The following is a 122,275-nucleotide window of genomic DNA, read 5'->3' on the forward strand; positions in this document are numbered from 1 at the left end:
AATTTTGGCTTTCATGATATTTTAATGAAAGTATCTTTCTTTTAATTGTGTTCAAAATGAGTGTGCAGCACTTTTGCTTCCTCAAAAACAGTATAGCCTACAAAGAATTATTATTTATGTATTTATTGATTGTGTTCAGCTTAATTAACATCTTATAGTTAGATTATATTTTTATCGTATTTATCCAAGAATTAACTTTTTCTTAGGAGTCAATCAAGCATCTAATAAGAGTTTATTTTGTCTCCATGTAAACACCCACCAAGCAAGTTCTGTGTAGAATCTGCTGTTGTGGAGATCAGAGAAATATTTTACTGCTATTGTTCATGGTCATCATCATTATCATTGCATTAATAACATAATCTACAGCATTGATATTGTATTCAGATGTTTAAACATATTGGCACCCAATTAGCCTTTATTACAGGTGCAGTTATAACCACTTTAAACTGTTGAGTTAAATCTATAATCTTAAATGCTTTGGAATGCTTTTCATAATCTTAAATGTTTATATGTAGATTACATTGCATTATAAAAAAAGGCCTAACTCTGAGTACACTCTGTGCCAAAGTAGACAGGGATCGCAGGCTTTTGCAGAGCGTGCTTGTGAAAGTGAAACTAAAGCAGAGTCTAAGTGTAAGTTACTTTGAGGAGCTGTTGGGAGGATGCTACTCATTTATAGGTGAGAGGTTAATCATATTTTGCTTGTGACTGCAAAACTGTGCCTGCAAAAGAACAGTTTGTTGCAGAATGTGTGCCTGATGTTCCAGACGATAAGGCAGCATCCGGCAGCGACAGGAAGACACCTGGCATGGAGATGAGGCGATGTTGCTTTTTCAAACTGTGTTAAAAGTCATTGTGGTTTTGAAACTTATGCATGTGATGACCCATGAGGGGGCGTCATAAATTTCCCTGATGATATAAAAACAACTGATTGTGTATTGTTAGAGAGAGATCGATGCTGTCTGCGTACAGTGTTCATCTCCCACACGTGTGTTCATTAAAATCATCGTTTGACTTAACCCGGCCAGACCAGTGTTGTTATTTTGGATTTCCTCCTATATCCCTCCTCAGTATTTGAACCCTTAACACTGTTTTACATCCTTTACATTACCCACACCCTGTATCATAGTTGTATATAAAACAGACACATGTACGATAAAGCTGAAATTAAAACATCCAAGATCTTTTCCTACAGTTTGCTTTCCCAGTCAAATTGAACCATCTGAATTTTCAGTTTCACAGTCCCTCAGAGTCTTAGAATAATAATAATAAGAGTAAATCCTAACTATGTGAACTGATATGTATATTAAAATGTAAAATCTTTAAAAGCCAATGCCCTTTTTTCTTCTTTGATTACCTTTAATATTACCTTAAAAAAACAGAATAAAACAGCTTTCCACTGGAACCTATTTGTGAAAGCTGGTATGTAACTTGTAGCACTACGTAGTCTCTATATATGAAATCTTTGCAAAAATAAATTATTATAAATGCAGCAGGTCAAATCAGAACAGACTTTCCTGTCACTGCATCTACTCAAGTAATTTATTGTATTTATTTTATTTCATTTTATTCTTGTATACCGTGGCACATTTTTATGTTTATTTTATTTTGTTAATTTATGCGCTTGGATGACAATGAAACCTTGAACCTACTGTTCAACATTTGTTTTAAGTCAGTGTTTTTGACCACAAGTTGATGAAGCCTTCTAAATTTATTTCAACCTAGCATATTTGCCATTAACATGACTGTGGCTGAAAAGTAAAATGCCTACAGATTTTGACTTTCTTAAAAAGCTTTCGCATCACAAGTTCATACACCATAAACCTCACTACATCAGTAAACACATACATAATAAATTAAAAATTTAATTCAAATTTTAAAAAGAACACACACATCGGTCTCCTGTCTTTAGTATCTTTATTCTTATTATTTTGTGAAAGCTCATCAAAAAACATTAATTTGAACTGTGGCTGATCTACGTGGGTTGGAGAATTTAACATCTTAGACAAAAAACTGCCTCAGCACTTGTTTATGACCTCTAAAATAGCCTATTAAATCAGGACTTCCCGAAAAAGAGCTAGGATGTGCCAAGATTTCTCCTGAAGCTCTTTGCATGCTGATGTCACAAACCTAAATCCAGACAGGAGACTTTGCATATAGTCAGGCTTCAATCTCTTCAGAGGAAATTACATGTATTTACTTTCATTCCAGTCGTCTAGTTCTACTTGCCTAAATATGATCATGAGATTTTAAGACAATATTATTTAATGATCAACAAAATACATATAAAGTGAAATGCAAAGAGAATTCTAATCAAACAGACCAATTCACGTATGTACCGCGGCACAGAGGTTCGGAAACACTGGGCTATAATACATACAAATCTAAAAAATATTTTAATGAGGGGCTACATAAATAATATTTTTGTCACCTCAGACACATCACAGCAAAAACTTTTTTGTGTGATTTTCAGACATTAAGCTTGTTATTGGATTGCATTTAAACATTGATTAATTGAGGTATTTTATTTCCCTTTATCTTGTTTTACTTCTCTCTTTTCTTTTTTTTTCTTTTCTTTTTTGTCTTTTTAATCGTGGTACTTTATTTGTGTAGACTTAGACTTCTTTTTTTTTAACTCTTTTGTCTTCTCATTGATTTTTTTTTTTATTTCATTGAACTATATTCTGCTTTTCAGTTATTTAATTTTTTTTTATTATTTTATCATTTTAAATTAAAATATCAGAGAAAGTTTAAAGGGTAAATTGATTTTTGCTGGAATGGCAAACAGCTGTGAATCAAAGAGTCCCAAAATACACATTTGTAAGATATTATTTTATCTTCGAAGTATATACTAACTATTGTGCTACTTTACATTAAATAAATGTAACATTACATTCAAAATACTAAATTGATTAAAATGCTAAACAAGGTTTTTGTTTTTCTACTTTATATACCCTAAATAAAGGACAAATCTAATAAATGGTTGCTGCATTCCAAAGAATCCCCTGTGCTGAAGTAATATGCCTGTTATCTTATTCATGTTGCTTGAGTGTGTGCAACTTATTTTACGATTTCTTACAATTTGATGAGAACAAGTCTTTTTTTCTTCTTTTATTTGTGTTCTAATTGTACTTCTTCATAAGCACAAAAAAGTAGAAATGTTCAAAAAAGAAAGACAAGAGAAAACAAGAGATAAGATAAATCTCCTTACTTATCCAGTCCAAGAACAACTAGTTGTAGATTCTGGTGAGGTGGATCTGTGAGCTGGTGTGTCATTCACTCATGGCATACAGTTTGCCGTCATCCATGTACGGGAGGGGACTGACAGTCACTTCACTGCTGAATCAGTATCCATATCTGTTGTTAGTGATGAGCTGGCTTGGGCATAGAGACCCAGCAGAACAGTGGCAAGGACAGTGAATCACCAGCTTAATTAACCTTGCATACACAGCTGTGGTTCTGTGAGCTTTGCAAAGTGTCTTTTTCACTTGTTACTTATTTATTTATTTGCCTGTCCCATTCGGCACTGTAGCAATCAGAATTGTTGTCTGAAAGCCAAGAAAAGATTTTTCCAAATTCTTAATTATTTGTTTGATTTTTTTTTTTTTTTTACTTTTAAGTTTTTACAAACGGAACAGACATGGCTGGAGGATAGGACAGGGAAAGATGTAGACAAGAGAAGTTCAAGAAAAGGTCCCAGACATCTAAAGGCCCTCCAGAGCGCGAGAGCCCAAGGAGGACCACTGGAGGGGCGGCCGCGCCACCCTCCTGGAACGGCCTGAGGAGATCCTCAGACTGGGCGTCACCCATCAGCCGCGGCGCTAAAGCTACAGGGAGCTGCGGCAATGTACCCGCAGGCTCTGCCAGCTGCGCCAGAGCGGACTGAGCCCCGGGACCAGAGGCTGAAGGGGCCCCCCACCCTTCAGGAGGGGCCTGACCAAGCCATGAGCGCCAGGCCCCGCCAAGCAGCCACTGCAAGTGAGCCAGCCACCAGCAGGGAGTGTGGTGGCTGGCTCAACGTGGAGACAAACAGAAATGAACACTGTCTTCTTGTCTTTTTCACTTGTTAAATATCAGTGTGGGATTTATTTTCAAGATAGACATCCAACATTTCAGTATAGAGTCATTTGGATTACTGAGCGTATTGCTGCTGTCACTGGGAATAAGAAGCTCAGTCGTCTGAGCAGGAAATATTGGAAAAATCACATTTTATTTTTTACCCTAATTTGTTTTAAGCTACTCACATACCCAATATAAAAGTCTTTATAAAGAAAAGGAAAAGTCTAAAAGAAACAGTTGTCGTCTTGTTAAGGTTCAAATATTTGCACACAACAATCACCCCCTTTATGCACTTTAACATACTTAGATTCAGCATAAGATATTAACCCCCTTACAACAACATATCATCACTAAACTATAAATTTCCTATCCAAATCTGCACTCCTGAACAGTCTGCTATACTTCCTCTCCTGAAAACCTCAGTCACACACACACACACACACACAGGAAGCTTCTTCGTCACCACTTACTCCAGCTAATTTGCATACTGAGTCATATCTCAAGAAGTTGCCGTAACAAGAGAAACACATGTTTAAACATTACCAACTTATTAAATTATTTTATTTCTTTCTACAGTGATCACTGGTTTTGATCACTCAGTACCAGGGCACTCCTAAGTCACTCTTTTAAAACTACTTCAATCACTTTTCTTTTTTCATAACTCACTCCCTTGTCATAAAGCTTCTTTTGGGCTATTCCTCAACTTCAAACTCAAGTGTATTTTATTAAACTTTCACAGCATTCGGTCACTCATACAAATAGCAAGCTGATCTTCATTGCGTATGTTTGTGTTCTTAGCCAGGTTTAATCAATGTCTATGCATTAATCTTCATGAGCTTGTCCTTGTAAGGTTAATGCATTTTCTGCTTATGTATGTGAATTTGCATATGTTGCTTTTTGCAGTGTTTCAGACTCCTCCACAATTCTCCACTTAAACAGTCAGTTTTCTCTTTCCCAAAAGTTGCTAACCCAAATTTTAAGTTCCCACCTTAAATAACAGCATTCCTGGTCCTCAAACATAGGTCAGAGTTTGATTGTGAGGTTCAGGGACAGGGACACATGGCGCTGTGAACAATTCAACCAGAAACTTGCCTTAACATGTCCAGTCATGTTAACCTATAAGTTTCTTCCGACCACTGCATGTGGAGAATTGATCCAGGTCTGTTTCGCCCCTGAAGAAACACAACTGAGACATTTTCATTATTATCATGAGGCATCTGAATGCAATATCAATGCTGTAGATTATATTATTAATGCAATGGTAATGATGATGATTATTAACAATAGCAGCAAAATAATTTCCCTGATCTCCACACTCTTCAGTGAATAATGCTCATAACTATATCTTGTGACATGAGCTGTGTGTAGTGATGGTAAATTCGATTCTTTTTACTGAATCGAGTTTTAATGAGTCACTCACCAAAGTGAATCGGGGTTTTTGAGTCATTTGATTCACTGAGTCAGTTGACCAGAGAGTGCAAAAAATTTACATTTTCACTCAAACTTAATTTGTTTCTCTTTTCATGTAAATCCCACTGCTAAGATGAATGATTCTAAAAAAAAACAACCAACTATTTTATAGAGCAAAAAAAGAGCAAAAACATTTCTAAAATTAAGCAATTTCCTATCAAAATTGCTTAATAAACATTTATTTTGTTATTTTTATTTTATTAGTATTTTCCTTAAATGTGTTAAATATATATTTTCTCATCGAAATGTCCACTGAGCTGCCAGGGGGCGGTAATGCACCTTAATATTGGTTGCCAACCAAGAAGAAGAAGAAGAAGAAGCTGTTTTTTGTTTTTTGTTTTTTTTTCCAAAAATTGTAACTTTATTAAGAAACAGTATACAGAACATGTATACAATCAGAACAAAATTAACATATGCCAGGGGGTGTAATACAAAGAATTACAAACATTCAAATAATTTGTAATTACTACAAATAGTAATAGTTTTCATAGCCTTTTTGTTAAGTGATCCACTAATCAATTTTTTGTAACATAAAACATCATTATAGTAATGTTTAAAATTAGGTTTTTTGTTACTGTATTTGCATTTGTGAAAATAAAATTTAGCTAAGATAACTAACAAGTTTATTATAAAGTAAACGTCTTCTTTTTTTTGCCTTCGAAAGAAACAAAATACAACATTTTCCCATTTCACAGTAAAGTCTTTGTAGAGATGTCCAGCAATGAATCTACTGAAGTCTTTCCAAAATGTTCTAGCGTATGAACAGATCCAGAAGAGGTGTTGCACAGTCTCAGGACGGGAGGGAGGGGGTGAGTGAGTGAGTGATTCTTTCGCTCGCTCTACGATTCAGCACAGGAGGGAGGGGGTGAGCGAGTGAGTGATTCGTTCGTTCGCTCTATGATTCAGCACAGGAGGGAGGGGGTTAGTGAGTGAGTGAGTGAGTGAGTGAGTGAGTGAGTGAGTGAGTGAGTGATTCGTTCGCTCTATGATTCAGCACAGGAGGGAGGGGGTGAGTAGCTCAAATGTGCTGTTAGCATGTTAGCAGAGCGATGCTACTGTGAACCGAGGAGCTATTTTCTTGATGTGAGCTTCTACTCAGGGTTTTTTCTTCCAGTTCAGAGCAGAAATGCTTTTGTTAAGAAACTGGCTGTTGTCCCCCCCCCCCCCCCCCCCACACACACACACACACACACACAATTTTAATTATAAGCTAGATATATTTCTACTAAGCGAATTAGTTTGCTAACAAAAACAGGGATGAGTCAGTGAGTCAGTTGGGCTTGTGATTCATGATTCACGAGTCAGTAAAGTGATTCTCGAGTATTGAACGATTCGTTCACGAATCGAACATCACTAGCTGTGTGCAGCAGTCAGGAATGGAGGACCCAAATGCAGACTCCAGGACGCAGAAGGTGAACTCAAACAGCCTTTTTGCTGGACCCAGTGAAAACTAACCTAACTGAGGAACACAAAGGCAGACATAAAACACAGCCTGATGAGGGTACAACATAACACTGACGAAGAGAAACACACTTTTTTAAATACACTGAAAAGCCGGCGATTGAGACACAGGAGAAGAGCACAGCTGGGAGCACAGCTGGGAGCAAAGCAAAACTAGAAACACTAACATGAGACATGGACTTTCAAAGTAAAACAGGAGTGACACAGAGACGCAGACTTGACTGAACTGAACTTGAATGAACATGACACATGGAACACAGGGAAGGTACAGATACTGAAACTAGAAACTACTACAACGAAATAACCCGAAAAGAACTAAAACCACGAATAACAATAATCAAGAAATATAAATAAAACACAAAACACACCCAGGACCATGACAGGTTAATGCCTAAAGCATATAAACTTAGCACAAAAAGTAAGGAAATTTATTTCGTTTGCTTATTTCTTTGTTGTTCATGTTGGCCATAAATCTTATACTGTTGGAAAACTTATTTTCCCTCTGTATGGTGCCATATTTGGAAGTACAATGCATGCAGGTATGTGTCCAGAGGGTATTTGTGGATTGGTACTACCATTATATCTGGCAATATTAAGGGTCAGGTTAAAGCCTTGACTTTGACTTTTCCTTTAAATGGAGAAGAATAATTTGCATTACTTAGTCCAGATTTCCACAGGCTTTGCATACTGAGGAAGAATTATTTGCGCATACAGGTAAATGTGTCAACCCACCTCTTTCTGATAAACCCTTGTCAGTATCACATTTAGGTCCAAAGACTGAATCAGTTCTAGCATAGTAACAACTGCAGTGCAAACTGCAGAAATTTAGGACACATTTGCTCGTAAATGTAATTTTGGGACAGATCATGAAGCAGTTAACATTAGGTAAGATTCTTTCATTATCTTCTTTCATGTCATGTTTACATTACTTTTTGAGAGATAGATAGTTGACTGGCAACCCTTTCCAGGGTGTACCCCTAGGAAAGCTTGGATATTATTTAAGGCAGTACGTAAAGGTTCTGCTTTAAAGGATCTTGATTATTTAAAATATGAGGAAATAAATGTTCTTACATTATTCTTGTTGGGGGAAAACTCTGTAAAAGACCCAGGAGAAATAAAGACACAATGAGACAAAGTTACTTTCTTTATCAAACGTGTACACGGGTGAGCTGCTAAGAACAACTCACACCATGCACAGTGGCTTGGTAATTTTTATAGGCACAGAGCACAGAGACAGTGAGAACAGGATAACAAATAATAAACAGATAAAATAAAACAACTCCATATATGGTGCTAGTCTCGTCAGCAGAGAGCTAGGGAAGATAAAACAATCTAAAACAATATGTCCCAGAAACAAGATGTGTTTGCTGGGAAAGTCTAAAAAGATAATTCTAAACTAATCTAACCATAGGGAGAGGGCAGACAAAAGGCATCTTTGTACATTTAAAAGAAGGTAAAGAAACATAGAATCATTTTTCCTGTAACATTCCCTCCTGTTTCAACTTATTTTAAATGTATACAACAATTGTCTGTGAAGGTTATTTATTAAGTATCTTAAGCAATTTTTTAATTTTCAAAATGTCAGCATAGCAGAAATGGAAGTCATCTGGTCTAAAGAATAAAACAAAAGAAAATAATAAAAAGAAAAACATAGTAAATGAAAATCATAGTAATTGAAATAACAAGTGGAATAAACAAGAAAAAATAATAAAACTACAAAAAATAAAAGATAAAAACCTTATATTTTAAAACGAAAACTACAAAAAATAAAAGGATGAAAACTAAAATGAAAACTTTGTATTTAAAAATGATGAAAACTTCATATGTAAAATGAAAACTTCAAAAAAAAATACAAGGATGAAAACCTTATACTTAAAATGATGCAAACCTTAAATTGAAAACTTTATATGTAAAATAATGAAAACTTCATATTTAAAATGAAAACTTCAAAAAATAAAGGATGAGAACTTCAAAAAATAAAAGGGTGAAAACCTTATATTGTACCTGCATAAACTACTAATGTGTTAATCAGTGCATGATCACTTGAAAAAGGCAGAAGTCATTTTTAATCACCACGTCATTCATTAGCAGTTATTACAAGTTCTCCTCTAACAGAATTGCAACGGGATGCTGTTCTTCTTTAGGCACGGCAACATAAGCAGTCATTGTAGTTGTTATCATCTTTGAAATCATTACTCTTAGACATGGCGGTGTAGCTGCTCCAGATGTGTGGTCAGTGACATATTTTTGCAGAATGGACAAATTCTGCAAAGTTTCATAAATGTCTCCTCCAGTTTCGTATCCATCAGGGATAAAAGTGCAACATGTTTCCCCGATCAGCTTGCAAACTCCTCCTTGTGATGCTGTTAGCAGGTCTAGTGTCAGTCTTTTCTGCAGCACCATCGTTCTGATGGCCTGCTGTTCTCCTGCTAAGGCGGTTCCCAGGGTCTTAGTCAAGTTGATGTGTCGTAGCAGAGCATATCGGTTGATTTCCACATGATCCCGCACCTCGGCAACTCCAATGCCGGGGATCAAGCTCTGTAAGAATTTCACTCCTCCTCAGATGCGAAACTCTGGTTCCTTTACTGCTTGGTGCCGTCCGTGCACATCCTGTCTGGTAATGAGTCTTTGTTTGTAGTATCATTCGGTAGCTGTAGTTGGAGCGACAGTTGAGGCTCATCAGTGTCGCGTTACTGGCACAGGTTTCGTTGAGTGAACAGTCCATACACTTCCTCTCGTTCCTTGGTGGGCAGAAAGTGTATATGTATTTGCATAGCAGTCAGTTTTATTATTCAAGTAAGCTGTAGTGTTCATAAACTGCCACCAGAAATTAGTGGCATAGCCATGGGGAAACTTGGTGTACTTTCCTTTGTCATACAGTGTCTGCCTTTTCTCCATATAACGTGACTTATTGTCCCTCACGGAAGCAAAGATGAGGAGCCCGGCCATGGTCAGGGCCGCTGCAGTTGTTAAGAGCCACCACCTCATGACGACGGGACACACCCTCCTGTCGCGAGTAGACCCCCCGGCCAGGAAAGCTGACCCCTCCACCGGGCGAGATCACAACAAGTGGGCAAGCCTGCCGTCAGCTGTGTTTAGATGGCTTCACTTACTGGCTCTGATGGATGCAAGATGGTCGTTCCGCAATTTTGCAAGCTCCAGTTTTTCCTTTGGAGCACTTTGATCAGAACCCAGTCACCGGGCTGTGATCTGCAAGACACTTGATAGACATCATTACATTCTTCGTCATTTACAATCATCTCTTTATTTTCCTACAACTTAGACATACATTTTGCTACTGAAATTGTATCTGCCTTTTTCACTGGGTAGATTTCTGGCCACTTTGAGAATACATCTATAACCACTAGGGTGTATTTTTACCCTTGGCATTCATTTAGCTCAATAAAGTCCATATGGATTGTGTGGTCTCAGGTTTCCCTGAGCATTACATTTTTGACACGTCATGCATGTTCTGACAAATTGTTTTGCTGAGGTTTCAAAATTTACAGTGTAGAATTTACAGTGTAGAAAGAAATGAGAGTTGACAATACTGGTCAGTCCCCCTGTTGACAAATGCGTACAGCCATGAGTCACTAATGCCGCCATTTTGTGGAGGAATTTTGGCAACACTGGCTTGCCATAACACATCATTAAGTCGTTTGTCAGAACTGCACCGTGTTTTAGCCATTTTGCCTGCTCTGCTGTGCTTGCTGCTTTTGTTCATTTTTCAACACATCCAGTGGAATCTGATGTGTGTTCACTGCCATCAATGTGATGTTTGTCTTTTGTGCCGCCTATTTTGCTGCTCTGTCAGCAAAATTGTTGCCTGTAGTAATGAAAGAGTCAGTAGGCGTTGTAAGAGGTTGGCATGCTGGTTTGCCAGTTGGTGTAATCATTCCTCTGGTTTTCCAGATTTTTTGCAAAATGATGCACAGCAGAGAAAACATACTGGCTGTCTATATAAATGGTTATTTGTTTATCTTTGTGTATTTGACATGCGCAACAATCTCGTGGGAAGTGACCTTCCTCTCCACGGTTCTAGCAGGCGTTGTCTCTATGTTATCTGCTGTTTCTGCGTGGCTGTCTGCAGCCTTGGTGTTTGTGACTTTGCTCGCCTCTCTGTTCCTGATAGCCACCTGCGAATTAGTGTTTTAGTCTGTTGTCAACAGTCAGCCTTATTTTTAAGTTACAGAATGCTTCTCCCTTTTTTTGTTTTTTGTTTTTTTTTGTTTGGGAGAATAGATGCAACTCTACATTTTCACTTAAGGCAGTTTTAGATAATTTCTAGTTCTTCAAACAATGCATGGATCTCACACATTTCAAACTTTCAAGTTAGGGTTGTTTCCCATTTATACAAATATATATATTTAACTTTGCATTGCTCACAGCTCATAGCTCACAGCTCTAAACCTAGGCATTTTTCAATCATATGCCTAATCACTATGTGTCACTGTGATTCTCAAGTATGGTCACAAGTTCGTTTAAATTCGTTTCCAAAACCAACAAAATAATCAAACAAAAACAAAAAACATAAACGTGTCAGGACACAAAAGAAAAAAGAAAAATGCTGCCACCCGAACAAGGCAGAAGTCTGCACATGTTGGCTTGTAATAGCATGCAGCTTGTAACATACTAGACTAATGTGCCTGTGTTAATTCAGCTCCATATTATTGTGTGAAGTTTCACTGGGTTGGGAGTGGTTTTGTGTGTGTCACATTTTTGGTGAGCCAATGGCTGGAATGAGGTTGGACTAATTAGAGGCAGGTGTACTTGATTGCACTGATACACTGGTCTACTTATAGCCCACACTACAACCACTGCTGTTTTGTTTTGTCTCTCTGTGCAGGTATGTAATGTGATGAAATCAGATATGATTGGGATGGATTGGTTTTGCGCTATGAATTTTATATTAAGTGTGTCGTTTTGTCTCTCTGTGCAGTCCAGGGCCTATTATATGCCACAGCCTAAAGGCAGCTGGGTTGCAGAGGCTTGAGTGACCACTGACTATATGCTTGCAGGGTGGTGGGTCTCCAAGGACAACTTCTAACCCTGTTAAAGGCAACATGTGGGGTGCAACTTGGCTGTGTGGCATAGCTGGCTCTGGCCTTGGGACTGTGTGTTTTTATACAATTCATAAGTGGGACACTGGACTGTTCTATCTTTTATCTCTTGATATATTTTTTGTCAATAAATTATCTTTTAGAATTTTATTGACTGACATCTTTTTGCCCACGACTGAGACGGTTGGTCAGACCTAGAGTCTTTCTTTGGGTGTGTTACAGCAGCTTCTGCTCTAAAAGAAACAAAAGAAAAAGAAAAGAAAATGTGTAACATGCTCATCAGCTTAGCAGTGTCTACATATTTAATTCAGCTTCTCAATCCTGTAGTTGTAGCTGTTGTCTACAGGGTTTTGCTTATTGGTTGTTATTATAGGTGTGCTCTATATCTCAGCAATGTGTCATTCTAGGATGATAGGTTTCAAGCTGGTCAAGTGCCTCTATGCACTTCATTAGTTTAGTTATTCTCTGTATTGTCTTCATCTCACATGTCATTACACTGAGTTTCAGCAAACCTTAAGCTTGATGCAGACTACTGCTTAACAATTATCCACCTCACATCATAACCGATTAAGGTGCCTCTTCATATTAATATTATGTCATTGTTAATATTATCCTCTTTGTCTTATATAACAGCAATAGCATAATATTTTATTAGTGTGTACCACTATACTACTCCTGAGCCAATTTGTTAGTTAGGATCATCTTATTCAGCAAACAGATAATTTAGAATTCATCCAATCTGCGGTCACATTTGTTCTCTCTGTTGCATGGCGGACCAGGCAGTTCTATTATAATATATTATATTTTATTTTGTATCCATCAAGGGCTTCAGATGACCTGCAGAATCATCCTTTTCCCAGGGTGGAGACAGTTACCTTTTCACACACTGTCCTTGGCTGAACAATGACACAGCCTTAATATACCTTATTTATTTTATTAAAATATTTTCGTGTGAATTATTTGCTTTATATTCATTTTATACATGCTGGGCATGGTCATCATGCCAACTGTGTTTCATTGTTAATATCACTTTACAGGTTGTTATCCTTGCTATTATTAATTTCAAATACTCTAAAGATCATTTCTACTGTAATTTTCCCTTTGTTTATCTTTATTTCGTACTTTTTATATTTATATCTACTCAGTGGGGTCTGTTTTCAACCCTTTTAAACTACCTCAAACTACTTTGATCTCTAGTTTTCACCTAATAAGGGATTATTATGTTCTTCCTGAATGGGTGATGGTTTACTAAAAGGATTGTGGGAACTGCACAGTGTCTCGTCTTCTGGTTTTACTAAACTGGCAGTTGGATTCTGTTCTCCCGACTGTTTATATTTTGTTTTCTTAAATCTCTCAGTTTACAGACACTGTTTTTGTCCGGCGTCTGGACTTTTCTTTTCTCACCACTGCTCGTCAGCAGGAGTGAGTTTTAATTTCACTTGCTTGATTACCCATCTTATTTATGTATTTACTTATTTTTGTTTAAGTAATATATACACAATACAGCTGCTATCACCTTCGCTGGTATTAGAGACGAGAGTGGTTGCTCACACGCCCTTCTACTTTCGGACTATTTCCAAAAGCGGTGTGAACTTTACGAGACGGAACTCGACCGTTCTCTCAACTCACCAGCACGTCAGTGAACAGCAGTAAAAGAAAAACACAGTAGGAGCAGCTCAGCAGCTCTTATCGGACCGTGAAAATTCAGCTTGCTCCGTTAGTTACAACAATACACACGCATACATTCACATTCACACTTATTCGCGCGATCGGAACCCTTATAATAAAGGGGAGCTGCCAGTCTTTCTGTAGACGAGCTACTTATTCCCTTGACCCAGCTGGGGGAGCTACCCAGAGCTCCAAACCTAACCCACAAGAGTGGGGAGCTTCCAGTCGACGAGCTCCAAGCTACCAGCCGACGAGCTACTTTAAACCCACAGAAGTGGGGAGCTTCCAGTCGCGACGAGCTACTTTCGCTATTTTAAATTCCCTGAATTTAAAATACGTTTTTACGCAAGATTGTGTCAGTGTGTCTGTATCTACCTGGTCAGTGTCGCCGGGTCTGGTCCACCTCGATCGGGCCCCACCACCGTGGGTCGCTTTCTAAGAACGTTGGCCAAGACTCGAATTTAACGCCCTTGGTCTTTGACCACACACCTAGTGTGTGGGCTGTCGACAGACGAACAACGTGGACTGGTCACGGAGATGGGACACGATGGAGGCGCTCCGGCTCCGAAGGACCAAGAAATGTTGGGGGAAAACTCTGTAAAAGACCCAGGAGAAATAAAGACACAATGAGACAAAGTTACTTTCTTTATCAAACGTGTACACGGGTGAGCTGCTAAGAACAACTCACACCATGCACAGTGGCTTGGTAATTTTTATAGGCACAGAGCACAGAGACAGTGAGAACAGGATAACAAATAATAAACAGATAAAATAAAACAACTCCATATATGGTGCTAGTCTCGTCAGCAGAGAGCTAGGGAAGATAAAACAATCTAAAACAATATGTCCCAGAAACAAGATGTGTTTGCTGGGAAAGTCTAAAAAGATAATTCTAAACTAATCTAACCATAGGGAGAGGGCAGACAAAAGGCATCTTTGTACATTTAAAAGAAGGTAAAGAAACATAGAATCATTTTTCCTGTAACAATTCTTATGAATGTCTTTACAGTCTTGGAAACACACCTAATTCTACTTGCAGGTCAGTGAACTCCCAGTATTTCTGAAAGCCCTGTTTCTCCTCGGGTAGTATCTCCCACAGCAAATCCCTGTCACCTTCTCAAATGATAAAATTTACTATTAGTTGTTGTCTTAATTTCAGAATTAAGTAGCAATGTGTTATGCTGGCGTAAAATTATGACCTTTCTTCCACAGGGATGTGTTTTCTACCTTTGTATCCCTACCAGATCCAAAACGTCTTATTCTATAGTCCAAAAACATGGTATGAGGCACAAAGCTACTGCAGAGAGAAATGCATTGACCTGCTCACCTTTGACAACATGAAACAGATAGAAACAATTGTTAATTTTCTTGAGAACAAATACAATGATGCTGTGTGGTTTGGGCTTTGGAAAGGCAAGACTCAGAGATGGCACTGGTCTATGCCAAGTAACGATTTCTACAATTATTTGCCTTGGGGCTCCAACACAAATTACAACTGTGGTACATATGAAAATAGGAGTTTGTCTTCAGACCCTTGTCATTACGCCAAAAAATTTTTATGCTTTGACGGTAAGAGAGTACCACAGCTACAATATACCAATATACAAATTAAGTATATTAAGTTTGTTTGCTTTTCTTTAATTTTCCTTTCTTTTTATCAGGAAAGAAAAAAGGTGCTGAGCAGTATATTCTCAGTTCAGCAACAATGGGTTGGAGTGAGGCTCAAAACTACTGCAGAACCAACCACACAGACCTGACCAGTGTGAGGAATGATGCAGAGCATCAGATAATTCAGAGTCTAGCTAATGGTATGGATGTTTGGATTGGACTCTTCAAAGACCCCTGGGAGTGGTCTGACCAGAGTAACTCCTCACTGAGATACTGGCCAGTAGAGCAGAAAATTTGGACTGAAGAAACTGAGCACTGTGGTGCTTTGATGAAGAATGAATCTGGTAAATGGGGGCAACTGCCATGTTCTAACAAATACCCATTCTTATGTGTCTGTAAGGTCAAAGGTAGGTACTTAATTTACAGCATCTCTTGTTGTTTTTACTGTGTAAATATCTGAACTAAACACACAGAAATGATGAATGAACAATTTTCTGCTTATATGTTCCTTTCCACTTATAATAGAAACCACAGTCAAAGTGATTAAATTGAGAATCAGCCTGCAAGACTCTGGGCTGGATCTAAATAACCCTACCATACAAGAGAACATCTTGAAGCAAGTAAGTCTTGCAGATCTTTGCTCTAAGTGTTTTGCCTCCTACATTCTGCTCAGAGAATAAGAAAATACAGTATTAATGACCTACTTAAACCAGGCCAAAACATGTTGTCCAGTCCTACCTGCAAGGTAGTAGCTGGGTTCAATGCAGGCTCCTCCAGTCTGTATGCCAAATATCCTTGGGCAAGAGACTAACCCTATGTTGTTCTCCAATGCATCCATCTGAGTATGAATGTTAGATACTAAGCACTTAACAAAACGTGATTGGGTGAATGAATTAGTTGAATAAAGCGCTTTGAGTGCTCAGATAGAGTAGAAAAGTGCTATGTAAGAACCAGTCCATTTACCATAGCACTCCTTTAATGATAATTTACTTGCTGTTGTTGTTGTTGTTTGGTAACGTGGCAAGTTAAATAGTTGATCACAGAAAATTTGGACATGTGATGTATCTACAAGATCTGAAGATCACATTATGTGCTTTTTGTTGTTCTGTTAGAACATTTTGTGTAAGATGTCAGATCTAAATGATCCTATAAACAGGTCTTGTTTTTTTTCTGTTTTCTAGCTGATGGCTTCAACTGGAGCTAACATAAATCTGAAGTGGAGAAAGCAATCCAGTGGAAAGGTTTTCATCAAAGAGATTCCCTAAAGTGGCTGAGCGCTTAACACCAGTTTTCTTATTTATTGATTGGTTTGATTTGATGATTTTGCCAAACATATAACAGTATGCTAAATCCAACAGCACAGAGGCAGTGTAGAAGCATAACCTACGAGTATAAAACAAATAATCCAAACTGACACTTTTTCCAGGTTTAATAAATATAGGCAACTATCTTACAAGCACCAAAATTAGATCTGTTTGACACTGTCTGAACAGCAAAACATTTCTGGATTTTTATATATATATACATATATATATTTATTTATTTATTAGGGGTGCAACGATTCACAAAATTCACGGTTCGATATTTTTTCGATACAAAAAAATGTTCATGCCTTTTTAATTTGTCATTTATTAAAATTATAAATATATATTTTAACTCAAAAGTACAAGATTTCAATTTTATGTTGCTGAAACAACAAAGTAATAAAAAAATTTATCTATCTGATCGACAAATCACTCATCTTTGGAAAAGAGAGTTTATTACAGAGAAATGGCTCTTTCCAAAATAAAAGCTATACTATACGCTTCTTCTGGGCTATATTCTCAGCAGCATATTAAACATATCAGGTCCCCATAAGGACAATCATGTGCTAACTCAGTGAATCTGCGTTCGACTACGCCTAGGCTGCACTGTCGAGCGCAGATCCACTGAGCGCTCAACACAGACAGCATCGTCAGAAGAAAAGTTGATAAAATAAATTAAAATTCTTGTATTGTTCGATACATATGCGTACCAAACCGAAAGCACTGTATCGAACGGTTCAATATCGATACGAGTATTGTTGCACCCCTAATATATATATATATATTCCTTACTTGGACTGACATTACAGAATGAAATGTCATTCATTTCATCTTCTCCTAATTTACATAATCCACACAGGTATCCATGTCTGCCAACTTCACAGAGTAGTGCAAGGATTCCTGTTTGGAACTCTGCAAGTAAACAACTCATGTTGCTGATAAGAATTCCTGATAAGTTTGCAATAACATACCGTTCAGGACTGTAGTTTTGCTTAATTTGAATATATATTTGTAATTTTGGCTTTCATGATATTTTAATGAAAGTATCTTTCTTTTAATTCAATTCAATTCAATTCAATTTTATTTATATAGCGCCAAATCACAACAAAAGTCGCCTCAAGGCGCTTCATAGATACAGAGAAAAACCCAACAATCATATGACCCCCTATGAGCAAGCACTTTGGCGACAGTGGGAAGGAAAAACTCCCTTTTAACAGGAAGAAACCTCCGGCAGAACCAGGCTCAGGGAGGGGCGGCCATCTGCTGCGACCGGTTGGGGTGAGAGAAGGAAGACAGGATAAAGACATGCTGTGGAAGAGAGACAGAGGTTAATAACAGATATGATTCAATGCAGAGAGGTCTATTAATACATAGTGAGTGAGAAAGGTGACTGGAAAGGAAAAACTCAATGCATCATGGGAATCCCCCGGCAGCCTACATCTATTGCAGCATAACAAAGGGAGGATTCAGGGTCACCTGGTCCAGCCCTAACTATATGCTTTAGAAAAAAGGAAAGTTTTAAGCCTAATCTTAAAAGTAGAGATAGTGTCTGTCTCCCGAATCCAAACTGGAAGCTGGTTCCACAGAAGAGGGGCCTGAAAACTGAAGGCTCTCCCTCCCATTCTACTTTTAAATACTCTAGGAACAACAAGTAGGCCTGCAGAGCGAGAGCGGAGCGCTCTAATAGGGTGATATGGTACTACAAGGTCATTAAGATAAGATGGGGCCTGATTATTTAAGACCTTGTATGTGAGGAGCAGGATTTTGAATTCAATTCTGGATTTAACAGGAAGCCAATGAAGGGAAGCCAAAACAGGAGAAATATGCTCTCTCTTTCTAGTCCCTGTCAGGACTCTTGCTGCAATTGCTCATTTTAATTGTGTTCAAAATGAGTGTGCAGCACTTTTGCTTCCTCAAAAACAGTATAGCCTACAAAGAATTATTATTTATGTATTTATTGATTGTGTTCAGCTTAATTAACATCTTATAGTTAGATTATATTTTTATCGTATTTATCCAAGAATTAACTTTTTCTTAGGAGTCAATCAAGCATCTAATAAGAGTTTATTTTGTCTCCATGTAAACACCCACCAAGCAAGTTCTGTGTAGAATCTGCTGTTGTGGAGATCAGAGAAATATTTTACTGCTATTGTTCATGGTCATCATCATTATCATTGCATTAATAACATAATCTACAGCATTGATATTGTATTCAGATGTTTAAACATATTGGCACCCAATTAGCCTTTATTACAGGTGCAGTTATAACCACTTTAAACTGTTGAGTTAAATCTATAATCTTAAATGCTTTGGAATGCTTTTCATAATCTTAAATGTTTATATGTAGATTACATTGCATTATAAAAAAAGGCCTAACTCTGAGTACACTCTGTGCCAAAGTAGACAGGGATCGCAGGCTTTTGCAGAGCGTGCTTGTGAAAGTGAAACTAAAGCAGAGTCTAAGTGTAAGTTACTTTGAGGAGCTGTTGGGAGGATGCTACTCATTTATAGGTGAGAGGTTAATCATATTTTGCTTGTGACTGCAAAACTGTGCCTGCAAAAGAACAGTTTGTTGCAGAATGTGTGCCTGATGTTCCAGACGATAAGGCAGCATCCGGCAGCGACAGGAAGACACCTGGCATGGAGATGAGGCGATGTTGCTTTTTCAAACTGTGTTAAAAGTCATTGTGGTTTTGAAACTTATGCATGTGATGACCCATGAGGGGGCGTCATAAATTTCCCTGATGATATAAAAACAACTGATTGTGTATTGTTAGAGAGAGATCGATGCTGTCTGCGTACAGTGTTCATCTCCCACACGTGTGTTCATTAAAATCATCGTTTGACTTAACCCGGCCAGACCAGTGTTGTTATTTTGGATTTCCTCCTATATCCCTCCTCAGTATTTGAACCCTTAACACTGTTTTACATCCTTTACATTACCCACACCCTGTATCATAGTTGTATATAAAACAGACACATGTACGATAAAGCTGAAATTAAAACATCCAAGATCTTTTCCTACAGTTTGCTTTCCCAGTCAAATTGAACCATCTGAATTTTCAGTTTCACAGTCCCTCAGAGTCTTAGAATAATAATAATAAGAGTAAATCCTAACTATGTGAACTGATATGTATATTAAAATGTAAAATCTTTAAAAGCCAATGCCCTTTTTTCTTCTTTGATTACCTTTAATATTACCTTAAAAAAACAGAATAAAACAGCTTTCCACTGGAACCTATTTGTGAAAGCTGGTATGTAACTTGTAGCACTACGTAGTCTCTATATATGAAATCTTTGCAAAAATAAATTATTATAAATGCAGCAGGTCAAATCAGAACAGACTTTCCTGTCACTGCATCTACTCAAGTAATTTATTGTATTTATTTTATTTCATTTTATTCTTGTATACCGTGGCACATTTTTATGTTTATTTTATTTTGTTAATTTATGCGCTTGGATGACAATGAAACCTTGAACCTACTGTTCAACATTTGTTTTAAGTCAGTGTTTTTGACCACAAGTTGATGAAGCCTTCTAAATTTATTTCAACCTAGCATATTTGCCATTAACATGACTGTGGCTGAAAAGTAAAATGCCTACAGATTTTGACTTTCTTAAAAAGCTTTCGCATCACAAGTTCATACACCATAAACCTCACTACATCAGTAAACACATACATAATAAATTAAAAATTTAATTCAAATTTTAAAAAGAACACACACATCGGTCTCCTGTCTTTAGTATCTTTATTCTTATTATTTTGTGAAAGCTCATCAAAAAAACATTAATTTGAACTGTGGCTGATCTACGTGGGTTGGAGAATTTAACATCTTAGACAAAAAACTGCCTCAGCACTTGTTTATGACCTCTAAAATAGCCTATTAAATCAGGACTTCCCGAAAAAGAGCTAGGATGTGCCAAGATTTCTCCTGAAGCTCTTTGCATGCTGATGTCACAAACCTAAATCCAGACAGGAGACTTTGCATATAGTCAGGCTTCAATCTCTTCAGAGGAAATTACATGTATTTACTTTCATTCCAGTCGTCTAGTTCTACTTGCCTAAATATGATCATGAGATTTTAAGACAATATTATTTAATGATCAACAAAATACATATAAAGTGAAATGCAAAGAGAATTCTAATCAAACAGACCAATTCACGTATGTACCGCGGCACAGAGGTTCGGAAACACTGGGCTATAATACATACAAATCTAAAAAATATTTTAATGAGGGGCTACATAAATAATATTTTTGTCACCTCAGACACATCACAGCAAAAACTTTTTTGTGTGATTTTCAGACATTAAGCTTGTTATTGGATTGCATTTAAACATTGATTAATTGAGGTATTTTATTTCCCTTTATCTTGTTTTACTTCTCTCTTTTCTTTTTTTTTCTTTTCTTTTTTGTCTTTTTAATCGTGGTACTTTATTTGTGTAGACTTAGACTTCTTTTTTTTAACTCTTTTGTCTTCTCATTGATTTTTTTTTAATTTCATTGAACTATATTCTGCTTTTCAGTTATTTAATTTTTTTTTATTATTTTATCATTTTAAATTAAAATATCAGAGAAAGTTTAAAGGGTAAATTGATTTTTGCTGGAATGGCAAACAGCTGTGAATCAAAGAGTCCCAAAATACACATTTGTAAGATATTATTTTATCTTCGAAGTATATACTAACTATTGTGCTACTTTACATTAAATAAATGTAACATTACATTCAAAATACTAAATTGATTAAAATGCTAAACAAGGTTTTTGTTTTTCTACTTTATATACCCTAAATAAAGGACAAATCTAATAAATGGTTGCTGCATTCCAAAGAATCCCCTGTGCTGAAGTAATATGCCTGTTATCTTATTCATGTTGCTTGAGTGTGTGCAACTTATTTTACGATTTCTTACAATTTGATGAGAACAAGTCTTTTTTTCTTCTTTTTGTGTTCTAATTGTACTTCTTCATAAGCACAAAAAAGTAGAAATGTTCAAAAAAGAAAGACAAGAGAAAACAAGAGATAAGACAAAAAACAGCTCACATTGTGTTTATGTAACCAATACGTCTACTCACCAAAGAATGACTGAAGCAATATGGATAACAGCAGAGGACAATTTATTTAGGGTCTGATGCCGATTTACCATCGGTGTCCAGCACTTTAAAGGATTGATGGACTGGAGCACATATCCCTCAAAACATTCTATGTACAGCATATAATCTTTTTCAAAACCCTGACTATAGATCCCCTGACCTCCCTGAACTCTTGGTAAATGGGCATAACATTACAGCTAACAGTCTAAAAAAACTCCCAAATTAGGGAATTATTTACCAATGTTTTTTTCCCTTATAGATCCAATCCAAATTCCATCTCACATCTGTTCCTTGGTGATCAAAAGAAAGAGATCAGAAACAATTACCTAAAACTTCCCATTCCTCAAAGCTAAGGAGGTCCACTACAAAATCCTTTCTGGTATTTACCCTTCCAAAGAATTTCTCAGACGTCGCTTTGCTATTGATAGTAATTCTTGCTCTTTTTGTGATGGGGATATTGAATCAACAGAACATTTATTTTATAATTGTATATTCTGTAAAGCCCTGTGGAACGATGTGCACTACTGGCTCTTCCCAAAGATTCCAAATTTACTTGAATTTTCTAAAAATGATATTATCTTTGGTTCTCTAAGAAAAGAAAAGAAGCTTGAAAGTGTTCTAAATGTAATAATTATTATGGGCAAATTCTTCATTCACAAATGTCGTTTTCTGAAAACAAAGCTGTCCTTTTGTACTTTTCACAAAGAACTCTGCCTCTTCCTCTCATCTGTTAAATTTATGGACAAAAAACAAGCTCTGGTTCTGAATCATATGATTATTGAATTAGATCTGCTAGAAAACCCCTAAGGTATAACGTCTTTTTTTTTTTTTTTTTTTGCTTGTTTGTTTGCTTTGATTCTGTTTGGGGTTTGTTTTTATTTATTTATTTGTTGTTGTTTGTACTTCCTGTTCATTATCTATCTTCTATATGTTGGAATTCAGCCTGTTCTGATAATATTTCATGTTGGGAAAATAGAATCTTTGTAGAGATTGCCATAATTGTTGTACATTTCTGTGCAATTAAAAAAAAAAAAAAAAAACTTTCTAGACTTCTGTGGAACTCATCAGTTTTTTAAAGGGGTGTTATCTCTTGCACTTCACTGTTGTGACATATGATGAGAAAATGTGACATTATATCTAATCCTCATATTTCTTAGATTTTTTTGTTGCATTGTTCTAAAAAGTCAAAAAGTCCAGACGGTGGATTAAACGTTGACGTATTTTTGACTGTGACACATATCCTCCCTACTAGGGGTTGGCAGTGGTACGTTCCAGATGACAGCTCGTTCTGAGCTAGCCTTCATGCCTGAGCATCAGCATACTGTCGGAGCCACGGACAGTGTAGAGTTATTTGAAAACTCGGTGGTTTATTTGTGCCATTATCGTCTCGTTTGAAGCTAATATTGGCCAGAATGTCTGCTTTAAAGAAAGGAGACTTGTCACCAAGTGAAAAGGAGTTGTTTGAGGTTATTACTGCAGGTAAGCTGGCTAACGCTAATCCCTGAAAACACCATACAGCAGTTAGCTCTTGTTAGCTCTTTGGAGAAAATGTGACTGAATTAAATAACTGAACCGCAGTTAAAGCCGTGATGCATGTTTGCAGCTTCTTTATTAATAGCAGTTGACTTTAAAATTAGCTGTGTCAAAGCTTGTGAATAGCTGATGTTAGCTCAAAGCTAATCATTCAGGCTAAAATGTAGTCCCACCTCACTAATGCAAACTTGCAGGATAACATGAGTTTTAAACGTGATCTAAGTGGACCGAACTACATGGTAGATTAGAATGATTATGCAGTGTATAAGTTGGACTATGGCAGACTAATTTAGAAAAAAAAAATCTTAATTTAATATAGTTTAGTAGCTGTAAATCGTAGTGTTGTGTGTACTGAAATAATACTGAGGGGTTTTTTGTCTTTAGGAAACGTTCAAGAGGCCTCAAGGTTGCTGGGCTGTAAGGATGTTCGAGTCAACTGTTTGGATGAGGTAAAAGAGTATGTCTGATCGCAATATCGAGAAAACAAAACATGCACATGTAACAAAGCACGTTATCTGTCTCGTCTCTTTTACGTATTTAATCGAATGTTGACTTGCAATGATAATTTTTAGTTACGTTTAATTTATATTAACAGCGTATGCACTAATAATTCTTTTTTTGAGTACAGATACTAAATCTGGTGTCATAAATTGACAACTTACTGGACATTTTTCAAAAGCTCCTCTCTACCTCGTTTACAAGGGTCAGGGGGGCGGGGGCATCGATTTATATTATTTCTTGTGTCTTATCCTTGTGACAAAAATCGCATTCATCTCTAATTACGATATAATCATCAGGCCAAAAGGTTCAAATGGTAAAATAACTACATCTGAGACACCATCTGTGGTTTCATCTAAAAAGTAAGTCTTTTCATTTCAGGACTGCAGTGTATTTGTGGAGCACACATGATGAGCTATTTAAGACAAGGTCAAACACATGTGTTGCTGAATAAAAGGACAAATTATAAGTCACCACTCTGAAGGACTTTAGAGGACGTTTGTCCTGTCCACCTGTCAGAAGCAGATGGTTGTAGTTTGATGGTTTTTAACTTTACTGTACCTGTAGCAGATGGTGAAGGTAAGTACAGACAGATAATAAAAACAAGCATTTTAACTGTTTAGAAGCAATTGTAGTAACCTTTTTTTTTAATCTATTAGTTTTGAATTTTTTTCTGTAAATATTTCCTTATTTCTAATCTTTGCTTAAATGCAATAAATATCAGCAGCTTTTCTTAACTTTTTTGTCTTATCCACAGTATGGGATGACTCCTCTCATGCACGCCGCTTACAAGGGAAAAGCAGACATGTGCAAGTTGTTGCTTCAACACGGTGCAGATGTGAATTGTAATGAGCATGAGCATGGATACACAGCGCTGATGTTTGCTGGCCTGTCAGGTAAAACCTGTGTGTGCATGTTGGTTTTAATCGCTCCAGCAGCATCACTGAAGAATCAGTTGTTTCTTTATTAAGTGTTGTGACTTTCCTTCTTTTGTGCCTGCAGGAAAGACTGATATCACATGGATGATGCTGGACGCAGGGGCAGAAACAGACGTAGTTAACTCTGTCGGAAGGACTGCTGCACAGATGGCAGCTTTTGTTGGTACGTTTGGAGTAACGGTTAGCTTTTAGGTCTAGTGGTCTACACACAAAGACAAAAAGACAGAGACAAAACCTTTTTAGTCAGATTTTTTTTTCTTCTTTTTGCATGGGAAAAAAAACTAGAGATTGGCATTAGCTTCAGTTTTTTTATGTATTTCTTTTTCTTAACATCCCTTACCTACCTACTTGACCTACATTAGATACAAATTATTGGAACTGACTGATCTTGGGTATGATCACTTTTTTTGATTACATCACTTCATTTTTTGCTAGCTGGTACATTCCACCATCCGTGCCCTCCATACACACTGAAGAAATCTTAGAATTGCCTTTAGTATTTCCGTTTGACTGGTCATTTGTTGTACATGTGCTAAAACAAATGAACAAACTAATTTGTTCTCTCTTTAGGGCAACATGATTGTGTCACAGTGATCAACAACTTCTTCTCCCGTGCCAGATTGGATTACTACACTAAGCCTCAGGGTTTGGAGAAGGAACCCAAGCTACCACCCAAACTTGCTGGACCTTTGCATAAGGTCATCATGAGCACCAACCTGAACCCTGTCAAGGTAAAGCTTCCCTGGTTTCTAAAAGGTCATGATATAAAAATATATAATTGATGCAGCTATTGTTATTACCCACTGATACAGATTAAAGTGCTGTTGCAGTCTTTATTTATTCATTTGCAAATATTACTCTGATTTCTTCTGGTTATGGGCATTGTGCAGCAAACTTTCAAATACATTTTGTCACTGAGCAATGGGGTATAGTTAAAAACAGCCAGATACTGGTTTAGCTCTGATTGACTGGTCAACAGCAGGGATGTCCTGTGGTGCACTTGGAGCTATGAACGGAACTGAAAACAGATTTTTACATCACAGATTATGAGCAAAGACATGCAAACTGCATTTCTTTTACTAAGAAGAACCTCGGTGTTTGATTTGTTTTCCAGATGGTGATGCTGGTGAAGGAGAATCCTTTACTGGCGGAGGTGGAGGCGCTGGACAAATGTCGCCGGGTGATGGAGCTTATCTGTGAGAAGTGCATCAAGCAGCAGGACATGAACGAGGTGTTGGCCATGAAGATGCACTACATCAGCTGTGTGCTGGGAAAATGTGCCTCCTTCCTCAAAGACCGTGAGGACAAGCTAGACGGTCTCCTTAAGAGGTGTGTGACCTACAATAATCTAGTGTTTACTTTCTGTGCTTTTTGTGTGTGTTAAATAAATGTAATGATAGCACAGGTTAGAATGTGTTCTTAATTAATTTTTTTAATGCTTCTAAGCAGCTTTTCATGGTAGGGCATTTGTTTTTGTCAGTGTTGTGACCAATATGGAGCGTAACAACACTGATGGTGACAGAATTGTTGGTTATTCTACCCACTCTAAGGCTACGTTCACACTGCAGGTCTTAAAGCTCAATTCCGATTTTTTGATCAAATCCGATTTTTTTGTCTGCTTGTTCACACTACAAATAAAATGCGACAGCAAACGCGCTCTAGTGTGAACGCTCAAAGCGGCCCGCATGCGCAAAAGAAGACGTCACACACAACGCGCTCTGTTTAGACCCAGAGCAAACTGTATTGTTTGACTGCTGGCCCTTAATATAAAGACTTCGGACTTCATGTTTCCCAATTTTTGCTTTAAGTTATTTTGTTATTTACATAATAATGTAGATAACCTAATAATTATCCTTATTGCTGTTTTAGAGGAGCGGTGCTTCAAAGGATAGTTGCAGATTTCTGTCAGAATCTGCAGGTTATGCAGTACAAATAAAATGTTCACGTTTCTCCAACGTTGTCTTCCCAGCAGTCTCACCGGATGGCCAGGAAGCATTCGCAATTTCTTCTCGGGCGCTTCTCCGGCGCTGATAATTGGCGTCTGTCTTGTGTCAGTGACATAAAAGACGGATTTAATGCGACATGACCGTTCACACAGCAGTCGCTTTCTGAAACATCGGATATGTATCAGATTCAGTACCACATACGAAAGTGACCCAGATTGGATTTGAAAATATCGGATTTGTGCCGTTCACACTGTCACACCATGATCGGATATGGGTCGCATAGGGTCAAAAAAATCGGATTTGATGCGCTTTCGCCTGCAGTGTGAACGTAGCCTAACACTCAAGCCTGATCCTGAGTGGAGCTATGTCTGTTAAAACCAAAAATTCCAAAATGCAGTGAATTTTATTATTTTAAGTTATTTTTGAGATGACATCCACTGTACAGTTATAAATGCCTCTAATCCTTGTTTTCCAGCTTGCTGAAGGGTCGGGACTCTGATGGTTTCCCCGTGTATCAAGAGAAGTTTATCAGAGAATGCATTCGCAAATTCCCATATTGTGATGCTACTCTGCTGCAGCAGCTGGTGCGGAGTATCGCTCCTGTAGAGATTGTGAGTTTGCAAATCCAACTCACTGGAAAGCTAAATGGATCAAAAGGCTAAATTAAGCAATGTGTATCTTTTCATGAAAAAAAAAAAAGTCAGAACTTTGTTTTGAATAGGTTTCATTCAAGCTTAATGTATTTTGTAATTAGCTGTGTGTGGTGGTTGATTTGTGTCTTTCTTTCTAACATCATTGCAGGGTAACGACCCCACAGCTCTGTCAGTGCTGACTCAGGCCATCACCGGTCAGGTCGGCTTCATGGACGCAGAGTTCTGCACGACCTGTGGAGAGAAAGGAGCCGAGAAGAGATGCTCCATCTGTAAAATGGTGAGCGTCAGAGCTACAACAGATTGTCGGTTTTACCTCAACAATGAAGCCTGTTGTTGTTTCTTTGTTTTAATTTGATGTGAAATTTTTAATTATGACCTTTTCTGAGAGTCCTTTCTTTAACTGACTGCTTGGATTGTTTACCTTTTTTGACATAAACGGTGTACAAATAAAGTTGTTGTTTTTTTTTTCTCACCAGGTGATCTACTGTGGCCAAGCTTGCCAAAAGATGCACTGGTTCACCCACAAGAAAGTTTGCAAGAAGCTCCAAGAGCAGAGAGAGAAACAAGAAGCAGAAGCAGCCAAACTGAGGATGCAACAGAACAAAGGTATTTTCTTCATTAGAAAGCTAAAATAAGTCACACAAAATAGTAACGCAAACATTTGTCCCACAGAAGCTACTAAATGTAGCTTCTGTGTTAAATGTTACAAAATGTGTGTAATGACAGCGTTCTATTAAAGTAGAATCAGTTCCATTTTAAGGTCATTTTAGCATCAATATCTGACTTTTTACTTAAAATCGTCTGCTTCAGGATCAGTGTGAATAGAGCCATCATGTTTCAATATTTTTCTTTAAATTTCACTTTTGAGAAAACCCTTAAAAGCTCTAATTTTCTGCTTATGGATTTACAACAAAAAATATTTTCAAATTTTAAAAAAAATTATGCTTTTCTTTTTACATTCTTAAAAAAAGAAAATTTAAAAAAGGGAGGCATACAAAATAACATCACTAATTAAGAGCTCATTTGAATTTTCTCCCATATTTAAATAAACTCACAGTAAAAGCATGCTGTGAAAGACTATATTAAAATATGATCAGTTTAATATAGAATTTTAACTGACGGTCATCAAGAGTTGATCAGGGATAAAACACAAAGCTGCATGTGATTAAAATAGGTTTGAATGACTTGTCTTGTTTGTCTTTCAGAGGAGAGTAAAGCTGTGCAGGATGCCACAGACTCCATGCAGGAGCTTTCAGTAGACACTAGCAGTGAGGTCACCCCTTCAAACACTGCAGCAGAAACGGTAACATCAGACCCTGCAAGCACCCCAGCTGCTGGCAACTGATGAACATCTGACAGTTGAAGACAATGACCATCTTCTCTAGGGTCTATCCACACACCACAGATAGAGAGCAAACTGGCCATAAGAATAAACGCCAGATAAAGACTCGAAGAAGGACTCATATTTATTAACAATCTAAGACTCTCACCATAACGGCAAGACACATCCGAGGAATGCCACAGTCTTTGTGTCCTTTTTCTAAGTTAACTTTTCATATGGAATTGTTATAATATCTGAATGTGAACACTGCATAGGCTAAAGTGTTTTTGGTAGACGTCACTGGGAGGGATTTGTAATGGCTCACATCCATTATGGAAAGCAATTCTGCCTTAAACTGTAGCAAACTGTGGGAATGAAGTAACCAATCAGAGTTGTTTCTTTGCAGTTATTTGATGTATTTCTGGGACGTCTTTTGTACTGAAAACATTATGGGAGCTGTGAGTGAAAGGCATGGCTGAAAAATGTTGACCAAAAATGTATATTTTTAAATATAAATGCCATCAGTTTATTTTTCGTGAATGATGAGATGTGACTTTAATTCTCAGGATTTTCCAAATTCCGACTAAATGGAAACATTTACTCCAGCATCCACTGTTGAACAAGGACATCATGTCAGGATGGCAAGTGTCAGTTTGTCTTGAAAGATCTCACTGTTTTAGTTTTGATGTTCTTTCATTTGTTGTGCACCATGAATTATTAGAGAAGCTGAAGTCAAAATATCAAGTTCAATAAGGCTGTGATTGTTCTGAGAGCTGGTGACTTCAAATACATTAAACAGAGACCAACTTCACTGAAATATGCTGTAGATTCTCATTTTTTAAGTGTATTTATTTATGTTTGTTCACTCACTCCTGAAATTATCAGGGTGTGTTTAGTGCAATCGATAGCATGTAAATCCTGTGAAACACACTTGCCCCTGATCACAAATCATCACAAACTGCACATTACTTTTGTGTTTCCAGCTGTGCTCGATGTGCCCTATTGATTTGTTTCGAGTCTTCCTGAGGCCTTGACAAACATATTCAGCATAGCTTTCCTTTATTGTTCAAAATGCCAATTAACACTTTAAACCTTTACCTATAAACATTAAAAGTTACCAAGATGCATTCTGGGACTTGACACCTTTTCATAGTTTAGTAAAGACGTGGAAAATCATTTTGGCATAAGCATAAATGTCAGCGATGGACGAGGAGGCAGAGCGGTTCTGCTAATCAGAAGGTGTTTCGATTTATCCAGTATGCATGCCAAAGTGTCCTTGAGCAAGATACTAAAACTCAAATTCCCCCTAATGCATGGATCTAGGTATGAGTCCATGATGGGGTAAAGACATTCAAGGAATAGAATAATGAGCTGTATTGATGTGCAAATTTGTGAACGGGTGAATTTGAGAAGTTCTTTGAGTGCTGGTATTATTTATCAAGTGTATTACTTTGAGTTTTTTTGGTCAGAATAAAGTGGAAATATGTATTTATGATATATTCTGAGTGATAACTGGACTATAAATCAGTTTTTATTCTGTAATTGTTAGCTTTAACTTTGCTAATTAGGACCAAGCATGAAAACATCAAGTATATATGTGACTCACATTGTTTGTGCTGCTGTAACTTTACTGTATGGTTTCCATTGGTGGTATTTAACATCCAGAAGTGACGCATGTGAAAGAGCATGGAAATATCTTTTACAAGGAATCTGTAGTTCCGAGTATGTTGTCCAGGAAAGAACTGGTTAAAATGCGACGCTTCCTACTGATTTGAAATCAAGTCTGAGTATATCCTGTTCAGCAGACATAAACCACATTCTCCTGTCCATTAACCCATTAAACTCTCTTGTTTAGTGCACACTTAAGATGACTGTACAAACTGTTACTGCCAGTTTGCATCTATCATTTCATTTTGCATTTTATTCTGTTTGACATTTTTTTTAATTTCTTTTCATCTCTGGGGTCATCTGTGGCTCACTTTGTGTCAAATAACATTTTGACACAAAGTGATTTACTTTTACTTCCTGTGATTGTTATTGGTCTTGGGGGAAATCTTCAGTTGTAGCTCTTTTTTTTGTCTCAATCCTTCACTGTTTTGGTTTACTGGTACTTTAGGCTATTCAAATTTACGTTTGCAGTGCACCTTTTGCTCTATTTTGAACATATCACAGAAATAATGAGAATGGAGGAGAAACTTTGCACTGTGTAATGACTGAACTTGCATAGGAAGTTAGGAAGCTATCACTGGCATCTTCCAAAAGCCACAGACTGGAGGATGCGGTGACAATCCTGACTGTAAATCTGGAACGACGTCTTCCTCTCTGCTGGCTCCACTTCTAATAACACAACAGAGACAGTTCCTGTGTTTGTAATGACAAACCGCGTGTCTGATATGTCAGAACATTTCAACATCTTTACCTTTTCCATCTAAGATCTGGAGTGAGGGCAGGCGATGGATTACATGTTGGCGATAGCCAAGTTCATGAGAGATGGGATTGAGGAAAAAAGCTGCATTTTAAAATACACAGTATAGTCAAACATCCACATTTGCAAATGGATCTTTAAAGCATGAACAGAATTTCTCAGGCCAGGTTGTTGATCGGTGATGGGTGTGGTTGATGGTTCAGGACTCACTGGCATTTTGGAGCTGCTGCATCCTCCTGAGCTCGTGCATTGTGTCCTCCAACCCTCTGATCAAGTTGTTGTGAAGAAACAGGATTTGCAGGCAGGTCAGATGACTTAGAGCACCTGTGTGGGAGAGAAAGTTTTAAAAAGTCATGACTACATATGTCTTCTTTTCTAGAACTTTTTCTTCAGGTCCCTACAGCATATCTATATGCACAAATGTGCATGTCGAGGTGAAAAATTACTTTTAATAATTAAAAATAATTTAAGCATTAATTCCAGCACATTAGAGTAAAATGTTTTTTTCACCACTTTATATTCATCTGATTTGTGTAGTAACTTTAAAAAAAAAAATCAAATAACTAATCTAAAAATACATAAGTAAGTATATATGAAAGAAAATAAATTGTTAAATGTTAAATCATTAAAAAGATGGGACTGTGTTATAACAGAGGAAACTATGTATTATTTCAAAATAAAAGTACAAAAGTGTTTGCCACAAATGTGTTGTAGCCTCCCCCAGTATTTCAGGGAGTTTCAGAATTTAGTTTAATAAGGACCTTATATACATGATTTTTTCTTGTAATTCAGGTGATGCTCTTTCTTAAAAGAAAGACTGCAGCACTTGTTTCAACACCTAAAAATTAAAGTACCTAACTAAATATGTTGCAAACTGTGAGTAAAAATAGAAAAATATATTATACGCATATTTTAAAAAAAATCTACCATTAGACTTTCTTTTGACCCAGTAAAAATTACGAGTTTGTGTTTCTTTTTGTTGTTGTTGTTGTTTTTTGTTTGTCTCTTTTTTCATTCAGGGGAGAATGAGAGGTTAACCTGAGACAGACTTGATGTTGTTATTTTGAAGGTAAAGCTCAGTCAAGCAACAGTTGACGGAACGGCAGCTCAGCTCTCTAATCTGTAAGAATTAGAGAGAAATAAATTTAATCGTCTGTTCCATCCTGTATGCAAAAAAAAAGCTGTAAGTAGATTACCTTGTTGTTGTTCAGCCACAACGTCCTCAGAAAGTGAAATCTTGATAAATCAGGAACACTGGTGAGTTTTCTGTTTAACACAATACAAACCGTCTAAATAATCTCTGGAAATTTTTCCTCTGTAAGTTAAAGATATACATATATTTTAGAAAAGTAAATGCTTTTCTTACTTTGTGGCAAGGCTGAGTTGACAAACATCGCAGTCCCTTCTTATTCCACGCTTCTGGAGAGAGTCTTCGATGACCTGTGGGTAGTAGGAAAAGGAAAAAAAGGGGTAAAACATACATTCATGGCTGTGAAATGGTTGTGAGTGGTGTTGAGGTTAAAGCCGATTCACCTTGCCCACCTCCATCTTCTGCTATATTTCCTGACCAAGGCACACCTGTTGCCAGGATACACCTGTTGCCAGGATACACCTGTTGAAATCACAACAAACACAAAAGTTGCTCTTCTATTTCAAAAAAAATATGTGATTGTGATATGTGATGTTGTTGGTTTTTCTCTCATAGGGCTGTGGGAGATTTACGCACTTTTTGTTCATTTTTGCACAGGTTAAAGAGTTTATGTTTGTAACATCTGCAGGACAGCCAGAGATCCAGCAGAGGGCAATGCTTCACCAGACCTGAGTGGCAAAGTCAGTAGAATTCATTTAGGTTAACACAGTACATGCAGCAACCTAAATGATTAGTCAGATTTTTCTATTATCGCCAGCTGCATTTCAGCCACTTAGTGCAGTGATTCACATTTAAGTAACAACAGTTTAAGTCTCCATATGTGGAAAGTCATGTTTAAAGTACTTTTTTCCCATTTACTTTATCTGAAATTTGACTGTTTGTTTTTATTAACGTGCTTGCATGAACTATGTGTGCAACAAGGATGGCTTTTTGACCCCAGATACTATGTTTAGTGTCTGTTAGTCATAAGTAGAAACTGTCTCTTATGCTCTCAGACAGTTAACTGTTATTTAATGTGACTGGGCATGAAACAGAGCACTAAAACCCATTTGTGAAACTGACAAAGGGAAAATTTGCTAAGTTACTTGTTCTACATTTCTTTCTTTGTCATGGCTCACTTGTCTTCACATTGTTGGAAATAGTTTTACTTGCATAAATGTAAAATCAGGCTACACTGTTACATCTTCAACATTACATAAATATTTTAAATAGAAAATATGTCTATGTAAAGTTTTAATAATCATTTTCATTTACAAATATTTACATTATTATTTTATTTAAGCCCTTCATAGACTTCCATACATAAAACTGAAATTATGGCTCTTGAGGAACTTGTGTTTGGTCATATCTATTCTCAATCTAATCTTAATTGACTTAATCGCTTTTGATTAATCAAAGTACTGATATACTGTAAATAGCCTCAGCTTGCGGTCAATTTGATGGGTGTTCAATCACATTTCATAATCTTCTTTATCAGCTGGAACAGGCTGATTGTAAAGTGGTTGCATAAAAATGAAAACTGTCAGTGGGAAGCATGATGATGACAAGAGTGATACCACTCCCCCTCTTTTGTTTGTATTATACATACAGAAGCTGACTAGCTTTGTTTACCACAAATGCTTGAAATGCAAAAACAGCTTGTTATAAATGGTAACTTAAGACAGCTAGCAGCATTTCTAAAACTCACAAATAACAACACATTTATTTGCCTTACATTGGCGTTTTCTACCTTTCCTTTTCACTATAACATTTCAAAAGTGTAAAAAGCAAACTGGCTAAACTCTGTATTGGATTCCACTATGACACCATGAAATCTTGTTGTTCTAAGCACCTCGGAGGACCTGCCAGTGTTCCTCCATAAATTTCGTTTGTCACATTCTCTTTTATCTTTTTGTGTAATCCGGGATTATGATGTTGAAATTTAGGGCTGGATCAGGTGACCCTGAATCCTCCGTTAGTTACACTGCATTAGGCCTAGGCTGCTGGGAGTTCCCATGATGGACTGAGTGCTCACTCAACTCTTTTCATTTCAACATCATTTCATTTAATCATTAGTTATTATTCATCTCTTGCCGTCTTCCAAAGTGTGTGTTTTATGCTGTCTTCCCAGCCGGTCATGGCAGATGACTGCCCCTCCCTGAGCCTGGGTCTTCCGGTTGTTTCTTCCTTTTGAAAGGGAATTTTTTTCTTCCCAGTGTCGCCAAGTGCTTGCTAATAATAACAGTGTAAATACCAGACAGGTAAACTCGGGAGAGAACAGCAGTGACTGAGACACCAGCCACGTTTTGTTCAGCTTCTGCTGAGAACTTTTCCAAACTGTGTTGCCACATTGACCCTTCCTTCTTGGCTTTGTTCCAGGTGTTGTGCATACCTTTTGTACCCCTCCGGTTGCCCTCGCCTCACCTCTCATTACTGCATACGGGCACTTCCTGGTCATGCACACACTCCTGCTTGTCAATATGCTGTTAACCCGGCCACCTTTCATTTCCCATGAGGGTTGGGGGAAGCGTGTTCCTGCTGCTGAGTTAGAGCGTGTGCAGAGAGGGAGTCGCTCTCACCTTTTTTTTTTCTTTTATATGGTGAGGACACAAAAGGTAGAGCCTATCATGTTTACCCTTCGGCTTTCACCCACTCCCATAAGAAGCTCAGAGGGGCGTCAAAGTGTAAATAGTCCTCTGAGAAGAGTTGGCCACGTTGTCCTTTATTTTCTCTCGGAAGTAGAGTGAATGAGCCCCCGGTGTTCCTGTTTGAGGAAAAACAAAAGAGAGAGGAAACAATAACAGAAGCTCAGTGTCAAGCTTAATGACAGAAACCAATCATCTGCGGAAGGGATAGAAAGGAATTACATTTATGCAGGTGTGGTACTACACTGCAAAAACACCACTTATGAATGAAGCTTCCAATTTAATGTCCATCTCCAAAGTCATATTAATCTGTCTTGAGAATTGTATGTAGTCAGTAGCATTGATCATGTTAGAAAATCCTGAAAGGTGTTGAGCAGGCCAGTCAACGTCTTTCTCACAAACTGGGAAAACCATTTCATTATGAACGTTTCTTTCTCTCCTGCACAATTAAATTTTTCTTTTCACTCAAACTTTTTTCTTACTTTCCTCCCTTATTTTGTCTTGTTTCTTTCCTTCATTGTTTTCTCCTTTTATCTTTCCCATTTCTATTTTTCCTTACTTTACTTAATTTGTTTTTCTCAAGTCTCTTGATATTCGTTTCATCCTGCTAATGTTGTTTCTATTTGTTTTTCCTTCTTAATTTCCTTTTTCCTTTCCATTTTATCGTTCTTCTTTCTCTTTCCCTTTTGTTTCTGCCTTTCTGCCTTCTTACATTCTTTAATTTGCCCATCCTAACCCACTTCTTTCCTAAATTTTTGACAATTCTTATTAATTTTTAAACAAATTTGGAAAATTTTGATTTTTAACATCGTAGTCCATCTGAGTATTTCTTCCATCTCACTCAGCAGAAGAATGACATCCTCAGGCTGTCTCTCCTGAAAAGGGAGACCAGCCCTAAAAAGTGTTTGTGTTATAATAAAAGCAAACAGGTAAGAGATCTTGCATATCAACTTTCATTCACATGAGCAACAATTAGTGCCTGTGCATGACACCGCTTTTCATATCTGTAAGACAAGCCTGGATTGAGTGTTCCCCACAAAAGTAATTATATCTCTTGTTGTTTTGTACAGCGAACATACAAAGACTCCAGTTAGTCTGGGCACTTGAATCATTAGACGTGTAACTGACAGGAACTGAGGGGTCGGCAGAGGGAGGATACAGCAAATTACCCACACACAGTATCAGCTTTCATCACTGAATTCAAGGCAAGTCCCAACGTGGAGTATGTCTAATGTGACAAACTGAGCAGGAGGTACAGCTTAACCCGGTGTCTTTAACCGTCAGCCTTGCAGACGTTTGTAGTTAATTTTCTAGTATCACTACTGAAGACGAGCACTTTCATCTGCACTTATAATTATCAGGTTTAGTCATGAGTGATGCATTTTTTTTTTTTAACTTTCTGCGATTGGTCTGGAACACAGAAAGTCAGAGAGGTTAGATTTTTCTTTTATTTTGAAGAACATGCTGTAAAATTGTTCATAGTTCAGTCATATTTACCTTTATTTAGAGTCAAAGAGCATATTATTATAATTAATCCATTATTTTCATTTCCAGCTCAACTCTATTCTTATTCTTGGACTTCATTAGACGAGCATGAGTCACCATTCTTATGTAGCTTATACTGAATGTTGGTTCAGTCCTTAAGTTCATGCACAGTTTGAAGCCAGCTGTTTTAGCTCATGTTTTTTTAAGCCCACCGTTCCTTTAAGCCTGCTTTGGCTACTCCTCACAAAAAAGAAGGTTTGAACAGCAGGTGGGTGAGGCTGTGTGCCTGAGGTTATCATATAAGGGACATCCACTCTTTGACATGATAAATAGCCAAGAGCAATTTTTTTTAGGGTAAAACTGAGAGTTTAGAGCAGTTTGAATCTCGAGATTCTGGCTCACAGGGACTCTGCACATACACAGACCTCATTATTATGAGGTCCACTTTATAGACTCTACCTATTCTGGACAGAGTATATATTTTTCAGCCGCATGCAGTTTGGATTTGTCTCATGTTTTAAATTTCACTGTAATTTAGGAAATCAAATTCACACGCACATGGATAGATGGATGGATGCCACATTGTGAATTATACTGACTTTGCTTTGCTGACTCCTGCTTCTCTCGTGCCACCATTAAGTTCACAATTGAGGTTGTATGAGTGCCATGAAATAGCATGGAGATGGTGTGATGGTTTGCACTGTTGCCTCACAGCAAGAAGGTTCTGGGTTCAAATCCAGACTGAGCCTTTATGTGTGGAGCCTGGCCAGCCTGTGTTACCTCCAGTTATTTGAACTTCCTCCTTGTATAAAGACATGTAGGTTGAGTAAATCAGTGACCCTAAATTTGCTCTAGGTGTGAATGGTTATCTGTCTCTATGTGAAGGTGGTATACCGTGCAACTTGCCCTATGACAGCTGGGACAGGCTCCAGCTTTCCTGCAACCCTCATTTAATATGCAGAGGCGAACAGATTTAGCACAGACATTTATGATCTTCCCAGGATGAGCCTAAAATTTGATGACCCTAAAACTTTCGCTGTAGTACCATGTGATCAGGTATAATTATTAATTTGTCAAATCAGTAATGATGTTTATAAGCTAATATTTACATTGCCATTGTGTTCACTTGTAATCATCACATTTAGGAGTAATTAGCAACTTTGAGGAAATCACAGGCCATCTTCCCATGAACCTCTACCAAAGAGTCTTTTCATGACTAGATGAGCTGCGCCCTGCTGGCGCAGTTGGAATCAACTGGAATCCACCATTTATGTGTTTGTGTTGAAAACACAGACGTTCCTGAGCCTCCCATAGCTACTATCAAAACTGTTGCTTTTTCTCTTCTTCCATCCTTATACAGACCACTTCGTGTAAGGTACTTTTTTGTACTTGGTAAGAATCAGCAGGTTTGGCCTGAAGTGAAGTCCCGATGGCTTTAGCAGATATCACTTACATTGGGAAGAGGCTCTGCACTGAAGAAATCCACCACTTTCCAAAGAGCTTGGGAAAGCCAATATCAGCTGCCATGACCGCAGTAATGGCACCATATTGGGAGCTGAAAGTTGACCTGGAGAAGCAATTACAGTCAAAGTTGGTAAAACAACTTCAAGGTCAGACATGGCGCTCATTTGTTTCATGAGGAGGATTGTTGTTAATGAGCCAGCCATCCACAGGGGCCAGCAGGCAGGGGCTGTTAAGCTGGGCAGTGTGGTGGCAGAGGTTTTGGTTGGTTCTGGGGAGCCATGAAGCTTCCCAAACACTGTGTGATGATAAAAGATGTGGAACAACCAATGACCCCAGGAAGCACCATATAAGCTGTACAGGTGCATTAAGAGTTTCATGAATTATTTCTACATCTTTTTCAGCTGACATAAAAAAAAAGCCTCAGAATTTAAGGTATAAGACTTTCACCCAACAAGGACCATTGCTGCCGATTGCTTTCCAGGATGCATTTCCGCCAACATAAGCAATTACTAACGGTACACTATTTATATGTGTTTTAGAACTTATGTAATGATGCTCACACTTAAGCGCATTTAACCAATTTGGGTTTTCACTGCTCTGTTATGTTGTATATCCAGTGCAGGTCTGGAATATTTTAATATTTGTGTTGCTGAGAAATTATTATCTAGTAAATAATATTTAATTAGAGCAAACAGAAATCAGTCATGGTATTCAGAGTTGAAGTAATCTGGAATAAAATGCAACCACTGATTTAGAAACTATAACTGTACGAATAAGCAGCAAATAATTGACTTTGATTGGTCAAAAATGTTTATTTAAATCAATACTTTGTCCTCCTCTTTGGACTTAAAGTGGCCCATACACCTTTAAAGTGGCCCATACACCTTTTTAAGCACCTTATGCCCCTTCATGCCACTTAAAGGATACACTGATACAAACCAGCTTTGCTTTTTTATAATATCAACAGCAGGAGTCACTAAAAGCTAATCTGTTTATTATGGGAACCCAGTAGCAGTCAGTCTTATTGTATGACACCTCAGTGAAACTATTACTTCAAAACACTGGCACACAATAGAGCCCTTTTTCTTTTTTCTTAAGCAGAGGAACAAATCTGATTTAAGAACGTTTTGGAAGTCAGAATCATTCCTGATCTCTAATAAAAAAGGACTGACTACTCAGCTGCCTTTTCTCGAGAATGGAAAAGTTTTATATGATTTATCTGTTTTGACTTATTCTCTGTATTTAAGATGTATAGCTAAACTATTGCATTCAGCTAACTCAAATTCAGACAAAAAGCTGCAATGGACTTCCAATCTAATCAGCATTTCTTGGCTTTTCTGCCCTCCTGTAGCAGATTAAATTAAAGGTTAAGCTCTCTGATATTTGATTTTGGTACGCCGTCTCCAAAGAATACATGCAAACTTGTAATCTTGTTTCCATTCACTTGATTCTGGTATGACAAATGAGATTATAAAGAATTATTCTGAATCATGATGAAATTTCTTTAATGAAATCCCAAAGATAGTTTTACCCACACTGTGCCTGTAATTGCTGTTCTTATTTGGCTGAGTCAGAAATTAGTTTTTATGCCGATAAAGGTCAGAGCTGTGGAAACTTGGGAGCATTATATTTCTGTTTACTGCTGTTTGTTAATTTAGCCCAAACTGAATCTGAATGTTTAAGTGAACCAGCAAAACCTGTTGATGTGCCAACTGCTCACATAATCCCATCATGCTCATCACCCTTTCTGCATACTGTTTAGCTCTCCAAAATGAAAAATAAAAAACTGGGCGGGGTTGTCTTACTGGGGTATACTTTTGGCGACCAATCAAATCTTCTCGATGAAACGCACCTGAGAAGCTGCCAAAGCGAGAGGCGGGCGGGCTATATAAAACCCACTGCCCTCACATGTGTCCCTCAGCATCGGTTCGCTTATAAGAGGCGACTGCTTCTCGTTTCCAACGTTACACACTCTCTCTGTCCCCAAACGCAGCCATGCATCTCAGCGCGCACGAGTCTTGCCATTCCCTCTTCTTGTTTTGCATCCTGCTGAGGAGTTGCCAAGCCTTCAAGAACGACGCAACGGAGCTCCTGTTCTCTCACGTGAGCGCCCCGGTGCCGGAGGTCCAAAGCAACGTCTCCATGAACCGTCCACGAACCGGCGGGAGAGGAGCGGGCAGCGCGGCGCACGACAGAAGCGGTGAGTGGAGTGAAGGGACGCATCTTGTTTCAGAGGACCAGAGGATGCTCCTCTGCTTTGGTATTTTTGGAGTTTGCAATGAAGTTTATTCTGCTTTAAACTTACTTTAGAGAAAAAGGTTCTGCTTTGTTGCAGAATGTGTGTTTTTTTTAAAATTGCTTATTGTAAATTTCTGATGTTTGGAGGTGTTTCGCATGATATGCGAATATATCCTACCATGTGTGCCTTTAGCACATTGTAGACTGTTTTTGCATCTTTAGAAGCTTGAACGTTTTTAATTTATCTAGTTATTCTTCTCTATGAAAAGGTGTTTGCAACTACAACTAAAACCAGTTTATGAAGATCAGGTTATAATGCTTTTTAAACCACAAAGATCAAATGTCTTTTAATCAGGCACTTAATCCCATCATCACCATACTGTTCCCATTTACACATTCCTACATTCTTAAAAGGGATTATTTTACACTAAATCATCACCAGTTTGCAGACATGACTGGAAGCTTATCGGAGTGTCTAGACTGGAAAGACATGGAGCAAATTTAGGGGTGTTATAAAAGGGAAAGATGGGCAGTGAATGCAGTGAATTTGAGCACACCAACCCCCCCCCCCCCCAGTGATATATTGCTCAGTGTAACACACACCTGATTGGCTGGGGTCCAGACAGGGATGCAAGGCTCTATCAGGCCGAGCAGCGGACTGGATGAAAGTGTTCTCCCATACCATTGTGGCGGATTACTAAACAGGGGGAGGGGGTGAAGTGGCAAAAGGAGGGAGAGATCAGGCTGGAGCCTTCCTTCATTCATCAAACACTGTCACTGAGAAGGGAGGGCATTGTATATGGAGTTGTTTCAATGGACTCAAGCTTGGGTTACAGTGACAGAGGGGAGAGCAGTGGGACACTGTTTGTAGCCTACGGGAGAATAATGTTGCTGTACAGAAGTAGACCCGCTTCCCAGATTTAAAGAAGAGAGTTTTTCTGTTTCACAGTGCTGTAATTACTGAAGTAGAAATGTCAGGGTGCTCCTCTTGTATCGTGTGACTTGCCAGAGGCTGCAAAAGGACTTATGACTAGTACAATGGGGGTAATCTTCAATCAGACCAAAAACTAGAGATGCAAAATTGTTCTGCAAGGAAAGCAAAAACTCTAAGTATAGCACTTGATTGGAGCTTTGCAACTGTGAGAATCTTCTGCTTTTATTTTTCACTTTCAAAAAGAGTACACAAAGAAATCTGTGAAGTAACTAATAGTCAAATAATTTGTTGCAGCCCAGTTTCTGTCTAGCTGCCTACATATATTTCTTCATATTCTCACACGTCTTTGTTTCTGCCTACAGAGCAAAGTCAAATTGGATGCAGAGAACTGAGGTCCACTAAGTACATCTCTGATGGTCACTGCACCAGCATCAACCCCATCAAGGAGTTGGTGTGTGCAGGCGAGTGTCTCCCAGCTCAGATGCTGGAAAACTGGATTGGCGGAACCCATGGCAGAAGGTTCTGGAATCGACGGAGCAGCAACCAGGACTGGCGGTGCGTCAATGACAAGACCCGTACCCAGCGCATCCAGCTGCAGTGCCAGGATGGCAGCACAAGAACTTACAAGATTACAGTGGTCACCTCCTGCAAGTGCAAGAGGTACTCGAGACAACACAATGAATCCGGAAACAAGTTTGAGGAGTCGGCCCTGTCGCCACCGAGGCTTCTCCACAAACACAAATCTAAGAGCAAGAGAAGGTCGGGGAAGAACAGGCTGAGTGAAAACTGGCACGAGACTGAACCCTGAGAGACACTGAACATGCAGAGTGACTCTAAACCTCAAGAAGTTTTGTCTCAGTGATGTTAAGACACGACATCCAGAAACAGCAGTTGTGGATTATATGTGTGTGACTGGGACTTGATTTATGTGAACTGGTTCCTCACCATGATGAAGAACTCCAAGCAGGACTCTGAGAACTGTTCTTGACATTTTAATCCACATGCTTAAAGCTAATATGACCAGGACTTGTCTGCAGAATGTTCTCCAGCCATGAACCATGCATAGACTGTCCTCTAGCCCTGTGCATGTGTTCATATAGTCATTTGATATGCAGATGGAGATCTTTAACTAACGAAGCGCCAACACCAATAAACACTACCCAACATCTTAAAATAATATTGTGTAAATAGATGTACATATATAAAATTCATGCTTTATAAAGTATGTCCATTTGTATAAAATTTTACCATGTAAGATTTATGATGTAATATATTTTATTTGGCAGCGAACCTGATAAGTGTGGCTTAAGTGCAGTCAGCATGTGGGTGAATCCTCTGGAAAAAGCTTTGTCATCAATCAGTCGTGTAAAAATAACATTGTATGAAATAAATATCCTTTTTTTTTTTAATCATATGTGTTGTTTCTAGTAGGAATTTTTGGTTTGATGTGTTTCATCTTCAAGAGGGCTCTCATTAAAACTTAAAAAGCCTTGGACATAAAATGCACCAATAAATTTATATTTTTCAGGTAAGAAAGCTGGATGGATTCAGCACTGGCATATAGCATGATTTCTGCCATAAACACATTTCCACCTATCTGCAGTGTAAATGGTCTTGAAACATCTCAGGAATTAGGACCTCCCAGTCCTGACCAGTGGTCCTGCGGACAGGAGCAAATATTTCCCATAATTCTTTTTTGGAATTACTACTTTACTAAAATGGGAAATTAAACACCGTAACGTTTAAATTATACTAATACAAACAATAAATGAAAGAACAGTAGATGAAACTGATTATGATGCTTCTGGACTCAATTAAATAGTTTGAGTATTGTTAACATTAGGGAATTACCGGGCTAATTGTGTTAATCAAAAATAAAAATCCCCTGGACTTTTTTGGAAACCAGAAAGACATACGTACAAATGAATGCATAGAATAAAAAGTACATTATAGGTGCACAAATGTAAGTATTTCTAAAAGTTCTCTCTTTTACATCCTGCGTTTTCCTCTTTAAGGACCACATATTAAAGGGAAAACACTGTTTTCTTACTTTTCTTCAAGTCACATAAACTTCACAAAGCGAAGTTCACAAACTGTTACCTTTAATCCTCTGTTGTGAAGTGTAGTTAACTTTTTAAAATCAAAATAAATACTCTACGAGCTGTTGTAAGTTCATAAATTTTACATTTGCAACTTTCAAACGCTTTTATATTTATTTTGAAGCGTTCACCGGAAGTGTTCGCCATCGATAATCTGCCCGCTTCACAGCGGTGGTTCCCCCTTTTCCTCTTTTCCATCCACGTTTTCGGTATCTTACCCACCCCGCCCATCAGAAGGGAATGGATAGCTTTGGAAAGTAACCTACAGTGAAACCCCTCACACCCCTATCTGTAAACATATTGAGGTCAGTAATATGAACACGCGGGGTGATAACTGTGAACCGCACAGGCCCGCTCATCCCCGGATTTTCACAATGTGCGAGGCCGGGAAGAGCGACCACCACTCGGCAGAACGCTGCGTGGACTTCCCTGTATCGGTGGTTCTTCCTGCCGGAGGCACCGGAGAAAGAACGGGACTACAGACACCAAAACAGTTCTGCACGTTTCTTGGCAGACCGCTCATAAGCTACACTATTCAGGCTTTCGAGAGGTAGGAAACGTCTACGATAGGAGAGGCGACAAGATTCAATCCCCGTTAGTTATTAGGGAGACACGGAAACAGAAGGAAAAATGCCTCAGCTACTACCACCATGGCCGGATTAGTGGCTCGGGTGGCCCATGGGCAATATTTAATCGTTGGGCCCCCGCAGTGCACAGTACAGTCAATATCTGATTGCTCATTAATAATCATATTAAAAATATATATAAATACTGAAATTGGGGGGAATCCTGGTTTCTAATTCAAAAGAAAACAGCTTTGGCAATTTGAGTATTTGCTTTGGCTTCAGCAAATATGGTGGGCATATTCTCCTATTTTGTGACATATGCACAAAAATTGTGGATCATTTCTATTTTCAGTACATTTCCTGGCTTCCATTAGTTATGAAAATAATTTAAAATAGAAAAATATCTCATTCCCACTCATGCATTTTCAGCCCTAATACAGCAGTCATCCCTATCCATTTGAAAAGGAGCTGTACTGAAAAAATCTAAATCTGGTCACTTGTTTTACGCAGTCCTCTATTTGATGTGCAGATGTGGCATACATACATGTTATGCTTTGCAGGCGACTGAACCCTAAGATCAGGTGTACTGTAGAACTTCTATTTTTACAATATATATCGTTATATTGAACAGCCCTATGTACTGATGCAGTATGAGGAAAATAATTACTTGGAAATAAGTTGCATAATATTTTTTTTTGTTCCAGAAGATTTTTCTTTGCATGCATATTGGGATTAGCTAAATTTTGCACAACTGGCAGAGGGGGTCAATTGATAACTTTTTCTCTGTCATGCTCCTTCAGCTTTTCTAGCATGTTAATTCTACCTTTCTTTTTCAACCTATAACAGTCCATTAAGTGTTTGTACCCTTTCACATGCTTTGTCCAATTTGGTGCCTCATTCTGATACACCAGAGACATTTTTGTGACTTATTAACCTTTGTAGGAGTAAAATCTGCTCACTCAATTTTTTTATTTTACTCAATTTATGATTGTCAAAGCATTAGGGTATTTTTGTTCAGCAAACAAACATATTTTCTACAGATTTTTGGCTCAATAACTAAAGTGATGAAAAGATGGAGCTACTCTGTGTTGTGATCATTGTTTGACCTCCATTACAACAATACCAAGACAGCTGGTTTTTGAAATCTGATGTGTCTCCTAGCTTGTTGTCAGTTTATGTGCCTGTCAGAAAATTAACAAGCAGAAAAGACACAGCCTGTGTGCCCCTCCTCGAGGTTACAGGGAGGCTGCCAGGGGTCAGGGGCTGCCAGTTTGCTGGTAAAAAGTGGCTTATTTGAACCCAGAACTTTTATTTTGTTCATGTTTTTCATGCATTTTACAATCAGCTACAGCTGCAGGTAGTACCTTATTAGCTTGGTTTAACATTAAGATCCAAAGCTTTTAATTTTCTATAAAAGATGAGATGATACATTATAGTTATAAAAAAAAGGTGCTGGCTGGCAGATTTTTGAACTAGTGGACATCCACTAGTCCCCCCACTTCACTTCTCCATGCTAAGCTAACGGTCTCTTGGGGCTACTTTCCTATTTAAGTCAAGTATGTGAATTTAATGTAAACTGTTTGCAAGAGAAACAACTATACTATTTTTTACCCAAATGCATATGTTTTACTAAATAATAAGAGTACTTTAAGCTAAAATAAAATTAAAACAAGCATTTTTAGCGTGTTAATTGTCATATAAATATTATACATATTTATATTATACATGTTTAAGTGGTCAGAAAATGTCATCCAGTGTTTTGGGAACTTTTCAAATCTTTCCTGACTTTTTCCACATTACACAGCCTAAAAAATACTAAATATTTGAGTACTTGCAGTCCCAATTCTCCATCTGAGGGCTCAGTTTACAAATCAGGCATTTCTGACCTGATGTTTCTTTTTCTTGCAGTATGCCATGGATCCAAAGCATTGTGGTCGCTGTTGCCAAAGAAAACATGGACCTGATGACGGACATCATCCAGCGGTTTAAGCACAGAAAGGTTCGTGCGGTGCCAGGAGGCTCGACGCGTCACAGGTCGATATGTAATGGAGTCCTGGCTCTGGGTGAGGAGGAGAGGCCAGCAGTGGGCAGACCGAAGGTTGTCATCATACATGATGCTGTTCGGCCTTTTGTGGAGGAGGATTTTCTGTGCAAGATAGCAATGGCTGCCAAGGAACAAGGGGTTAGTGTGACTAAAATGATTAATATTTAAAAGATTAATCACGTATTGGAACCTGACCTGAAATCCACCCAACATGTTGTTACATTTGCTGCTTATTTTGTGTGTTGTTTGGAACAGAGTTTTCATCCTTAGATTGTCTTATTTCCAGCACCTCAAATCTGACCTTTCCTGGAGTAATCTGTTACATGGTCATGTAATCATCCTCTGTGTGTATGTTCCTCTTTTGCTTCTGCCTTGTAATGATTGTTCTTAAAATATCTTCAAATGTTAATATGTACACAAGCTGGCTCATAGCCAGTAAAAAAGAGGGAAGACAACATTGGTTGTGATGCCAGTAATACTTTAATTTGCAAAAGTAAAAAATAATAAACATGACATCTGAGGAATCAGAGGTATAAGTCGTGGCATGGAGGCATAGATAAGTGAAGTGTAAGTGAGGTGGTCTGGGCATCAAAGCAAACAACAAATGGAAACCTGGAGGTGTCATTCCGAGGAGGTAGAGAGAGATGACGCTCAGGCTTACTTGAGGTATAATGCAAACCCTGCACAGATCAGTCAGTGGAATGACTCTGTCCACCACCGAGCCTCTGCAGGAGAAAACCTGGCAAAGTATACAGGAAAGGTACTCGGCCTAACTCGACTCGCTTATCTATAGGGAAAAGAATACAGAGCTAGGGAGCACACAGCTCGGCAGGAAGACTGTAACAATATATACATGAGAGGTAACGAGGGAAGGAGAAACAGATGGGGAACTAAACACTGCTGAAAGCAATCTAGACAACGAGCAGGGGGAAGGTTAAACACAATACAGTAGATGTACACAAGATACAAACAAACCACTATCAAAATAAAACAGGAAATAAAACAACTAAACATGGAAACAGCAAGGCAGTGGAACACTAAAAGGCAAAAGAAAACAGAGACAAGACTGGAGGAACAGAATGGAAACAGCAACTGTTAAGAATAGTAAAGTAAATACTAACCCAAACATAGAACCACAAACCTAAACTGCACGTCCTGAATAATCAGCTAAACACAAACAAGAGCCACTGGGAAAGTATAATACATAAAACCAACATATAAACAATGTTATATTTAAAAATAAACATCAGTCAAACATAAATCACGTCAAAAAAACAATGACAAAAACAGGATATCTGAAGGTGCTACCGTCAACTAGGAAGGAGTCATTACTTAAAGCTAGGTTCTAAAACAAAACTTCCTCATTTTTCTATGGTGTTTCCATCTTCTCTACCCGTCCTGCCACCACCACTTTTGAGTCTTACACTGCCATTACATTAATAGCAGTGTAAGGTTGGACAGCTCTTTTAAACTCGAGAAACAAATCTCCTCTGTGGTAAAAAGCAGTTTCTACCAGCTACGTCAGATATCTAAAGCAAAGCCATAACTTCCTTTGAAGGACCTTGAAAAGCTCATTCATGCTCTTATCACTTCCAAATTAGACTACTAATTCTCTCTACTCGGGCCTCTCATCTTCCTCTATTCACCAGCTCCAGTTAGTTCAAAACGCAGCTGTGCGTCTCTTAGCTGGTACTAGAAATTCTGCCCACATCACACCAGTTTTAGCCAACCTACATTGGCCCCCCGTTGATTATCGTATCAATTTCAAAATTCTTTTGCTTACCTTTAAAATTTTAAACAATTTGGCTCCCAGCTATCTATGCGAACTCCTTCATTTGTATATCCCTAACAAGGCACTTAGATCTTCCAATCAAAAGCTCCTGACGCAACCGAGGTCTCGTCTGAAGTCCAGAGGTGATCGGGCCTTTGCAGTCATAGCTCCCAGACTCTGAAATAACCTCCCTCCTTATATTCGTTCTTCCGAGTCTTTTAAATTGCGTCTTAAAACGTATTATTTTAGTCGGGCTTTTGATTCAAACTAGTATGTTATTTCGTGGCTAGTTTTTGTTTCAAACAATTGTCATATTGTTTCCTGCCCTCCTTTTAACTGTTTCTTTTGTATTCTGTCTTATGCTATTGCTCTGACCGACTGTGAAGCACTTTGGTCAACTTTGTTGTATTATTATGTGCTATGGAAATACATTTTGATTTGATTTGAATAATAGTGGCATCATTAGGACAGATGTCATTAGATGTGAAGGTTAAGTACCACATGACTGTAAACGCATACAAAACAGCAGAGTGTATCTAACAGCGATGGCAGGTTGAAGGCAGGATTGGACACCACTGGTGTGTCTGCTATGTGCTCAGCAGACACTGGGTTTGCGGTGAAACCCAGTGTCTGCTGAGCATACACAGTTATTTTCATTACAAACGTGTTCTCTGTTGTCGTAAACAACACACCTAGGGCCTGTTCTTCGTACCGCGCTAAGTGAGTTAGCTGGATTAGATTGTTGACGATTTCGCGTGATCCTGGATCGTTCGGTTCCCCGAAGCTCATCCGGGACTTGCTGTCATAGCAACAGAGCCGTAAGCGTAAACCTGCTCGGGAGCAGGTTTACTTTATGTAAACAGGATTAGATCGCGGCCACGCAGGTATGTCCACTTCATTTATACGAAAGCAACAGCGATATTCCACCACTGTTTCACCATAAATAAATAACATCAATGTAACTAAAGATAATGCAGCACCTGATCCTTTTATTGATGTCACACAGATACATACAGGTCATTTCCTAAAAAAGGGAAATGTACTATTAACATTCTATTACATGTATGTGATTATTACAGATGTAATTCATATTTCAGAGTAGTAATTGTAAATTACTTCGTGTAATCAAGATGAGAGACCACGGCTATAAAAGCCAAGGTGGATTTCGGAAGTCTGTCGCAGTCATATCCTGTCCGTTTACGCGAGCCACCCATTGCGGAAGGTGCAAGATTGATAAGGAGAGTCCTCAGAATTCAGCATATATTGCGGGACAGACAGGATCCTTTAGCTCAGCGCGACAGTGTGCTCATTGAGAGATATCGATTTTCCCGTGAGGGTATTATTTACTTAACCAACTTGTTGACGAGGGGGTGCAGGACCACCACCTGTCTTTTTTTTGCTCTGCCCTTTTCTTGGTTGCTGTTATGAACAAACAGATTATTTCAGGGTCTCTTTCCAAGAGACGAAAAGCAATATAAGTGATAGATATTACCATTCTATAGAATATTCTTATATTTCACTTTTACTTGTTCCCATGTTCTAGTGGGTCCTGTTGTGGCTCTAATGTGAAAGAGGATATAATATAACAATATAATATAATGTAATATAATATTGGATAATATAGTGTAATATAATAAATCTACCCTACCGCCTGCTGGTGTTGGCCAGAGGGGCCGATGGCGCGATATGGCAGCCTCGCTTCTGTCAGTCTGCCCCAGGGCAGCTGTGGCTACACCTGTAGCTGCCTCCACCAGTGTGTGAATGTGAGAGTGACTGAATAGTGGCATTGTAAAGCGCTTTGGGTGCCTTGAAAAGCGCTATATAAATCCAATATATTATTATTATTATTATTAAATTACTTACGAGTTTAATTTGTCAGCAACTTTCTGCCAGCCCTCTCTCCTTGCTTTTGCAGCCTTTGCAGTGTTCCCTTGCGTTCTGATTTAACTCTGAAACTCCTGAAATCCCTCACTCAGGAGTTCTTGCTCTGCTGCCGAAAAATACCGAGCCGAGCGCACTCCTTCGACATTTTCGCCGACCAATCAGAGGGTTGCCGATCACTGTTTCTGCTATCGATGCGTATCCCCTTTTACGGCACCCAGTGATCGCACATTACTTCATCCAGCTGTACTAATCGTCAACAGCAGGTGTGTTCGGGGAACCGGATTAGCGCGCTCACGGTTAGCGCGATGGTTTGGTCTTGGATGTTTCATTTGATCTTGGATGTAGTAAGCGACGTACGAAGCACAGGGCCCTAGAAGAAGAACGACTATTAGTGGCTCTAGCTGAATTTCCCATTAATTGAATTCCCCAATGAATGAGGTGAATTTCCCATTGATTTTCTTCACTGAAACATAAAAAATTTATAAATCTATGAATTTTAAGTCTTAAACCAAAACAACAACAAAAAACAACTGCAAGGTGACTTATGACTTAAAAAAGACATATTTATGTTTAACAGTAAAGGAACGACACATCCCATAACTCATTACAAATCCCAGCGTCCACAACAAACAACTTCCAACCTTCTCAAATGTAATCCTGTCCATTACTGCAATGTTAATATGGTTAATATTAATGTTGTATAATAAAAATTATTTATATAAACACCCAGCACGCCCCTGCGGGCGGTTTATCCTTCAAGCTCGGGTCCTCTACCAGAGGCCTGGGAGCTTGAGGGTCCTGCGCAGTATCTTAGCTGTTCCCAGGACTGCGCTCTTCTGGACAGAGATCTCCGATGTTGTTCCCGGGATCTGCTGGAGCCACTCGCCTAGCTTGGGAGTCACCGCACCTAGTGCTCCGATTACCACGGGGACCACCGTTACCTTCACCCTCCACATCCTCTCGAGCTCTTCTCTGAGCCCTTGGTATTTCTCCAGCTTCTCGTGTTCCTTCTTCCTGATATTGCTGTCATTCGGAACCGCTACATCGACCACTACGGCCATCTTCTTCTGTTTGTCTACCACCACTATGTCCGGTTGGTTAGCCACCACCATTTTGTCCGTCTGTATCTGGAAGTCCCACAGGATCTTAGCTCGGTCATTCTCCACCACCCTTGGGGGCATCTCCCATTTTGACCTCGGGACTTCCAGGTTATACTCGGCACAGATGTTCCTGTACACTATGCCGGCCACTTGGTTATGGCGTTCCATGTATGCCTTGCCTGCTAGCATCTTGCACCCTGCTGTTATGTGCTGGATTGTCTCTGGGGCATCTTTACACAGCCTGCACCTGGGGTCTTGCCTGGTGTGATAGACCCCAGCCTCTATGGATCTTGTGCTCAGAGCTTGTTCTTGTGCTGCCATGATTAGTGCCTCTGTGCTGTCTTTCAGTCCAGCTTTGTCCAGCCACTGGTAGGATTTCTGGATATCAGCCACCTCCTCTATCTGCCGGTGGTACATACCGTGCAGGGGCCTGTCCTTCCATGATGGTTCCTCGTCTCCCTCCTCTTTCTTGGGTTTCTGCTGCCTGAGGTATTCACTGAGCACTCGGTCAGTTGGGGCCATCTTCCTAATGAATATATATATATATATATATATATATATATATATATATATATATATATATATAAAAGGCAGAATAAAGTCAGAATAAATTAAATAATCTTTATAGTAAGGTAAAACACACAGATTTCTTTCGGCAAGTTTCACTTTGCTGGTGCATAGTTGTGTATTTAAATCTCAGAAATTGTCATATCATGAAAAATCTGGTACGTATTCAGGAAACCTCTGTTTTCATCACAGGAGAGAGAAAGATCTTAATCCTCCTGCAAAAAGAGGAAAAACCACGAAAGCCACTCGTTCCTCACGCTTGGAAAGCGTACCTAAATGAAATTGCAACTTTAGTGCATACTTCATTTTTTCTTGTGCTTTAGCAGAAAACCAGAGAAGGCCAATTAAAGCACATGGTGTAAACACATCAGACATCCTGCTGTTTTATTTTTCTGTGAGGAGTACAAGAAAGTTAGCCACACACTAAAATACAAGAAGTTCAAGTTCTCCCGTCAAAGAAAAACCAAAGTGTTTTTGATTGCACCTTTCACTCACCCCTTTAAAACCAGATGAATCCATCTTCTCATAAACTGTTTATGAGACCGACAGCTCCATTGCTCTTGGCGGTGGTGTTTATGTCACTGGTAACATGCAGAAAACATTTAGGCCGAAGCCACGGCCTCGTTGATGAAGAAACTCACAGATTAGCTCCATTATGAGTCATGATTGAAGAACCCAAACTGAGAGAGGTCACACAGGTTATGAAAAAAGCAAGCGCTCCTTTACACAGGTCAAACATTTGTGGTGTTTCTGAGAGTCCATGCGTGCTATGTGACGTGCATTCACAGCGGGCGATCTGGTCTTCATTATCCTGCCTGTGTCCACGCTCATGATAGAAAGCCTGTCTCTACTAAAACGTAACAGATTAATTTTGATTCTAACAGCGTGTGTAACATGCAGAAACACATGTTTGCTTTCCTTTCATTTGTTTCTTCCACACAGGCTTGCTGAATGCCTACTCCTGGAGTCTGTCTTCAATCTGCCACAGAGAGATGAAAATATTATCTCAGAAGTTGTTATAATTTTAAATATCCAAGGGAGGAAGTGCAGAGTGTGTAGTGCGTACTCTGGCTGTTCTGGTTACGATGGATTTATTGTTACTGTGAAGCTGCCAGCTCATGTGATCAAGGAAATGTTCTGTCCTCGAAATTTTCACTCTTGGCTGAAAAATAATCAGAATTATTTGATGAAAAAATATCTGAAGTGAAGGCCAGTTTACTACTTGTATAGTAATATTTCATGATTCATGTACATGTTTAGTAATATTGTTTTAAAGGTCACACTTTGATCATAAAGGGCAAAAGTTATACTAAAGCGTTGACATTAACTCACTATAGACTTTTGCTTTGATGGAAGGTAACTGCATGTGCTAGAAAAACTCTGATTTTCCTCTTTTAAGTGTTTCTGTCTGTTCCTCTCTCTGTTCTGTAGAACTGTATAGTCACACAGTATTTGGTCAGACTGATTTGTGGCACCATCAGCTCATTGCACACTGCCTTGTGTGAATATTTTTGGTTCCCTTGAGTGTGTCTAAGTATGTGTACATGTGAATGTACTTATTCACGACATTTACCTTAAATATTTGGATTTAATTGTGCCTTACTTATGCGTTTGGAAGCAAATGTGATCCTTGTCTTATTGAGGATTTTCCTGTCTAGATATTTTAATTTTTCTGTGTATTTTTGCATGAATATGTTGATAGATATGTATCAGTGTGCTCCCAGTATGCTTTCTCGTAAAAGGCTTTTTGTTTTTTCTCTAGTCTCCCTTCAAAAACTATTAACTCATTCACTGCCAGCCATTGGCAGTGAATGAGTTAAACCCATTGACTCATTCACTGCAATTGACGGCTATAGACGTCAATGGCAGTGAATGAGTTAAAAATTGTTAGAAGCATCTGTGATAGTTTTTACAGCGAGCTTTATGGCAGTCAGGTATATATGTATGCAGAAATGTTCCATACATATGCATGCTAACTGTGAAATTACATTCCAGAGCTCAAGATAACACTGCTTTTATAGCATGAAATTATTTCATGTTCTTTTGAAGATAGTTTGGGACTGACTTCATTGTTTACAGAGCTTTTCTTGTTCTCTTTTTTCTCTTATACATTCTGTCCTTGTGAACTATTGAGCACAAATACGTTAACCTAAATGCTTTGTCTTTTGTCCAAACAGGCAGCGGGAGCTATCCGACCTCTTGTTTCCACAGTAATCGCCACCACATCCGAGGGCTACCTAGACCACTCTTTGGAGAGAGCCAAGTACAGAGCCAGCGAGATGCCTCAAGGATTTACATATGATGTCATCTCTCAGGCCTATCAGAGGGTAGGACCTATACTCTGATGTATCTTTAACAAACAAATGGGCTGTTTGAGGCATCTTGTTTTGGGTCTTTCTGGTTTGATGCAGTTATATGCACGATAAAAAGAAACCTGACATTCTGTATTTAGCTAAGATTTCAGTTTACAAAAAGGAAAATACGAAATACTTGGCTGTCAAGTCTTGCTGTAAACACAGGTCTGTGTGCGACCATTTCTGTAACACCCACTTCACACATTGATTGGTCAAGTGTGGGAGGTGGAAAAACAAGCTGGATTTGAGCTTTTCTTTTTCTTGTAGTTTGTTTTGTAATTCCTTTCAGGACAGAGCGTCTGTAACTGTGTGCCTTTTTCACCATATTTGGCTCTTTTCTGTGAAGGCTGGCTCCTCACCCCACTTTCAAAGGTGACTGAGGGTACACATCAGTTTAAATATTGATGTTTAACCACAGTTTATCTCTTCCAGTTTTGGTCTTTGTTTTTCCACCTTGTACTTCATACACAACGTTCACATTTTGGACAGAGAAGAAATATGGTTTGAAAGACGAGTGAAAGAAGCCATCTATGTCCACTGTGAACGGCCATCTTTGAACAGAGGCGGTGGTTTACGGCACCAACTGTCTGCCATCTATAATCCAGTTTTGAGATCCCTGCTCAGACCCCTTAATGTCCACTCACATCCTGGGCCTGTTGACCTCAGGAAATCACATGATAGGGTGGGGCTAGACTTCACAATGGGTTCACTTGAAACCCTGGTTGATTGTGATCTTCAGACCTTGGCTTGTGTGTGGTAGAGGATCAATAGGGGGTCCATGACCCTCTCGGGGGACACTCCCATAGGGCTTAAAATCTGGGACTCTTTACCAATTGCTCTTAGAGCTGAAGAAGCTTCTTGGATGAGAGATGAAACGTCTTCAAGAAATCTGAAGAAGTCTAGACACTTTTCTTTCCAAGGTCCTTAGACTGTTTTGCTAAAGATTAATTTTAGCTGTTAGTACAATGGTATTTTCAACCAGAGAAAATATTACTTGATGCCACAGAATTGTCGCAACTTTATAAATAACAATAGAAATTTCCTTAGCCCAACCTCATTGATTTTCCAGTGGATTCCCCTATCTTTTAAGAAACTTCCTTTTGATTTGCTGCTGCATGTAAATAGAAAGTAGTGGTCCTTCTATGCTCGCAGTCGGAGCTTGTTGCCTGAGATGAAAAAAGTAAAAGTACATTTTTGTATAAATTTTGTATAAACATATCACAGGATAGATGGTTAAGTCCTGCAGGCATGTGTGACTTATTTGTGGTGTCAAATAATTACTAAAAACCATCTGGGAAATCTTCTAAAATGACAGATTGAGATTTATGCACTAAAGCTTACATGAGTTGGATGACAAAGGGCTTTATGATTCCCATACATCATAACGGACCCTTATAGTCCTTCATGGTTCAGCTGATATGCCAGAACCTGCAGGGTTTTACTCTGAAGAGCTTGTGGCATGGGTGCTATCACTTTCTCTTGGCCTCATCTGCATCTAGGAAAGAAATCACACACGATTATATTCTGCCACAGTGCAGAAGATTAGTTTGTGGAACAAAAGTGAACAAAGGCTAAGTTGGAAAAATGGTAACATAGGACTGAAATTACACGGAACGTCTAGGTGGATTCAGATTAATGTTCTCGCATGTATAGGGTGTTTTACTATGTGTACCTGAAAAATGGAAAGAATTATACGCTGACGTAAACTGTAAATGCATTAATTGTTCTGTGAAAGCAGAAGTTTATTGCTAAAACGTAGTGGGCCAACGAAATGTGAAACTTAAGTCGATGAAGTTGACCTTATTTATTTTTCAGACGCTTCCAGTTTGCTATTTCAACCTTTACTTCATTAGATGGTTCTTCCGATAGCCACTTTTTTCAAGGGCACGGCAAACTTTGAGCTAAGACGTTAAGTATGCCTTAAATTGGAGCGCTGTGTGTCTGCAGTTATTTTTACTCCTGGCACACATGGATCTTCAGATTGCTCTGAGAGGCCTGTTGGCTTTGGCCTTCTCAGAAAATGAGCTCACTTTTCTGCAGTATTTTCAAGGCACACTGGAGAAGGAGGTCAAGTAAGATTGCGTCCCCCTCGCCTCCTTTTCAAACTTTTCAAAAGAAGGGAAAGTGTAAGGTATCTGTCAGGTTAAGACTCTAGGACATGCACATGAAAAATCTCTAGAGCTGCTCATTTGTAGCGTGACATCTATTGAAAGCAGAAGAACTCAGGGCTGAAAAGACAAAAGGGAGGACACTTTATCCAGTCCCCAGCAAGAGCCTTTGTACCAGGAGAAAATGCTAAAGGTTAAATTACCACAAAACCAAGAGCATATTTCTGCTGTAATTTCTCTCTGCAGTTCCATGGTCCCAGATATAAAAGACTCCCCTCTCTTTTATAGCTTGATAAAATATTACCCTGCTATAATCTCAGGTAGCCTGAATTTGTCTTTGTAGTAGAGAAAACCTCATCGCCTCAATCCAAACTTGCATGTGATCTTCAGAAACGGAGCCAGCAAAGCACAAATAAAATATTCATTGGTAAAATTAACTCTAATGAGTTTAGGGAGGGAAATGACACAGAGTAACAAGGACATAAAAACACTAGAACATTAGTCTAATTGCTCTAATCAGCATAGTTTCCAGCAACAGACAGCAAAAAATCTCATATAAACCCATTGCACTTTACCTGCTTTGACCCAAACAGCAAGCAGACACAGTTAGTGAAGAATTTAGCAGCTAAATATGGAAGTATTTTCCTTGGAGTTGATATTGTTATTCAGTGCTGTTTAATGTTGGTTCGTATCTGCTGGATGTGTTCTTAAGCAACTCTTTGCTATAACCCAAGGTCTTTTTTGCCTAATTAAAGCTAAACTTTTTATTTTTTAAACTGAAATAATAAAAACTAAGTAAAACAGTACTGTGTTCTTAAGATAGCTAATTAAAATTAAATGTATGTATAGACAATGACTTGAGTTTTAGTCTCGGTCAATTTAGTCAAAACAAGAAAACCATCCTGAGGAGGCTTTAGTGATTATCTTTATTGCAACTGTGACCTTTACATTACTGTGAGTCGGTCATTTTTAATGTAATCCATGTTTTCAGACACTTAAATTGTGCCGCTGAAAACTACACTACATGGACAAAATTACAGCACCTATTAATCTCTGAATTCAGGTCTTTTCAGTCCCATTGCTGCAGGTGTATACATTCAGTGACCTAGCCATGCAGTCTGGAGGAACAGTAACTGCATGTGTATATAAAACCTGCAGATAGTCAGATTAACAGTATTTTGTCTCTATCTGCCATTCTGCAATTCATCTCATGTAAACAATAACGTGGCGCACAGCGTGACGTGAAAAAAGGCACATACCTTTGACGTTGCGTGATGAACTCTGTATTCCTCGTCCACACGTAAACGCAAAAAATGAGTTTTAAAAAATCTCAGTTTTCAGTGATTCGAAACGCCGTTTACGTGTGGACGAAAGACCCAAACAGCTGCGTTTTTAAAAATACCCATGTAGGTGTGGACGTATTGTAAGAGTTAGTAATGTATTTTATTACTACCTCTAATTTATTGCAGTTTACTTGTATCTGCTTAATTGTTTACTAAATGGTTGAGGTGTGAAATAAACCACAATGGAGTTTGAAAGGTGAGGGGGCGCGAACATTTTTATTGTAAAACCAAGGGGGGCCTAGCAAAAAAAGTTTGGGAACCACTGGTCTACAGAGTTCATGAAATCTGAGTGTGGTACTGTAATATATTGTGTAAGTGAAGTGACAGACCACATAGAGTTACAGAGTGACTGAGTGCTGAAGCATACAGGGAATAAAAGACTTTGGTAACACTGTAATTGCAGAGATCCTATCCTACACTGGTATTAACATCAGCATAAAACTGTGTGCAGGGACCTTCAAGGCATGGGTTTCCATTGTCAAGCAGCTTCTGTAGGCGTAATGTGTAGATGGCCAATGCTTTTTTCCATGTAGCGTATACTCCAACCTAAACTAAAACTCACGCTGTAACATATAAGAGTAAAACTAAAGCTAAAGTCTTTCAAAACAATGAAAACTAAACTGAAAGAGGGATAATCTCTCTGGAAGCTAAGTTGAATTGCAAACAAAAAATCCCTAAACTATAAAACTCAAACCAAAAAACCCGATTCACTAGGTTACTTTTAAGATCCACCAGTCTTTGAAGTCCTTACACTGCAGTGTAAAAAAGATACAGTTGTGAGACGTACAATTTTGGTCATTCCTTTAACAATTTATTTATTGTTATAGGAATTTCTTTCAGGCGAAAACCTCAGAGCCTGCTAACCTTTTAACCTCGACAAAATAACCAAAAAAAGCTCCTCTAAAACCTCTGTACACCACATCTTCAGCAGCAAATAAAACATTTCACATCTCCCACAACAATGTGGGAAAATGTCTTATGAACCTGATGAAACCAGTGTTGCACATTTTAAATCTTATTTCAGAAAGATAAGAGGGTTACAATTCCAAGAGCGCATTAGCCAAAGAAAACAACGTCCTGTGAAGCATCCGTTGAAAAATGTGGTGACGGCAGCTTTGTTTTATGAAACCTTTACTGTGTAAACATTGTCACAGTATGGAGAGTGAAATAAAAGGCTCCAGATATGGAAATCTTTTCAGCTGAACGTCTAACCTGTGTTGCACAAAGCCAACTTATCTGAGGAGCGCCCAGAGGAAAGAAGTACCTTATTTAGCAATTTGCACATCATACCAGCAGTACATAATAAATTAGATTGTACCTGAAGTCTTTTAGTAATAAAAATGTAAGATAATTCTTAAACACAGGTGCACTAAGTTAACTAAAATCTTTCAAACCAATAAAAAGAGTCAACGCAAGAAGTATCTATAAGAACTGTTTCACATTTGGTGCTTCTGCTTAGCGTAGAAATCGTAGAAGTCATCATTTAGTTCGCTAGTTTAAGAATTTGGTGCACAATGAACTTTCTCAACAACTACATGTAAAATCTCTAGGAAATTTGGGTTGGAAATGAAATGTCTCCAGGGGGTTGTTTATTATGATTTTGGTAATTGGTATAATCAAGTTTAGGTTCCCCATAGGCCATGGACAAGCATCTCAAGGTATAATGACCACATGTCCACAAATACTGGGAACAATAGTAGAAGCCAAAAATCAAATTTTCTGGCTGATGTGAAATTTACTGAGTTAATTAATTCTTCACGTTCCTCAGAGGATAAACAGTTTGGATGTGTTTTTGATGTCCCAAGACAAGATATTTCTCTCTGGCAGCACATATGATTTAAAACTCCAAACAATACAACAAGTGATTGATTAAGCCACTCAGTGGTTGCTCTTCAAGCTTTTTGTTTTGATTTAGGCAACATTTGTTTTACTGTAGGTGTTGAAGATTGGATCAATGAAGAAAAGTAATGCTGTTTGCTTTCTGCATGGGCTGCTTTTCACAAAGACTGCTTGAAAATGGCTCTTGTCTGGTATAATTCTGATATTAGCTGGCATGGTGAAAACGGTTTTGGCAGTCACTGTCTGAGATTTCACAACAAAGGCATGAATCTAATATTTTTAGCCCCTCTACTATAGATTATGTCTAAAAGATGGATGTAGCCATGATGACTTCATCAAAGGACTGGATAAGTGTGTGTTTTAACAATGCCGTGGGTTTTTTTTTTTTAAGGTAGAGATGACCATATTTTGCTGCTGGCAGTACCTGCTAATTGGTGCAAGATTCGAGCACATACTATTTGGATGCTCTCTACTTCAAAGCGCACTATATTAATTCAATTAAGAAAGCTTCCAAAGGCCCCAGCACCACAAACACAGGCTGAGAGTTGTGGGTACGACTGTTAATCAAAGTGGTCCACACCCTTATCTAACAAAAATAGAGACCTTAACAACATTCAGACTGGTGAGTTATAATTTACTCACTGAAATATTCTTAATGAAATGTTATGAAGTAGGAAACTACCCATACCTACCTGTAAACCTGCTTATTTCTGCTCTAAAGTTGGGCATTTTAACCTGGTAGTTTATGGGAACTAAGTCAGGCAGCCTCAAGTGTCCAGCTGGAGGAATTGCAGTTTTTGACATTTATGTGTTGGATTCATTTTTCAACCCTGAGGTTTCTGCTTGTCCTTTACTGGCTCTTTAAATATGAGTAATCGTCCTGTTACTCAACTCAGATTGTGGTAAAAGGAGGATTACAAAACAGAACATTTTCAAACTTTTGTAAAAATCTGTTAGTAAGAACATATTTTATGTGAAGCAGAGCATACACTGTGGTGGTACCTTCATTCCGCTGAGTTTGATGGAAATACACTGGTGTCAGCGACCGTCCACAGCATCTGCTCTCTCTTGTGTCCCCTCTGCAGTGCAGTGAGTCAGACTTCGAGTTTGGCACAGAGTGTCTCCATCTGGCTCTGCAGTACTGTGGCACCAATGCCAAGCTCATTGAGGGTCCGCCAACACTGTGGAAGGTGAGCTCGCCAGGGGCCTGCTTTGGGTTTGGGATCGAGGATTTTGTGACATTTTGGCTAGCACAACTGCACGCCACTGATTTATCAAATGAGTAAAGATAAATCATGAATTGAAAGTTTGTGGGTGCTGGCAAAAAAGGAAACACACATAAATTGACTGTGACATCCAGGATAAGCATATAGAAATTAGGCTAACTACTGTATTAATGTTTTCTTCTCAGTTTTCTGTGTGATCCATTCTTAATGACGTGTGTTTTTTTAGTTAGACGTAATGTTAACTTGATATGAAGGCAATTTGGTTTTACATGCTGAAGGCTCTGCTCCATTATAACAGGTTGAATTTACTTTGCGGTGCTCAAAGCAGCACAACAGTGACCCACTGAGTCAGAGTTACGATGGATCGCTAACCCTTTTTTTAGCAGGTAGTTTGAATATTTATGGAGTCAAAAACTAAATCAAGAATCGTACATGTGTTATGAAACTGTGAGATAATGCATTACAAAACAGAGTGTAGTCTCAGATGATATTGTTTTTGCACAAGGGATACATTTGTGGTGTTGTTTGAGCACCTCAGTTTTACTTTCAAAGTAGGAACATATTCTATGGCAAACTAACAGAAGTGCTATCTTCTTCAGTCAAATAAATTTTCTAAATACTTAAAATGCTGCTTATTCCACTGGAAGTTACAGAGTTACTATCATATTGTCTCATTTGAATAATCTTTAGAGATGTGAAAGTGCATCATGACATAAAAACTGGAGGAAAGTCCAAATCTGAGGTCCAAATCATTGATTGAAGCTAAACGGGTTGTTGTTGTTGTTTTTGGAAAAACACATGTATGGCTTGTTTTGTATTTGATGAACACATTAATTTTACTCAGAGAATATTTCTAATAATCTGAGAAAACCTTTAAAAAGCAACATAATCAGCTCAATTGTCAGTGTAGCTCACAGATAAGATTCCAGCGAGTTTCTGGGAGCAGATATCTGAAAATCTCTGCACATAAAACTGAAACAATGTGCACAGATCTCCATAAATAAAACGTTCCTTTCTCTCATTTGGGTAAACTGACTGGATAAACCCAAGTTATTTTGTCCTCCAGGTGACCTACAAACGGGATTTGGCTGCCGCAGAGTCCATTATCAAAGGTGAGTTTCTTTTGTGGATATGCTTTCATAGAACTTCCTGTATGTACAGTACAAAGTACAATAGTTTTTCATCCTCTTACTTATATAAAATGTGTATGCTGACAGGTAGACATGAATGGTTGATTCCACTAGGTCTTCTCACACAGGTTAAATGGTCAGAAATAAGCAGTGTAGGAGTGTCTACATTCTTTTTGTGTGGTCTGGAGTTGTGAATAGGTGACATTGAATTAAAATAGGCTATTGTTTTCAAAGGAAGAAATTCTTTGTAGTATTGTTTAGCCTGGGATGAACACTATGGATTTACACAGTCAGTGAGTACTATAGAAAGCAAGTCAGGACAAGGGAGACTATCATAATCAGAGAAATGGAAATAAACACAGCACTATATTTCACCCCGCCAGCACCTGGACCAACAAGTACCTGTTTGATGATGACATAAGTGATTATTCTCAGAGCCTCTGAAGTGAATGAATTCATTGTTTGATTTTTAGAAAGGACGTGGAAAAAAGTTCTCATATCTGTCAGTACAAGAAACTGACGAGAGCTTCAATTTGTGTTTGCATTTCTGTGTGATTGCATAGAGCCACCACAGAGTGTGTGTGTGTTTGTTTGAACATTTATGGCTACTCTACAGAAGGCTTTCAAATAACAACAATATATTTAGTCTTACTTTTTTTTTGCTGCAGCAGTAGTGTGCAATGGGATGAATGTCACAGTGAAATTGTGTTATTTCTATCTATGGACTTTTAATTTTGATTTGTAGTCCTCCTTTGAATCCTCAAAGGGCCCACAACACAGTAGGTGACGCTGTTTGCCATCACTAAAATTAAGATAAAAGTCAAATTGAGGTAGTCATGTTGGACTTGCTGCTGTTCAGTATTTGTTAGCTTTAACTTTAATGAATTCAGGAAAAATAATAAAACTTCACAAATACTTTTTTCTATAAATTAATTGTCATAACTATGAAAAGTAGGAATCAGGCTTTGTCTACAGTGCTATTTTTATAGCTATTTTTAGCATTTTGAGCGTGCAATATAAGTAATATGTTGTTTGCCCCGGGCTGGCAGACCCTTGCGAATAAGGGAGCACTGCATATTACTACCAAACATAAAGTGTCACCTGAAGAAGCGCAGTATTGTGTCAGCGTGTAATGTCATAATTAGCTATGTATTACATTTGGTGCTCGCCTCTCCTGATAAGCTTTTAAAGTAGAACAAGTTTGCAAGTGTATCTTTCATTTTCATACTGAGGAAAGAACTTTGACTTTGAGTAAGTTTATTTTCTTGTTTTGAAACTATGGCAAAGTGTATGGATCCTACCTTATTTTAGTGCAGTTTGATTCAGACAACTCAAGTAGAGGATTTCAGGTATCTTCTGCTTTTCTTTACAAATGAGGGAAGGAGATGAGAAATTGGTGCAATATCTGCAAAAGTGAGGGCTTGGTTTGTTGTAGTGAAGACTTGTTTGATTGTGAAACCTAAAGCTGTCGATTTGCTTGTCAGTCCACATTTCCCCACAGGAATGGCCAAAAGCTGGGGGCGAGTCTCTCTCTGACTGCCGCCTATTTGTAACTGCTGCTTATCCATGTCCAGTGGGTGATGGAGGGTAGCTGAGGGTCTGGGTGTCTATAAGCTACGTTTTCCCACACAAACTGACAACAAAGATGTAAATTTACAGAAATAACTCTCGAGAAAAAATGATCAGTGATGTATATTTTACTACACATCACTGATAACTGTACCGATTGTTTTTTTTGTAGCTACTATTAAGTCAATGCTGTTTTGATAATTTATATTCAATCTCAAATTCTAATTGTTTTCCAGGCAAGCCAGGTTGTGGTGCAGTCATGTTAATTTTTCAAGTGCACCTCTTGTAATGTGCCAAGATTGATTTATTTGTCGTTCAGAGTTTTGCCATTTTTTGTTTATGTGGAGGAGTTTTTAAAATCACACATCTTCTCTTTCAGAGACTTTATCACGATCAGCATGCGTTATCACAGGTGGATTGGCAGAAGCTGTGAACCTGGCAGATGCTCTTCGGAAGGCTGTTGGAGCTCTGGATATGGTACGTACGGGGCAGTAACAGCTAATTCAAGTGTTGTTTGTGATGACAACAAAACTGTAGAGCCTCACCAGTTTACCATTATGTTTTCCTCTATCTCACCCGTATCCGTCTCCTGTCATATACCTCAAATCTCCCCATAAACTCTATGCGAGCTCCACTTGGGTGGCCCAGTGGTGAAACTTGCCATTTGTGGTCACACCTCTAATGGAGCCTGTCTGGGACTTCCACACCCTGCAACTTTCCTCCCCACAGCCCCAGCCTCCTCCTCTGACTCTGCACGCAGGAGAGCAGATGCCCCTTCTCCTTAACTTGTAGTCACTTTGTGGGCACATCAAATTCCCACGTTGCCTTCAGTCCATATAGCAAACATCCTTTATTTAATTTGTAAAATTGTTCCTGATAGACAATGAGTAAAGTGTCCATGTGCAAAACAGAAAAGAGTGACAATCTGGGACATCTGACAGCACAGACCACATAGAGGCTCCAAATATGAATTACTCTCCTCTTACCTCAACAACCGTTGGGTTTCCTTAGAGGAAGCCACGTAACAGGTAACTCAAACAACCTGGATTTTGAAAAGAAGGCAAATAAACAAATGTGGCAAATTAATTTTAATCAAAATCTAATTTTGATTATTTAATTTAATTTAATCTTCGCCAGCAGTGATATTCAGGGATAAAAAGTAAAAAGTTGATTAGCCTTACCTAACTGTTAAAAAAGCCAAATATTTCGAACTGTATCGTCGGTTATTCGCTGCTTTTTCTTGCCTATAAACAGTAACCTATTTATTATTAATTATCGGGATGTGTTGTCTGCATATAGCCACTGATGACTGTTATTGGTCTGTCGGCAGGTCTGACAGTAATGCAAATTATTTGTCAGCTTCACATTACTAATGAGAAACTGCTTCTCCACCAGTGAGATCTGGTGACTGTGGAGACCATTTGAGTACAGAGAACTTATTGTCATGTTCAAGAAACCAGTTGGAGACTTTTTGAGCTTTGTCCATTATTCTGCTGGAAGCAACCATCAGGAGATGGGTACACCTTGGTCATAAAGGGATGGACACGGACAGCGACGATGCTCAGCTGTGTCATTTAAGCAGTGCTCAGGTGGAACTAAGGGACACAAATTGTACTTAGAAAATATCCCTATGCCTGAGCTGTTGATCCAATTGAGGATAGATCCATGCTTTCATGCTGTTTACATCAAATTCTGACCCTACCACTAGAAATCAAGTCTCATCAGAACAAGCAGAGTTTTTCCATTCTTCAATTATTAGAAGTTTTCTGCTCTTAGCTGACAGAAGTCCCACCTGGTGTGGTCTTCTGCTGCTTTAATCCAATTGCTTCACAAATGATATTTTGGATGCCTCGGTTGTAATGAGTGGTTATTTGAGTTACTGTTGCCTTCCCATTAGCTTGAAGTAGTCTGGTCATTCTCCTCTGACTTCTGGCCTCAATATTGTATTTTTATCCAGAGAAGTGGCTTTTTCTGACCATTTTCTCCAGAGATGGATCTGTAGGAAAATCTCAGTAGATCAACTGTTCCTCAGATACTCAGGGCAGCCGCTCTGATACCATCAACTATGCCAGACTCAAGCTCAATTTGAACTTTGGTGGGCCGATTTGACCATGTCCACATGTTTGTGGTAGAAATATATGTTTTTTCAATACTCGAATATCACAGAATGTTAAAAATCCCAATTATACTGTATCATGAGTGAAGTACTGTATTGGTATTACATCGCAGGGTTTGAGATGATTTCCATCTCTGCCACATAAGCAAATAATTATGGCTCTACAATCCCACATTGTTTGAGTTGCAGCAGCTGGGAATGAAAAAAATAGTAGTTTTTTAGGATAAAATAATCCATGCGTGCTTTAAGCAGTTGAAGAAGAAGAGTTGACTCATCAGTTCTCTTACACTATGAATCGTGCGTATTTACATCAAATGTATTTTCATAGTGTTTATTATACACTGAAATTTCACATCCATCAGTTATTACACATCTATACATGTTTAGTAATGTTTTTCCTGTATTTTTTGATGTGGTATAGATATTCGCTGGGCATTACTGCAGACAATGGAGTGCAGTGGCACAGCAAGCTGCAAGTCATGATTCCATATTTGTCAGTGATCCAAACTGTTCATCCTCCTTTAAACTTGCTCCAAGTTCCTCCTTAGCTGGTGTCAGAACGAGCGGATCTTGCTGTCTGGTGCTGGAATGGGCCCCAGAGATGGATTTGGGGTCATGTTTTCTCCTCCTTGGATCGGCTGATTAGACCTATTCCAGTCTGTACTTAGGTGGCCGGTGAGGCTGTGTTTTTTTCCGGAACACGTGTTCGGAACCAGATACATCCTTTTCAGGGAGTATGTGAGGGAGGAAGAAAAATGGGGGAGATGAAAGGCAAGTGGAAGAAGCGGAAGATGAAGAATTAGCTTTGTCCCAGTGCCATTGCCTGAATCTAATACAGGGATAAGTGGGATATGTGTGTGCAGGTGGATGATTTGGCAGCATGTGTGCACAAGAGACAAAGACCGTGCAAGTAAAAATATGATTAGAGATTCTTTCAGCAGGATATTATCTAAGAGATCAATTTGATGCAGTTTAAAGGGCCGGTTCACCTCAAAATCACATTTACTGATTTTCCACTGGCCTGTGGTGCTATCTGTCTTTCTAGATTTGTTTTAAGTGTTAGTTGCCCAGTTTTACTGGCTGTAGAGATGTCCAAAACTGAGCATCTCTTAAATATAATGGAGCTCAGTGGTACCTTGTGGTAAACCTTGATGTGAGTAATCTCATGTGGAAACCAAAGAGTGAAGAATGAAGCGTGCACCTAACCATGACGAGAAGCTTGTGGTTGTGACAGTGTGATAGAATGTAAACACTTGCAGTGTACCCCACACCTGAGCCACAGTCTTATCTAGCTGTGGTGGCTGTAGGTAGTATGAAAAATAATTCTCCCATGAACTTGCTCATTGCAGTGTTCAGATTTTTATGAGCCACGAGCTCTGAAAAGAGACATTGTTGCTGAGTTTTTCAAAATTAAATTCAGGAAAAGGATTGATATCTCTACAGATGCAAAACTGGGTAGCTCATACCAAAACAGTCTGCATACAATGTATATGTTTTATTGAGGGACACAGGACAATTATGTGCATTCAGTTATGGAGTGAAATATTCCTTTTTAAATTTCTAAAAAAATGTATAAAAGAAGATTCTTTCATGTTAACTCCTAAAAATACCGTACCACCACCAATGTGTGAATATGTTTAAAACCTTAATAGAAGCACTTGCTCTTAAATTCCCAGATATTGTTTTCCATACTAACATTTACCCACGTTTGTGACATTGGATTGGTGAACACTAGTGTGGTTATTTTGGCCAAACAATGTAGCGGTTTTGTCATTATAAATACTTAATACTGTCATTGACATGATATGCAGCGCACACATGCCTTTGTTTAACCTCTTAAGACCCAAACTCTTTCATGGCATGCATTTTTTTTTCTCTTTGCTATTTGGGCTGATTGGGACCTGATGAATGTAAAAGCAAAGAATTACTATTTTTTTTTTTTTTTTACCTGATTTTTGTTTCCGAGAAAAATTAGATCCACATATGAGAATGTTCGTTTTAAATTTTGATAGAACAGTGGTAGTATAACGTCCTCGTAAGTGGATATCAGGCCCTTGTAGAGCAAAATTTTGTATTTTGGTCTAGACAACCCAAAATGTGATGTCCACATATGTGGACACCAGGTCCTAGGAGGTTAACCTACTTTACTAAATATGAAACAAATATTTTTGTGTCTAGTATATCCAGTGTTTGTTTCCTTCAAGTGACCACATCTAAATACACTGAAAAAAGTTAACATTGTGATAAAAACCTTAACCTCTTCCAAGAAAATTACTCTGCATTGAACAGTGTCATTAAATACCCGACAATTGCTTTCTTGTTTTATTAAAAACACATTTTCAGTATTTGATTGGAGTAAAATCGAAACAAAGACTGACACAGACAAGTAGATGTTTTATGGGAGGAAAAAACACATTAAACTTTTTTTTTTCAAATCAAATTATCTCCTCTTTCTTCCCCCTGGTATCGTTTAATCTTGACACATATTGTTATTTTAATATGCTGTGCACATCAAAGGGAATCCTCAGATCCATATCAGCTTAGTGAAGGTTTTTGATAATTACTTTCAACTCAAGAGAATTTGTCATTTAGACAGAAAACAAGTAGTATGATTGGACAGACAGTGTGCCAGCAAATGTGCTTTTTTTGGCTGTCAGCCACAGATAGTTTTAAATAATGGGTTCTAAGCTTTGCTTGCAATTTGCCAACAAGTTGTTTTTTTTAGACTAGATGATTGATCTTTGAATATATTTTAGGGCCAAAGTGTCTGGTAGCTTTAATAAACGTACCATATTCATACTGTCAGCAGTATTTGTAGCTTGCAGATGTTGTTAATGTTTCATCTTGATGCAAACACAAGCTTAAATATGTATATGTATATGTAAGTACCTGTGTCTGATATAATAATTACCTTTCATGCTGGAATCTGGACTTAAAGCACATAAACTTTGTTTAAGAAAAGAAAATGATAAGAGTATGCGATACAAGTCACTTTGGACATATGAGACAAATAATAAATAATGTATTATTCTTACACAAAAAATTATGTAAGAATTGGACATAAGTATCATAAAGACAGTAAAAATAACCAGTCAATAATGTTACAAAGTAAAAGCTTTGTAAAAGAATTCACATTGTAAGTCTGAGTACCTTGTTCTTTTTGTACCTTAGAGAAAAAAACCCAATTCAGGTATTAATTCAAGATGGAGTCCGTTTTATTCATAAAAGTTGGATTCCTCTTTTAAATCTTGGAACTGAGCAATTCTGTGGTCACCATCTTGTTGTCCAAAGGAATAGTGGTGAACCAGTGACAGGCTCATGGGCAGCCAAGGCTCACTGATGCATATCGGAAGTGAAGCATGTGGTCTGATCCAACAGACTAGATACTGTAGCTCAAATTGCGGAAATTGGTTCTGATAGAAAGGTGTCAGAATACACAGTGCATCTCAGCTAGTTGTGTTTATATATATATATATATATATGTATATATATATATATATATATATATATATATATATATACATACAGTGGGGCAAAAAAGTATTTAGTCAGCCACCGATTGTGCAAGTTCCCCCACTTAAAATGATGACAGAGGTCAGTAATTTGCACCAGAGGTACACTTCAACTGTGAGAGACAGAATGTGAAAAAAAAATCCATGAATCCACATGGTAGGATTTGTAAAGAATTTATTCGTAAATCAGGGTGGAAAATAAGTATTTGGTCACCTCAAACAAGGAAAATCTCTGGCTCTCACAGACCTGTAACGTCTTCTGTAAGAAGCTTTTCTGTCCCCCACTCGTTACCTGTATGAATGGCACCTGTTTGAACTCATCATCTGTATAAAAGACACCTGTCCACAGCCTCAAACAGTCAGACTCCAAACTCCGCCATGGCCAAGACCAAAGAGCTTTCGAAGGACACCAGGAAAAGTATTGTAGACCTGCACCAGACTGGGAAGAGTGAATCTACAATAGGCAAGCAGCTTGGTGTGAAAAAATCAACTGTGGGAGCAATCATCAGAAAATGGAAGACATACAAGACCACTGATAATCTCCCTCGATCTGGGGCTCCACGCAAGATCTCATCCCGTGGGGTCAAAATGATCATGAGAACGGTGAGCAAAGATCCCAGAACCACACGGGGGGACCTGGTGAATGACCTGAAGAGAGCTGGGACCAAAGTAACAAAGGTCACCATCAGTAACACACTACAACGGCAGGGAATCAAATCCCGCAGTGCCAGACGTGTTCCGCTGCTGAAGCCAGTGCATGTCCAGGCCCGTCTGAAGTTTGCCAGAGAGCACATGGATGATACAGCAGAGGATTGGGAGAATGTCATGTGGTCAGATGAAACCAAAGTAGAACTTTTTGGTATAAACTCAACTCGTCGTGTTTGGAGGAAGAAGAATACTGAGTTGCATCCCAAGAACACCATACCTACTGTGAAGCATGGGGGTGGAAACATCATGCTATGGGGCTGTTTTTCTGCCAAGGGGACAGGACGACTGATCCGTGTTAAGGACAGAATGAATGGGGCCATGTATCGTGAGATTTTGAGCCAAAACCTCCTTCCATCAGTGAGAACTTTGAAGATGAAACGAGGCTGGGTCTTCCAACATGACAATGATCCAAAACACACCGCCCGGGCAACAAAGGAGTGGCTCCGTAAGAAGCATTTGAAAGTCCTGGAGTGGCCTAGCCAGTCTCCAGACCTCAACCCCATAGAAAATCTGTGGCAGGAGTTGAAAGTCCGTGTTGCTCGGCGACAGCCCCAAAACATCACTGCTCTCGAGAAGATCTGCATGGAGGAATGGGCCAAAATACCAGCTACTGTGTGTGCAAACCTGGTAAAGACCTATAGTAAACGTTTGACCTCTGTTATTGCCAACAAAGGTTATGTTACAAAGTATTGAGTTGTATTTTTGTTATTGACCAAATACTTATTTTCCACCCTGATTTACGAATAAATTCTTTACAAATCCTACCATGTGGATTCATGGATTTTTTTTTCACATTCTGTCTCTCACAGTTGAAGTGTACCTCTGGTGCAAATTACTGACCTCTGTCATCATTTTAGGTGGGGGAACTTGCACAATCGGTGGCTGACTAAATACTTTTTTGCCCCACTGTGTGTGTGTGTGTATATATATATATATATATATATATATATATATATGTGTGTGTGTGTGTGTGTGTGTGTATGATATGCCTTATTATTTGTATAAAAATGAGAATAGTTTCTTAACACTTTTAAATTCCGTATTAACCGTATGTCTCCGGTTTGTTTAACTGGTCTTTTTGGTGTTTGGGGTTCTGTGGCTTCTTGGCTCTCTAGGCCTAAACTAAAATAAACACGTCTACTCTGCGATTTCATGGCCAACCTGTTTTAGATCATGTCAGATTTTTTTTTTAGAACCCTGCAAATCGGCATGTCGGACCAAAAAGATTTTCCTCCTGAAGCTGGGGGCAGTTATCTTTCAAGAACAATTAACCATTGAGCATATGGTTCCCATAACCATTTCACATTCTCATTTACTTTCAGTTACTTTAATGAGGAGAACAGTGACATCTCAATGCCAAACATAGATTTTGAATGTTTATTTCTGTGTTTATTTCCTGAATGTTTGACACTATAGTAACAGGTTATATTTTTAAGGGAAAACAACAAAAATGAATTCAAAATGGACATTGTGGGCTATCCAGTTGCCTCAATTTATTTGTGTGCCAGAGCCAAAATTAAAAGATCAGAACGTAAATGTCTCATTTCTCTAAGTAAAAAGGCTTTTACAGTTCTTGGCTGCATGTCGGCTTCAACTCAATTTGCAGCATAATGAAATTTAAGTTGGCTTACGTATGATTGCTGTTCCCGTTTTTTGCGTATGACAGAATTTTTCTGCCAGTTCAGAAGTATAAGAAGCCCAGAAATAGTTTCTTTTTTACCCTGTCTCATTTGTTCTAATAAGTTTCTGACTGCAGTTGATGGAAATAAGCCACTCAGTTATGTGATCTTTAGGCACAAAACTTTTCCTTTTTTTAATAACCTTTTTCTGTAATCATAGAATGATTCATGGCAGAAAAGCAGGTGGATGTACTCTCGCAACAGATGACTGAAATAGTGGCTGAAACAAAAACCAGAAGCCTCTTGACCTTTGAGCGTTGGAGTCGATCAGTCATTCTATATGAAATGCATTAGGACCTTGGCACTGGTGGACCTACCTTAAATCTTATCAGTCAAGCAAGATACATCAGCTGAATATTTAACATGAGGGTATCTCTCATTCACAGGAGTTGGACATCGTCCCAGATCTAATGGGAGACAACGCCAGGTGTCTGTTAAAGGAGTGGAACTTCATCCAAGTTTCTGTAAGTTCTTATTCTATTTTCTACAACTTCTCTGTGAAAGTAAAATATGCCGCTGTAAGTAGTCATGAATTTTTTTGTTTTTGTCTTTGGTCTTTAGGTCAGTCACTCATGCTTGTCTGAAGTGGAGGCGATACTTGTGGCTTTAGAGGCAGAAAATCGAGCTCTTCTCCACCCGGTGGTTGTTATTTGGGTGAGTTGAGATGTAGATCCTATAACCGTACATCTCACAGTTAGAGTGCTAATCCATGTCCATCATCTTAGTGTGGCATTTTTCTAGGTTCCTGGACTGGAAGACAAGTTATGGGGGGTGTAAAAACTGAGATGTAATGAAAAACCCAAGGAGAAATTAAAGCCTCTAAAATTTAATGAAAAATCATCCAAATGTTGTTGACACATTTGACTAAAACCACCCAAGTCAAAGGCTTCGGTGGTTTTAAAGGAAAATGTCAGTAACAATCATCCTCTAGAGCCCACAAGTGTTCATGCCAAATTTCAGGGCATGAACTTATTAACATATTTCAGTCAGGACCCAAGTGGTGCACTCACTGACAGATGCAGCCATCCTTACTGTGATTTCACATACAAATCTACTCTACGTCCCCCACAACTCTGTTTCCATTCCTTGCTGGGACCTCGTGTATTCTTGTTGTTGTCAGATTTGTAAACCATTAAAAGACAAAGAATGTATTGCTGGCAATTACAGGGACAGCACAGCAGCTCTTGCATGCAGTTATGTGGGGAAAACGCATCATTTTTTAAGTCATCATTGCCATTCTCAACTTTTTAACTCCTACAAACTGTGTACCTAAAAAACAAAATACAGTTCAGGAATCTAGTTAACAGAACCTGGAAAACCTGCTCTTGATTCTGTTATGTACAGTCCTGCCTTGAAAGCATCCACAGGAAGTATCCATAAGAAGTGTGCACACTGGCTTAGTTATTGCAATAGACATATAAAATAAATGGGCATAACTTAAAAAAATCCTAGTTGGTTTAACAAGTTATTTTTATTTTATCAATGTCAAGCATTATTTACACAGTCAATTCTGCTGCCTGTATGATTTTTTGCTTCACTGAAACTAGACAATAGTTTCCTTCTCCCATCTCTGCTGCCTCAGATGTTGTAAGCCAGCGAGGCATGAAGAAGGTCTAATGACATTTGGAACAACCATGATTCAGTAACTTTTAGAACCAACTTTAACAGCAACACCTAGAAGTAATCATTTTCTGACTGACTTTATCAGTCTCTCATATTATTTTGGAGGAATTTGTCCCACTTTTTTTTTTTTTATTAATTCATGCACAGCTCTCTTAAGTTCCTATCACAGCATTTCAATCTGGATGAAGTCTGGACTTCAGTGTGATGGACTGAAATCAGCCATTGTGTTGTAGATTGCTGTTGTGCTTGGGATCACTGTACTGTTGGAATGCCAAACCTTAGCTTGGACAGATGGCCTCACGTTTGTTTGTTAAATAATTTGGTAAACAGAGTTTAAGGTCCCCAAGACGTGTTTGTGCTGATATGCTGACTTTTCTCCAAATGTGGCTTTGTGCATCATCTCCACTTTGGTCTTGTCTGTCCAAAGGACATTGTTCCAGAAATCTTGTGCTTTGTTTCGACGCAGCTTTGCAAACCTTAGTTGTGCTACCATGTTCTTTTCTGAGAAAAGAGGCTTAGCAACCCTTCCAAAAAAGGCATACTTGTTCGTACTTGTCTTTTTTTCTAATTGTTCTGTCATGAACTTTATAATTTAACATGCAAACCAAGGTTTCTAGTGTCTGAAATGTAGCTCTTGAGATTTTTAGCATTTTCTCGGAACATTGTATGATCTGACCTTGGGGAGAATATGCTGAGACGTCCACTCCTTGGAAGATTTTGACATATTGTTATAATATATACCTGAAAGCCCCAGACCAACAAACTGTCAGAACTTGTCCAGTGACATCCATGTTAGGCTACTAAATTGGACAGATGGATGGAGAGAATGAAAGCTATAGGCTATATCATACAAATGTTATAACCAGTGCATTAGTACAATAAAAAGGCTTCTAGGTATACTTAGTTCAGTTTCTTTTTAACAGGAGGGGACCTCTGCCAGCTGTCTACTATGGCTGGATTGAGAGGTAAAGGGAAAAAGAAAGGGGGGGGGGAAGAAGAGTGCATAGAGAGATGAGGACAAAAAACATACTATTCGAACGAGAAGACAAAAGTTAACAGCGTGGATTAGTGTTATATATACACACGCAGTGAATGGAAAGAGGTGAGTGCTGAACAAATGCTCTGTGCAACATGTTAAGACCCACAGGAGCCTGAGCCTATTGCAGCATAGCTTTGTGTTGTGTTGACTTACTGTTATCATCATGATTCAATCCAAAATTGATCCAAATGGGACTGAATCATTTTCCTTTTACAAATAACTACTCGCAGTCTCACTTTTTCCCAGCTCACTGAGCTCAGCTTCCTGTCGGACCAGTGGAAACTGCTCCAGTGCCACAATACAGTTTTTCCACACCATTTTAATAAAGCCTGAATCATGAAATTGACAGAAAATAGCATTTTTTTAAAACTGAAGCATTCAAATGTAGCATCTTAACAAGTTTTTTTAAACCCAATTAAATATTAATTTTCATATATGTTTTAATTTGTATCATATTTGCTACATCCAAGAAATGATACCAATGATGTAAAGTCTCAAACTCACAAAAACTGCATACATCAACTGTGATACATTAACATTAGGGGGTTCTGTTTTTTCAAGTACTGAAATTCATACCGTTGGGAGTTTAAACTGTTATAATTGATACTACTCAAGCCTTCTATACATCGCCACTCTCTTTTCTTGGATATCTACATACAGTTCAACTCACTTGTAATTCAAAGCACACAGGTTTGACGTTTCTTTAAGCAAACATTTTTTCTTTTTTATATGTAGTGTATTCAGTATGTACTCTTTTTTTTCTTTCTTAAACGAGCTATTAATACCATTTGAGGACTAAAGGTGTGTTATTTGCAGTTGTGTGTTTGTTAGAGAAGCCACCTAAAGGGTTACAAGTTTGTCTCTTTAATATATAAATAAAAGCTCATAAATCTATAACATGTCCTTAAAGTCATACAGTATATAAACTACTGTATGTCTGTGCATATAATGTCTCAGTGTCATTTCCCCACACAACTGGTGCAGCACAGATTAAGTTTCATTGAGGTACATGTACTGCATAGCATTGAAAACCTTTTCTTTTTTTTTTCTGCTTGTAAAAATCTAACCTGTGGTCCACCTCACGTCCCTTCTGGAGCTCTGTAGCTATTTGGAAACTCTACACCTCCCTTGAAAGCACCTCTGCACGACCTCTCTTACGGCTCGCTTTCCTTCAAACTGTGGCTGATCCCACCAGAGCTACACTAACCTGAGAGCTCACTGAGGGAAAAAAAGAACAAACTGCTTTAATCTGCTCTGGGAAACATTTAAATGTTTGTGAAAGGCTTGTTTACTTTTTTTAATTTGGAAAATGTAACTCTTCATCTAAAACAAAGAGCCAGCATCAAAAACAATGCCAGGTAATGAGAACAACATAAACCCACAGAGGCTGATTTCTGTGACAAAACAAGCCAGATGTCATGCAGAATTGCTCCGCTAAAGCCCCTGTGCTTACTTGTGTTAGTTTTCAATAAAGATTGAAGCACATAGATTCAGATGTGTAAACACTCGGTTTGAAGCTGTGGGGTTTAATGGGATTGACTCCCTTCCACATCAGAACAAACCAGGTTCCCACAAAACTCTCACTGGTAAATGTTGCTAGTTCATCCTAATCTTATTCTGTTCTAACATTTATTCCGATCAGCCACAACAATGAAACTGCTGACAGGCGAAGTGAATAACATCGATCATCTTGTTACAATGCAATGTTCTGCTGCGAAGCCTTGGGTCCTGAGATTTATGTGGATGTTACTTTGACGTATACCACCCATATAAAGATTGTTGCGCACCAAACTGCAACCTCCAGGGATGAAAAATTAAGCCAATTAATTAACTGTAGTTCCTTGGGAGGCCACTTGAGGCTATCTCATAAAGAGGTTCAATGCTTGTAGACTGCACTGTTTAAATGCCAAACTTTAAAGCAATTAAAACATTTTTAGATGCATCCATTCTCTGCCACTTATCCTTCTCAGGGGGGGGGCTGGAACCTATCCCAGCTGTCTTGGGGTGAGAGGCAGGGTACAGCCTGGACAGGTTGCCAGTCTGTCTCAGGGCTAACACATAGACAAAGACAACCATTCGCACTCATATTCACACCTCCATTCACACCTATGGGCAATTTAGAGCTTCCAATTAACGTACCCCCACTAACTGCATGTCCTTGGACTGTGGGAGAAAGCTGAAGTACTCGGAGAGAACCCACATGCAAACTGCACACAGAAAGGCAGGTTTGAACTCAGGTGGAATTGAACTCAGGACTCTATGGATAGGTCTTGATGCATGCTCATTCATCCAGGTAAGTAAATCTCCAAAAGTTGATTTTGTTCATCTGGACGTAGCGTTTTTAGTGGGAGAAACATTTAACTACTCATCCAAGTGACTTCTTCAGTCCCAGCGGACTGCAAGTTTCCCCAATCTTATAAACAGGGAGGAACGCTGTTTTGAGCGCGGAGTCAAGGAGGCCATTTACGTGAAAAGGGAAAGACCATCTTTGAATTGAGGAGGGGGCCTAAGGGTACATCTTTCGCCATCATACAGTGATGTGATTGCAGCCATTGCCCAGCTCTCTGTGAATGGTTCTCATGGCCATTGATCAGTGGTTGTTGATCAATGGTCATGAGAATTTTCATAATTATGATGAAGGAACTGACCTCCCAGCCCTTTGTTCCTTCAGTGGTGCTGGTTTCAGTCATTATGCAAATGTACCGTTTATAAGATTGGGGAAACCTGCAGTCAGCTGAGACTGAAGAAGTCACTTGGTTGAGTGACTAAACGTCTCTCCCACTGAAAACGCTACGTCAAGATGAACAGAATCAACTTTTGGAGACTCTATGGATAGCTTTCACCTTCCAACAACTCTACTGAGGCGGATATTTTTAGTAACTCCATCCATCCATAAACAGCAGTATTGTTTCTTGGTGGTGAAATCGCTGAACTAGATTTCGCCACCATATTTGTGCTGTTTGTGCCTCCTAGGTAGTTTTAGGTTGAATTTTAATTAAACAATTAAGACACAAAGCTTACTGTGTGATATAGCCTGTCCAAGCAGTCTGGGATTTGAAAGAGAAATTCTAGTGTTTTATCAGTTTGTTACTTGTCTGCCTTTCTGCATCTGTTTTTTTTTTTTTTTTTTTTTACTGCTGAATGCAATTTGCAAGCTTCTAGCATTAGATGATATGTTAGCACCCCCCCCCCCCCCCCACTTTGCACAAAAATGGTTAAAAAAAAAAGACAAAAAACACAACTATGGACAAAAACTAGAGTTAAGGATTGAAATTGTTGAATCCCAAACTAGTCCATCTTTTGTGTTGTGGAGTGACACTCTGTTGCTCCAGCACTGTCGCCCAATGAGAAGGACCTGCAGAACACAAACAACAGCCCAATTTGCTGACTGGGCTCCAAACATCAGAGTTTGTGGTTCAGTAGATCAGAGTTCTGTTGGCAGCTTAAAGGAGCCTGGTTGCTGCATATTTCTGTTGTCACTTTTTTGTCTTTTGTTGTTGTCTTCTATGCTGCTGTATTAATGAGTGGTGTCCTTTTCTTATTACATGAAGAAGATAGAAGTTATTAGAATTTGATTGCTCCTGTAATTGTATTCTATCAGTCTATATAGACCTAGTACTTCCTTATGTAACATGCAGTGATGCTCTGATCTACAGTGAGACTGTGAATTATAAAACCACGCTGGATTTCAGATTATTTTTTGTTACCAAATTGCTATTTAAAGGATTGATTCATTGATTGGAATATAAAAAATGCCTTTAGAAATTTGCAGGGGAAAACCAAAAGGGAGAATTAAAGCGTATTCTATTAAAGTAAATCACATCTGTCATTTTTCCCCCCATCTATGCCTAACCTAATTTCGTCAACATTCAAATGTGCATAAACTCAGCCTGGAAAGTTGAGAATACGGCAAAACATGAGGCAGTCCTCCTAAGCGATTTGATCCTGCACCAGAGTGTCTGGGTTTTTTTGGGGGGGGGTTTGCCTGGGGCTATTATTAGATTGCATATGCACCCCGTTATTTATCCCAGGCTTGATCACATGGTAGTGATCACTGAGGGATCATAGAGTTTCAAGTGTTGGTGTTATCCATGTGATGGTGGTAGCCTCAAGGGGAGTAAAGGAGACCGGATAATGGAGGTCACTTTGTTTTACTTAGTCTAAGATGTTATGGCCTTGAGCAAGACATTTCAAAGAAAAAAAATGTTGCTGTTGAGTTTACGCTATAAGAAATCACCAATCTATGATAAACATTTGCCTGAAGTTTATTACCATTAATATCAATAATATTATTATTGTATAATTATCACTCAAGCAGCTTGTACTTGATTGATTGTCAGGTTGTTGGGGGCTCTTCAAGTATATTTTACATCAGCTTAGCATCCCCTCTAAGTCATTATGGAAGGTGCCCAATAACAATAGTGTCTATGTTCAAGTTTTTTTTAATTTCTGGTAAAATCCAGTCTAATAAGGACAAATACTCTCATTCTTCATGAGCTCGCTCACCGTTGAGGATTCTTGGCCCGAATAAGACAATTTGGTGTCCTACCCCTGCGAATGTGCTGAATAATCAGTTTTCAAGTTGGAACTTCAGCTGATGACAACCAACATTTGATTGATATTCAAGGAGAGTGCAATAATTGTACGTTTAAAGCAGATGTCTTGACATTTTTGAAACTATTCTCCTGACTATTGCATCTCACTGCCGCAGTTTTTTACGATATGTGACAGAATAATTGAAAGGAATAAATCTCCATTTAAGTTGCTGTCAGCAGTATGGTTATGGAAATCGACTAAAGTTTAGCTGCTCATAGAGATGACACAGTAACCTGAACCATTGTATCTGGATTATGCTACCCTAATTGAGGAAAATAAACCCCAGAGGTCCATAAGATTTACAACTCAATTAGAGTCATTATATCCTCAGACAGGATTGTGTATCAACCAACCTCTGTTTACTCTAAGCAGACGCTCATGCTTCCTCGAACTTCCCCAAACATAGCCCTAAACAAATAAGCCTATTGAGCTGCAACATGTTTAAACTACTGCTTGAACAATGTCCTGTAATTGCTCCAAAATGGGGCGTAATTGCTATTCTTTATTGGCAGTTGTTTTCTGATTGGGTGCGGTGGTCTTTGTTTTGATAGGTGCACTTCAGCAGGACTGATGAGCTCCCTGTCAGCGAGAGAGCACCCACGGCAATCACGGAGTTGGCCTCAACAGCCAAGCACAGAAATATTCTCATCTATGGCATCCAGCTTAAACAGTCAAAGGTAAGAGTGTTGTCTTTTCTCCATCTTCTCCATTCCTTCCTTTTATTTCTTTTTAAAGTGAACTTAAGAGTTATTGAGAAATGCACAACTAAGAAAGGCCAAATTTAAAGCAGTGAAAAAGTAATTTTTAACTGTGTAGTTCCAATGTCTTGTCTGACTTTTTGTCTTTCAGGTAATGTTGCTGTCTTATATCAGCCATCTGTACATTTTAGGATGCACACACATCCTCATTTGCATTGGAATAAATGTGCCCAGTAGTGCGACTAAGAGGATGGATAGAAACTTTAAATCCTCTGTTATATGAGTTGTTTTTTGAACTGAATGACAGGGATGAAAAATATGCAGAGGTGCTTTAGGTCCAAAGCACTGTGCAGTTCGAATGAAGTACATGTAGGCCAAGTCACAACAGTTAACCTGATGTGGGGATCCTATGTAAGGCCCTCCAAATGTGTACTGGAGTCATTAGGATGGATGTGACTGTCAGACTTGATCTGAAATCCATATCTGACTTCTTACTTATTGCAGGATTATATAAGGAGAAATTATTCTTCCCCCACAGTGAGAAATATCAAGATTCATGCTACTAAAGCCATCAAATCAAATCACTGTTTTTGGGCCAGATGTGTAAAGCAAACCTAAGACAATATAAATGAATATTCATGGCGTTATTGGCCTTAAATATGACATTCGTTGTGATTCATGTTCCTGACAAATTGGCAGCTGCATCACTTCACAAATAAATGGTAAAAACCTCTTTGCCTCAGGCAAGAGGATGTTTGAGCATGTCGGGTTTGTTCACATTGGTGAGAGGAAAAAGAAGAAGAAGAAAAATGTGATGGGTGAGCTGGTTTTGTTCGTGGTCAGTGAGATGGTATGTCGCATCAGGTCTTGACACCGCACTGTTGTTTAATTAAAAAGAGATGTTTTGTTTTCTCGGTAGTGAGGCATGCAAAATGTCGCTGCCCCACATGTGAGATTGATTCTACTATCGGATGTTGGATATCATGGTTTTCCTGAGAATTGCGAAGAGTAAAGTTGTTAATTAGTCATCCTGTTTAACTCCTTAGAGAGAAAAGAGGAAAGGGAAAGGGAGTGACAGAGATAATGCGCATTTCGCCATGATAAAGTTCTTATCGTTATGAGATAGTGGAACAACAGAATACAACCTCCTATAAATCACTGATAGCTTTTTGTTATAATGAGGATAATTCTTCCCAGATGTCCTTATTCATACTTGCGGCGATGCCTGCCAACACACGCTCCATCAGCCGTACACCTTATATGAATATTGCTTTTATACCTAAGTTTGCTGCATGTCTTTGACTGAAAGCAGACACCACTATTAACATTGCTGTTAATTTGATTTTAATATTAGTGAAAGATTCATTAGCTCCACGTGGATTATTAGTCTTTAAATAAACAGAGCCATTAAAAAAGAAGCTGGGGTGGCATGAATTCACATGAGTGAACATGTAACTATTGTTAGTATCTTTGCCATGATTTTCAGAAGTTTGTCATCCAGAGAATTATGATGTCTACAGTTTGGTCGCATGAAGACGAACATGTTGTGTTTTCCCCATGACAACATGGTCTGGATTGCATTTTCTGTTCCTTGCAAAGAAAGGTCAAGTTTTCCTGTTTGGATTTCTCAGAATGTCTTTGTAAGGGAAGCCAGTGCAGACTGCAAACATTTAGTTATGCCTCTGTCTACAGCTTTATACATATATCTTCCCTGTGACACTTGATAGCTTGCTCTCTATTATTAAACATAGTTAGTGTGCATTTTTTGCTTTTTATGACTCTGTGTATGTGTAGAAATTTCACCACTACCATGCAATTTCTAAAGAGTTCCCTCCATTCTGTACAAAACAACTCAGTGGTCTAAATTCTATCTCGCTAAGAGAATGCCTGGCTGTCCTGGATCCTAAGATTGGATGGAGGTTATCTTGCTTATTAAACTATTGCCAGTAACCAATAATCAGCTTATTGCAAGTAGGGCTGATGTGCTGATTAAATGTCCAAAGTAAATCACATAAGGACCCAAAAGACTTGTCTCGTCCTTTATTATCTTTAAGATGAACAAAATTAGTATTTCTTCAGCCACTGTCCAAATTGTTATTTTTACACATCCGTATTGATTTCAACCCAAAATTTCACAATTGGTGCTTTCCTGTGCAGTATTATGAGGTCATGTTGTACAAATCAGATACACAATCTGTCACAATTTGAACTATGACTACTGTTAATGTGTGTAACAGTAATGATGAAGGATTATACTGCTGTATTATCAGCACTGAGGTGTTCCTGGAGAAGATGGATAGCTGCTCTAGGGGACAGCAAATCAACCAGAATAAATTATTGTGTAAAAAAAAATCATATATACACGGAGGGGAAAAAACTACAAAACTGCTGATGCTTTTTTGCTGACCTGTTGTTTTAAGGTTTGGGCTCATTTTGGTGTCTAAAAACCACTAATTTACTTCATTTTAATTTTGCCTCCTTGCTGTCTTACTGAAAGAAGATCAGCACAAGGGGTGTGTTCAGTCTAAAACTACAGCCAGGAGTAGGTTAGCTTAGCTTACCTAATAGTAGAAATATGACTAAACTCTAAAGCTCAAAGTGCAAAGTCTAAGTTCATAGGTCAACACGTTTCTTTATTCTATGCAAAAATTTGAGTTTTACTTACTTGATAATTAGCCAGGCTAATACTGCAATTAGTAAGGCAAGGCAAGGCAAGGCAAATTTATTTGTATAGCACAATTCAACAACAAGGTGATTCAAAGTGCTTTACAGAGACATTAGAAACAAAAACAAATAAAAAGCATGATTTAAAATTGATTAAAACAAGCAAACAAACAAACTAACTAAACACACACATTTCACACCTGTTCGCGCGATCTGAACCCTTATCGTAAGCGGAGCTACCAGTCCTTCTGTGGACGAGCTACTTTCTATTTTAAATTCCCTGAATTTAAAATACTCTCTAGACCCAGTCTAGACCCAGCTGGGGAGCTACCCAGAGCTCTAAACCCACTTAACAAACAAACAAACAAACAAACAAACAAACAAACAAACAAACAAACAAACAAAACAGTATATAAAATCAAAACAGATAAAATCAGAAATAGATAAAATCAGTAGTTAATGTAAGTTTGGAAATTTAAGCTTAAAAGTGTGGATTTGGTGCTTTATTCAAATGCAGCTGAGAATAGGTGAGTCTTCAGCCTGGATTTAAATAAACTGAGTGTTTCAGCTGATCTGAGGCTTTCTGGGAGTTTGTTCCAGATATAAGGAGCATAAAAGCTGAATGCAGCTTCTCCGTGTCTGGTTCTGACTCTGGGAACTGATAAAAGACCGGATCCAGATGACCTGAGGGATCTGGAAGGTTCATACTGGGTCAGGAGGTCACTGATGTATTTTGGTCCTAAACCATTCAGAGCTTTATAGGCCAGCATCAGAACTTTAAAGTCTATCCTCTGACGGACAGGCAGCCAGTGTAAAGACCTCAGAGCTGGACTGATGTGGTCCACTTTTTTGGTCTTAGTGAGGACTCGAGCAGCAGAGTTCTGAATGAGCTGTAGTTGTCTGACTGATTTTTTAGGTAGACCTGTAAAGATGCTGTTACAGTAATCAAGCCTACTAAAAATGAATGCATGGACTAGTTTTTCCAGGTCCTGTTGAGACATCAGATCTTTTATCCTTGAAATATTCTTGAGGTGATAGTAAGCTGATTTTGTTATTGTCTTAATGTGTTTTTCTAAGTTTAGGTCTGCATCCATCACTACACCCAAATTTCTCGCCTGGTTTGTGGTTTTTAGATGTATGGATTGAAGTTCTTTGGTGACCTGTAATCGTTTTTCTTTGGCGCCAAAGACTATTACTTCAGTTTTGTTTTTGTTTAGTTGGAGAAAATTGTGGTGCAACCAGTCATTAATTTCCTCAATGCATTATCATTGAGTATCAAAAAAATCCTTTAAAGTAAACAATCTGTAAGGACATAGTGTTAAAACACTAATGCTGGTTTTGAAAATTAAAAATAATAATGAAAATATCAAGGATTCATTATAGAAAAACTGAACAGGTACATTATGAGAATGTGTTTACTTATAATTTCTCTTCAGTGGAGTTTAACCTTTAGGATGTTACTACAAAGTAACGTGGTGCTGTATACTGCTGACCAGAATACTGTTCTGTGAGAAATGTGAATATTAGAGCCACATTCCAGTGAAAATATTTATATAAACACTTTACAAAAAACGTAACAACGCTTTATAAATTTAAGATGTTGTAGCTTTATTCTCAATTTGCCATCAATAGTAAAAACATGTGTAGCATCACCACAGTGTCTATTTTCCAATTTTTTACACGCATCATTGTTAATCGTCCATAAATTTTGGGTGCCTTTTGTTCCTCCCTAAATGATTTCATCCTTTACTCTGACATGACTGCTCGTTGTCAACTGCACACAAGTGAAAAGCACAACTGGGGAGTGCATTTAAGTGTCCCTCACTTCTCATTATGCATCGCACTGAGGAATTATTGGACGCACCCGCTGCTTTGGAAAAGAAAAGCTGTTTGGCTAATTGAATTTTAACCTTCTGACAGCTAAAATGCATGAGCACATGGAATTGTGCTCGTCCCAGTGAGGTTGGAAAACTGATCCACCTCATTGACCTTCGGTGATGTCTTTTTGGATAAAAAGTGTGTTTTTCTTAAATGAGGCCCGATTGTGGTTTTACTTTATAACACCCAGCCGCTGAAGCACAATGCATCCAGCAGCACGTTGCCATGCATGGTACTTCGCTTTGTCAACAGGAGAGAGTGAAATGGAGTCTTTGGGCAATGAACAGCACTCTCTCTGAAAGGATCAAAGAGCTTCTCTAGAGCTCTTTTCCGTTTGTGCTGTTGCCTCTTTGAAGATGCCCACAAGCCAAACATCAGGTGCAACAATGTGTGAAAACCTCAAACCGATCTGAAGACGTTGGCTGAGAATGCGAAGACACCGGATCCTCATAAACTAACACGATGTTGTGAAAACGGTGACGGTATATGCTATCGGTGTCTGCTGTGTTGATAGGAAGTGTCATTGGATCCTTTCTCGCACAGGGTCCTGGTGACTTGTCATTTGTTGAAAAGGGAGTTGTCTCAGTGATATATGGGTGTTGTAATCCCTGCAGTGAGAGCCCTGATGTTTACCCAACCCCATATTTCCTCCTCCTCAAAGAGCCTGAACCGGGAACCCTAAACCTGAGAAGAGATTAGCCGGCCAGGAAGAAAAGAGAGGGAGAGAAAGGAGAAGAGGGAGGGGAGGGAAGAGGAAAAGAAGAGGACTCTATAGGCCTATTCTCCTCTACCTGTTCAGATCTGGGTCTGAAAGGCAGACAGGTGAAACCGTACACGACCAAGTGAAAATCTTGCTGTGACGCCCGTGGAGTTGTACTCCTGCTGAAGTCGGGGGGAGATTAGGGAAGGCTGCTGTCTCTGTGTTTTCAGCTCACTCCTGACTATTTCACATCCTAAATCCAACAGTTATTCTGTGCCGAATAAAAGAATGGTTTTTCATGGCGATGCAGAGCATTGGATAAAAGGAAACAAGTTCAGTGAACTGGATATCTCTACTAACCACATATCACAAAATCTTTGCGTTCTTAAATGATTTTTTAAAGAAAAAATCATTTAAGAATGACTGCCGGTAAATTCCGCCAGAGCCACTGCTGCCCCTCAGATAAATCTGAGGGGCGGCAGTGGCTCTGGTATCAAGCCAAAGCGTTTAGGAACTATTATGATTGATGATCGATGCAAACAAGGGTATTTATGCTTGTCAAAAAAATGAAGTAAATGTAGCCAGGAATGTGCAGGGTTGTTTTACTACACAAACGTTCCTACTTTCGCCCATTAGTAACAGTGTCTAAGTTGTTTTTTTTTTAAGGTTTTAAAGATAAAATTGTTTTCTAAAAATCCTGCTATGCTAGATGCCATAATACTACCCAGGACTAATTGACTTGATGAAAAGTTAAGAGATCAGTAAATCACAATATATACCAAATTTTATTATAACTACTTTGGTTCTTACTGGTACTTTTTAGTACAAATACCAGCCTAATAGTAGTCCTACTGAAATAACTGGATGCCAACTACAGCTGATGTTTAAAAAAAGAAGAAGCAAGTGGATCACCAGACATTAGAAACAAACAAGTGAAGCTCTTTTCGTGACATCTCTGTGTTTGCCTGCTGTTAGGGTCAAGAGAAATCAAGGATGGTTGCTGTCTCCGCTCACTGCTAACCTTTCTGTTAGATGTGACTGGTGTCTGGTGTTAATTTTTCTGTTGGAACGTTAATAAATGTATTCAATTATAACCTACGATTGCATGCAGTAGTCTCCTCTGATATTTTAGTCCAGTTGAAAATAAGAGATAAATTGTGAGTTAAAATAATAAACACTAAGTAACATCATATAACTTAATCCAAACAGTGCAGAAAACAACACAGATAAGAAATGACGTGGCATTACACAAATCTGTTTATTGTTACCAAAATGTTTCTGAGACACATTTGGCAGGTCTTTCAGTGGGTTCAGAGAGTAAAAGTTCAGTATCCACCCTGCCCCTTCACATAATTTTTCCCCTGTTGTTGTCTAAGTACTTGTCTTTCTTCTGACAATTATGTCGTTTTTACTTTAAGATCCTTCTGGAAAAGTGGATGAGAGCACTTGGCTCCCTCAGTTGAATCCTGACATCTCCATAAAGACAGAAGCCTGGGATCACTCCCCTCTTAGTAATGTATTTGTAGAGTTAGGGTCGAGCCATTCACTGCCTTGACATGTGCAGAATATCAAGCTTGATCTTCCACGCTGAGTGCTCCAGATGTGTGTTGGTATGTGTGAAACTTGACCGCTGGAGTTTGGCTCAAAGAATTAGACATACCAAAGCGGTGTTTACTCAGCTTTGATTTCATAGATTAAAAAGACCAGCAGCGTTGTGTTTGGGTTGATGTGTCTTGAATCAGGGAGAATCTTGCAGACAATTGGAAAATGACATTCCAAGAGGGAATATATTTGAAACAGAGAGTTTATTCTTATGGAAGATCGGTTTAAGCCAGTTCTTCACAATGAGTTTGTAAACATTCAGTCACGCAGAGAAAGAGCCGAACATACATGTATATTTGTTTTGCCACTTGGTTTTTAGGCCTTTCTGACCACCCACGGTAGTCCTGGTTTCAGTTTACCTCCAGTTATGTGGTGGGGAAGTGCAGCTCTGCTGAAATTATGCTTTCAGTTAACGGACCTCATCAAGGTTTATTTTTGTGCCACTCACCTTCTTACTCTACTCGTGCTTTTATTTGCAGAGACCTTGGCACACGTGCTTGCGTGGCTGTTTATGGTTGAAAATAGCTGTAGAACACCACGTAACAAGTTCAGACCAAAAAAAGTAGAGCAGAAAGCCCCAAGAGGTTGGTAAAAATGTGGCCGTCCTCATCAGTCCTTATGGAAAATTAGAAACGAGGATTAAAATCCATATTGCTTTCCTCCGAAAAATAAAAAATACTTTTTCTCATGTAAACTGATATCGATATGTATCTCAGTATAAATCAAATCACTATTTCTGTTAACCCTAAAGGTTCCCCTTTAAACCTAATTTGATATATAAACATAAGGTTAATTTTTTTCCTGTCAGAAGTTAAATATGATAAATATACTGCAACATTGTACAACTTATGTTTATATTGCTAGGACCTTTGCATGATAATTATGTTATTGTTTTATTGCCTAGCTCTGTGTGCACCCATGAAGTCAATTGATGCAGTTTTCTTGGTGCTAGCACTGAACCCACTCACCAAAATACGGCCACTTCTGGCTACAAAGCCTCAAGATGACAGTGGCCATTTGAAGCATCAAAATGCAAATCCACAAACTATGATGTTATGTCTCTGGATCTGCAGCCATCCTCTATATACAGTCTATGTGCCCAACCGACGATTTTCCACAGCTGACATGTTGAATTTGCCTGGTTAAAACTGCAAAATGAGTTTTTCCAAGAGTTTTCTCACGAAGCCTTGTGTAAAAACATTTTTCTTAACAGTTTCTTGTAGCAATTCTGTTCACTCTTCATCTCTCAAACCACATGGGTAGCATCCCCCTGTTGTTTAGTCTGCAGCACACTGGTATTTTGACAGGAGTATAAAAACATTGTGTTGCACCTATGTTTGCATGTTTAGCATTAGCGATGGAAGTGAGGGCACCGAGTCTTGGCCAGGATGCTGCTGAAAACCCAGGTAGTAATAAATGTCTTGTTTTCTAAAATCTGCCTGCACCTGCAGCTGACCTCAGATGACCTGCGATATGGAGTGTATTTAGCCTCCCTGGGTTTCTGTAAGTGATACAATGTGATCAGTAAATGAGGCTTCTGTGGCGAGTGTGTGTGCGCTTGTTCTTCTCTCTCAGCGCACGGAGGATTTGGTATGTCCCAGTTCATAACTCCCCACCCATGCCTTCATGCATTCATACCTCCTCAACTAAGGATCCATTGTTCTTGCACACTGTTTTGAGGTCTGTCTTTCGGTGAGTTCAATTCAAACAAAGTCATCTCTCACCAGAGCTTGTTCAAAAAGTTCTCACTGAAGGGCTCCGGTGGAAATACAGACCACCTCAGTGTCCCATTCTTAGCAGAGTTTTCCTTTTCTCTGGAGGGTACACAGAAGGAGAAGTCGCACATGGAACATGACTAACAAACTGCTTTGTTTGCCCGACGGATGCCCCTAGACAGGATATTTTGGAAACCCTTGTTGAAAGAGCTTTTCCAGTGTACCGTGAAAAGGTTGTGTGGCAGCAGTTGTTCTCTCAATGTGATCTCAAAAGGCAGTTATCAGGACAAAAGTTCTTTTTTTTAACCTGTCAGCTCTTTTGGACTTTTGGAAAGTCTGAGGAAGCCTCACAAAAGTAGGGCGGGATACAGACTTATTCATTTTCCTACATTATAGTCCCTTTCAGATGAAGTGAGGCAGAATGGGAATGATGGGAATATCTAAAATACAGACATTCAGGCAGCAACACTAAATACCTCAGCAAAATTCAATAAAAACACACTCCCTAGAGACGCTTCATCTCTGAGAAGTACGAAATAATACTTATGTCACTGTCATCTCTGTCAGCTTTAGGTCCCAGTCTCTTAGCTTGGATACAGACGGCTTTTAAATTTATGGCTGAACTTTCAGTGTAAGCCTGATATATACTCTGAAAGTTGTTTAGACCTGAAGCTCAGCAGTAAATATTAGCACTGTTTGGATCTAAATCTAATATTTGGATGTATGTGTGTGAGCGTTTTCTTTCTTCTCTGTCTCCTGTCACTTTAATCCAAGTGCCTGACTGAAGTTTGGCAGTTATTGGTCATCTTTTATTCATTCCATCTCAGTAGATTGAAGATAGAGCCTCTGTTCGTTTGTCCCATAATGTGCTGCGGTCAGTATCCCCGTCATTATCATATCTGGAAAGTATGTTTACTGATATGAAATACTTTTATTTTTAGTTTTATTTCCTTTCTTCTTATCTCCTGTCGTTGCATATTTTGTTTTTGTCTTTCAGTTAGATTTACTATCTTTTCTCCAAGCAGCAAAACTGAACATTAGCTTTCACATAAAACTGCACGTCTTGGTACAGATCACAATTATATACATTTCCTTTCCTTGCTCTTTCTTCTATCACTTCCATGTATTATTTCTAACTTCCTGTAGAGCACAAATTTACCATGGATCTGAAATGTTATGTGCAAGAAAATAAATTAATCTTCATAATTGATTTATGTTGTTTTTTTAAGCACAGAATGCAAAAACGATGCCAGGACTTTTAATACTCTCTGTTGTGGGTTATGTTGATCAAACAAAGGGAGTAGTTTAAATGGAAGAAAAAAAGTATGACGTGTAGCCTAAAACTACACTAAAACTACATTTTAATACTGATGCCTGGACTAAAAGTACTCTTAATGCTCCAGCTAGAGCTGAATATAAGTTTACCATTTTGGCAAAACGTTTCAGTTTTCTTCCTGCTTTGTGCACATTCCCATTACATTTCTTTTCTTGAACTGCTCTGTAATCTTCATGCAAATTCTGTAACACAGTTCTTCACTATTACTGTTTTAACTGTTTTAATATTCTCATCTACATCTACTTTTTTTAATCCCAATAACCCACCAGTCTATTGGCTCAATGTGTCGCTAATTATATGCTGCTAAACAAATCCACTAAACCAATCCACAGAAACTTTTGTCAAATTATATCCGAAAAGAAATCCCAAAGTTTCCAAAATTAACTTGACACCAAAGAATAAAAAATAAGATAAAATGTATTGTACTGGTGTATTGCTTGGTGCTGCTTTCAGTAGAGGGAGTTAGTCATTCTGCCACAGCTCCTGATTACATCAATGAATCTCTACAGGACATTGGTGGTGTAACATTCAGGGCTCTAATCAGACTGACCAGTAATTGAACCTGTTATCCCCCTCTCCTTTCTCAGTTTAGCCCCTAGCTACTGCCTGTCTTCAATGATACACGGAGAGGAGGGAGAGCAAGAGGACCACAATACCCACTCAGGGACGAGCTGTCAGAAGCCCTGAAACACTATCCTCTCTGTGTTAAAAGCACTGGGTGTTTTTAGCAGTATTATATCACTGGGATTCAGTAAGGCAGGTCGTTTGGGAAGAGTTTTCCTGAGAAATGACTTCTATTAAAGAGCATTGCTCACCGAGGCTCACATTAGGTGATGGTTTTGACTTTTAAGACTCCCAGAGTGGAGAACGCTGTCTGGCCACAATGCCAGTAATGATACTGCCCTCAAGTGGATCCTACAGCCGTTTGTACTACAGCACTTTTATGTCACAGAGAAAAATGCAGAGACAGTAAAATATTAGGATGATGAAAAGAGGTGATAAAAACTCTCCTGATGTTCTTGGCCACTTTAGCTATGGTAGCTAGTGTGACTCTAACAACTCTTTCCAGTTCTCTTAGCTTGGGGTCAGTGCCAAGCCTTTCCATAAGCTGTTTTTATATTAGGACCTGGTTCTTGGCATTTTATAAAGGGAATATGAGTGGACCAGAGGGCCCAGGTTCTCATGAGAATGACAGAGATGTGCAAATTATCACAGCTAAAAGCCCTAATTGCCTGAAACCTTTCTGCATCAAAGCTGGCCCTTCTTGTGTGGCAGAAGTGCCGCTGCGTGCTCTTTAAGATGGAAAGGTTGATTGCATCAGTGGCATTTAGAAGTAGAGAGTTTGAGGATCGCTTATTGTGTGGTCCACTGATGCTCTCCTCCCCCATTCTTCCCCATGTATTTCAAAGACCTGTCACCTCACGACTTGTCAAAATCTTTCCTTCAAACAGTAAGCAAAAATAGAAGCTAATGATTGAAGTTCCATTCTGTAAACTTGCGGTTGCCGTGTGGAATAACAGGCCTGTTGCATGTGTTGCATTTGTACACATGGGAATGATTGGGAACATTTTCCCTTTAGTTACTGCACCGTCATAGGATTATACAGTAGATCGCATTGTTTATGTGTCAAAACAAAGCTGTAACTTAATTTTCTAATGGGCCTGCTTGCCGCAGCTGAAATCCGCGTTTTTGTAGCACAAGCCTAAAAATTAAAAGAAAACCCTTAAGCTCTCCACAACTCTCTCCAGCTGTGGTTTGTATCCAGTGGTATTTTCCCCTTGATACCAGTTCATATATTGTTTTCTCTCTGTTCTAAAATATAAAATCTGTGAAGAAAAACTACATGAATGCCATTTTGGCCACCGAGAGATTGGACGTGTCACTAATGGATGTAGCAGACAGTGTTGGGGGGAAAAAGTGTTTCAAAATGTAAATGTGTTGCTTTCCTATTTAATATGACATACACTAGCGATCGTCCTTCCACTAATGTGAATAAATGATGATACTTTTGGCTTTAAGTGAGGATTTGTGGCAGTTAATCATTATGAAGTGGAAAGTGAGGTTCCCTCACGAATAATAATAATAAAGTGAATCTCGTAAAATCCAGCCCTTTTAAAATAAAATAAAATACCCTCCTGCTGTCTGCACTTAGACTTTGGCCTGCCTTTGGAACATCTGATGATTAATTCCACATTGTAAACAGGTGAGGAGTGCCTATTAGCTCATAAAGGACCATCAATCAAACTAATTTGCTTGTGGGTTTCGTCTCACGGGGGCTCAGTTATGCTTTGGCTTGAGGTTTCATCTCATGTCAGTCCAAATGCCCACTCCCAGTCTGTTTATCTCAGCTCTGCCACAGTGAGAAAAATTCAGCTTCGAGTTAACTGGTTTATTCATCTACATACGACTGGAGAGGCCGGGTCTGAAACAGTGGAAAACCATCTCAGTCAACGCTGGAGGACATGGGTTCTGATGATGATGAAGATCTGGAGACATGCAAATCCTCCAGGATCACATTCCACCTCCTAGTGTGTGTGTATGTGGGCGCATGCATAGGCTCATGCACACTAAAGTGTCTATGCGGTCTGTGCATGTGTTCAGTCTTCTGTAGGCATCTGTCCCAACACATGTAATCCCTCTCATGGATGTTTGCGTGCCCATAACAATGAGCCAGTGAGCTGCTTTATTCATCCTGTATGGTCCACAGTGGAAAGAGGAGACACGAGCTGTGGCACCCCCGCCAGCGGCAGCTAAACAGACATACCAGCTCTTGTATGTCAAGAAAATCTACTTGCTGGAGTAAACTGCGGCTCTTCCATCAGTTTGCAAGTTCCTCACACTTAAGTCATATAGATTTCAGCCTGAAAGCAGTTTAATATGCAAATGTCTCTGAGGGCTTGGAGTTTGTTGTTGTAGTAAGTAATTCTACCCTTTTTCTTATGCCTTTTCCTCAACCGCATTTGAAGCCTGAGTGGCAGTTGTGACTACTTAAAGCTGTGCCACGAGTCAGTGAAGAGCTAAAGTCGTATTTGTGTTCCACTGTGCAAGAAAACTACTGGATTTAATAATGATGTTTTATGAAGCGTGATTCATATTTCAAAGGCTGCATATCTGGAGTGGAAATAATTCAGCACTGGGTCTTAGGCAGGCTTAAAACTTTGATCCTCCTTGGTGATCTTTATTTTTTTCTGTGTGTTTTTGTGTTCAAATTAAAATGTTTGGGGTTTTTTTTGCTTGTCTATTAGAAGACAGACTTCTATAATTGAGCGATTAGTTGTGGTTTAATAGCCGTAGCTGTCTTCCATTTGCAAAGAGACACCCGGCATTCTTGCTACTTTCCCAGGGTCCTCGTCCCGTACACTTGGGTGGTAATCAGCTGATAATCGTGCTCATCACATTTATCATACCCACAGTATTTCAGATCATCCAAACACATGTAGCATTTCAAAAACCTTCCGTGTGAACATGTAATTGGTTTTAGATAACAACTGAAGGAATGCTTTCATCTAATAAACAATGAAAAGACGCAATCACATTTACCAAAACTTTCGGTTTCTCGCACTGATGAACCAGTGCATATTCCTTAGTCTATATGAGTAACTTTGTGCTATCAGCCACATTCTGTTGACTGCTTACAGATGTACTGCCCAATCTCCTCGTTTCATTGTACCATTGATTAAACCACAGAAGAATGGCTTGGGTACACGATAAAGAAAAATGGCACCCTTGATCTTATTCCTCAGAAAAATCAAAAGGCATACTAAGAAGCGGTGGCATATGACAGAATGGCTCTGGAGCCCATTCATCATATTTTAATTCCATATATTATTTATTTATTTTCTTCCATTTCACCTATGTTACTTTAATCAATGAAGCTAAAATTGGTGATCTGTACTCCAATACCTCAGTTCCCCCTTCAGTTTCTTGGTGTGGAAAATCAATGTCATCTGATTCCTCCTCCTGCTGGTTCTGATTATTGAGGAGTGCTCTAGGAGCTCTGGATCCCAGGTTTTCTTGCTCCCTTTAACCACGGTCAGGCCCAATTCCACGCTCATCGCTCTCACACCTCGTTGCACTCCCATCCAGGCCCTGCACAAGCTGGCTAGTGGAGCTAGGCTTTAAGGTCAAGAAAGGACAGAGTGACAGAAAGCTTATTTTCTGCTCCAGATGCGTTAAACTGCCGACACCAATCTGTAATACTAAATGTATTTAGAAGCCAGGTCCAAATATGTGCTAAACAGGATGTTCCAGATCACAAATCACAGATGATTTGTCATTTTAGCAGGATATATTTTTAATATATTTTTATTTTCCTCTATGTGGGTGTTAGAAAATTAAAAGCTTTGTGAAAAGCCCTCCTAAATGTTTTTATTCCTTTCTAAGAAACCCTTCATTTTGAGAGTTGGCTGATGAAAGCGGCTGCAGACCCAGGAGAATAGCTGTCAGCCTGGTTGGTGTTATTTTGCTGAAACACTGCAAGTCTGATTCAAATCTGTTGTAAGGGATAATTTGCCATTACTAAAACCTGGATTCTGCATTGTAGGTTTGACCATTCTTTTTGTCTGACAGTATTGCACTTTGATAGGTTTGTTTTTGGATCTTAAACAAGACAAGCGAAAGTGGGAATAATGATAAAGACTTCCTGAACAAAGCATGGTGGGTTTCTAAGTGACAATATGTTGAGTGGATTATATAGCTTTTGGTGGTATGTCTTCCACCGCAAACATTGCAAATATGTGCAATGTTTTGGAAAGCTTTACAGACAGTAACTAAAGGTTGAAGGGCTGAGCTAGTGATTACTTATTATAACAAGGGTTGCATACCTCTGCCAAGGCAGAAAATTCCCTCTGCACTATGCATGAGTTGAGTACCAGGATTAAGAAGAACATCTGGACCCAGTATAGTCTCTGATATTTTCTTGGGAACATCCAGGCGATATCTCACAATGTCTTCTTATTGCAATCTCTGTGAGTTCGATGTGCCCACTTCAGGCCAAAAACAAATTTACTGCCACAGCTGGAGGAGTTTAAGTATCACCGGGTCTTGTTCATGAGTGAGAGGAAAGTGAAGCAGGAGATCGACTGATGGATTGGTGCAGTGTCAGCAATGATGTGGACTCTGTAGCGGTGAAGAAAGACCTGAGCGCGAACGCAAAACAGTCGATTCATTGGTTGGGCTCTGCTCCTACACTCACCTCGCGGTAGTGTCAGAAAGAATACGATTGTGGATACAAGCATTGGAAATTAGCCTCCTCCTATGGGTGTCTGGGCTCAGAGATGGGATGAGGAGCTGGCCATTTGGGACTCAGAGCTTCCTGGGCACCTCCGAGTATTTGAGATGTTCCAGTCGTGTCCTTTCCAGGAAGAGGACCTGAGACACCCCCAGGATATGCTTTCAGCTGGCTCAGAAGTGCCTTTGTGTCCCCCTAAATGTGCTGGAGGAGGTGGCCGGAAAGCGGAAGGTCTGGATGTCTCTGCTTAGACTGCTGCCCCTAAACCCAGATAAGCAGTGATAGATGGATCTGATATGTATTTGAGAGGTATAGAGATGGTCAGAATCAATTGCACAGATAATAGGGTGCCAAGTGAGGAACTGTGATACTGCACAAGGAAGTCACAGTAAGACAGTGGTGAAGTGTGCAGTAGGAGTGACAGATGGGTTTAAAGTGGGAGTAGGATTCGATCAGGGATCTGCTCTGAGCTCCTTTGCGATGGTGATGGACAGGTGAACAGTTGAGGACAGGTAGGAGTTTCTGTGGACTATGATGTTCACAGACAACATTGTGATCTGAGCAGGTGGAAGAGAACATGGAGGGGTTTATTTATTTATTTATTTATTTAGGACAGTGCAGTTTAATGAACATAAATGTAAAAAAAAAAAAAAATTACATGAATGTAAACATACCAGATTATAGCCAAGGGCTAATTTCCATCTGTTGTCCTTAAGCATAAAAATAGACATAATAATTCATAAAAATTCATCATTCATTCATAATAAAAAACTCCATCACCAAACTTACACATACACACCATTCTGTTCCCAAATAAAACATTAAAACTATACAACTTATACATGATCACACACTTGATTTGTCCATAACCAGTTTTTAACCTTTGCCTTAAACAAATTGAATGTCGAGCATTCTCTAATGGGTTGAGGAAGACTGTTCCACAGATGGCCACCCTGGACAGAAAGGACGTTCTGCCCAAATGCTGTCCGTCTGTGGGGTATAAACAAGTCTCCTCGGATTGTAGCTCGAGTGGTCCTGTCTGAGCTTTCTTTATGCCTAATGAACTGCTTTAGTGGTGGTGGAGCAAGGGAGTGTAAGACTTTATATATTAAACTCACTCTTTTAAGTTTCACTAAGTTATTGAAGTTCAGTAATTTATGTTTTTTTAACACATGACAGTGGTGGTGGGAAGTCGGTTTTTTGTCAAGTAGTTTTAAACTTCTTTTATAAATGTTTTCAATAGTTTTAAGTCTTGTTGGACAAGCAAGTGACCAGGACGTCAAACAATAGTCCATATGAGAGATGATCATTGAGTAAAAATAAGTTTTTGCAACATTCATATTTAAATTATTACGTATATGATTAAAATTTCGATTATTTAATTTAAGTACCTGGGACACTTTATTTATGTGACTCTTGAAGGACAATGTTGGGTCTAGAATGACCCCAAGATATTTAAATTCTGGAGCTAATTCAAGCTCTACTCCATCCAGGAATATGTTTGACTGCTTCAAGTTTAAGGGGCGTTTTGAAAAATGCATACCGACAGTTTTTGAGGTGTTCAACATTAGGCATGAGTCCTCCAGCCAGCTATGCATTAATGCTAAAGCAGCTGTAAGATCTTTTGCCACCTGCTGGACACTATTTGCTTGCGTATATATAACTGCATCATCTGCATACATTTGAGTAAATATATTTGGACAGACTTCAGGTAAGTTATTGATAAAAAGAGAGAACAATAAGGGCCCAAGAACAGATCCTTGAGGAACCCCTGTATCACAGTCTAAATATGGAGATTTAACCCCATCCAACACCACACACTGTTTCCTGTGTGAGAGATATGAGGCAAACCACTGAAGAGCCTGACTGGAGATATTAAACCGAGTCAATCTGGATAACAATATCTGATGGTTTACAGAGTCGAAAGCCTTCCTCAGATCTAAAAATACAGCTCCAACACAGGGACTCTTGTCCAGCAAGCTCTTCAAGTTCTCCACTAACATACACAGGGCAGTATCTGTGGAGTGATGTGCCCGAAAGCCAAACTGCAATGGATGTAATGAGGGTTGGTTGTTTTCTAGGTGAGCAGTGAGGAGTTTAACCACCCACTTCTCAGCTATTTTAGATACGACCGGGAGTATGCTTATGGGGCGATAATTAGCCATGTCAGTCTTCACACCTGCTTTGAAAATTGGTGTAACTGCAGCAATTTTCCAATCTGTTGGAACAATGGAGTGTTTGAAAGACATATTCAAAACATGAGTTGTTGGACGTACAAGAAAATCCATATGTTCCTTTAGGAAGTTTGTGTTAATACCATATACATCAAGTGCTTTTGATTGTTTTAAACCTGTAATTAGTTTAGCAACTTCAGTGTCTGAAATATGAGTGATGGTGAACAAATTTTGACCAACATCATTCACATTATCAGAGCATATGACTGAGTCAAAGCTCTGACTGATCTCCTTAACAGATGAAATAAAGAAAGTGTTTAAGTTACTGGCAATAGATAGAGGCTCTCTAACAATAGAGTTATTTACATAAAGTTCAATTGTGTTTTTACTTTTGTTTGAATGACGGCCAAGTAATTTATTTAAGTGTTGCCAGATAATTTTACCATTACCTTTGGCTCTTTCAATTATATTTATAAAAAATTTTGCTTTGGCCTGTCTCAAACTTCTTGTTACTTTATTCCGCATTGAAGTAAATCTCTGTCTATCCAGAGTTAGACCTGTTTTCAGGAACTGCTTTAGTAATTGATCTCTTGTTTTCATTAAATTCTTGCACTCTTTGTTTAACCAGGGCAAATTAGATGTTGTCTTTATTTTTTGTCGAGCTCTAATGGAGTATGTTGATATAACATCCTTGACAATGTCAGTGAAGTGACTGCTGCAGAATTGTGGATCATCACTACACAATAAAGGCTCCCAGTTAACTGATGCTAATGCTTCTGCTACATTTTGTCGCTGACTTCTTGGTATGAATTCATAAAAGGATCTCCTATTAGATGAACTTTGAAAGTCATTCTTAACCTGTGATTTTATAAGTTTTCTAGAAAATAATATAAAATTGTGGTCTGAAATACCAGTGATAAAATTATAAGATTTAATAATTCGCTCGGGCTTATTACTGAAAACCAGATCTATTTTAGTTTTAGAGTGTCTTGTTATTCTTGTGGGTTGTTCAATGTGTTGAGTAAAGTTCAAAGTCTCCATTATGTCCTTGAGTGTTTTTCTGTCCTTTTCACAGTCCCAGTTGACATTAAAATCTCCCATTACAATTATTTCATTAGACTTATTATTTATAGCATGATATTTAAGTAATATCAGAATCAGAATCAGAATACTTTATTGATCCCTGGGGGAAATTATTTTTTGTTACAGTGCTCCATTTTAAACCAACATTAAGACAAGACAGACAATACGCTAACTAAGAATAGTACAATATATACATATATATACATACATACATACATAAGTCACTTATAAATAAATATTTGGAAAAGAAACATGTGTAGTTGTAGCAGCAAACAGTGTGTTAAGTGGATGCGTTGTACAGGGAGATGGCCACAGGCAGGAATGATTTCCTGTGTCGTTCAGTGGTGCTTTTCGGTAATCTCAGTCTCTCACTGAACGTGCTCCTGTGACTGACCAACATGTCATGGAGTGGGTGGGAGGTGTTATCCAACATTGTCTTTATCTTGGACAGCATCCGCCTCTCCGACACCACCTTGAGGGAGTCCAGCTCCATCCCCACAACATTGCTGGCCTTACGGATCAGTTTATTAAGTCTGTTGGCATCTGCGACCCTCAGCCTGCTCCCCCAGCATGCAACAGCATAGAGGATCGCACTGGCCACCACAGACTCATAGAAAATCCTCAGCATTTTCTGGCAGATGTTGAAGGACCTCAGTCGCCTCAAAAAATAGAGACGACTCTGGCCCTTCCTGTAAAGTGCTGTGGTGTTTTTAGCCCAGTCCAGTTTATTGTCAATGTGTACTCCAAGGTATTTATAGTCCTCCACAATGTCAACACTGACCCCCTGGATTGAAACAGGGGTCAAGTGTTTCCTGGTCTTCCTGAAGTCCACGATCAGTTCCTTGGTCTGTTCCTAATATCTGTAGTTGTTCATAAAAAATATTCTTTGCTGAAGGAGGGCGATATAAACAGATCAACGTAAATGACATTTCTGGGGAAAGAGTGATTTTAACAGAAATATGTTCTATTTCGACATCTATTGGTGAACTAAGTAAAGAGCAATCCAGGTGTTTATTTTACATACACAAGTATTCCTCCTCCTCTTGTTCCAATTCTATCCCTTCTGAATACTGTGTACTCTGGAAAGACAACCGCAGACTCAGGAGAAGAACTTGTGAGCCAAGACAGACAGCCTAGGTGGAGGTCCGAGCAGCTGAGGTGGAAGCCCAGGCAGCTGAAGTGTAGGCCCAGCTAGCTGAGGTGGAGGCCCAGGCAGCTGAGGTGGAGGCCCAGGCAGCTGAGATGGAAGCCCAGGCAGCCGAGGTGGAGGCCCAGGCAGCCGAGGTGGAGGCCCAGGCAGCCGAGGTGGAGGCCCAGTCAGCTGAAATGGAGGCCCAGGAAGCTGAAATGCAGGCCCAGGCAGCTGAGTTGGAGGCCCAGGCAGCTGAGGCGTAAGCCCTGGCAGCCAAGGTGGAGGCCCGAGCAACTGAGGTGAAAGCCCAGCTAGCTGAAATGGAGGCCCAGGCAGCTGAAATGGAGGCCCAGGCAGCTGAAATGGAGGCCCAGGCAGCTGAGGTGTAAGCCCAGGCAGCCGAGGTGGAGGCCCAGGCAGCTGAAGTGTAAGCCCTGGCAGCCGAGGTGTAAGCCCTGGCAGCCGAGGTGTAAGCCCTGGCAGCTGAAGTGTAAGCCCTGGCAGCCGAGGTGTAAGCCCTGGCAGCCGAGGTGGAGGCCCGAGTAACTGAGGTGAAAGCCCAGCTAGCTGAAATGGAGGCCCAGGCAGCTGAAATGGAGGCCCAGGCAGCTGAGGTGTAAGCCCAGGCAGCCGAGGTGGAGGCCCAGGCAGCTGAAGTGTAAGCCCAGGCAGCCGAGGTGTAAGCCCTGGCAGCCGAGGTGGAGGCCCGAGTAACTGAGGTGAAAGCCCAGCTAGCTGAAATGGAGGCCCAGGAAGCTGAAATGGAGGCCCAGGCAGGCCTAGGCTAACTAGGCTAATTAGTTGTAGCCAGTCCAAATCACTGATGTTTGAATTAGGTCCAGGATTTAGTTCTATATCACCAGCCAAAAGTAGCATCAGAACAAGTTTCAGAATCTCCAGCGACAGTTGTGGTATATCTGATTGTTCATGTTTACCTGGGGGTGGTCTGGCATGACCAAAATCCAAGAATCTTGTGAACAAAAGATGTTGACTCCATTTGGCTGGGAAAGTGGTATAATTATCCAGCTTTCTTGGACATGTCGAACTCCACAGAAGATAAAAATGTATAAAAACAAAAAGACAAGTTGATGTCAAGATCCAGGGGTTTTTAGATGGTTTTTTAGGTGGGTTTTTTGGCAAACGCACAGGACCTGCCAAGCCGTGTGTCTGCACCCTAGCAGCCATCTTGTTCTTTGTTCAACTCATGGTAACATGGTGTATGTAGGTTGAAGGTATGCAATGGAGAGAAGAGGAACAAAAGTAGAAGCAAGACAAAGTACAGTTGGAAAGGTGAAGATGCAAGGAGAAGAGGTAGTCAAGGTAGAGGATGATGCATGGTTTATAGATGGTGGCAATAGTTAAAAAATTCAAAAAAGCTTCATGCAAAGAAAAGAGGAAGACAACAGAGAAGATTAATGCAAAGCATTAGTGTGACAGGAGGTGACGCTTGAGATAATGTTGGTGAAACTAAGGCAGTGGCAGTCCCTAAAGTGAGGAGCTGAAAGATCTCATTACAGTCTAATTATCTGCTGGGAAACACTGGATCCTTTGGGGTCTTGACGTGTGCCTCCACCCCCAGCCTCAACAGTTCAGTGCTGATTTGTCAGCACGAGGGCGAGCTGCGCAATATGAAGGAGGTGGTTTTTAGCCATAAGCTGCAGGTGCTGTAGCAAACAAAAAACATGAATGTTTTTTGGTGTTTGAGTAGAAAACATTTTACTGCATTACAAAAATTTAATCTTTTCCAGACCTTTGCTTTTCTTTTTCTCTCTCTGTGTGTGCTGTTTTGTGTTCTGAGTATACTCTTTGCTGCGTGTTGTTGCACATTTGTCTTTAATGCTTAATGCTACATCAGCTACATCAAAAGCCATAATGAAGTCCACAGTTTCTATATGAAAAAGGGCAGGTTGAGCATGAAGCATAAATCTGTGTAAGGAAACAAGCCATGGTTTTAAAAAAGCGAAGCTCCTTGAACTCCATTCCCTTTGAAAAAATGGAAAACAGGTCACTCACTGACGTCATCAAGAAACTAAATCAAAGTAGGGAGTCAATGCAGCCTAAAAGGAATGAAATCAGGGGAGTGAGAACCATTTAAAGTGCATTGCGCAGGCGGTCTGCATAGAAAAAAGAAACAGATACAGACGAGAGGAATCACGAAAGCAAAACAACCACAACAGTGGAGCCCGCCTTAAAGGGCCAAACTGGTCTCCTTTTGTCTGAACGTGTGGTTTACTGCAGATCTGTCCAATATCATGCACCATAAATATCAAAGGAGATCTTATCGGTTCACATTAAGAGAGCTTGACCACATTTCTGAAAAAAGAAACTGGTTTACTTCTGTTCCGTTCTGATCTTTTCGCCCTTTTTTGAAAATTGCTTTCGGCTGTTGATTGAACAAGCTGTGAAACTGACACGCTAGTCGAGAAAATCCACCACCAGAATTTGCGATTGTTAATATCAAATTAAAGTGGTGAATTCAGAATACCACGCACTTCATGCCGTGTTTAGATTTTTCTCTCGTTAGGGGAATTCTTGTGGAAAGCGTGCGTGTAAATTTTAAACATCGAATTTGTCACTCGTGTCTGTGTAGAGCAGAGCACAGCCAAGCCACTGATGTTACAAATCCAACTAACAGATCTGTTTCTTTCTTTTGTCATTACTGCAAGTGGAACAACATGGGTGTGCTTGAACATTGTTTCCAACTGTTTTGAATTGGCTGCTAATGCTCACTGGATGCTTCTGGCTGAAGTTTTGAGGTTACAAACCCTGTGATGACTTAAACACACTCATGTCTCCTGAGAAGAGACATAAAAGTGAACAAATGGTTATTTGAACTGTTATGTTGGGACTTTATTCACACTAGCAGTGTGTTGTTGTCTTGTTTTAATTGAATGTTCTTTAAAAAATGACCTCACTGTCTTTTGTTTTTCTCCTCCTGTTGTCTCTCTGGCACCAAGCACTGGGAGAGGTCAGCGTCGCGGGTCGCCGAGATCGCGTCAGCCTTAATTCGGGAGAGGAGCCCTGCCCTGGTGGGACAGCTTCTGCAGGCATGAAGGAATCAGCACAACTGGAAACCACGCTGTGACTCATGAACACTCCTGGGATGAGATCGTCTGAGACTTTTCTTTGTAACCTTGAATCAATTACTGTAAGGTTAAATGTGTAAATGTATAGATCATCAAGAAGCAGACTGAAAAAGAGACTTTTTTCTCTGTTGTTGGCCTGTTTATCTGTGTGTGCGTGTGTGCATGTGTATATAAAAAAAAAAACTGTTGTGGTTCATCATAGTAAAAAAGAACCATGTCATCAGTTGGCTTATTTTTTATTTTTCAGAGTTTGTGTTCCCCAGACAAACAGTGTCGCTCTGTCACACTGATGATTAAGATATGTGGCGCTTTGGCTGCAGATGATTCTTGTTGTCGGATCAGTTCAGTTCTGGTTTTTAATCGCTTTAAGAGTTATTTTGCTGCGGTTGTCACAGATATGCAATAACAGGCCACATCGCTTTGAATTATTACTGTGGAAATGTGAACTGCAGCGCGTATGCCAAAAAAGCTGGGTGTCAAATTCGCTGCCTTTACCACTGGATGAAGCTTTTTATGACTGAAACATGAACACGGAGCTGCTAATATTTTTGTACTTGAATAAAACAATGAATATGTCAAATCTGTGTTGTTCTGTGAGTCTTTCTTGAACATAAGTCATTCAAAGATGTCAGGAAAAAAAATAACATTTGAGAGTAGATATTACTAATACTGTTTTCAGAGAAACTTGATTGGTAATTGAAGTCCGTGAAGTCTGCCTGCGACCACATGCATCAGTGACGCCCTCCGGTGAAGCCGCTTAGTGCAGAAGAAGCTCGTGTTTCCTTCAGTGAGCCAACTCTGGTGAGCTGGTGGAATCCCATGTTCTTCTTGGAGAGACTTTGGAATAATTAGCATTCATTAAAAGTATGTTATTATGCAGTGCAGCTTTGTTCTGGAGCTTCCCTGCTCTTCCATGGATATATACAGAAAACTGACAGCAGGGAATAAAGAACAGAGTAGATATCAATGACAGCAGATTGGTATTTCTTTATATTTAACCTTTCATCATCTAAGTATCATACAGGCTGCCTGGATGTATTGTTTTACTGGCTGTAAAATAATAAAAAAAAGAGATCTTACAGGATCCTCTTCTCTCCAAAGCCATTCAATTTGAATTTTGTCTCTTGGACAGAACAGTAATAGAGTCACAGCCTCTTAAGATGTACTGGGATCCCTATCTTGGGGGTTTGTTTGTGCTGCAGTGTTCATGCTGGGCTTCTGTCCTGAAACACCATAAAAATGTTCCCTGACTTTGCTCCATTTTCATTCCATCTTTGCTTTGTTCTTAAATCCATTTGAAATCATACCTTAACAAGATTAACCAGAAACACCGGCCTTTATAGTGAACAGCTTCAGCATTAAAACCACCTGTGGCCCCACCTCACAGCCCTTGTAATAGGTCAGATTTGTTAGGCCATGGACTCCAAATCCTCAGAAGATGACTTTTGATATGAAGCAACAAAAAGTAACCACCAGATCCTTTAAATCCTCTGAGATGCTAGGTATGACTTCCATGGATCAGACATGTTTTTCCAGCATGTTTTCCAAGATGCTTCATCAGATTGATATCGGGGAAATTTGGAGGTTAAGTCGTCACCTTCATTTTTCTGTGTAATGTTTCTCAAACCATTCAAAAGACCAATATTTATAGTGGATCAGAGTGTGTTAGTATTCTGAAGGAGGCTAATTTCACATCAGGATGGTGCACAATTAAAAGAAACATTCAGGTAGCTGGTATGTAAAGTCATAGCCACATGAAAGCCAGAACCCAAAAATTCCCAGCAGGATGTCTTCTATAGTGCATCCTACTGCCTTTCCTTCCCACAGATAAACAAGAGAAAGAAAGAAAAATGCCAGGCTACTTACTTCACCTTTTCACAGTCCAGTTTTAACATTTGTACATCTAATACAGTTACTGTCTATAATACAGTCCCGATCAAACGTTTAAGACCATTTGAAAAATGGCAAAAAATCATATTTTGTATGGTTGGATCTTAAAAAGGCTTGAAGTAGAGCTTCAACATGCAACAAGAAGAAATTGGAATGAGACAAAGAAAAATTTTGAGCATGCAATTTATTGAAAACAACACTTAACCTGAAACAGGCTGTTTTACAGCTGATCGAAAGTTAAGACCACATGTCTTTAAAAGGCCAAATCTGTATAAAAATGTGGATTCATTGTCACTTTCTGCCAGGTAGTCACACTGTCACGACGTTCTGGTGGTAAAGGCAAATAATCTTTCCCTTTTTGAACACAGTTGGGTTGTTGAACTGCATAAGCAGGGTCTCTCGCAGCGCACCATCGCTGCTGAGGTGGGACGCAGTAAGACAGTCATTTGGAATTTCTTTAATGATCCTGAGGGTTACAGAACTAAAAAGTCAAGCAGAAGACCCAAAGAATTTCACCAGCAATGAGCCGGAGGATCCAATTAGCTGTCTGTCAAGACACTGGACGATCCTTGACCCAAATTAAGGCAGTTACTGGTGCCGACCGCAGCCCCATAGCCATCAGACGACATCTGAGACTGAAGGGCTTCAAAACAAAAAATGTCTTCAAAGGCCTCGCCTCCTTGAATGCCACAGAACTGACTGTTTGGACTTTGCAAGAGAGCAGCAAACATGGGACATTGAAAGGTGGCAAAAAGTTTTATTCTCTGATGAGAAAAAAATTAACCTTGATGGTCCTGATGCTTTCCACCATTACTGGCATGACAAGCAGATCCCACCTGAGATGTGCCACAGTGGAGGGGGCGCCGTGATGGTCTGGGGTGCTTTTTCTTTCAGTGGAACAATGGAGCAGGTGCGTCAAACAACCACTGGCGATGCCCAGATGTTGCAGAGAGCATCCCTCATGACTGAGGGCCATCACCTGTGTGGTAATGACTGCATTTTTCAGCAAGACAACGCTACAGTACACACTGCCCGCAGGACAAGGGACTTCTTCCAGGAGAATAACATCAAACTTTTGGACCATCCTGTGTGTTCCCCTGATCTAAATCCAACTGAGAACCTTTGGGGATGGATGGCAAGGGAAGTTTTGAAAAATGGACAACAGCTCCAGACAGTAGAAGCCCTTCGTGCGGCCGTCTTCACCACTTGGAGAAATGTTCCCAGTCACCTCATAGAAACGCTCGCATCAAGCATGCTGCAGCAAATTTTGAAGTGATCAACAATAATGGTGGCGTTACTGAGTTGATGTTTGGAACTTTGGTTTCTGTTTTGGGGGGTTTACGGGGGGTTTTGGAGGTGTGGCCCTAAATTTTTGAACAACTTTCAGTTTAAGGGTTGTTTTCAATAAATTGCATGCTCAAAAAAATGTTCTTCTCACTCCCATTTGTTCTTGTTGCATGTTGAAGGTCTACTTGGAACCGTGTTAAGATCCAACCATGCAAAATCTGATCTTGTGCTTCTTTAATATCTGCATTTAGTTTAACCATCCTGAATTAATTAATTTTTCCACGTGCATGGACTTTTCTCTAAACTAGACACAAAACAGGTGCTGCATCTTCTCGGATCGTGGTTATTAGCGCATACTCCTCATTGGACTTTAAACCCACCTCCACTTAAGACTAGTTGGTTTGGAAGGGCACCTAATGCGGTGGACCCCAAGCAACAGCACAAAAACATTACTAATGAATGTTAAATGGAAAATATTAAACACAGTAACCACAGTTTATATTATTTAATAGATTATTTAACAAATGAGTCATTAAAGTTTTCATGTGCATGTGCTAAAGCACAGAGGATGTTCATGTGTATATAAAATGTGAGTCATTCTCAGGCTCATTCTCTGTCACCAGAGTGGCGAGAAGGAAAAACAACCTTGGACATCAAAGAGCCTTTAAAGACTGTCGAAGCCGGAACATTCCTAAGGTCGTCACAAAGACCTGGCCGTTTTGCATACACTTCTCACACTTCCAGGGCATCTCCAGTTTCCTGCACTTCTCCTTCCTCTACAGCTCGCTGGAATTCCAGCTGTTGATAGAGAGTCGCCTGAGGCGAGAGAAGCCCCGTCTTTGCGTTCAGATCCCTGTAATGAACTCCTCAAAACATATACTTATATTTCAGTTCAGTGGCAACCGTAACCCGCAGTGACATGTGATGAGAGCTGCAAGCTACAATATGTAAAGTGCAAAAAGTATGAAAACCCAGACTTGTCTCTGGAGCTCATATTATGGGATGAACACAAATCTTCTGGCAGATACTCACTTTTTGGTGTTTTGGTGGAGGAGAATGTTTTTAAAGATGCAGAGAGATCATGCATTATTAATGTGTTGAGATCTGGGCCTGATTAGCATTATTTTATGTATGAACAGAAAGAACCCGTTCACAGAGTTTCTCTCCTTATGCCAATTAAAGATTGTTAAAGTGTTGCATGGCTGCACTAACTTGTTTAAACCTTTGTCTAAAGATGTATAATACATGTAAACTGAGGTACCAACCCCTCTTTTTTCTTAAATGTTAATCCTCAAAGAATTTTTACCTTTTTTCTTTTTTTCTTTTGGACCGTTGAGCCTCTTGGAGATTTTTTTTAACTTTTTTAATGGCTCATTGTTCTAGTTTTAAATCTCTTAACTCTATTCTGTTGGTTCACTCCAGCTTCCACTCATCAATCAACTTAATATCCACCAGCAGGAGAAGGCAGCCTTTTTCACTGAAAAGCTGAAACCATCAAACTCCATGAAGACAAAATCTGCATCCAGAGAAGCGGCAGAAGTAGAATTGAAATCCCTCTAAGTGCTGGGTGAGTAGAGTAATGGTGCACTCCTGAGTATTCAAGAACTCTCTATCTTCACTTATCTCAGCGTTTCAGACCTGGCAGGTTATCTGCCGGGGGCCTGGATAGGTGCAGCTTTGACTTTGTTGTCATTTTGAATGAGCAGTTTTCAAATGTTGACTAAAGGTTCTTCACCCATGCGTTGCTGCTGTGTGCCAGACAAACAAAAAGTATTGCCAGGCTTTTTACCCCAAAGTTTACCATCACAGCCAAATGCCACTTTCTTACAATAATCTGAACCTAGTTCTAATTTAAACTAATTTAAAAAAATGTGGTTAGAACATATGGTTTCCTGTTTCACTTGTGTTGTTTGGGTGAGTATTTCTTGTTGTTGTCTTGTTTGTTGGTGAAATCTGCAGCCCACAATCTTCATGTTTTTAACACACACACACACACACACACACACACACACACACACACACACACACACACACACACACACACACACACACACACACACGCAAGTGTGTGTTTTTAAAGCTGTCTTGTTTTTTAATTGCTTGCATGTGATGTGTTCATGGGAACGTATATTTCAGTTGTAACAAATAACCTGGGCTACACTTCCTCATAAAGGGCTGTGCATACTATAAATAGTATTTTATTTATAGTTTTTTTTTAATACTTTATTACATGATTATTACCATGTTAGTCTCTCCCTAGTTGTAAAAATCAGTTACCTTTGATCAAGTTCTTCAGTTTTTGTTACAGAAAATGTAAAACATGCATTTTCTGTAATGATGCTTTGATGTGAAGCTGGTGAAACATTTACATCAACTTCAACAACTGACAGCTTTGGCTCCTCCTAATACAGCCACCACTTCCCACCTTCACAGGAGACATGCTGTCCTAATTTCAGTTCAGTCCCTAAACAAAAAGGATACTTTCTTTGTTCTTTTGAAACAGAGACACACAATAGGATCAAACTATTGAGAAAGGCCACATGATTCAGCTGTGGTGAAACATGTGGAAAAAAAGGGGGGGTCTGATCTTACAGTGGGAGGAAGGTGGGTGAGGCCGAGTGTGAAAAATCAGTCTGAATGACTGAAACTGCAGGAGAGAGAAGGCCAAGCTGGATGGGATGACAGAATAACTAATGTGTAAATACTGAATTTGTTTGAGTATGCTGACACCTGGTGGACAGAGCGATTAAACTTGAAGACCAGTTCAGTCTGGGTGTTTAGACATACTTCCATCACTAGAGGGAGACACTGGATTTACTTTTCTGTCTGCAGAAAGGCAGATTGTACCTCCTTCACTAAGAAATGCTGGATTTTTTGGTCAGGCTTGTTACAAACCTGTACTTTTGTGATAGTGAAAGAGGATTTTCTAGTTATTTAAACTTGCAACTGCACATTTTTGTGGCATTTCTGTACTGTACTTTGGTCATTTATCAGATAAAATCTATTATGGTGTTGGAGAGCTGTTGCATATTCTTTTACACCGTTTACTTGGTGAATCTGTCCTGTGTAAATACTTGAATAAATGCCCTTTAAGTGTATCTTTTTACAATAGTAGTTAAAAACCCTGCAGGCTAATTCAGGGTGTTATTTGATGACCACTGTCCCTTTTAATTAAATGGACTATATAAAACATAACCACCCACCCACTCCATGACATGCTGGTCAGCCACAGGAGCTCGTTCAGTGAGAGACTGAGATTACCGAAAAGCACCACTGAACGACACAGGAAATCATTCCTGCCTGTGGCCATCTCCCTGTACAACGCATCCACTTAACACACTGTTTGCTGCTACAGCTACACATGTTTCTTTTCCAACTATTTATTTATGAGTGACTTATGTATGTATGTATGTATATATATGTATATATTGTACTATTCTTAGTTAGTGTATTGTCTGTCTTGTCTTAATGTTGGTTTAAAATGGAGCACTGTAACAAAAAATAATTTCCCCCAGGGATCAATAAAGTATTCTGATTCTGATTCTGATAACGGCCCATTAAATAACTGCAAATAAGAAGAAGAACAGGCCAATGAAAAATATGTTTCACTACAGTCAAACACAATTACATAGAGATGAATTACTACTAGCAAAACAAGATGCAGACAAGGGATAAGGCAGAAAAACAGAACAAGTTAACAACAGCAGCAGCAATTTAGCATTTAGTATATGACCTAAGTCCCAGTTGTGTTAAGTCTCTCTGACTGGTTTATATTCAATATTTTAATGCTGATATTTGAACTGAAACTCATAAAGATGTTTTACTAAGTGGACAGAAAAGCTATCCTCATTAGCTCTCCCCTCTCTACTTTCAAATCTTTACTGAAAGGCTAAAAACACTTCTTTGAATCGAGATTGTAATAGTTTGATCCATTTAACATTTCCTTTGCATCTTATTTTTTAAAATGAGAAGAAAACATATCCAGTTCTTTAATTTCTTCAGCCTGTGACTAACCTACAGTGTTACGGTTGTAGGTGCTGCCAGACTGGATGAGTTCTGGTTGTTTTAGCTGCTGTAATGTGCTCTGTCTGTGTCCAGTTAACTTAATGCTAACCAGAGACACAAACCTTGGCTGGAGCTGTTTAGATAGCGCCACTGCTGGTGCTACAGAGAGGAAGACCAAATCCAGATCCCACAGTTTGGCTGTCTGTAGGTCAGCCAGCTGAGCCAACCACAGCTCTGATTATTGCCTTGTACCCGTCTGAACAACCAGATTTTTTCCCCCTTAACGCCTGTACAGTGTGTGACAGCAAATAGGACGTCTGTAAATTTAGGTTCCAGGTGTCTCAGTTCATCCCAGTCAAAGGATTCCCAAATCTGGATTAGAGTAAAAGTGACAATTGTATTTCTGCAAATCCAAGCACAGGCCACGGAGACAGAGAGAAAAAGTACAAAAAAAGCTCTCCTTCCTGGATACTTGAAAACAAACAGAGCGAGGAGGTCAAAAGAGCAGACCGAGAATATGAGGGGTTTGGACAGGTCAGGAAGCTCCGTGAGATGAGATGCCAAGTAAAATAATGCAGGCATGAATGTGTTCAAGAACTGGACCTTGTTAAGTCACTGCAAACCCACAATGTCTGGCATCCTGGACTGTAAAGCAAACTCTGATTTGTTGGATTCAACATGTGTTTGTTTTTGCTGTAGTAAAAACCCTAAAGCAGCAGCTGCAGCACTTTGATTTCTTCCCATTAGTGCATGCAACACTAACATTAGAGGCACATGAAGTCACTTCGCATTAGAGCACCTGAACCCTAAGAGGAACATCTGTGGACAATAGTGCCATCTGCTGGATATTATGTTTCAATTTCATGGTGGATTTAAAACAAATGCTCCCTGCTCAAACCGCCAAATGCAAACAACTGCATGCAAGTTTGTTGTGTCACATTCAAGCTGCAATAAAAGGTGCTATAATACTCAGATTATGCTTCCCTTAAAGAGTCATCAGACTACGGTAACAGACGGATGTTGAAACAATCCACCCCTGAGACACTGCAGCGTAAACATCATGGAGAGAGTTTATAAAGAAACCGGGAAGCTAAGCTGTGATTTTGGTGCTCTGAGGGGAGACTTACAGACATCAAAGAGTCATCTTGGGAAATTCCAGAACGGGGGAATTCAGTGACACTATTGCTGTGCATTTATGTTGCACTTTCAAAGCTGTTTTCAAGTCTTTTGGACATCCTGGTTTAAGTTTTTCCCATTTTTTAAAGCACAAGATGCAAATTCAGCTTTCAGTTAGGGTGTTGTGCAAATTGCCTATATCTGTGCACCCAATGTCCAGCAATGTCTCATATAACAGAAAAATCTGTATTTCATTTGTTAAAATTCACTCTGAAAATGTTTAATGAATGCTGTCTTGTGTTTAACATACCTGTGATTCAGCTGATATCATAATAAAGCATATTACTGTTAAAAAAAAAAGTTGGTTAGGCAATTTTGTTTCATTGTATTTTTCTCCTGTGTATGATAAAATCACCTTTCTGAGTTTATTTTTGCTTTTGTTCAGTGCCACAGTTTCACTTCAAGACATATTTTGATCTCTGTTGAGTTCCTAATTGTAAAAATTGCACATACATTGTTTTCTTGAGGCCAAGAAATCCTTTTAAAAACATGGATGTAGCAATAAAAAAACAAACCCTTAAATATGAGTGAAGAGTAGACGTTTACAGGATCATCAAAACCTTTAACAGAAAAGATAATACTAATTTATTTAGTCTGAGTTTAGTCTAAGTTAATTTATTTTTTTGGTAATTTAGTTTAAAGACTTCAGTAAGCAGAACAGAGGGAAATCTTTGGATCTGTTGGTCACTATAAAAAAATCGAGTTAAGTCTTTTAATGTTTTCTAATCTTCTTCAGCACTTTCACAGGAAATTTATTATCTGTATCTTAATCCTCTTTGTCCTGGAATGCAAACAAGCAAATGCTGCAGCATTAAAAAGTGGTGACAGCGATCAGCATTGCGGGGGAATAACTTCCACTCAGTCTTGCGTCTTTAGTTACCGTACAGTAGAATTTGGCAGGTTTCGGTCTATTGTATTTCTTTTATTGTGCTGTCTTCTCCAGCCCCCGTACCCACTCCTACATATTTTCTCCATCCCTCCAAGATGACTGTTCCTGAGGGCTAGATGAATTCCACATGTCTCCCCCTCCGAGCTGTCACTGCTCCACACACAGCTGAGGCTCGCCTTAAAAATGAGACTCAGCAGGACGTGGGATCTCGCTGACAGCTACGTCTGAAACAACCTGGTGGAAATGGAGATTCAGTCAGTCACTGTGAGGCTTCATCTGATGCTCTGCTCGATGCAGCCTCGAGTAGCTACCCAGGGTGCACGAATGTGGACAGGTCTGGGGGTGCATGGCGGTGCTGTGGTGAACCACTGCACCTGGTGCTGAGTGGCAATATTGTGAAGATCTGCCACAGCTCGCTGCAGATGAAGGGAGCGTTTTACTTAGTATGCTCAAATTAAGGTTTTTTTCTTAGCCACAGAGGTAATGCAGCAGAATCCAATGCTGAGAAAGAAAGAAAGAGCCAAAGTCAAAATTGGATTCACAAGTAGTTCTGAGTCATGTCCTACAGTATTATTACTGGAGCATTCACTCAAAGCCTGCAGTTTAATGTGTGTGATGGCAGAGTGGAAAAACACTTTTTGTAAAATGCTAGGAATAAAATGTACTTGAATGTTCTTTGTAAATTGATGTTTGTTCTATTTGGTATTGTTTCTTTGACATTAGGTGAAGAATGGAAAGAGAGATGATATTAGCCTTTTTTGGTGTGTTTTGAATGTGAAATCCTGAACTCCAACATAAGCAACTTGACTGTGATTGTTTTGTGCTAAATTAAAAACAATTTTTTGAACCATGTTTTACAGGAAAAGTCTTTCAAAAAGGTAATACTAAACTTTATTTCCAGTCTGTACTTAAAGCTGTTTTAAAGGGATTTTTGACTACTAGAGGGCAGAAATATTTCTTGGCCACAAAACCGTATTTACAAGCATAAACTAGGCGTTGGTGTAAAAAAAAGAAAAAAAGAAGTCTTATCTGTTTTAACAAAAAAAGCACAAGGCCAAGATTGTGTGTGAGAGGTAGCAGCTCTGCTACTTTTGTAACTGACCCTGTTGCATATGTATTTTATAGGAGTTCCTTCTCAAGGCTCAGATGGGAAGGAGAATATTTAAATCAAGCGCACAAACTGATTTGCTAATGTTTGCGACACATCATGTACCACTAATGTCAACTATTTGAAGCTGAAAAAAAGCATATCCTATGTTTTGCGCTTGACATTGAGATGAACTGACTCCACCTGTGTTTCTAAAGCAGCATAACGTTTGTAGAGCACCCATAAAACCAACCACAACTATAAACAAAATTCACCTGGTTCACTTGTTTGTGTGGGGTTTTTTTATGTCCAGTGGATGAAATTCAGTATTTACTTTCTATTTGGCTTCAGTTTTGGCCTCAACCAACTCCTGGAGGGAATATCTGGCTATTTAGCTCGAAGCTGTTGTCAAACACACGTGTATCTAAAAGCTGAGAATCTTCCGTATTTGATGACCTGGAAGCCAAATTTACTAGAAGGACCTGCAGCTAACTTTAGCATATCACCAACATATAAGAAATCGAACCCAAGGATGATGATGAAACTTTTAATGAGACATCAACAGCTTCATTGATGTGTTCTTTTGATCATTAATTAGGTAGTTGGAGAGCTTGTCAGAGAAACGAGGCTTTTTCACTGTGTTGTTTGACATTTTAACGTAACATTTTTAGCTGACTGCACTGACATTTCTAGTCAGCACGCCACTTCAGCAAACAAACATTTTCTATCCAAAACCTTAGTAAATAACCATAAAAATTAATCATTTAACATTCCTATTTTATATTGTGTATATTGAAACACAGTGACAGTGACCTCACAGATGTGAGAGAAAAATTACAGGTTTTTATTTGAAAAAAAGCACAAATACTAAATTCCATGACCCGATACTGGTATTGGTTCAAACATCAAGGGCAAAGACGAGTGCCTTTTGCTTTTGTGCAACATTCTGACATAAGTGCACTAGCACATCAGGGCAAAAGAAACATCCATATCAACCACACTTTGTTTTCCATTTCATTTACAGCCAGAAAGTGTGTGTAGACCTGTGCCAGTATGCTTAAAATCCATCCCCAACCATTAGTCCACACCAGCACAGATCAGTACCTTCAAAGGCTGTGATTTGTTACAAATCACAAACCTTCGGTGTCCGCCTGGCTGACAGACCAAATAATATTTGTTGTGAAGCTCATATTTCATGTATAGTAATGTAATCCCATCATCTGAATCTCCTCTGCTCATCACATACCACGGCCATACAAAAACAAAGCAGCAGACACTCAGAAAGAGAAATGGTGCACATGCATTGACTGATTTATTTATTTGACCCAGTAGAAAGTTGCTCTTCAGTCTCTTAATAAACATGGCGAAGGTTATTTGCATGCATGGGCGGCCAGACCAGCTACCAAAACATAGAGAGGCTCAGATTACGGCACAAACAAAGGGAGTGCAACTTCATTTGCTTCTTACGATGCCATTTCTCCATTTTATATTTGCATATACTCGTGAATAGATTATATTAATCTTCACAATCTTTAGATCCTGTCATTTCTAACTAAACTAAGCAAAAAAACTGGCATTATCCAGTGTTTACTTGTGCTCTTTGCAGACTCTATCAGTCAGCAGGTCTGACATCCAAACATTGTGTATATTACGAGTGCCAGAAAGAGGGATTAGATGTAAGAAAGAGTTTAGCAATAGGGAGAATTGGTCCAAATTAGGTCCAACAATTATCTTCAATTATGGCAGTGGGAGGACGCAATCGCACATCAGCACTGATTATTTGTGTTTGGAGGCGGAGGGTGCTGTGGGTTAATGGGTGCTCCATCAGAGGAGGGAATGACTCATCTTCTGTGTACATCTCTGTAGGGTTTCTTCTGGGTCTGATGTTATAAACAAGGATGTCCAGAATGGTGAGCAGGTGAAATGTGACAGATGAAAGAATGTGAAAACTATTTATTTAGAAGAGAGATGAGAGGATTAGGGATTAAAATGAGTGAAGTGAGCAATTGAAGGGTGGAAAAGGAAATAGTGATCGGACAGCAAAGGCTTGGGTAGTGAAAATAATAATAAGCAAGCAGAGTAAACAGAAAGAAACTATAGGCAGAGGAAGAAAGGTTTAATGAACCATAAAAAGACAGAAAGAAGGAAGAAATAACAAGGAAAGAATGGAAGGAAATGAATCAAAAACAAGATTTTGGCAGAAAAGAAAGCAGGGGTGTGGCGCCAAATCCAAGGAGCAAAAAATAAATAAAAGAAAAATGAATAAAGAGATTTCTGAAAAAACGAAAAAGAAGGAAATAAATGTAAAACAAAGAACAAAGGAAAGGAAGCAATGATCTAAAGAAACAAGCCAGGGCAGAACAATAAAGCCTAAACATTTATTGAACAAAAAAACGCTTGTCGGGAAGAAAAAGAGACACAAAAGAGAGAAACAAAAGAAAGATGATTAAAAAATGCGAGGAAAGTGGGAACAGAGAAAGAAAGAAAAAACACGAAATACTAATAGTTTGGTGGAGCAGGCAAGAAAGAAAAGCAATAACATTTGGAAGTGAAGACAAAATTAAAAAAAATGAAGGAAAAAAACATATGAGGGTGGCCGCTAAGAGCAACAGTGAAAAAAACAACAAAGGAAAGTAACAAAGTATGATGATAGGAAAGAATGAAGGAAAGAGGGGAAGAAAGAAAGAAGAATGAAAAAAGTAACTGGGAAGAAGGGACAGATAAAACCAATGAAGGAAAGAAGAAAAGACAAAGAAAGAACAAAAGAATAAAGGGAAGGAAATGATGGGAAGAAAGAAGAGGAAACAAGGAATAAGGGGGGAAAGACAGTGAGGACAGAAAGAAAGAATGAAGGAAGAAACTGATTGTTTATGGTTCAGCTACTGAAACACTTGCTGATACAAGCTCATATTAGAACAGAATTAGAGTTAGCACAAAAAGATGCTTTATCTGGAGTTACGTGATTTCTTGTTGCTTTCGATGCCAGTAAAGTTCAGTGAATGGATCTGAAGCTGAAGCAGAGCCGAGCTAGTTGGAAGCAGCTGTGGATTTGACTTTTGTGATGCGAGCTCAGCCCCCCCACCCTTCGATAGGATCTCCATCATGCTGACAGCCATGTTGCAGCTCTGTTCATGATTCAGATGATGAAATATCAGCAGGGCTCGGTGGCTCCTTTCTGCATTCATCTCCTGGGTTGTTTTCTTTGCTCCTCAACTCCTCCGACGGCATTCAATCAAGCCCACCTTCAGTGGGTGAGACAGGACGTCCATCCATTACAGCTCTCTCACACACACACACACATGTGAACACACACTGTAATAATCCACATGGCCATATTAATAAATGTTGGATTGCCTGTTTAATTAGCAGTGGGTAATTTGAATCCAACAAGCACAACTATTAACCTTTTAACAATTCAGCCTTAAGAGGGACTAAAAAAGGTGAACCCATTCATCTTTTAGCAAGTAACTAATTATGACAGGCAGCAAATGTGCAAAAATCTTTTACCGTCACAATATTTTTATAATTAGGAACATCCTGGAGCAGAGTTATGTTGATTGTGGTTATATAACAATAATTATTTTTAAATCAACATATCCTAATGTCTCTGAAACAGCTCAACTTGGTGAAAATGCTGTAGTAAGAAAACTAACAGGAACTAGAAAAAGAAACCATATTAGCTTCACTTTGTTGGTTTTAGAATCCTCATAATCACTCAACTGCTAAATTGAGAGGCCCCGTTGAATTTGTAAATAGCTCAAAGTACCATGTTATTCCAAAAAGAGCACTTTGTTCTTACAGTGTGTTCAGACTGGACACAATTCAATCCAATTCAGTGTCGTTTATTACAATAGTTGCCTCGGGGGGCTTTGTAAAGACACAACAATAACAATCACACAACCTCCTGAGAGCAAGCTCTAGGTGAGCGTGAGAAGATAAAACTTCCTATTAAGAGGAAGAAACCTCCAGCAGAACTATGTTCTGATTGGCGACAGAGGGCATAGTGTTTGCTTTTTTGTGTTATTCATGCAAACAGAGTCACTGAATTTCTTTTGTACCATTTTGGAACCAAATGTTCAGCCCTAACAGCTAAAGGTGACCTACTTCTTTCCAGTGATGGAAAGAATTAAGTAACTGGAATTAAGTAACAATAGCAAACTTTCAGAGTGTCCTACAATTTTGCTCTCTTTTATTCAAATTCTCCCTTTTTTCTCTTATAACAAAGCAAAACTGAATCCAGCAGATCCAGCTGCCGGCAACTGGCAGCAGTTATATAGTCCTCAATTTCTTATTATCAGTAGCATCATAAAAACCCCATAGTCTATGAGAAAATCTCATAGCATCAAGCTATTGTTTCACAATAGTTTTTTGAAATAAATTTTAACATTTTATTCATGACCTTGGGCATAACTTCTAGGTGTAGCCTGTGGGTGGAGGGTATTGGGTTTGGTGGGTTCGAGAGATCATTTCTCCTTTTTTGCAGATGAATATGGTTCTGTTAACTTTATTGAGCCATGGCCTCCAGCTTGTGCTGGAGTGGTTTTCAGCGGAGTGTGAAACAGATGGGAGCAAAACCACCTCCGAGTCCGAGGTCACAGTTTTCACTTGGATAAGGCCAGAGTGCCCACCTGGTGGACGAGTTTGTTATCTTGGAGTTTTGTTCATGAGTCAGTGGAGAGTGGAGCACGAGACTAACACATGGATTGATGTAGAGTCAGCAGTGATACAGATGGCGTATCACTGCTGACTCTGTTGTGGTGAACAGAGAGCTGAGCATGAAAGCGAAGCTGCTGATTTACTGGTTGATCTACGTTCCAACTTTCACCTTTGGCACTCTGGGAGTGATGGAAAGAATGAAATTGCTGATACAAGCAGGCTAAATTAGATTTCTTCATAGGGTGTGAGGCGCTCAGTCATTTGGGAAGGATTCAGAGTAGAACCTGCTACTCCTCCACGTCAAAAGAAGCTACTTGAGGTGGTTCAGGTATCTGATTTGGCTGCCTCTTGTGCACCTCCTAGGTCAGGTGTTTCAGGGATATCTTAGGGAGATGAGGCCCCATTTTGGCTCAGGACACGCTGGTGAGATTACACCTCTTGGCTGTCTTGGGAAACCCTTGGTCTCCACCAAGAGAGCTGAAGGACGTGGCAAGAGAGAGAGAGGTCTGAGGGAACTCAAGATCTCTATTCACTTCTGCCGTTGTCACCCAGAGCAACAAAAATACAGCCATATTTGTGTCATCACTGCGCCTTTGCGTGGAATTTGTACCAAAAGAAAACTTCACTTCATGTTTGATCTGAAACAAACCATGAGATTGCAGGCCTGCTTGTTTCCTGTTGAATCAGCTCTTTTGATGTGTTTACTTTTAAGACTAGGAGTAAATCTTTCTTTCCTAACCTCAGTTTCCAGGGGACCTCCAATGATGCACACTACCGTATCATTAACTTTGTGTCTTCTCTCTGTTCTGCTGTTTGTGTTTTTTTTCTTCTTGGTTCTTGCTTTCCATAGCTCTCCACCTCAGAAACGGCATGTTTCTGATCTGTGGTTGGCCCAATCAGTGTGCCCAGTGTTTGTTTATTGTGCCTCAGTGCTTCTCTCTCCATTCTCCCCTCACCCAGACCGGATGAAGCAGACACCCGCTATCCCTAAGCCTTACTCTACTAGGAATAAAGAGTTTTCCTACTTTTGACAAGAACTGCTAATTTTTGTAAGGCCTTCCAATTTAAATTGCCCCAAAATAGCAGCTTTCAAGATTTGGTCCTACAGGAAAGCCTGAATGAAAGCAGTGGCTGCAGTAATAACATCTGGAAGAAAAGGAATACATATGACATAATGTGACATAGTCATAGTGTTAAAAACTCCATGAAAGGAGGAGATAGGTTTTTATTTTTCTCTTTCAGACCATCAGGTGCTTATTTTTGTAACCCCAATAAAAGACGTAAAGACACATATACTGATTTCTTTTTCTTCAAAACCTATCCAAATGAAATTAGATTGGTAAAGGTGCAGTGTCGTTTTGGTAACTTCCCACTAAAAGCATTCAGACTTCTGCCTTTCCAGTGTTCACAATGTCATCAACCATAAAGAGCAGTATATTTCCATTCATCATCCTATCTGGATGCATCCTATCTACTCTGAGCTGTACGGCAATGTCTTTTTGAATTGTCCTGATTAACATTTGCCTGTAAAACTGGCTCTTTCTTCTCCTTGTAATCTGTGCTACCTGGCAAACGACAAGCTTTTACCCGTCCGTCTCAGGGTTGTTCATTTGTGTCTAAATATAGTTTTTTTTCTGCGCTTAAAACAAAACAAAACCCACCACAATATGAAACTTTTATAGAGAGAGAATTTTTTAAAAAGAAGCTAAAACAGAAGCTTGTTGTGAATGGCTGTCCCAAACAAAGAACAAATGATTTGTTTTCAAATTTATCTGAATTACTGCAGCCATAATTTCAAACTCAGCTGCACTCCCACACACATACACACACACATGCATTCACAGACTAAGTACACCGTAGAGACAAATTCCCCCTTGATCTTTCCCATGAACATGTCTCTCCGACTCAGGACTCCCTCGGCTCCCTCCGGGCCACGGTGAATGACTCTAACTATTTTCTCCACAACGAAAACCTCAAACACAACAACAGCAAGTTAGTCATCGCGACCTGCCATAACATCTTGATTTGTGTTATAGCGTGGGAGCTGCAACATGCACACACAACACCGTTCTGCGCAGCACCTTTTGAGGGATCAACTAATCAGTTGTGCATGAAAAAGACTCCCGGTTTTGGAAGCTCCCTGCATCTCTCCCCAAAAAATGATTTATGAGGCCAAATCATTCACAGCACTCACTTCCTGTCAGTGAAATCTCCAGACGTTCTCTTCTGTTTTATACTGTCACGTCCCATCTAGATGGCTGCCTGTGGAATTTAGTGCACTGCTGGATTAGTCTTGTCCGCACATGTGTTTCGCTGCGGGAAGCTCTGTGCTGTTTGACTGTCCTCGTTCGCTTTTAACAGTTTTCCCCCCTCTTTTTATGCACAGACTCACTTCGTGTTTTCTTTACATTTCTTAATCATCTCCTTTGGCAGTGAGTTAAGCATTCGTACTGACAGAAATACAGTGTCCTGTAAGACTTTCAGGCTCCTAAATTGTTCATACCCTTGGCTTTAACTTTGGCTTCATCAGTTGGCTTGACGACTTCCTTTCCGATGCTGCTGTGATATTTTATGGCCTTCTGGTCAGGCACTTGAAGATGCTGAAGCACTTGCGCAAGAGCAGACAGAAAAGACAGACAGAAAGGTAATATTTCAGTGACTTCAGTATTCGTCCTGTCTAAAAGATCCACTTTTGCTTTTCACATGCGAATTGACTGTTCACCTCCAAGTAGCGACATGCTCTGGTGGTATTTATTGATATGCAACAGCTTCTAAGCACCTAATTGGCTATTTTGGAACACACCCGACCTGTGATGGCTCCCTCAGCTGCCAGCTCTCCTCCCAAAATGGCTGTCCCAACCACAAGCCTTCGGTTGGCCCAGCACTTTTCATAGAGCTCGGCTGTAAATCCTTTTTCTTTTCCCTTCTCTCTCCCTTGCCCTCTAACGTCTTCATTACCCAAGTTGTTTTGTCAGCACACCATTGGGTGTAACAGAATACCATACTGACCAACATTTAGGTCATTTCCTCCTCTTAAGAGCAGATATTGCTCCGCCGCAAAGGTAGCCGGATTGCCAGATTGGAGCCCTGGGTTGCCAGATTGGGGACCCGGCTAATCTAATTAGAGAGTGAGGGAAAGAGGCCCATGGGGCCCGCAGGACTGGGACTGTGGTGGAGCCAAGACTGGTTCCCCCTTTTGAAAAACTATGCACTGCAAAATACAATGTGGTAATGTCTGCGGGCCTAATTCTTCCGGAGGGGAGAGAGCCGGACTCTGTGCTGCAGACAGCCACATCCCTCGCTTCAGAGAGAAAGAAGGGGGGCAAAAAAGAAAGAGGGAGCAGAAGAAAGAGAGTCCGAGGATGATTTATGTCCTTCTCTACAGACGCAGAAATAAATCCAGGGAACCTAGTGGGGGGGGGGGGGGGGGGGGGGGGGGCAGGCCGTAAAGCACGAGATCAATTCAGAGCTGGTTCCCTTTTCTGAAAAACCCCAAATGAGCTAAAATCTCCTCCCACGTCAAAGTCAGTCGCTTTGTTTTATGTCATCAAGGCCTTTTATGATAGTGTTCCCATTCTTAAGGGTGGGGGCGTGGGGTCGCCTGTCTGTTGACATATGAGGTTCAGTATCTGGAGTGAACTCAGGGCTCACGAAGCTGATAATTAGGGTCTTCAGTAGTGAACGTGGTGATAGCTGCGTGGGAGGCCCCTTTAAAAGTGCACCTCTAATTTGAGCCGTAGAAGTTATTGGGGTTATTGCTCCTCGCTTCACCTCCAGCTCTCAGCGGTGTGTGTGTGTAGCCTGCAAGGTGTCTTAGATGTCACTCACGTTTTTATGCATGCGCACGCACACACTCACATGTGTGTGCACCTCCAGGTGGCTGAGCGCTGCGCATATATTTCACACCCACTCTTCTACGATCAATTTCACCTCCTTGCATGCGTCCAGTTAAGTGTGCAACTTTTACAAGTGGGAGAGGGATCAGTTTTCAACTCCCCCAGAAATCCCAGCTTCTTTCCATCTCTATTAAATGGACCTGATGTTGACCAGTAAAATGATCGCTATGCTTATATGTGACCCCTTGAATCTTGAGTCTACAGCACAGAGGCAAAACGCAGCCAGAACATTTCCAAAAGGCAGAATTAAACAAGTGTATATATACAGATTAAGTCAAGATTTTCTTATTTTGCTAAACAGTCTCACTCACAGTTACAAAGAAATGTCATAAAATAAAATGTACTCAGTGGTGCAAATATGCTTTGGTACAAGTGAATTCAAAAAAAGAAACACAACAAAAATTAAATGGTATGATATTGTTTAAAATATTAAATAGCAGCAACACTGTAATACAATTTTAAGGACAACATTGAACTGTTTGTGGGTTTCTTTTAACATCACTTGTTTAATCAGCAAAACTGAATTTTGAGGAGACTGTAAAGAATAAAAATAAGAAATGAATAATAACATCGGACCCATAACAGAATAACAGAACATTTTTATAGTCAGCTGAGTTTTTTATCTTTCCTTGCAAAGGCTGCATGATTCAACAATAGACAAACAAACTACAGGAAAAAAATATACAGTAAATAATATTGTGAATAAAGGCTTTTCTTTTCCCTCAATCATTTGTTATTATTTATCTCTTTTTGCTTTACTTTGGACTTGTGTCCTGTATTTGATCAAACTTTATATAATACGTAGGTTAATAGCCTAATATTACGAGCTCATTTTCTTTATTACTTCATTTTTTTAAACCTTTCTGTCTATATTTCTTTTTAATCGCTTCTTAAATGAATCAATCATTTTCACTTCAATCTACATGTAAAGTTCTTGATTGAATGAGCTTTTTAATCTTTGTCTCAGCAGCCTGGCTGTACACAATGATATATTTCTGTTTCCACTTTCAGAAGTGTGCGATCAACCTCACACAAGGTGCCTCCAAGACCTACCAAACCTTATGATTATTGATGCACATTGGCCAGTTCAAGCCTTAAACCAGAAAAAACAAAGGACAAAAGGATGTACAAAACCACTTTTGAGATTTTGCAGTCATGTGACCTTGAACTTGTATGTCAACATAAGGTCAGCTTAGGACTAGTAAGGCCACAACTACGCAGGCCTAGAGACTGGTCATTGACACCGGTCATTATGGAAATTTGTATTCCCAAACCAGTTGGTAAAAACCTCCTCGGGACAGCTTTGGTCGCTAGCAGCCACTGCTACACAAGCCAGAAACACAGACTTTTAGTACAAAGTACAAGCTGCAACTTTTGAAAACAGTTGACATCAATGCTTAGGCACAACTTTTATTTTGAAGGCATGAACATTACTCGTCATTGATGAGAGTTTGCAGAAAAATCAGTATTTTCCATGCAAACTGCAGGTGACTATGGCAACCTGCCAGCGACCGAAACAATCGTAAGGAGGTTTTTGGTGCAGCAGTCAGATTTACAGGAACCACTTGCTAACCAGCTGGGAAATACATCCTCGTAATGGCGAACAGCTCTCAGATATGTGACTTAGCTCTAGAGCTGGCTATTCCTGACAAGTTGATAGGCTATCAGATCCAGTATAAATGATGTATAATTAACTGAATACATTTAGTTCATTGGTTAAAGCTTCAACCTTGCTCACGTTCTGGGGATTTTCACGACTAAGATGGTTAACGTGTGATTTAGGGTTTAAATAAATAGCAAATGTTTTGCATAACATTTTCATACGACGTTGAGTCAAATGAGCTGATATCCATCATGCCACACAGCAGACTAAATAATTTGGCACTAGCTGTCATATGACACAACTAAAGAGTCAGAAGTCTTTCTCAGGAGTTGATAGAGACCAAAAGACGGTCACAAGAAAGCTGGATAATTGACTTGGATTCATCAAGTGGCTCCAAACTAAGGCTAATTGTTCCTTTTGTCTGGTGGTTATGTTAAAAGGCGACCATTCACTAATGTGACAGAAGCGGCAAACACTAATAGTGCTGTTTCAATAGAATATGTTTAATTCAGCTGAATTATCAGTGGTTTTCATTTTTAAACAGGAAAAATCATTGTGCAAAATTTTGTTTACCCCTTACGTTTCCCCAGAGCTTTGATTTTGTCACCATGGAAAAAAACGAAGAAAAAAACAGAACATGCCCCTTTTCAAACAGTAAAAAATATTTTGAGTACATTTCACAAAC

At 39.1% G+C, this 122,275-nt stretch overlaps 5 protein-coding genes across 11 annotated transcripts; 4 read left to right on the top strand and 1 right to left on the bottom strand.

Annotated features, from left to right (window-relative positions):
* The first annotated feature begins 14,885 nt into the window (after window positions 1-14,885).
* Window positions 14,886-16,745, top strand: LOC145431860 (C-type mannose receptor 2-like). Its single transcript, XM_080308125.1, has 4 exons — window positions 14,886-15,287; window positions 15,380-15,733; window positions 15,852-15,946; window positions 16,508-16,745. Exons 1-4 carry the CDS (start codon window positions 14,933-14,935, stop codon window positions 16,589-16,591), a joined length of 888 nt encoding a protein of 295 aa, XP_080164251.1. The 5' UTR covers window positions 14,886-14,932; the 3' UTR covers window positions 16,592-16,745.
* A 6,253-nt stretch (window positions 16,746-22,998) lies between these two features.
* ankmy2a (ankyrin repeat and MYND domain containing 2a) lies at window positions 22,999-29,427 on the top strand. Its single transcript, XM_026185590.2, has 10 exons — window positions 22,999-23,200; window positions 23,639-23,703; window positions 24,510-24,648; window positions 24,755-24,853; window positions 25,261-25,421; window positions 25,805-26,019; window positions 27,112-27,247; window positions 27,438-27,566; window positions 27,766-27,895; window positions 28,495-29,427. The coding sequence occupies exons 1-10, from the start codon at window positions 23,134-23,136 to the stop codon at window positions 28,632-28,634; spliced, it is 1,281 nt and encodes a 426-aa protein (XP_026041375.1). The 5' UTR covers window positions 22,999-23,133; the 3' UTR covers window positions 28,635-29,427.
* A 1,375-nt stretch (window positions 29,428-30,802) lies between these two features.
* lrrc72 (leucine rich repeat containing 72) lies at window positions 30,803-32,641 on the bottom strand. 3 transcript variants are annotated; one of them, XM_026185593.2, is made up of 7 exons: window positions 32,569-32,641; window positions 32,402-32,475; window positions 32,232-32,301; window positions 32,074-32,155; window positions 31,246-31,359; window positions 31,030-31,045; window positions 30,803-30,947 (listed from the first exon to the last, which is right to left on the bottom strand). In XM_026185593.2, exons 1-7 carry the CDS (start codon window positions 32,581-32,583, stop codon window positions 30,842-30,844), a joined length of 477 nt encoding a protein of 158 aa, XP_026041378.1. In that variant the 5' UTR covers window positions 32,584-32,641; the 3' UTR covers window positions 30,803-30,841. The 3 variants fall into 3 exon arrangements, with proteins under 3 accessions (XP_026041378.1, XP_026041376.1, XP_026041377.1); XM_026185591.2 differs by having other exon boundaries at window positions 31,030-31,119; XM_026185592.2 differs by having other exon boundaries at window positions 31,030-31,119; window positions 32,578-32,618.
* Window positions 32,642-39,382: 6,741 nt separating this feature from the next.
* Window positions 39,383-42,344, top strand: sostdc1a (sclerostin domain containing 1a). Its single transcript, XM_026184920.2, has 2 exons — window positions 39,383-39,958; window positions 41,293-42,344. Exons 1-2 carry the CDS (start codon window positions 39,754-39,756, stop codon window positions 41,736-41,738), a joined length of 651 nt encoding a protein of 216 aa, XP_026040705.1. The 5' UTR covers window positions 39,383-39,753; the 3' UTR covers window positions 41,739-42,344.
* Window positions 42,345-43,141: 797 nt separating this feature from the next.
* On the top strand, window positions 43,142-101,681 carry crppa (CDP-L-ribitol pyrophosphorylase A). Of its 5 annotated transcripts, none has more exons than XM_026184233.2 (10): window positions 43,142-43,579; window positions 45,504-45,777; window positions 53,139-53,288; window positions 59,691-59,795; window positions 60,898-60,943; window positions 62,910-63,007; window positions 70,932-71,009; window positions 71,107-71,199; window positions 78,355-78,480; window positions 100,973-101,681. In XM_026184233.2, the coding sequence occupies exons 1-10, from the start codon at window positions 43,344-43,346 to the stop codon at window positions 101,066-101,068; spliced, it is 1,302 nt and encodes a 433-aa protein (XP_026040018.1). In that variant the 5' UTR covers window positions 43,142-43,343; the 3' UTR covers window positions 101,069-101,681. The 5 variants fall into 5 exon arrangements, with proteins under 5 accessions (XP_026040018.1, XP_026040019.1, XP_080164253.1 ...); XM_026184234.2 differs by lacking the exon at window positions 100,973-101,681 and adding an exon at window positions 79,988-80,206; XM_080308127.1 differs by lacking the exon at window positions 100,973-101,681 and adding an exon at window positions 78,653-78,915.
* The last annotated feature ends 20,594 nt before the right edge of the window (window positions 101,682-122,275 follow it).

Source organism: Astatotilapia calliptera, chromosome 11 (assembly GCF_964374335.1).
Source record: "Astatotilapia calliptera chromosome 11, fAstCal68.1, whole genome shotgun sequence".
NCBI lineage: Eukaryota > Metazoa > Chordata > Actinopteri > Cichliformes > Cichlidae > Astatotilapia > Astatotilapia calliptera.

What these genes read in the sequence shown, in the direction of transcription:
- ankmy2a (XM_026185590.2), top strand. Translation starts at nt 23,134, where the DNA reads ATGTCTGCTTTAAAGAAAGGAGACTTGTCACCAAGTGAAAAGGAGTTG. An exon ending in ACAGATGGCAGCTTTTGTTG is followed by an intron (nt 24,854 to 25,260) that starts GTACGTTTGGAG and finishes TTCTCTCTTTAG; the next exon opens with GGCAACATGATTGTGTCACA. An exon ending in GAGGATGCAACAGAACAAAG is followed by an intron (nt 27,896 to 28,494) that starts GTATTTTCTTCA and finishes TTTGTCTTTCAG; the next exon opens with AGGAGAGTAAAGCTGTGCAG.
- LOC145431860 (XM_080308125.1), top strand. Translation starts at nt 14,933, where the DNA reads ATGTGTTTTCTACCTTTGTATCCCTACCAGATCCAAAACGTCTTATTC. An exon ending in ATGTGTCTGTAAGGTCAAAG is followed by an intron (nt 15,734 to 15,851) that starts GTAGGTACTTAA and finishes CACTTATAATAG; the next exon opens with AAACCACAGTCAAAGTGATT. An exon ending in AAGAGAACATCTTGAAGCAA is followed by an intron (nt 15,947 to 16,507) that starts GTAAGTCTTGCA and finishes TCTGTTTTCTAG; the next exon opens with CTGATGGCTTCAACTGGAGC.
- crppa (XM_080308127.1), top strand. Translation starts at nt 43,344, where the DNA reads ATGAACACGCGGGGTGATAACTGTGAACCGCACAGGCCCGCTCATCCC. An exon ending in TCTCTCAGGCCTATCAGAGG is followed by an intron (nt 53,289 to 59,690) that starts GTAGGACCTATA and finishes TCCCCTCTGCAG; the next exon opens with TGCAGTGAGTCAGACTTCGA. An exon ending in TCCAGCTTAAACAGTCAAAG is followed by an intron (nt 78,481 to 78,652) that starts GTAAGAGTGTTG and finishes TTTGTCTTTCAG; the next exon opens with GTAATGTTGCTGTCTTATAT.
- sostdc1a (XM_026184920.2), top strand. Translation starts at nt 39,754, where the DNA reads ATGCATCTCAGCGCGCACGAGTCTTGCCATTCCCTCTTCTTGTTTTGC. An exon ending in CGCGGCGCACGACAGAAGCG is followed by an intron (nt 39,959 to 41,292) that starts GTGAGTGGAGTG and finishes TTCTGCCTACAG; the next exon opens with AGCAAAGTCAAATTGGATGC.
- lrrc72 (XM_026185591.2), bottom strand. An exon ending in CAACATCAAGTCTGTCTCAG is followed by an intron (nt 31,360 to 32,073) that starts GTTAACCTCTCA and finishes TCTCCCACACAG; the next exon opens with GTGCTCTAAGTCATCTGACC. An exon ending in GCAGCAGCTCCAAAATGCCA is followed by an intron (nt 31,120 to 31,245) that starts GTGAGTCCTGAA and finishes TTTAAAATGCAG; the next exon opens with CTTTTTTCCTCAATCCCATC.